This window comes from Onychomys torridus, chromosome 6 (assembly GCF_903995425.1).
Source record: "Onychomys torridus chromosome 6, mOncTor1.1, whole genome shotgun sequence".
In the NCBI taxonomy this organism is placed as follows: Eukaryota; Metazoa; Chordata; class Mammalia; order Rodentia; family Cricetidae; genus Onychomys; species Onychomys torridus.
This window is the reverse complement of record NC_050448.1, coordinates 32,206,681-32,328,576: the sequence shown is the minus strand read 5'-3', so window position 1 is coordinate 32,328,576 and position 121,896 is coordinate 32,206,681. Positions and strand designations below refer to the sequence as shown.

The 121,896-nt window shown below is 42.3% G+C and overlaps 1 protein-coding gene across 2 annotated transcripts; it reads left to right on the top strand.

The window, feature by feature from the left end:
* The first annotated feature begins 17,531 nt into the window (after positions 1–17,531).
* Positions 17,532–65,801, top strand: Cog6 (component of oligomeric golgi complex 6). 2 transcript variants are annotated; one of them, XM_036189897.1, is made up of 19 exons: positions 17,532–17,706; positions 19,000–19,143; positions 22,794–22,865; positions 25,103–25,161; positions 27,333–27,444; positions 29,116–29,198; positions 29,550–29,620; positions 31,384–31,477; positions 36,342–36,470; positions 36,545–36,636; positions 39,533–39,597; positions 43,620–43,711; positions 45,514–45,631; positions 48,315–48,446; positions 48,753–48,920; positions 52,330–52,437; positions 53,722–53,775; positions 56,110–56,189; positions 64,691–65,801. In XM_036189897.1, the coding sequence occupies exons 1-19, from the start codon at positions 17,554–17,556 to the stop codon at positions 64,836–64,838; spliced, it is 1,974 nt and encodes a 657-aa protein (XP_036045790.1). In that variant the 5' UTR covers positions 17,532–17,553; the 3' UTR covers positions 64,839–65,801. The 2 variants fall into 2 exon arrangements, with proteins under 2 accessions (XP_036045790.1, XP_036045791.1); XM_036189898.1 differs by lacking the exon at positions 56,110–56,189 and having other exon boundaries at positions 64,691–64,764.
* The last annotated feature ends 56,095 nt before the right edge of the window (positions 65,802–121,896 follow it).

The window sequence follows — 121,896 nt, the reverse complement described above, 5'->3', positions numbered from 1 at the left end:
GTTATGAAGGTAGTCACTGTTTTACAGAGAAACACGGGCTTTCCTTGGAAGCATATGGTGAAAACATGACTTATAAAAGCTACCTCATTATTTGCATTCTATTAAGTGATGTAGCTGTTATCAGAGAAGTCTGGCTAACATAAAAGTGATAAGAAATGAAGTCAAAAACCATAAATCCCATCAGAACAAAATATTAATCATGTGTGAAATCATGTGGGCTGCCTTTCCTGGGACATTTAAATTAAAGTGAGAGAATTTAAACAATGACCAGCCTGTCTGTTACCTTGTTTGTAAAACAGAGCTTGAAACCAATGGCAGTTAATGTTTCTGAACTTCCAACTGTCAGCATGATAATACTATGGGTTCTCTTGGAGAAGGGAGCAAGGAGTCATCTAATCTTGGTCAAGTGCATGATTTTACAAACTGGCTCAGAATCCTTCCAGGATCTCACTCAAAGCAGAGTCTAACATCGCAACCCTTAGTTCCCTTTTCGTTCCGCCATATAATTATCTTCCCAGACTATAAAATCTTCTGAATTCCCCTCCAGGTTCTGGCACGGATACTTTTACAAGAACACGCATTATAATATCTTTAAAAACCTTTGCATCCGATTTACATCTTCATAGGATCTTTAAGTTACTTCACAGCCAGAAGTTCCCACATAGCAGATGCTGCTGCGCTTCCCATTCCAGGTTCCAGAGCAGAGCATTTGGCTAGCTGTCCTAGTCTTAGTGAGTCTCCGGATGAGATCCCACGAAGGTAAAAGCATATGGCAGACTGCAGGCCTCTGTGACAACACTTTCGGTTGGCTATTCAATATTAATTCCCGGTCCCATGTCCCTTGTTCAGCAGATGCTTTTCTAGATCCCTTAAATTTAGCGGTGGCTGCTTGACTCCCTTTTAGCCCACATATCTAAGGAGGACTTGGGAAAACTGTTCTTTGCTCAAGTAAGGATGCTTAGGAGAACATTTCTCCCCACTTCCTGGCTGTCTTTGCTCATGTTCTTGAAGCATGAAATGCTTGGCATTGCAATGATCTTGTGTTCATGAGGATGGGGAAGGCCACAGAGACACGACCCAACACCCTCACATTGTCAGCTGTTCACCTCCTCTGGAATTTTCTTCCTGCTGGAATCATGGTCCTGTGCCACCATGCCCAGATCCTCATGAATATTTTTAAGTAAACAATAAAGCATTAATATGGTTTAAGTCACCATAGTTGTGTGGGTTTTTTTTTTTTCCTTCTACTAACTGTATCTCTTGTTGTGTGATATTTTGTTTGTGTTCTGACAAATAAAGCTTGCTTGGAGATCAGAGGGCAGAGCTAGCCACTAGTCAACCGTAGAGGCTGGGCGGTGGTGGTGCACTCCTTTAATCCCAGCACTCAGGAGGTGGAGACAGGAAGTGATAAGGTGGGGTGGAGATGGGATCTCCGCCTTTTTGGTCAGAGGATCTGGAGAGGTAGGAGGTCACTGGTGGCTGCTCCTCTGTTTCTCTGATCTTTCAGGTTTTTGCCCTGATAGCTGACTCCTGGTTTTTATTGATAAGATTAATTAGATTCACACTTCAATCTCTAACTAAGCACTATAGATAATACATATGCTCAATGACCGGAAATACACACTAGTCAGCACAGTACTGTCATGCTTGGCATGGTGGGTAGAGGCTCAATAACTGAACATGAGTGGAAGAATTAATGAATATATCAACATTGTGTGAGTATTATACTTGTTGTAGCACAAGTGGAACTTCCTTTTCAACAAGAAAGGTGTGCTATGTCATGTAGCGGTGAAACACAGGGAACAGAACCAAGCATCTCTGGCCACTGGGGAGAGGAAGAAGTGATTTCTTAGTTTATATGCGTTGGAATAGCCATGTCTAGCAGGTTCAACTTTGTTTCCTGGTCCTGTCTTTCCTGTCTTTCTCAAGGAAGCTGTAAAAGCTAAAACCTCTATTTCCAGCCTGCCCTTAGGGTTGACCAACCACATCATAGTACTGAGAAGTGGTGGTGGTGGTGGTGGAACCATCACACACACACACACACACACACACACACACACACACACACACGTTCTCAGATTTGACGGCATCTCAGTCACACAGCACCCATGTTTCGGTCCTGAGGTGACAGACACAATGACAAAATTCAACCCGGTGGGGATGAGGCTGCAGAATATGGAAAAGAGTCAGGATCCTCGATGTCCTTCAGCAGAACACTGACTGGATTGTGTCTGACTCTCTGGAGGTCTTCAACATGCTTTTCCTGGCTCGGTCGCTGTGAGTATGTCCTTTGAGGCAAGCGGTTGGCACTGTAGCTGAGCAGTTAAACAAAGCACTAAAACAGGACACAGCAGTGTAGGGAGTCCGTGAGTTCTCCAGCAAATGGTGAAGGAGCATGGTAGAGTCACTGTCTGCAGCATGCATTTGTAGGACAAGTCTTTTCTAAAAAGTGTGGCAAGCCGGGCAGTGGTGGCGCACGCCTTTAATCCCAGCACTCGGGAGGCAGAGCCAGATGGATCTTTGTGAGTTTGAGGCCAGCCTGGGCTACCAAGTGAGTTCCAAGAAAAACGTGCAAAACTACACAGGGAAACCCTGTCTCGAAAACCAAAAACAAACAAACAAACAAAGCATGGCAATAGAAACTAGAATAGTCTCAAAACAGTTTCTAAAAGTCAGACCTGCAAACCAAACGATGGAGAGACTGAAGTTTTCAGTACTGATACAAAGAGTTTCCCATGAAGTGCAGGCAGGAAGACTGTAGGTACCAAAGAAAATTGTAGGCGGCTGGACAGCTGGAGCTATAGTTTCCAGTACTTGAAGCAGTGCCCAAGATTTAAAATGCGCACTTTGAGGTTACATCTGCCCTTCCTTTCCCTCATTCTGAAATAATCCTTCTGCTTCCCAGATCCCATCCTAAGTCCGATTTAAAAGGATTCTGCAAAAGTATCTTATTCCATTTTATCCATCTTCTACATAAGGAATAAGGTCCCTGGCCTCTGTTTCAAGTCATGTGAACAATACCAACATGCCATGCACACCCTTACCATAGTTATGCCAACTGGGGATGCCCACTCCATTTCCTGTGGATTTCCTCTAACGTTTTGTAGACTCAAAGTCACCTTACCCCAGAGGAGTTGTACTTGTCTCGTTATGTATAATTTCTAAACATAGCAGTTTATATGACTGTACTGTATTCCCCGGGAACTCTCTTGGAAATAATGCGTGTGCCGTTCTCTGACCTGCTCCCAGGGGAGCTGTCTGCATTATTCATTTAAAGTTTGCAAATTACCTTGGAAATGTAAAATGTCATGTAATTTCTATATATTATTCCTTTATACATTAAAGTAGCACACAAATTTTAAATCAATAATTTATTCATAAGTTGGAAGACGTGAAGCATTAAATCACATTTAATATACTAAGGGCTTTCCCACTGAGCTGTCAAAAGTGGGAAATGACCACAATACATATTTTGGCTACATGACCAGTCCATTGTACATTGCTTGGTCTTTAAAGAATCGGCACTCTTGTGCTACTTTGGAATTATTATTCTTTCATTATCATTTCAGGAGTTCTCTCTGATTTCTGTTTGGTGTTTGTTTTCACATAGTTTGTAAAGAGATGCACTTTGTGATGACAACTGGTAGAGGTTAGAATTGTTGCTACATGCTCTGGGGTTTTATGGCAGTGTATTGTTAAATATCCTAGGCCGGCTTTGAACTCACAGCAGTTCTGTCTCAGCCTACTGGGCACTGAGGTCAAAGGTGCATGCTATCATTTCCGGAAAAAAAAAAAAAAAAAAAACCTGATTTTTATGATTTATAATATAAACTGTCAATCAGTTGTAGTGTCTGAGAATTTTGAAATCTTAATTCTCCCCATCATAACAGTAAAGGACATTGTGTGGACCAGTATGTTAGCAGACTGATGTAACAAAGAAAGTTACAATTGAAAGCTTGGTATCATACTTCCCCAAAGGACCGGTTTTCCCTAAGGAAATAGTTTCCCATTTTAGCTGTAGTGAAATGGAAAAGTTCTTCCCAGCTCTGTGACTTCCTACAAGCCCTGGCCCTTGTTCTCAGAGATGTCAGCTAAGCAGATGGAAGAGTCAGGAGAGGCGATGTGTCTGGTGACATTCCCACACCAGCAGCAATTTCTGAACCCAGGAGTCCTCTGATCACACTGTAGAGACCATGAGGAGCAGGCGTGCCTGCCATGCTCAAGGTTCAGGTCAAAGACATGTTTGCCCTTCATGGAATGGCAGGGCTTAATTAGCTACCAACAGTGAGATGTACGATACTTTAGGCTCTACCTGTGACACACACACCCGCACACCCGCAACCCCCCACCCCTGCTTCTATTTGTTCAGATTTCGGATGTAGAAAATTATGATTTACTGACCCCTTCAGAGACCCAATGAGAGTGATAACAAAAATCAATATTAGCACATTCATTTAATTATTACTTATTTTGGTGACCAGCTTGCTGGGAGCACCAGCGCAGGGCTAGTGAGACACAGAGAAAACAAGGAAATTAACTCTCGAAGCTGACATTGGGCTGAACCTCCAAAGATTGTATCTTAAATGCTGCACTTGGTTGACTTGCCAACTAGAGTGAACGAATGAATGGAAACGGAATGGCATTTGGCAATTATGTCTCAGAAGATCAATATCTCTGCATGTAAAAGCTGGAGAGTGCAGGCAATGTGACAAGAGCAGAAGATACAAGGATAAAAACAGAGTTTGGAGCAGGAGACAGCATTGGATGTGCCAGCAGCCAGACACTAAGGTGGACAAGAGGACTCACACAGGGCGACCCATAAAGGAGGGCAAGAAAACAGAGGGGCTGAGAGGGACCCACTGTTTCTTTTTCCCCCTGAACATATTTGGGACTCATAGAGCCCAAAGGCCTAACTTTAAGAAAATGTCTCTGAACCCCAGGAAGCCTACCTTGGCCTCCTGGTTCAGGACTTTATTGCTACTTTATTGAAGAAACCTCTCACTGGGCTGTGGGTCTCAGATCTGTCTCACAGTGATGCCAAGATGGGAAAAGACTCCAGTTCACAAGGCCACAGGAGGCAATCATTTTAGAGAATCACAAGGGAGAAGTTCACTCTTTATCACTTCATTAAAACCCCCTCAAAAGGAAGCACAGGCCTGAAGAGCCTCTAGCCCCTCCCTGCAGAATATTCCATATTGGCACCTAATTAGGAAGCTAGTCTGCTGCCTTTGTGAAGAGCCAGGTAGATTCCTCTTCCTAGACCCACCTTTATCTAGTGCCTCTTGCCCAGGCAGCCTTGGAAGCTGAGTCTTTGGTCTACTCTGTGGGCATTGCAGCTTTCCCCATTTCTATCAATGTGTTAGCCCTCATCCTTAGGGCAGAAGGGCATGGACACGGGTACCATAACAGTCTCTTCCCCTGCCACTTCTCAAACAAAGAAACATTTCTATGGTGACAGATGTGGGTATGCCTTCCTAAATATTAGCTGACTGTATACCAGGTGTTTAAAAAAAAAAAAAAGACACAAAATAGGGGCTGGAGAGATGGCTCGGTGGTGAAGAGCACCAGCTGCTCCAACAACCACGTGGTGGCACAACCATCTGTAATTTGAGTCCCAGGGGATCTGATGCCTGTGATGCACAGACATGTATGCAACAAAATTATATGCATATATGTATATATATATCACTATCTCTCATATATATATATATATATATATATATATATATATATATATATCACTAGACCTATTCTGGGCTAGAAAAAATAGCTTAGCTAGTACAGTGCTTACTGCACAAGCATGAAGTACCTTCTTAAAAAGAGCAGTGAGCCCGGGCATGGTGCTGAGTGGAGATAGGAAGATTGATAGGACTTGTTGGCTATAGCCCAGCCACAAATAACGAGCTCCAGGTTGAGTGCAAAGGGTAGCGATGTAGAGAAAGACACTGAACATTTCTGTCTGGCACACACACATACACACAGAGGAAGGATACTGCTTGCAAAGCAGTACCTTTCATCTACTTAGCATGCATCTTATCTCATCTTAGAGAGATCCCTAAAGCTAAAATATTAAAAATAGGAAGTCCACATGATGACATTTTAAGACAGAATGCATAAATCTATAGTTTCCGAAAAGAATCAGAACCAACTTCTGACCATTGTAATCTACATGAAAAGTATTTGAGGGAAATAATACCATATGGGGAGTCAAAATTCAGGGTCTGGACCTAAAACAAACTGGTAATGACTCAGAAATTGGTTGTAATTTATTTATTATTTATTCATTTATATGTTGGTCAGAGCCTTTACCTAATAAAACCACCAGCAAAGTGTCCCCTCACGTTCGGGAGAGAGGGCCAAGTCCTTCATTCGTTTTAGTTGGTAGTGAAGGCTGAAGGAATGCTCGCCCTGGGGTTGCAGTGAGATCCCTGCAGTGCCGTGAGCCTGTTTCCTGATCCTAGAAGCCCCCTAGTGTCCAAAGTGCAGAAAAGGGGATTATCTCCCCTAATTTTTTCTCTAGGGATGAAGGTACATATTAAACTGTAGCTTATTGACTGTTCTGGTAACAACAGACCAGCCTCCCAAATGTCTCTGTCCTCCGAACACTTTAACCTGAGATTTGTGGTTTAGTACAGATGTGTTGACAACACCAATAAGCCAAGGACTCACAAGCACCTTCTCTGCTATACATGCACTCTTTTTTTTTCTTCTTCTTCTTCTTTTTTCAGAAAGGGTTACTCTGTGTGGGCCTGGCTGTCCTGGATCTCTCCATGTAGACCAGGCTGGCTTCAAACTCAGAGATCCACCTGCCTCTGCCTCCAGAATGCTGGGATTAAAGGCGTGGGCCACCACACTTAAAAACGCACTTTTAATTACTATTTTTATTCTTTTGTTTTTGTTTTAACCTGGGTGGGCTATTCTTTCATAATTGTGATGCTCAACCAGAAATTACACATATTATGCTCGCTGATAAATTGTTACATTCTTTAGGTACCAGCTGCTGTGTTGGTTAGAAACCATCACGGGTCTTATTTGAACATGGGTGTAGCTCAGGAAAAAAAAAACAAAAAAACAAACAAAAAAAAAAAAACAAGACAATGAAGGGAGGTGAAGAATCCCCTGAATCTGGTTAAACAGAAGAGACAAAGAGTGAGCACTTGCTGTCTGAGTGATGCCCTCTAACCTGCATCTTTACGTGTAAAGAAGAAAAGAAGAGGCACAAAAAAGATCCTGGTAAGATTTAAGCATTGTTAGAAGATAGGAACACACAGTTCTGGGCTTGCTTTAACTGCCAACTTGCTGTCTGACCTTGGACAAGTACCACTGTAAAATGAGGGATCCTATTATCCTGTTTTCTACTCCAAACACAGCAAGATGGCAGTCTGAGAGCCACTGGACTGCAGGAGCCAGATCCAAGAACTCCCCAGATGGCTTATCAACAATGCAAATATCTTTCTTATCGTTCTAGTGGGTGTGAAGTCTACCAGAAGACTGCACTCCTACTGAGGCCAGCTTCCTGGCCCACAGACAGCAGCTGTTTTCCCTCTTTCCAGCTCACCTTATCTGACAGAGGGAAGGAGCTCACTAGCTTGCCTGCCTTCCTTCCTTCCTTCCTTCCTTCCTTCCTTCCTTCCTTCCCCCCTCCCCTCTCTCTTTTTTTCTTTCTCTTGCTGTGTCTACACAGTGCAGAAAGGGCAAGGGAGCTCTATGGCCTTTTATTTTTCTTTTTAAAATAAGCCCTGATTATACCATTATTTCCATCATACTTGTTCATCTCCTAAATAGCCCACTCCCAAATGCCAGTGGGTCCAGGACAATTGGAGCATGTAATGAGATGGACAAGGTGATTGCTGACAGCCCATCAGGCTGGTATCAGATTTCTTACCACAGAATGTCAGTAAAATCATGTGAAAAAGCCTCAAAAGTTAAAAAAAAACAAAAACAACAACAACAACAAAAACCTTAGGCGATCTCAGGTGCCAGGTGCAATGTAAGAGACTATTCCTAGGGAGCTATAACACATCTATGAACCCCAGAAAGGGAACCACAACGGATCAAAGCAACAATTGCACCAAACCCCATGTGTGGAGCGGAGCTCAGAGAACAACTCACAACTCACAGGAGTTTGTGTTCTCCTTCCACCCTACCGGTCCTGGGAATCAAACTCAGGCAGTCAGATTTGAAGCAAGTGCTCTTACCTACTGAGACATCTCACTGGCCCTCCGTGACTCATTTTAAAGAGAGACACACTCAGGCAGGGGATGGAGCTGAGTCGGTAGAGTTCATGAAAAGCCCTGGATTTGATTCCCAGCACCACATAAACCAGGCATAACCGTGCACACCTGTAAGCCAGCCTTAATAAAGGAGATGAAGATAGTTGGACAGTGGGCTACATGAGATCCTAAGTAAATACATACATTCCAACCACATAAATAATCAGAATGCATTCAATCTGTTATTGAGTTTGCAATATTAAAATGATGACCAGGAAAGAATTTCCCTGTAATTGGCCTTCAATACTATGGTATATCTTAAAGATTACTGGGCATCAGGAAGAAGAAGGAATAAATGTTTCCCCTGAGTTCATGAAATCTGAGTGAAGGCTTCAGAAGGCTGTCTTCTAATGAGGCTTTTGTTTCTCTGCGCTATCTCTGAACCTATCTTGACAATCCAGTTTAGCAGCCACCTAAAGCATCTTCCTGTGTAATTTGAGGACCAGATGGTCACTGACATAACCTAGAAAAGTAAAAGGACTTTAGGTCCACAAAGAAAACACAACCATCTGATTCCCAAAGTCCTTACAAAATGGCATTAGGCCAAAACCACGATAGCTCTTATCTATTTTTATCAGTTCTAACAATTGATCTTGAAATGACTATTGTGTCATAGCAATGATCTTCAAATCTCTTGTTTTTTATTTTAAACTTTACTATAAAAGTTATTAAAAAAGAAAAAGCTCACACATTGAAGTCAATCAGATCCTGTACTACAAAACCAATGAACTTCTATGTATTGAGAGCAGCCATTCAGAACAGAAGCTGTGGAACTTCACATTAGATTTTGTAATTTCAGTATGAAATATGTCATCATGCACTTACCATTTTATTATCCATGTTCACTATTTCAAGACTAGAGATAGATCTGAATTACTAAATACAAGGCAGTATGCTAAACAATAATTTACTAACTTTGAAATTGATAAAGAAACTTATATTGATTTCATATTGATCATTTCAATATGATCTCAAATGACTAAGTTGATCATTTGAGAAACTGAATGTTATTTTTTTTTCTTACTTACTTAAAAAAATCTTTCCTGGAAGAATGATAATAAAGGATAAGATATTTCACTTCAATCCAAGAGTTTAGTGTTCATCAAAGGCGGAGAGACATAATTTCTATTTCTCAACAGCGACACCTGCCGGGGTCCCAGAGGCACAGTTTAACACTTCAAGGAGCATGGTGGGATTGGAAGGAGCATGAACACCAGGCTTTAAGAGCCTTGTAATCAGAGTGTTCAACTCTCACCTGCTCTCGGCTTGCAGATTTAAAGGTTACATTTCTCATTCTTGAAATAGGAGAAAATAGAAGAGGCAGAAAATAGGAGAAGAAACCTCAAGCCTATCAACTTGGCTTCCATTATTTGATGGCTTAAAACATACTAATTTCCCTGACAAAAGAATTCCAACTAATACAGGTAGATGTACCGCTACACACACACACACACACACACACACACACACACACACACACACACACACACACCCCAACTGCTGCAGGCTGCCCACCCTTCCCCGTAGGTATACATTTTTCCCTCTGGTCCTCAAAGGTGGGCTGGACTGAGTGACCCATGCCCACACTGGGGAGTAAACAAGGCAACAGAGTAAGTGCAGTTAAGTCTACAGAGATGACCTCACTTAGGTGAGTAAGCGGACATCACCACTGGTCTTATATTGTTACTTCAAACCTAAGCTAACCAGAGTGCATCAGTGAAGACAGAGGCCAATTTACTAAATACCTACAAAAGTCTGCACCTGTTCATCCAGGAAAAATCAGAGGAATCTGCTGTGCTGGCTAGTTTTCTGTCAAGTTGACACAGGCTAAAGTCATCTCAGAGGAGGGAGCCTCAATTAAGGAAAAGCCTCCGAAGATCAGGCTGCAGGCAAGCCTGTAAGGCATTTTATTCATTAGTCATCAATGGGGAAGGGCCCAGTCCATATGGGTGGTGCCATCTCTGGGCTAGTCCTGGGTTCTGGAGAAAAAAAAAATCAGGCTGAGCAAGCCAGTAAGCAGCACTCTCCCATGGCCTCAGCTCCTGCTTCCAGGTTCCCACCATGTTTGGGTTCCTCTCCTGACTTCCTTCAGCGATGGACTGTAATGCAGAAGTGTAAACTAAAGAAACCCTTTCTCCTCAATTTGCTTTTGGTCATAGTTTATCATCACAGCAATTAGAAACCCTAAGATATTTGCCCAAGGAATATGAGGATCAAATTCAGTACCTGTATGGATCTTTGTGCTGTAAAGGGCAGTAGAAAAAAGAAAAAAAAAAAAAAAACCCTAGGGAAGTCAGTTTGGTGAAAGTTTGATAAGAATTAATAAAATACCAGTGTCAGTTTCTTTCTTTCTTTCTTTCTTTCTTTCTTTCTTTCTTTCTTTCTTTTTCATTCATTCTTCCTTCCTTCCTTCCTTCCTTCCTTCCTTCCTTCCTTTCTTTCTTTCTTTCTTTCTTTTTGGTTTTTTAAGATAAGGTTTCTCTGTGTAGCTTTGAAGCCTGTCCTGGACTAGCTCTGTAGACCAGGCTGGCCTCGAACTGACAGAGATCCACCTGCCTCTGCCTCCCGAGTGCTGGGATTACAGGCGTGCACCACCACGCCCGGCCAGTGTCAGTTTCTTGATGTGAACAAATGTACCACAGGAATTTAAGAGTGACATGAAGGGACACCAACATGGATCAAGGGCGTATGAGAGCTCACCATGTTCTCTCTGTAATTCCCATAAATTTACAAATACTCCCAAGTGAAATTGTTATTTCAGAAATAGTATTTTCTCTACATCCATCTCATGTTGTGTGGCCTGAGGATTAAATCTTACCTTTGAGAAACACATTGCAGCTCAGTGTGCTCTCTCTTTTAAGTTGTAATGGCAGCGTCTGGCCAGCAAGGATTTTCTCCCTCTACCATGAGGAAACAGACTCAGGGGTTTGATTCCACCTGACTGAAGTTATGCCAGGACTGAGGGCCCTGCCACAAGGTTCTCACGTGTCACTATGAGTTCTAACGGAAGTGATTGTTCTGAGAGTGACTGGCACCACCATGGGCCTGCTGGATTTCATGTGTCTGTGTTACCTCACTTCCTCGTGGGAGGATTCGAGGGCTGAAAGCAGGATGAACGTGGAGAGAGAAAAAAAATGAAGTGAAAGAAAATTATGAGTCAAAACTTGAGCATTTGTTCTCAGACTTCACCATGAATCCATCACATTCTCCCCGGCATGTGAACAATCGCTACCATCCTTCTGCGTTCAGCTGAAATGTCTTTGCGAATTCTTCCTCTCTGCTCAGGCGACATTCCTTCATCCCTGCGTATTGATGGCAATTTTGAGTCATGGCAGAAGGGAAGTGCAGACTGAACATACACAATTCATGTCTAATTATATGTAAAATTCCTCTCTTTCACAATTTCTTTTTCTATTCGAATTTAAATCTAATTGTCAAACATATTTTAGTGAAAATGACTCAGTGTGGATGACCATGTTAAATTACTTAGAAACCTCAAATTACAATGCTCTCCCAGACAATTGCAGAAGCAGTCACTCCCTACATTTTTAGAAAAGCAAGTCTCCTCTGCTCCAGTGTAAGATAACCTGGCTTCCTTCTGTTAGCTTTAGAGAGGAGGCCTGTCCTTGGGAACACACAGCCCATCTTCAATCAGGCCTCTCAGTGGGATCCTGGGACCTCACAGACGCTGGCAGTCTATTGTCATTCTTTCCCAGACTCCTCTCTGTGCTCATCTCTCTACCATCGGGATTGAGTGACCGTGCCCATGGCCCAATGATTGAATTGCTTGTCCATAATGAACCAGTCCATCTCAGACACCAGACAATTCTTTAAGCAGACTGGCCTCAGCCTGCAAACCACATCAGCTCAGAATCAGCTATTTACAATGAGTATGTAAATCAGTCAGAGTCACCTGCCTGTGGCTGGCAAGTGATTGACATTTGCTAAGCAGTCACCTTGACGTTTTGCTCTCAAATCTGTAAGAGTCTCACCAGACTTAGGCCTTGCTGTTTCTGAACAATTATTTCCTTAAGCTGACAGAATTGTGTCACATTAATATTTAAAATTAAAATCAACGATTGCTCCAGCACAGTGACAGAATGCTGCTGTTGAGTGTCATCAAATTGCTCGTTAATATTAATTTGCAGTTGTGGAGAAATGGCTTAACAACTGAGCTACACATATATAATTTAAATATTGATTAACTGGGCCATAAATCTGAGCTCATGAAACAAACTGCTTTTAGCCATCTGTGTCTGATTTTTGTGGCCTTACTTAGCATTTTTAAAACTCATAATATTTTTGTAACAACATGTACATTTTTAGTAGCTTCATTGTTAGCAGATATTCACCAGTTTTCTGGTACACTTTAATTTGATTTAGATTGATAAGTGTCATAAAATTCCCTGCTTAATTCCTCACCTAAATAATATATCACATATTAATACACTTAGTATCAATAGTATCCTTTTCACTTGTAGTTCATTAGGAATCTGAGGTTGACCTAAAAATTTGATTTTCCTTGGGATAAAATAATGAAGTTAACGGAGCCCAGGTTAGTAGGACGCTTAGTGTGAAGTGTTTTGTATTTCCCTCCCTCGATTACAGTCAACAACTTGCAGTATGTTTACGATATTAACATGCATAGCACATCATGTTTGCAACGCCACAGGAACATGTAACACAAAGCAGTGACGATGCTGGAATCCCAAGGAAGTGAGGTTGAGTCGAGCCAAAGCAACAGGACACACAGATGAACTTGCCAGGGAGAGCGAGGGCAAGCAAGCAAAGGCAGATGCTTCCTTGTCCCACCTCTTTTCAAGTGGGCTACCACCAGAAGGTGTGGGCCAGATTTAGGGTGGGGCTTCCTGCTTCAGCTAGTCTGATTAAGCAATTCCTTTACTTGAGTGTCCAGCAGCTTGGGATTTTGTTGATTCCAGATGTGGTCATGGTCAAGTCGACAATCAAGATTAGCCATCAAAGGATTCTTCTGCATGTGTCAGTCAAAGATGAAGTCTGTCTATGTAGAAAACATTGTGTGTATGGAGTTTTGGGATACCTACAATTTCAGATATCTACTAGAGATTATACAAGTTACCCCCTGCAGGTAAAGTATGCTAGCTACCATATTGTCAAAATGTGTCTATTACCTTCTAAAATTAAAATCTTAATTTAAGAGTTTAAATAGCAAGTTCGATATGCCAAATTTAAAAACAAAATCATGAGCCGAGCAGTGGTGGCACACTCCTTTAATCCTACTACTCAGGAGGCAGAGCCAGGAGGATCTCTGTGAGGTCAAGGCCAGCCTGGGCTACAGACTGAGTTCCAGAACAGGCACCAAAACTACACAAAGAAACCCTGTCTCTAAAATCAAAACAAAACAAAAAATTCATTTTAGTGTACTGTTAAATTTTCTTTTCCTTTTCATGTATTTTCTGTGTTGTGTGACCTGTTTTTTGCCTTTTCCTTTCTATATTTGGTACAAGAAAATTTAGATTTCCAGGATTGGGTTCAATCATCATCTTCATCTATGCATATCTTCACACCATCCGGAAACTGCTAAATTATTTATCCTCCATTTGTTCAAGAAGCTCGATGTGGTTTTTAGATATTCTGGAACAAGGAGCTAGAACCTGTTTTCTCCAGCCAGTTGGACTTGGGTTGTGTGTTAGACATCGAACCCAGTAAGGTGGAAAAGAGGCTTTTCAGCTCCTTCCCTTTTCTTGCAAATGGCCTTACCTGGTTATTTTATTTTTACCACAACTTCCAACACAAGCCTCACTCTAACCCTTCATAAATCTAATTGCCTAGTTTGAGTCCCTGACATCTTACTGCTAACTCGCCTCCCTCCTGGTTGCAATCAATCTCCACTGACTGGTAAAGTTAATTGGTTCTTACCCTTCTACTCCCCATGCTAGTGCGGTGACTAATATCTTTACTACCTAGTTGGATTTTGCTCCTTTCTCATATGGATTACTTTCTTACCTGTCTCACAAACCACAAATTTATAGTTATTACATTGACTAGAAATAACTCTCCTGAGTTGTACGCTGTCAGGTTGGGTCTGTAAATCATGGTGTCTTGATCAATAGATGGGCATGCAGCCAAAGTGAGCTTGTGTCCAGACTTTAAATGTTGTGCAAAAGCAGAAAAATGGCCAGTAGTCCTAAAATCTATTCAGTGGCTCCTCCTCCAAGACCCTACACTGCTGGGTGATCTCCATCCATGTTCTCAGCCTGCAGTTCTATGACCTGCTTTCTTAACTAGCCAATAAATTATCATGGGGATCAGGACATAAGCAAAAAAAAAAAAATCAGTTTTGAGTCCTATGAATGCTTGTATATCAAAGGCCCCACTTCAATGCTTGCTCTTGGTAACAAGATTAACATGTCACCAACTCTGTGTGTCAGATATTCTTCTTCCTAGTCACCCATCTGAACCCAGGAACAAAGTAAAATAGTGTTAAGACTATGGATTCAGCAACAGGTATTTCCTTACATCTGCCAGCCACTAACTACTGAGCACCCACTTTATCAAGGGCAGCCAAAGCAGAGCCTCTGAATATCCCAGATATTCACAGATCCCAGGAGGACTGGCTGCATGGGATAATTAGACTTCTTCCCTTAGGAAGGGAGAAATGGTTCATTCTTTTGAGCTAAAGTCATACTTGAAGGTGCTTGATTTTCTACAACTCACCAACTATTGAATACTTTCTACATTACCATAATATCACATACACGTTACTTCTTCTATAAAAAAATTCTTTACACTGCAAGAAATAATAAACATGTAGAATTCATTAGTTTTGGTATACATTTCACTTTGAAGAAGGAACTGCCTTATAAAGTAGAAACTATCAACAACCTGCTATGGGAACAGCCAGGAGATGGTATTAAGGCCCATGCTCTTCTTAGCTGGACTTCAATAGCTCTGTTTGTTCATTACCTCCCATAGTCAGAATATATAATCTAGAAACAAAGTGTGTGTGTGTGTGTGTGTGTGTGTGTGTGTGTGTGTGTGTGTGTGTGAGAGAGAGAGAGAGAGAGAGAGAGAGAGAGAGAGAGAGAGAGAGAGAATAGGACCTTTCATCCTTAAAGCTGCTCTGACATCTTGGTGCTTGCAATTGACAGAGAAAAGGTCATGCCTTAAAAGATATTAGGACCTTGAAAGAGCATCTGCAAGGGCTGAGCACTCCTCATGAGGCTATGTGAATGGACCAAAAGAGGCTTAGATAGTTGTATGACAGACCCTAAGGGAGTTAGCTGTGGAGTGTGGGAGGAAGGATGGAACCCAGAGAACCACCAGATCATCTCCTAAAACTGCCATGTTCTGGGGCAAAATGAAAAGCAAACTATGGAAACCTCATACAGACAGACCCATTATAGGCTCTGGATCTTTTTGTGTGACAGTGTAGGTCACCCCACCGGATATTAAACTTTGATCAACTACTGTTGTAGAAAAGACAGAAATCTTGCATTCCACCAACAGTGTTGGGACAGTTGCTGGATGAGAACTGTAGCATTTACCCCGTGTCCTCCTATCTTTTCTTTCTTAAGTAACAGCTTCTGTGGGATTGGTAGTGATAGTTAGTGTAGTGTGTAGACCATAGTATATGCTATTGAGGCTAGCTGTGACAAAAGAGGGAGGCACAGAGAAAGCTTCACTCAAGTGGAGTACAAAACCAGATTAGACTGGTCCCTTGCGCAAATAATGAACAAAAATATAAACGATATTTTTATAAGTCTCAAGGAACTTATAATAGGAGTTATATTTTCATTACTATGGACTTTACATAGGGGATTAATAAATTCTTTTTAAGAAGTGGTGGGGAAAGAGTTATCTGAGTGGAATATAAAAGACATAGAGAGGTTGATAAAGGTCACAGGGACTGACATCCTTGGAAGAGTGAGGCTGTGGTCTGAATGCTTGTGTCTCCCTAAAATTCAGACACTGACTTCCTGGACTCTACCAATGTCTGGATATGATTAGACCATAAGAGCAAAGCTCCCATGATCAGGATTTGTGACCTTACAAAAGAGAGCTCTGAGAGCCAGCTCATCCTCTATTCTAGCAGAAAGTTAAGCAGCAATAGCATGTTTCTCCACGGACATGAAAGGGAACCCCAGCAGACTCCAGATCTGTTGGTGCCTGGTCTTGGACCACTCATTCTCCAGAACAAGAAATAAATTTCTGTTGTTTATAAGCTACCAAGTCTACAGTATTTTGCTATAGCATCTGAAAAAGACTAAAGTAGGTTGTAGGGATTAGTACATGGAGATCTGAAAAGTGTGATGCGTTTGTGCCCAGTAACACATTATGGTGAGAATGTTGCTGCTATGGAGCAAGTGCCTATAAATAAGGCCAGGGCAATAATGTGAATCTGAACATGTAGGTCAAATTGAGAATGTTCAATAATACCACCCCAATACAGTCATTATTAATAATTGCCATTGTGTTATTTAAATAAAAAAATGATAGTGGAGGCTGGAGAGATGGCTCACTGGTTAAGAGCACTGGGTGCTCTTGCACAGGGCCTGGGTTCCGTTCTCAGGACCCATGTGATGCATGCGACCATCTGTAACTCCAGTTCCAGTTCCTCTTCGGGCCTCCACAGGTATTGTACACAGTGCGTGTACACAGTGAACATATACGTACATGCAGGCAAAACACTTTCTTGCTCAAGGCTTTCCAGCTACACTGGCTTTTGTCAGTTTGCAAGACAGCGAAGTTCCTTCTTTTTCTGGGTTTTTACATGTAGAGTTTCTCGTACTTGGGGTTTCTCACGGTTCTGAATCTCCTTCAGATCTCAGATAAAAGGCCAAGTCCTTGCAAGCCTTCTTGAGTAACCATCTTGGCCGCATTTCTTTCTCTCTTCATTGTCTTCTCTATATTGTCTTGGCCCAACAACGTTTATTAACTCCTTTGTCTCAGTGCACAAAGTAGATTGTCCAGTGCACACGAGAGGCCCTGGTGCATACTATACCTTCCACGGATGCTTTTCGGAGAGATGAATTCAGATTAGGGAATTTAATTAGAATCAGTTCTGTTGACCACAAGTGCCAGGTACTGGTTTCAGCGTATTTTACATATATACTACATCATTAGTTCGGCATTTCTTAGATTCAGATTCTTGAAGTCTCTTTTAGAACCTCCAATTTCTTATCTGCTGAGTGTGCTGTCGCCTCCTTCCGGGATTTTAAAATAACACGCTCGGCCGGATGTGCGCAAGCGCTGCTGGTTGCACATGCGCAGTGCTCCCGTCGCACCGGGTCTGTCTGCAATGGCGGACGCCAGCGGAGAGGTAGCTGCCGTCCCCGCCTCCGGGCCGGCCAACGGCCTCAGTAATGGAGCGGGCGCGACCTCCGCGCAACCCAACAACCCGCTGTCACGGAAGCTGCACAAGATCCTGGAGACGCGGCTGGACAATGACAAGGTACCCGGAGGGGGGCGGGGGCGCCGGGAGGGACCTGCGAGCCTCAGCCCAGGCCTACTGCCGGGCGAGCGCCGGAGCTGCTGCCCCGGGCGCAGGGAGACTCTCCCTGGCCTCGTTGTTAGCTGTGCACCGACTGTTTGTGCGCCCCTGCTGTGTTCTTCCTGGAACACCTACCCACACGCCCTCCCCGACCCTTCTAGAACAGGACTTCGCAGCGTCTCAGGGCTGGCTGTCTTTTCTGCACCATGGAGCAGCCAGGTATTGGCCATGCCAACGTGGCATAAAGGGAAAAAGTAAAGTGAGAGTCGTAAAGCGGTCGTTAAATATGTAGGTAAGTGAAAATAAGCGGCCAGAGAGAGTTTGACATACTTAAAAACGAGCATTAAAATGTTGACTTAAAAATAAGGCTCAGGACTAGATAGGATTGTGACATGCTACAAAAAGGGGGTTAACTAGGAGAACTTGGGATAAAAGCCTGATGTTTGGAAGAAGAAGAAACTACAAAGCACTTCTCAAAAGTCAACTTCAATCCCGGAAAACATAACGAAGCAGAAACAATGTCGTGATTGCTGATTTGTGTGTTCCCTGCCGGCCTTTACAATCCCAGTGAGACCACATAGACCCAGCTTCGAGGATTGGTCACAATAAAGGGCCCATTTCTCCAGAACTCTAGACTGCCTGACACACGAGCAGCGCTTCAAAAGTTGAATGAATTGAGCGATAAAGTTTTGCCTCATTGACCATATTTATCTTCACTTCTTCAAGCATCTCAACAACTTGTTGAATGAAGAAAATGTTTTCCAAAGAGTTCAGTGAATCCAAAACATAGATGTTTGTGTTACAGAAGTAAATATTTCTCATTGGCAAAAATGTGTCAATTGTAATGGTTCCTGTTTTAATTAATAAAGGTGTTGAGCCAAGTTATGACGATGATTTAAAATCGACATTCCAAACTCAGTCTGCTTTGCACAGACAGACCTAACGTGCTGCTATAACTTTCTATACTGTTGCTTTGCCCTCTCTCAGAACATACACTAAGTGCATAAAGTGCTGTCAAAGCAGTTCTGCTGTAGATTACCTTGTATATATACGATTATATGTTATATACAGGTATACTATTCCTGTGTTCTGGAAGTAAGTTTACTGCTTAGTAATTAGAAAGTTAGACATTACTTTTTGAGTTGTTTAATGGAAATGAGTCAATTGAAAGTCATTTCGTTGAACTTTGACTGGATATCAGGAAACCATTTCAAAGTCAGCCCCAGTGATTTCCCTCTGTTGTCACTTGTACAGGAGATGTTGGAAGCTCTCAAGGCACTTTCAACATTTTTCGTTGAAAATAGTTTGCGGACTCGAAGAAATTTACGTGGCGATATTGAGCGTAGAAGCTTGGCCATCAATGAAGAATTTGTGAGCATTTTCAAGGAGGTGAAGGAGGTACGTAACTGCACTTATGAATTTATGGAGGACTATGTGTTTGTTGTTTTGATAAGTTTTTTTTTTTTTAATTAAATTGCAGTGTTAGCTGATTATGTACCATGGTCAAATAGAAACTAAATTAACTCTGTTTTTATTTGAATTATTGTGATTTCTGAATTCTTTGCCTCTACTAAAAAGTTGTAATATTTATTTTGAGAAATTATCAAGTGTAACTTTTTTTGTTTGTTTGTGTGTTTGGTTGGTTTTTCGAGATAGGGTTTCTCTGTGTAGCTATGGCTGTCCTGGAACTCACTCTGTAGACCAGGATGCCCTTGAACTCACGAAGATCCACTTGGCTCTGCCTCTCGAGTGCTGGGATTAAAGGTGTGCCTGGCTAGGAATTGTAACTTCTTAATAAAAAAAAATAACATTTCTCTGAATGATTTTCCAGAGGAAATATTTCCCCACTTAATGCACTACCTTAGATGACACTTCTTCATTTGGAGACTGATTAGTGTTGGGTTACTTTTGTTATTTCCTAAAGTACCTAATTTCTAGATCAAGATAATTATTTCAACATGAATAACAATTCAGTATATTTGACTGTGGTTTATTTAACAATAGGATGAAGATAAATGTCATTTATTATGATATAATTTGTTTATTGTTTAATATTTTATGACTATTATTACATTGTTAGTATTGCTCTATACTGACAATATACAAGTCAGGTGGAAGTGATCTACATGGTTTTAGCAAGGACTTGAAAAAAACAGTCTTAAAGCATTTACTAGGATTTCGTTGATTGAAGGCTAATAATTTCAGAGGTGAAAAGGAAAGCTTGGTAGAATTCTTTTTTTTTTTTTTTTTTAAAGACAGTTAAGGGTGTTTGCTGAGGACTGGGCTTCAGCTCTAGCACTCATATCGAGTGGCTCACAACTTAACTCCCGCTCCAGGGGATCTGACACCCTCTTCTGGCCTCCTGAGGGCACCATGTGTGCATGTGCATACAAACATGTAGACACAGACACATTTTAGAAAAAAGACAGTAGTGATGAACATGTTCAGATTGTAGCCTCTAAGCATGTTTGACTACTGAACAGAGTGATCTTATGACCAGAAACTGACGTGTCTTGGAAGGAATTGGGTTAAAGAACCTCACAAAGAATAACAGCGAACTGACCACATCACACATGAAATCTGTGAGTTACAGTGACAGTAAAAGTCAAACAGGATGACTCAGTCCAGTAGAGGTGCTTGTGAGCAGGCCTGACCCTCTGAGTTTGGTCCTCAGATCCCACAAGGTGGCAGGAGAGAACCAAGTCCCTGGATTGTCCTTTGCCCTCCACATGTGCCTTGTGTGTACACACCAAATCAGACAGAACCCTCACTTGATACTTTGGTGGGTCTGGGTATACCAGCTTGCTGTGTTTGAGTTGCTGGATGGAAGTGAGACATCACACTCTTCTTCTCTGCCAGCTGCGTACAGCTGCTGAGGGAAAGCTTGTCTCAGAGTAGTCCAGCCGGTGAATGAAATAGAATATGAGATTTCACTACCACAGTTGCGTTCATGGATCTGGCTCTGGCTTTCTCAGCTTGGAGACGGTTAACATTTTGGGCTAAATAGATGTTAGAGGATCTTCTCTGAACTGCAGGATTTTTATTCAGCATCCCTGGTCTATACCCAGTTGTTGCTGGTAGAGCTATCTTGTCTCCAGTTGTTCCAACCAAGAATGCCAGTGGACATTGCCCAGTGTTCCTAGGTGAAGAATCACCGAGGTTAAGAGTCACTGATCTGGCCACTGATACAGGACTCCTGTTAAAGGTGTGCAGCATCAGTGCTAAGGAACTCATGCCCAAGTTTAACTGTGCAGTCATGCTCTGGATCTGACTGACTGCAGGCAGGACCGGGGACAGAAGACTGTGCTGACACTGGGAAGGTGCAGTCAGAGCATTCTGGAACCTTCCAACTGTGTAAGCAACTGAGCCAACTTCTTCAACATCCAGGAATAACAAATCTATACACTAAAGGGGAAACAAATATTATCCTGTTGCAAATCTTTTTTATTTGATTTGCACAGTTGGATTTTGTTTTTATTTTAGAAAATTGAAGGTGTTGGAGAAGTTTGAGCCGGGCATTTAACATTAAAAGGTTACAGTTGCTGAGGGTGATGCACATTTGTAATGCCGGTGCTCTGGAGGCTGATAGAGAACTTTGAATTCAAGGCCAGGCCGGGTACATAGTGAGACCCTGTCTCAAAATAGAAAGAAAGAGCAGGCTGGGTGGGGGATTGTTGTTAAACCTGAGTGACAGTCTACTTTTTATCTTCTCAGAATAACATAAGGAGAAGTTCATAGATAAAATTACATTTGGAATTGCCTGAGAGAAATTCAGTTTATAAGGAGAGAGGAATCGTGGATGGGGAAAGTGGGTAGAGAGAAGAAGAGAGAATGGCCATGAGCTGATAACTGTTGAAGCTGGGCGATAAGTACATGAATATTCATATTATCTCAACTTTAGATTTTTTTTTTTTTTTTTTTTTTTTTAAATTTCCTGAGCTGAGGACCAAACTCAGGGCCTTGTGCTTGCTAGGCAAGCGCTCTACCACTGAGCTAAATCCCCAACCCTAGATATTTTTAAAAGTCTGTAATAAATAGTTTATCATATACCCGTTATTTTATATAGCTGGTAATTTTGTTCAATGAGTGGAATTAGGTAATTCAGTAAAAATTAAATGAAAGCCTTATGAATGGGCTGTGTGTATAGCTCAGTTGATTGACTGCCTGCGTAGTTAGCATCACGCAGAAGTAACTATCATTGTGTTGCATTGAATTGCCTTCCCATGTTTTAAAAATGAAAGTTTTGTTTTGTTTTGTTTTTTAAAGAAATGATGAAGCACTGTGTGTTGTTGTTTTTAATTAACTTTTATTTTTTATTTTTTTAATTTGTATACAGTATTCTGCCTGCACGTATGCCTGCATGTAGTAGGGAGCACCAGGTCTCAGTACAGGTGGTTGTGAGCCATTATGTGGTTGTTGGGAGTTGAACTCAGCACTTCGGGAAGAGCAGCCAGTGCTCTTAACCTCTGAGCCACCTCTCCAGCCCCCAGCACTGTGTGTTTTAATTTATGACTTTTAACTTTGTGTAGACATCATTGGAACGCACGGGTTTATCACAGTTGCTGCTCTGTACACACTCTCCATTGTTAGCTAAAGTGTTTAAGGTTCCATTTGTTTAGAGAATTCTTGACTGTCGTGTGTGTATTGTTGCACATTTACTATTTTGTGCTATGATTTGTTTTTTTCAATTTTAGAAATTGACAGATAAAACTATATATACAATTCTACATATACATATAAATTTGAAGTACATATAACTTTGGAGTGATTAGATCTAGCTAATATTTATTACCTATGTAGGTATTCTTATGTTATGTATGTAAAATATATTCATCTGATATTTTTTATTTTCATATACCCTCTAAAAGAAATGGACCAGTTTCTTTACACCTTTGTAACAGTAGGTATTATTCTTTTTGTAAGAATGAATTTCATAAAGATCCTTTGTTATGCTTTGACAGAACAACGGAAACTGTGGGATTTGACCCAAGAAGGAGAAATTTCTTTATGATATATGCAGTGGCTGATATTATGTCTTCCCCTTTCAGGAACTTGAAAGCATTAATGAAGATGTCCAGGCAATGAGCAGCTGCTGTGAGGACATGACAAGCCGATTACAGGTACCTCCCAGTGGCTGGGTGTCATGTAGCTCCTGAGAACGGGAGGTTTAAAAAATGTACGGACGTCTGACATGTAATGCTCTGTAGGAAGGTTTGATGCAAATGTTACAGTTTTAAAAGCCCAAATACATGAATGAATGTCCTGCGTTTCTTTTCATGATGGCTTTGTATTATTGGTGAACTCCAAGGGCCTCAGCAGTGCAGTTATCTGTAGAATGTTGGTGAATCTTTGAGATCTCTGATGCCAGAGTCCAGCAGGAACAAGTTCTTCAGGAACTAGTAGCAAATACTTAGAGGAAAACAACAAATTCTTCAAAAATATGAATTTCTCTACACAAGAATTTATCATGTAATAAAAATAAAAATTTTCCTCAGCTTCTCTTTAGCTGAGAATGAGTCCAAATTAAGCTGGGTCTGTACAAGGTAGAATTTCTTAATGTTAGACTACAAAAGGGTAGAAGTTACACTTGAAGGCAAATATCAGGCAGTATAGGCATTTGGAGATGCTGTTGGACTTGGAGACTCTTTGTTGAGAGTGCTCTGGAGCTGCTATACTCAGCCTGATTCCCAGAGTCAGAGACAGACTGAACCACGGTTCAAGTGTGTCTGAAAAATATCGCTAGAGGTTCAGGTATCCTCATCCTCCACAGGATGTTTAGGAAGCAGAAAGACAGATTCCCACTGAGAAGAGAATTAGCAGGAAGGAGGGAGAGGCCTTAGTTGCTTCCAGTTTCAGAGACCCGACCCACAGAATCTTGACTCTTCAGTGTAAAGTTCCAACATGAAAACGACCCCTTTTCTTGAGATGTTTGATCTAGTTCCTCTTTTAACTAACTGACCCCTCTGCTCTGTGTGTTGATGTCTGTTATGGGTACTGTACAGTGTCCACTGACTGACCCCTCTGCTCTGTGTCACTGTTATGGGTACTGTACAATGTCCACTGACCGACTCCTCTGCTCTGTGTGCCTGTCTGTTATGGGTACTGTACAGTGTCCACTGACTGACCCCTCTGCTCTGTGTCACTGTTATGGGTACTGTACAGTGTCCACTGACTGACCCCTCTGCTCTGTGTCACTGTTATGGGTACTGTACAGTGTCCACTGACTGACCCCTCTGCTCTGTGTCACTGTTATGGGTACTGTACAGTGTCCACTGACTGACCCCTCTGCTCTGTGTCACTGTTATGGGTACTGTACAGTGTCCACTGACTGATCCCTCTGCTCTGTGTGTCTGTTATGAGTACTGTACAGTGTCCACTGACCGACTCCTCTGCTTTGTGTGTCACTGTTATGGGTACTGTACAGTGTCCACTGACTGACCCCTCTGCTCTGTGTGTCTTGTCTGTTGTGGGGTACTGTAGTGTCTACTCACTAGTGACTTGATTTGTTAATAATTCTGTCTAAAGTCTTTTCATGGCATAGATACTGTCTGTCCCATCTTTGGCCATTTGTCTCTCCTTTCATTGCTATTGTCTTAACTTTTTATGACATTGATTTATGTATTATTTATGTGCATATATGCCATTGTATGTGTGTGTAAGTTGGAGAACAGTTTATATGAGTTGTTTCTCCATTTACCATGTGGGTTTTAGAGTTCAGATACAGGTCCCCAGGTTTGGCCTTTATCCACTGAACCATCTCAGCAGTTCCTAGTGCCTTATTTTTGTTGTGTTCTATAGTTTGGGATTTTGAGACTCCTGTTGGGCATACTTCTGCCATTTTGGAATCTGCCTCATAGATGACTGGCTAATTTTTGGATAGTGTTGTTGCTCACCAAGTTCACTTCTAAGTTTTGCGCTCTGACTTAAGAGGTGGGCACAGGAAGCATTGCTTGGCATGAAAGTTGGGCAGAAGCAACTGGGTCTGTCTCCAGGGCCTGTGTTTTCTGGCTCTGAGACTTCATTCCCATCACCTGCACTGTTGAGCTCTGTAGAAGTCTCATGGTGGGCAGCTCACCAATCCACCACTGAATCCATGTCCTTGCCCTCAGATGGCTCTTCCCAGTACTTCTGCCTCACTAGAAAGCGTCCAGATTCTGTCTTCTTCTGTGTTTCAACGTTGTGTGTGTGTTGAGAACTCTGAGAGTGCCTCCTAGAAAGGTAGCTCCTGAGCCTTGAAACATCGATGCCAACTACGGGGGCATGTTGAGCCCTGCGCCGTTTGTCTGAATTTCAGGAAGTGGTGATATAGTTTTATGAGATTGGAATATACTGATGTATGGTGTATTTATAATTTCAGGCAGCAAAAGAACAGACTCAAGATTTAATAGTAAAAACCACTAAGCTTCAATCAGAAAGGTAAGTTTTTCTTTATACAGTCACCTCCTTATTAATGCAGATTAAATGGAAAGTTGTAAATAATACTAAGTCAAAGTGAAAATAATGTAGAGTGTGATTCAGGGTTCATAGAGGACCTAAGTTCCTAAGCTTTCTCTAGTAGTAACCTTAACATAAAAACAGCCATTGGGAACACGATGCTTGGTTCTCAATTTGAGAGATTATTTCTGTTTTGGAGTGGAGGTCACCAGTATTTGGAATCAGTTGTAATGATTGGCACATGATCAATCAAGATTTCAGGAACACTACTTTAATGATTGAAACCACTGGGAGGTTGATTCTCCTTTGTGCCTGACAATTGATGCTAAAGTTAAGTCTAAAAACAGCTCCAAAGAAGGTTATAAGTAAAATGCTTAATTTCTACTGTTTCAAGGAATTTTATGATGCTTTGTAATTACTTTTAACCTGTGTGACAAGGGTTGGTGCTTTGTCTACAAGTTAAAATACATTAGATGACTTTTGTATAGTAGGGCATATATACCTTTAGCTCTGTGTAGAATTAATTAAGGGGTTACATTATTGTTTGAAGTAAATACCTGGATTTTGTTTCTCTTTTTAAAATGTATGTTATTCATCCCAAGGGCATTGACTTGGTGAATTTAAAGTCTTTCAACATAAAGATACAAGTAACAGAAGGTAGACATGTTCTGCCATGAACATGAATGCTGTTAATGCTTATCTTTGTAATTCTCAACAGAATGTTTTTAATGTAGAACATTGCTACTCTTTGAATATTGCTGGTAAAATACTGTGGGGATTTTCTTTTATTTTTGGTGGTGCTGGGGTCCAACTGATGGTCTTATATGTGCTGAGCAAGGGCTCTACCACAGATATATCCCAGCCTCAGATTTTCAATCCACCTGTCTCCCTGCCTCGATAGTGTTGTAATAACAGGCATGTGCCACTGTACCCAGCTGTATACTGCTCCAGATCCAGGGTTCAGCCACCAGGAATGTTGAGTTGCTGCTCAGGGAGCTCAGGCAGTGACTGGCCTTTAGATGGAAACCCTTTCCAGTCCTCTGGTCCCTGCAGACTGCCTCCTAGTCTAGAGCATGCCTTTTCCTAATTGCCAGTTACCACATCTATGTTACATCCAGATTTTATAGTTTATAATACTGTTTTTATTGTCAAGCAGAAAGAGTGGTGTATTAGAGGTTTTCTAGAGTGACAACTTACAGAATGAATTTCTCTATATAGAAAGATTTATTAGAATGACTTGCAGGCTGTGGTCCAGCTAATCCAACACTGGCTGCCTATGAATGGGAGTTCCCAGAATCCAGAAGTTGTTTAGTCCACCAGTCTTAGCTGGTCTTCAGTATACCATGGAATCTTGAAGAAGTAGGCTCTAATGCAGTGAAGGATGGACTTGCTAGCAAGGCGAGAGCAAGCAGGTAGAGAGCTTCCTTCTTCCATCCCTTTGTGTGGGCTGCCAGCGGGTGTGGTCCAGATAAAAGGTAGATCTTCCTACCTTAAAAGATCTGGATTAAAGGTGTGTCTTCCCACCTCAAAGATCCAGACTAGAAATGAGTCTTGCAACTTCAAATTATTTAATTAAGAAAAAATACTTCACAGGTACGGCAAGTTATTTGGGTTTTAAATCCTTTCAGATGCAGCCAAGTTGACAACCGAGAGTAGCCATCACAAGTGAGGAAGGCCAAAATAGAGACATGGCGTTTTTTGATTCACAAGCTCTTGACTTCTCATTCTAACATACATTAATTCTAACAAATAAAAATAAAATAAACTAACATAAAACACACAACTGATTTGTTTTGTGTGTTGTGGTTCATGTGAAAACTTTTAGGATATATTAATAACTAAGAGGAATTCCTTGAAATCAAGGGCATTTTTTTTGTCTTAGAAAATAGCCTTTGTAAGAGGCTGTAATTTAGTAATACAGGTACCATTTGTGAACAATAGCTTTTACTGTGTGCAGACATGCAAGGCAGAGCAGTGTCAGCTAATTATGTCACCTGCATACCTGATGAGTTTGGAATGATTTCATCACGTCCCTGCTGATTTTTGAGAATCTTGCATAGCTTTGTTTGGTTTGATAAGCTACTATGCCAGGGATATTGTTTGCTTTGTAGTTGGACAGAGCATAATGTACTTCATTTTTCTTGTTGTTATAGCCAAAGGTTAGAAATTAGAGCACAAGTAGCAGACGCCTTTTTAGCCAAGTTCCAGCTGACTTCCGATGAGATGGCTCTTCTCCGAGGCACAAGAGGAGGCCCTGTCACTGAGGTACGTGTGCTGCCTACTAAGTGTAGCAGTTACAAAGAAGATGAGATTCTCAAGACTTAATTTTCCTATCTAAATTTGAAGTTAAGGCATGTATTTTAATAAGTTTTTGGTTTTTGTGTATTTTGAAGTTATACATGTTTTTTGAAGTTGAAGTACAACATAACTTTAAAAAAACAAAACAGGGTTGGGGATTTAGCTCAGTGGTAGAGCGCTTGAAGGCCCTGGGTTCGGTCCTCAGCTCAAACAAAACAAAACACAACACAACACAACACAACACAACACAACACAAAACAAACCTCCATTACCCCTTCTTTTCATCTCTGATCCTTTGTGAACTAGTTTACTTGTTCACTACTCCTATACAAACTGTATTTGTAGATCTATATTTAAAAGAATATTCTGTAATTATCCAGTTTGGTGTGATATCACACACCCTTAATCCCAGCATGCAGGAGGCCAGGTGACTCTTGAGTTTGAGGTCGGCCTGATCTACAAAGACTATTTCTGAAGATGTGTCACCTTTTTCAGGGTAAACAATGCATGTCTTCATCCCCCTGTTTTGATTAGGACAATGATATGTTGCTTACTTTTATAACTTTGTCTTTCTTAAATTGGAATTTGCTTTTCATCTTTTTTTATTTTTAAATGCTTTGTCACACTTTGCAGACTGAATGTAAGAAACTTAAAACTCTCAAAGGCTATTTTCATTTTTTCCTTAAAGACGTTCATTTTGTCCAGAAAGGATTCTGTCTCCTAACTCCTGAGGCCCCATTGTATTCTTTGAGCGGAGTCCTGTCTGTTTAATGAGCATTTTCTGTTCTTGTCTCCTGGGTGAGGGAGCACAGATGCATATGTAGCGGAGATATAAGGTGGTCCAGTGATTGCAGGGCTGGGCTGGTCCTGAGTATCCAGGACTTGCTCTGTTTAGATGGTGTCTTCAGGCTTACAGTCCTCTTATTCAGCTGTGTGCTTCCTGAGAACAGGGACTTACTTAGTCTTTACAAATATTCTATTACTGGTAACTAGCATACTGTTTGTTACACTTTTTATACTCTATAGTTGCACATAGGATTAAATGTGCTAGAGTTAAGAATGATTCCTTTTAGCAAGCAGAAACTTTCTTCAAGCTCCTGAGAGAATGGGAACTTTTGTCTAAATGCCTGACCTTGGGAAAAGGACTTTCTTGGGGGACCAGACATACCATTATAGAATATGGCAGGTTTCTTGTATGGCTTTGTTTATCCAAATAGCTAAAGCTCAAAGTGAGCAAAGACAAAGCTAGAGTAATATTACTGTGAACCTGAGTAGACCTTGGGAATTTCTAAATCTTTGATATATCAAGCATATGTTATGTATCTGAATTTTCTAGCAGCGTGGAGATGTATGATGTAGGCAGAATTAGCATGCTTGGTGGTTCCATGGTGGTGGGATTTTCTCAAAGAAATTGTTTTAAGAGGCTGCATTTTATGTTTTCATCCTTCAAAGCCCAAACGAAATTAATGTCGCTCTGAAAATGCAAAGAAATACTTACTATGCCTTCTATAAAATCTGCATAAGACTTCATTGTAAGTGGTAGGATTTTGTTTCACCTTTGTAGTGATTTTTAATTTGGGGTAGTACAGTTTTCCTGAAAACACAGATTTTTTTTTACTGACATTTTTAATTTTAAAGGACTTTTTCAAGGCATTAGGAAGAGTGAAACAGATTCATAGCGATGTCAAAGTTCTGTTGCGAACCAACCAGCAGACAGCGGGGTGAGTAGCTGCCTGGTAATCCAGTCACATGCTGCTTGTACCTGTAAACTTTCCGAGTCTTTCTAGGTTCCTTTTGAAACTATTCTGTGAAATAGGAATCAATCTTCACTTGCCTTTGGGAAGGGTGGAAGTTCATTGCCATATATATTTGACTAAAAGAAGAGTTGGAGTTAACTGATGGAATTAATATTTAACTTTTATTTAATTGTAGAAAATGATTGAAAAAATTCCATAAACTGATAAAAAACGTTAAGGGCCAAACTGTCATGTAATTAAACATGAATAATTAGATTGTTAGATCTAACTGTTGGCTAAAGTTTACATTGTATAACTCTTTAATTTTCACTTAAGTTTGGAAATTATGGAACAGATGGCCTTGCTTCAAGAAACGGCTTATGAAAGACTTTACCGATGGGCTCAAAGTAAGTGATTCTTTGATGCATGCTAGCACTTAATCCTTAAAATTTCACTTGGCCTTATCTGCCTTCTTCAGACGTGTTTGTGTATGTGTGAAGAGCACACATGTGGGTGCAGGTGCCCGCAGAGGCCAGGCCAGAGCATTGGATCCCCTGGAGCTCAAGTCACAGGTGCTGGAAACTGAGCTGAGTCCTCTAAGAGCAGTCTGTACCTTAACTGCTGAGCCGTCTCTCAGTCCCAGTTGATATTTGTTACAAAGCAGAGCAAACTCTACACATTCACGTACCGTGTTTGGGTTTTTGTCCAGAACATCGCTGGAGAGTGGGATAAAGGACGACTGTATATCCTCTACGGGAAACAGCGAAGACAGTGCTTCTGCCCTAGCATAAGTAAATGAAGGCGGCCTTTGACTGGGCAGTTCATGCCACTCACGTAGCTCTGATGTTCCAAATGTCTAGTCCACTGGTGAGACAGAATGCTCAGTATGTCATTTTGGCGGTCTGGCGGAAACCAGGCCTGGTTCTCACCATGACCTTAGTGTTGGAAGGGCCCGTCACGGAGTCTCCCCTTCCTTGCCCATCTGTTGGACTAGTTGGGTTGCTTACATTTGTAAAGATGAAGTCTTGAGTTTTCCTTGCCGCCTGTCACTAAGGGTTCCTACCTGTTTGCTTTGTCTTGTGATGCGTCTTCATCCTTGTCTTCCACCTTCAAAGCCCACATGTCTGGCCAATTCACTCCCATTTTCATTTCTGACTTGTTGTGGCGTCCTCTTCTATTTTAGGTTACCTTGAACTTGCTTTGGCAGTTTGAGAAAATTCCCCAGCATCAGGGTTTTTAATTTTCAGTCCATCGTCAATGTTTCTTTTGCCACCTAAGGCAGTAACATTTACAGGTTCCAGGAACTTGAGTGCAGGTCACTTAAGAGGTTATTTTGCCTAGACCCAAGAGTCCTGTGGTGTGTCTCCAGTGTTAATTCAGGCCCTGGAAGTCCCACAAGATAGACTGAAACATTTTGCTTTTAAAATGTGGAAGTGTTTGTGAAATAATGTGTTAAATCAGAGAAGATGGTTTTGTTGAGCAAGAGTGGCACGTGAATGTGCATTATGTTAGGTACTATCAGCTGACCGTGCAAGGGCTGGAGCTAATGCAGTTAGCTGGCGTACCTGCATTACCCTGTACTGATGCCTAGTCCTTTGCTCTGTTGGTTTAAGGTCTAGATTCCTTGTTTCTCTACCTCTTCTTGTTTGTGTGGTTTGCTTCCATCTGGACTATTGTCTTTCTCTGTATCCAGGTCTTGTCTCAGTCTTCAAGACCACACAAGGTTCTGTGTGCCCCCTGGAGCAGTCCACGCCCACTGTGATGCAGTGACTAACTGTGATGCATTGATATGCTGCTGTTTTACTATATAACTTCACGTTTGTTTTATCCTTGTGGCTGGACTCTACTTCCTCAAAGGCAGCACATTGCCTCGGTTTTCTTTGTGCTTCCTTAATATCTAAGCTGGTGTTGGCCAGCTGTGCAGCCGTGGCTCCCAGGAGTGGTAGAGCCATGTTAAGGAACCTCAGCATTTCTCAGTCATCATGTTCTGGAAATGAACCACTGCTATGAGTCTGAAAGATTGGGAATTTCCTCAGTTCTTGGAATATAGTAGGGACTTGCAAGCACATTTTAGTTAAATCTGAGGTATAAAATGAGATAGTGATTGCTTCTGAAGAAAAGCTGGAAGTGTGAACAGATAGCAGAAGTTATAATGCTGGTTATGTTCCAGGTGAATGCAGAGCATTGACACAAGAGTCCTGTGACGTGTCTGCAGTGTTAACTCAGGCCATGGAAGCCCTGCAGGACAGGCCTGTCTTATACAAGTAAGACTTACTGCTTTGTCTTTGGTTATTCCCTTATTGTAGTATTACCAGTTCATGTCACTGCTTCTCCGGGTGTACTATTGGAGCACTGGGTTATTAGGATGCTGCATGTAATAAAGGGAAGAAGACCAAGGTGTCCTCCCTGCAGTGTGACTGTCTAGTTATGTGGCGCCAGGTGGCTGAGCCAGTTTGCCATCTCATTAACTCCCTTAGAATTGTACATCACTAAAGCTCCTATAGCAACACAGCCCTGGGAGGATGCACTTATGGAAGGGGTGTATAATGTAGTTACACTGAGATGAAAAAAGAGTATTCACAGCCAGGGTTCCATCAGTGGGCATTTTAAAAAGGTCTAGGTCTTTGCTCTTGTAAGTATGCCGTCTAAGATCTTCATATTAATGCTTTGGGTAGGAACCCTATGCATTTTAATTTGTTGATTTTTAAATTCTCTGTCTTAATATTAAAACAAAAGTCACTGGAACAGAATAAAAATGAGCTGTAAGGACAGCAAGTGTTGATGCTGTGAGAGACGACCAGGGCTTCATCTGTAGCCACCCACTTGCCCACAGTCACCTGCCATAGAGACCCTTGGAGGGTCCCCTTCTTCGATGTTTGAAATATTTATCACGATTACGTCACAGAACACGAGCACTGTGCCAGCTGTGTTAATGACAGGATTGCTATGAAGCTTACAAGTGCATGTTAGAGGATAGGTCCTGTTCTGAGTGCTTCCCTCAGGCTCCTAGAACTTCAGACATCATATAAACAAATGGACTATAATAGGATATGTCTTTGACACTCTGAATGCCACGTTCCAGGTGCTGTGTGGCCCAAGTGTCCCGTGATAGGAGAGGAGGATGACCTTCAGGGTGTCTTTCCTAAGGGAAACAGTATACAGTGAGTCTCAGGTTGAAAAGGTGTTTTCTGGGAGGGGGCAGAATATTCTACTTTGAGGGAGTAGATGGTGTGAAGATGGGAATTGGTTGGAAAGGTGTGAACTGGCTGTGAGTTAATGTACATCTATGACAAGCTGGTGCTGACTACTGATAGCAGCTTCGAAATCACCCCACCTGATAGTATTGGCAATGGCTGTCTGTCAGAGACTTGTAGTTCCTCAGACATGTGTGCTTGGTTTTAAGCAAGTGTTGCATTGGCTGCAGATTTATCCTTGTTCAGAAGTTAATATTTTTTAATGCCGTATATATTTTGGACGCTGATAATTCCATGCTAGCACACATTGTGTGTTAGTAACATCAGTCTGGCCACCTTCCACTGCTCCCATTCAGTTCCTGGTAGACCTTGTTTCAGAGCAAGGATTCTGAGAGGTAGGGAATTATTTTCACAGTTTGCTAAACTTGGCTTATTTTGCTTAAAATGACATCTTCAGTTCCATCCATTTTGCTGCAAAGGGAAAAGTTTCATACTTCTTTGTTGTTATTAATGCTCTGTGATATATATGCACCAAATTTTTAATGTATTCATCTGTTGATGGGCACCTAGACTGATTTATGTCATAGAGGTCAGTGTTGGGTTCTTCTCACTCACCTAATTACTATTGTTACTATTATTAAAGTTGTTCTGTGAGACAGGGTCCCTCACTTAATCTAGAGCTCACACATTCAGCATGACTAGCTGCCCAGTGAGCTGCAGGATCTTCTTGTTTCTGCTTCCTCAGACCTGTGATTTCAGGTGTGCATTGTCATCTTGGCTTTTTACATGGGTACTGGAGACCTGAACCTAGATCCTCATGGCTGTGTGGCAGGTCCCGTGTCAGTGAGCCATCTTCCCATGTCAGTGAGCTTTTAGAGTGGATTCTTGAGTTAGATGTCCCAGACAAGGCCTTGAGCCTCTGTGAGGTTTGGTTTCCTAGGTAGAATGAGGAGAGTAACATTGCCTGCTTTTCAAGGCTCTGGAGGGCCTCATTCTGTTAGGTGCCTAACTGATGCTCAGTGCAACGTGGGCTAGACATTTCGAGCCAGTGGGGAGGCAGGCAGAAAGCTGCGGCCTAAGCAGGGGTCTGTGGCGCCAACAGGACAGCAAAGGGAAACTTGAAAGTCAGAGGAAAAGACCTACTCGGAAAGGCACAAAGCAGCAGGGTAGTGATAGAATCTGGAGGGCTGTCAGAGATGGTTGGAGATTGAGTAGGAAAGTAGCCTGCAGAGCCCAACCATTCAGCAGGCTGTGGTGAAGGCTAAGAAAGAAAAATCCACCTTTTCTTATGTAATCTTTCTTAGTAAAGTGTTTGTTGGCTGCGGGGTGCTTCTTGTTAACCAGCAGATGGCAGTGTACGTACTTCTTCTGAGCAGTATGTAGCCCTCTCAAGAAAATGTCAACTGAAGTCCTTGAGAAACTTGCCTATCTTGTGTTTCTTAGTCATTGTAACTGTAATTCTAATGTGTTACATTAATAAACCACTGTACCTGTCAGTTTTCATTGTCAACTCAATACAAACTGGGACCAACTGGAAAGAGGAATTATGTGCCTCAGGCTGGCTGTGGATGTGCCAGGGTGCTGTGGGATCACCCTGACTAATTGAGATGAGAAGACCATGTGGATGTGGTGGCACCACTGCGTAGGCTGTGTGTGAACTATGTAAGAGGGAAGAAGGCTCACTGGGCAGAAGCGGCCCAGGAGGCAGTGAGCATGCAGCAGTGTGCATCTTTGCGCTTGTCTGTGGATGTGCTGTGGCCTGCTTCCAGTCCTGCCTTGACTTTGCAGAGGAGATGGACCATGAGCTAAAAACTCCTTTCTCTTCAAAGTTGCCAGTGTTTTTGTCCCAGCAACAGAAACGAAGAAACCAGAACAACAGTGTCCAGACCTTTCTTACAAAGCTGAGTGTAAATGGACAACAGTGTCCAGATCTTTCTTACAAAACTGAGTGTAAATGGACAACAGTGTCCAAATCTTTCTTACAAAGCTGAGTATTAATGGATAGCAGTGTCCAGATCATTCTTACAACCTGAGTATAAATGGACAGCAGTGTCCAGATCTTCCTTACAAAGCTGAGTATAAATTGAAGTTTTTAAAACAAATTGCCAACTCTTCACCTTTAGTAAACCTGAAGAATACAAATTACCTGAAGATGTGGCAACTTGTACAAAACTTATCCATTTTTATTTATTTATTTTTATGAATTTGCATTGCATTCCAAAAAGATTCTACAGTATTCTTTTCTTTTAATTTGCTTTTTTGACAAGAAGTTTAGAATATTTATGTATTTTGATTATTCACTCTTATAAAAGCTACATTTTGAAAGTTTGACCTTTGTTGGGAATGGCCTTTTAGTTGTATCTGTCTCTGAAATGGATGTTCCATGTCTAACAGCTTCATGTTGTTTTTCTTAAATTGTGTTTATCCTGCAGGATGGTTAACTTTAACATTAAATGAGAACTTCAGGTTACTGTCCAGGTTAAACCCCAGTGTTCACCTCGCTTGGTAAACACTCCCTTGAGAACACTGAGTGGATTCGCTTGTCTCTTGGAGTTTATAGGCCCCAGTCCTAGAAACAGACATTACCTTATTATATATGGGGTCTAGGGAAGGAAGATTGGCGTTTTTCTGCTTAAAAAGGTGAAGGTTTGAAGGTGTTGCTATGATAACTATCAGTCATTGGATCATCTAGGAAATTTTAGTTGGTAAATTGCCAGAAAGATCTGTCTAGTTTAAACGTGTGTGATCAAAGAGCACAGAGAAGAAAACAAACAAGAACTGTTCGGTTCGGAATTGTCTTGAAGTACAGAAGGTAAATGAAGCATTTGTGCATTGTCACAAAGCTCTGCCTGGTCCCTGCATTTCTCCCCCTCTGCTATGCTGCATTCTGCAGAGGTCTCCAACTAGAGTGGACAGTCCTCAGAAGAAGTCCGTGTTCATAAAACTAGCTGTCCATCATTTCACCCTCTTCTCTCTCAGTTGGAAATTGTGTAAATAATAAAACATCCACCAATGTTCCTATAGTTAACAGAACATGGATGTCTTATTTATATCTACAACATAATAAAGGAAGCAGGGGAGCCTGGGAAAATCATTCTCCTGGATGTCTCGGGGAAACGTTGGTAAATTTTGTTAGTCACCAAATTCATTCTTAATATTTAGGCTGGTAAAAGATTGTGTAGGGATTTTAAAAATGGTGGTGTGGAATTTTTAATTTTTTGCTGTGTACTTAAAAATGATACCTTTTAATTGGAGGGTATAAAAAATGGCAGTTCCATTAGGAAACAAGATCTGATCCCAGCCATCCCCGCAAACTCATCCCAGATTGCCCTGCACTCAGGTTCATAGCTTCTTCTCTGTCGGTTATTCTACCATAGAAAAGTTTCCCCCAGTTTCAGCCATAAAAGGTGACTTCTAATAGAAGAGAAAGGACATTTACTGTTCATAGATAGCCAGTGAATAAATGTAATGAACAACTCATATGTCTCATTGGAGTCAAAATAAGCTTTTATTTAAGATCAGTAGCAATTTTGGGTGAGTATTTGATACTGTTATAGTAACATAAGAAATCTTTAATGTGGGGGAAAGCCTTGGTGTTTGGGCTGTAGAATTCTAACCAGCTTCTGGGACCTAGTATGTGGCTTTCTGTACACTTGGAGCATCATGTTTTACCTGCCATGAAGCCAAGCCTGTTCCTGTTGCTGCTTCCTCTACCACTGCCTCATCCCAAGAGCTCTTTCCTTGAAAGAGCAAGATGTGTACCTGTGGGTTGAGTGTTCAGCACACTAAATTTGCTTGTCTCTCTTGGTCTCAAGATAGTGCTGCTGGAGGAGCGTGAGCCTAATGAAGCTTTCCTGTCTTGCTGATCTTAGGCACAGAGTGAGGAGTCTGTTAGGGAAACGTAGCCACTTCTCTCATAATGTGTTTCTTCTAGGTATACCTTAGATGAATTTGGAACGGCCAGGCGCAGTACTGTGGTTCGAGGGTTTATTGATGCTCTCACGAGAGGAGGGCCAGGAGGTACACCTAGACCCATTGAAATGCACTCCCATGACCCTTTGAGGTACAGTAATTGGCACTGGTAGAGGGTTTGACACTTGTCCCGGGACATCTTCACTAACAGGTGGTTTTCTTTAGGTATGTGGGAGATATGCTGGCATGGCTCCATCAAGCTACTGCCTCTGAGAAGGAACATCTGGAAGCTCTCTTAAAGCATGTAACTGCACAGGGTCAGTGTACTGACAGTTATTGCTAATGCTTAATAGAGAAAATGCATGTGGCTTCTGTGTTTCCGTTGTTATCTTCACTGAGATAAACACTTCACACTTAGATGGCACATAAGCGTCCAGCTGTTCATACACACACACACACACACACACACACACACACACACACCTACCTCTGCCTCATTTCTGCTTAATAGACTTCTTTGCTGTCATCTGTTGCTTAGGGTCTGCTACCTTCTACTAGACTGCTGCTCTCTGTTAAGACATGGCTGGAGTGCCCAGCATACATTAGCTCAAACCCTCAGCATTACACTTAGAGGCAAGGATGCAGTGAACAGGCTGAGTGTTCCTTACATCACTAAGCTGTACTGGTTTAATTCTGCCACCCAGACTCTTCATTCTCAGGGGACTGTTCTAAAGCTCTTTATTTTGATAATTACCATAGGTGCTTAAAATGTTTGTTTGGGTTTTAAGGGGGAACAATGACTATATTCTAGAGTTGCTGATGTCTATAGAATTTCTAATTTCCTTAGTTATAACTTTCTTAAGAGGTATGTTAGCTTCTTTTTGGTTGCTGAGATAAAATTGCCAACAAAAGCAATAACAAAAGGAAAGAGTTCTGCTGGGACAGGGAAGGCATGGGAGCAGGAGGGGGAGGGGGTCCGTCATAGCAGTCCATAGTCAGGAAACAGGGAGAGATGATGCTCCGTCATAGCAGTCTATAGTCAGGAGCAGAGAGATGATGCTGGAGCTCCGTCATAGCTGTCCACAGTGAGGAACCAGAGAGATGATGCTGGAGCTCCGTCATAGCAGTCTATAGTCAGGAGCAGAGAGATGATGCTGGAGCTCCGTCATAGCGGTCCACAGTGAGGAACCAGAGAGATGATACTGGTGTGCCTTTGACACTCTTATTCTTTTCTCCCCTTTGAATCAGTTTGGGCCCAGTCCACATTTAGGGTGAGTCTTCTGCCTCAATTAAACCACTCTAGAATGCCCTCACAGTTTACCCTGATATTTGTGTCTTCAATGATTCTAATAACTGAATGTCTAGTCAAGTTGATGAGATCAAGCAGTACAAGAGACTTATTTTAGAGCCTGGGCATTTAGTGTGTAAGTTAAAGGTGTTCTGATTTTGATAGGAAGTAGGGAGAAATACTGTTCCCAGTATCATCTGAGTGGCGTAGAGTGGCTGTACATCCCTGTGGCTCATCAGGTGGTTTGTAGGAGAAGCCAGGTACAAGTTGGTGGTGGCACTTACGTCATAGGCTCAGCTTCTTTGATGAAGCATATGTCTTAGATTGGTACGAAGTTTGCACTTTTTGTTTGTGTGAAACATGGTCTTACATGGTCTTACTGTGTATCCCAGGCTGGCCTCAAACTCATTCCTGCCTCAGCCTTCTAAGTGCTGGAATTATAGGCCAGCCAGGGCTACATAGTGAGGCCCCGCCCCCTCTCGTAGAGGAGGGATGTTTCCTTGAAGGTGCCTTTAGGAAAGTTTATGTGAGAGACAGTGTTCAGAAGGTTGACGGTAAGTTATTGTCAGGTTCAATTCTGAGCCTCACTCTGAAAATGAAAGTGGTTGGCTGTCTGCCTTACCTTATGAATGTGTGGTGCTTGGTAGTAATCAGCACGCAGCAACACCAGTGTTTCTTGGGGTGGCATGGTCAGTGTTCAGCCAGTGAGGCATCTGCAGAACCGTCCTGCTGTGCCTTCCCTACCTCTTCCAGCTCGTGGGGCTGGTGTGGGGTTTGCTTTGTACCCCACTCAGTTTCCTCACAAAAGGGTTCTGTAGTTGTTTTTTTTTTTAAAACTCTTTGCTCTTTGGGGGCCTACCATCCAGCTCCTAAATAAATCAGAGTCTTTTTCTTTCTTATGACTGTTCAGCCTTAGCTTGGCTTGCTTCTAGCCAGCTTTCCTTAAATTATCCCGTCTGCCTTTTGCCTCTTTGGGCTTTTATCTTTCTCTATTCTAAATACCTTTCTTTACTTCTTACTCCATGGCTTGCTGTGTAGCTGGGTGGCTGGCCTCTTTCCTTCTCGGTCCTGTCTTCCCAAATTTCTCCTCCTATTTATTGTCTCTGTCTGCCAGCCCCACCTATCCCGCTCCTGCCTGGCTATTGGCTGTTCAGCTCTTTATTAGACCATCAGGTGTTTTAGACAGGCACAGTAACACAGCTTCACAGAGTTAAACAAATGCAACATAAAAGAATGCAACACATCTTTGCATCATTAAACAAATATTCCACAGCATAAACAAATGTAGCACATCTTAAAATAATATTCTACAACAGAATTCATTTTGTTAATCATCATTCACACTAATTATCAGCATTTTATAGACACATACTAATTACTAGCATTAGAAACATGCCTCACAGCTGTGGAACATGCATGGGACCAGACTAGGCCCTCTGCATATGGGAGACAGTTGTGTAACTTGGTCTGTTTGAGGGGCCCCTGGCAGTGTGATCAGGATCTATCCCTGGTGCATGAGCTGGATTTTTGGAGCCTATTACCTATGGTGGGATGCCTTGCTCAGCCTTGACGGCAGAGGGGAGGGGCTTGATCCTGCCTCAACTAAATGTACCAGGCTTTGCTGACTCCCCATGGGAGGCTTTACACTTTTAGAGGAGGGGATGGGGGGTAGGGTGGGCCGGGGTGGGAAAGGCTGGAGGGGAGCAGGAGGAGGATGAGTGGGGGAATTCATGGTATGTAAAAATGAATTAAAAAAATTCCTTAAAAAAGAAACATGTCAAAAATTATACTTAACAAAATGTTGCTATTTATTTTAAATGCCATACTTGACATTAATCATAAGTATTTTTGATTAATAAAGTTCTTAAAACTTACAGAAGTTAGGTATAACTTGGGAAAAATAATTATGTTGTACTTAATTTTAGGTGTTGAGGAAAATATTCAAGAAGTTGTTGGACATATCACTGAGGGTGTGTGTCGGCCTCTAAAGGTAAAGAGTTTGTGCTTTCTGGCATCTGACCAAAGTATTGACATGGTCTTAGTTCAGAGAAATTGCTAAGTAACAGCTTGAAATCGAGCCATAATTTTGTCAAGTCACACATCAACTAGACTGATAAAATGCACTTAAACTGAAACCACTGCCTGCTCTCTAAGAAAGTGGGAATAGCTAGTTTACACTCATCAGCTGACCTTTGGGTTACACCTCCTGTGCCACTGTCAAGCGAGCAAGGAAGGCATTCGACTGGCCCAGCAGGGGAATGAGTGTACTACTGTATTGGCTTGAGCACAGTGCCGCCTTTGTTTATCATCCTAATAAATAATGCTTAGTCCGAATATGAGCATAGTTACCTGTCGCTGCCGCTGCCGGACTACTTGCCATGTGGGGGTGGGCTCTGGAGTCAGCAGGTTCAGAACACGTTCTGCTCTTGTCCCCATACCTAACTCTTCTGTGCTATAGTATGCTCCCATAGGATGAGTGAGGATGATTTGTTAAGTATAATTTTTGACATGTTTCTTTTTTATTTAAGGAAATCTTTTTATTCATTTTTACATACCAACCATGAATTCCCCCACTCATATGCTCAGTGCCTCCTATAGACACTGGAGGGTGTGTGAGGCAGATGGGTGTGTGGTTCACAGTGCTTGCACCCACCACAGACTTCTTTCCATTATGGATTCAAAGAAAGCTTGGCAGTGGACTGACTTCCCTTTAGTATGTAGACATTAAGTTTTATGATGTAGTCTTATCATAAACTGAATATTTTCTATTTCTAAGGTTTTCTTTGGTGTTTTGATCTAGGTAAACAAACCTCAGATGACCTACCTTTTGAAGTTTATTATGTTGATAAATTCAAATATTACCATAACGTGATAATAAGTACTTGATATTATTTTATGTCTTCCACCAAATGAAATACTTCTGCCAGTATGATGTTCAGACAGTCATAATCCATATACATTTTACCTGCTTTGTATGCTACTGACAGTTGTTAAAAGAGTTAGAGAGAGTAAAATTAAGCTCTTACCAAACGTGGTGGCTCATACCTATACCCCCAGCATTCTAGGAGGCTAATGTAGGAAGATACTGCATTTGAGACCAACCTGGAGGACATAGTAAGTTTGAGGCCAATCTGTGCGACACAGAGACACCCTGTCTCAACACCACCACCCCAAAATTTTATTTTCCTACAACTTTACTTAACAGCCCAAACATCTATTACCATGTTACTAGGAGACATTTAGCTGCTTTAAAGTTAATAAGAATGAATTTTACATTAGAGATAAAGTAAGTACATCACTAAGAAAAATATGTATTAAGATGAAAGTTGTCTTGGTTAAGGCTTCTATTGCTGTGATTTATGGTCATTAGCAACTTGGGTGGAGATGGCTTATTTTGCTCATATTTTCACATCACACTCTATCACTGAGGGAAGTCGGCAGGAACCTGGAGGCAGGAGTTGAGGCAGAGGCCGTGGGTGGGTGCTGTGTATTGGCTTGCTCTCATGGTTTGTTCAGCCCGATCTGTTTTACAGTCCAGGAACAACTGCACATGGGTGGTACTGCCCACAGTGAGCCAGGCCTGACCACATCAATCTTCAGTCAAGAAAATGTCCCACAGATTGGTCCACAGGCCAGTCTGGTGGGAATATTTCCTCATTTGAAGTTCCAAAATTACTCCAGCTTCTGTCAGGTTGACAGAAAAATAGCCAGCACAGAAGCCTGTTGATTTACAGGGTGGTTTTTTTTTTGTTTGTTTGTTTTGTTTTGGTTTTTTGTCTGTTTTAAGAACTCTGTAGTCTGTTTAAAATGACTTCCATTGTATGTAGAATGCTGTCTCCTCAGCATCAGACTCACAGTAAGACTCCTGGACAGGGGAACCAGGATTTGTGAGTCTACCCTCTTCAGGTCCATGGGTTACAGCCTTTCCTTCCCATAAATGTTCCATCTCTTCTAATAAAATGTTTAACGTGCCATGTGCACCTGACCTCCTTGAATTATGCGTTCTGTGAAAATAGATGTACAGACAGAGATAAGAGGCATGGGAAATGGAGCTGGGTAGCTCATGGCTTGGAGTGGGCATTCTACTCTGCCTAGACAGAGGTCAGGACATGGGGGCCTGTCAGTGTCGCCTCCCTCCCTCTCCCCCTCTCTCCCCCTCTCCCCTCTGTCCCATCCTTGCTCTGGCATTAACAGGACAGCACTGCCCATGTCCCCTGTGTCCTGGCTTTGCTGCTGTTAGATTTCCTGCATCCTGTCTACCCCTTTAAGCATCTCCCCGCGTCTCCCTTGTCCCCCTAATAAGGACGGCGATTTACCAAGTACTTGGACGTCAGCTCTGTGCCCCACACTTCCTCTCTGTCCTCAAGCATTCCTGAGGACTGTTCTCCAGGCGCTGCTGCCCTCATATCTTTAGTCTCTTTGTAGGGTTTTTTTTTTTCCTCTTGTACAAGGGTTGCATTTTCCCCAAGACTTTTGGTTTTACTGAACAGCCAGTGTCTTGTGGCCTTCGTGAGAAGGGTGTTTCTTTGTGTGGCACTTGTCACACTCCTCCTTTCCGGGTTGTCCGTGCTGCCTCTGCTCTGACTCCACCGTGCCACTCCCCTGAGCGCTCAGGGTTGAGAGGTGGGTGTCTGTCATTTCTGTCTTCCTTCCTTCCCCTTTCCTTCTTTTCTGTCTACCATCTGCTCTTCTCACTTCCTTTCTGAAGGGAGTGGGAATGAAGAATTGATGCCTCCATCTGTCTATAATTAATAGCCTTTATAGTTTAATAATTGTGTTAAGATTTTAACAACACCATTTTTAGGGATGTAATATATCATTGTAATCGCGGGGGGCTTGTTGACAAGCAGTCTGGTTAGCCAGTGAGCTCCAGGTTCAGTGAAAGACTTGTTCAAAAGACAAGGTTGAGAGTGATCCAGGAGGACACCATAGGTAGATTACTGGCCCTACATAAGCATGGAGGGTATTCACACTTGCATGAAGCGTGCGTGCGTGCGTGTGCGTGTGTGTGTGTGTGTGTGTGTGTGTGTGTGTGTGTGTGTGTATGTGTATGTGTGCATACACACATATACCAAGAAAGATGTTCTTATGGAAACTGATGATTTTTAAATATGTCATTCCTTGTTTTATTGCCTCTTGCCAAAGAGGAGTCACTTTCATTGACATGCAAATATGAAGATAAATTAATCTCCATAACTAAAGAGGTCTTTGTAAAATGTTACACATAAAATGTACATACATATTTGCTAACAGTATTATATCCCGAAATCAAAGAACAGAGAAACCTTAACTTTCAAAGGGCTGGTTGAACATGTCTGCAGGGTTGTACCAGATGCTGCAGAGATTGAAGGATGTAAGAAACAATGTCTGTGTTTAGGAAGCAGAAAGATAATGAGGAGTAGCAGCGTAAGGACAGACAGAATAGATGGAGTGAGCATCATCGGTAACAAGGGATGCTCACTAAGGGAGAGAGCAGTGGGTGGTAGGAGTTAATTAGAAGATTCTGAGAAGAGTAAGTTCATCTTCAACTAGGTCTTGCTCCAACCCAGTAGCCTTATAGCTGGACAGATACGTCAGTGTTCATTCATGGCTTTCCTAGTCTCTGCTAACAGGAACAAATGATGTGATGCAGGCAGAATTCTTTCTTCCCTTTTTATGAGTGGTGCTGAGTAAGCACCTGTGTTTAGGAATGCTGCGCTGCTCTTGCAGTTAGTCTCAACTAGATCTACTTATGCTGTGGTGCCAAACTTCAGGGTGGCCCTGCCCTGGTTTTCAGTATTACCTGCTTTGAGTCAAATGTTGCAGATTGTGAGTCTTTTTTAAGAATTTGTACTAAAGTGTTTTTATCTTATGACTTAATATGCAAAGTTTCTTTAGAAAGCATTTTGTGATTGCAACAATAATGAAATTGTCTCTTGAGTACTTTTATGTTGTTTATACCCCATCATTAATGAAGAAAAGATATACTTTTAAGAAATCAATGTTCAGGAATTTTTCTTTGTGTTTTCATAGGTTCGAATTGAACAAGTAATACTTGCTGAACCTGGGGCAGTTTTATTATATAAAATTTCTAACCTCCTCAAGTTTTACCACCATACAGTCAGGTAACTGAAGAGTAAATGTGCTGCATCCCCTGGAGTGTTTCTCTGTTGTCAGAATACACTCCGGTTTCTACTTGTGTGTATCATGTGAGACTGCATGTTCAGTGTACCTGTATGCCTTGGGGGCTGTCATTCTTCTCCCTTCCTTTTCCATGCATGACCAGAAACAACACACACACACACACACACACACACACACACACACACACACACACACACACAAAATCTCACACACATTCAACGTACATAACAAAATAGGTCTACAAAGTAAGCCTTGCTGCTTTAGTAAATGAGATCCTTGACAACCAGAGCCATTGCTTACACAGAATCTCACACACAGACACACACACATTCAATGTACATAACGAAATAGGTCTACAAAGTAAGCCTTGCTACTTTAGTAAATGAGATCCATGACAACCAGAGCCACTGCGTATGGGTAGACTAGGACATAAGTGAACTGTGTCATCTGGGCACCAATGTCCTCAATTCTTTATTGGCATTTAGTTTTGCTTGAATGATAACATAGACAAAGCTTCATCTTCTCTCCAAAAAAGTAAGTTTGTAGGATTGGAAACCATGTGTCTTACCTAAATATATTAAAATTAAAATCTCTTTCAGTATATCAGTGAGGAAAATAAGTGTACATACTTATCTCCTTGCAATAAAGTGAGACATCTCTTTGGATGGATCTAATAATCTATTTAATAGAAAATTGAATATTAACGAAGAAGCTAATATAATTAATTATTTCAAAGTAGACATTTTTCCTAATTAGTCTAAATACACTGCTACTTAAGCAGCTGCATGTGAGTAACTAGTTTATAGATAAGATGTTGATAGGATATGTTGGTTTTAATGAAAAGAACTCAGTATTATGCAATCTAATTATCAAATCAGTAAGAGCTATTGATTATCTTTTTAACAATTAAAGCCAGATTTTGCTGTGTAATCAAGATGTATGTCTGTTGTGCATGTCACAGGTAACATTTCTGACTCTCAGCCTTGCTAAATTATGCTATGAAGTATTGGAAGCACGGTACAGGTTGACTGAACCTTACCCAGAATGCTTGGGACCAGAATTGTGGAGTAGTTATAAAAGTCTTTACCAACCCAACACCACTCATCAAAATACCCAGATCCTGAGTGCTCTGAAATCTGAAGCTTTCTGAACAATGATGTACATGGTTTCACATTTCAGATTCTCATACTACAGATGCTCAAACTTAGTTTGTTTCTTTCCCTTTTTAATCCCCTTACTCAAATGAAAAGAAAACTGACATTTTTATGAAACTAGACTGATTATTTTTAGTGAATAGATCACACACACATTCCTATTTATATCTATTTCTGTTTTTGTTACAAGGTCAATCATTCTCCTAGTATGTCCGTCCCCTCCTCTCACCTCATGGTGTATGTATGTGTGTGTGTGTGTGTGTGTGTGTGTGTGTGTGTGTGTGTGTGTGTGTGTGTGAGAGAGAGAGAGAGAGAGAGAGAGAGAGAGAGAGAGAGAGAGAGAGAGAGACATAGGCCATTCTGTATGAGGAGCCTAGAGGAGAATGGCAGGTGGTCAGAGGGTTCCTGGGGCCCCCAGTGCTGGGGTCACAGGCACATGCAGCCGAGCATGGCTTTTCTGTCGGTGCTCTGGGTTCCTACTCAGCCCTCAAGCTTGAAAACAAGCGGTCTTATTCATTGTGCCTCTCTCCAGCCTCCATATTTAGATCTCTTTAAAGCACCATGCTCAGTGAGCTGAATTTGTGTTGGCTTTTGTTGTGCGATCTGAAATGAAATATTCTTTGTTTTAGTGGCATCGTTGGAAACAGTGCAGCTACTCTACTGACGACAATTGAAGAAATGCACTTGCTAAGCAAAAAAATATTCTTCAACAGTTTGAGTCTCCATGCGAGTAAACTGATGGACAAGGTGGGTGTGCTCCGTGTCCCGGAGCTGCAGCATCGAATGGACTGCTTTCAATTTTTTTACTTCAGTGATTTTTTTTTTTCCCTTTAAATTCATGTTAGGGAAGCTTAGTGTACCTCAGGTTAGAGTTCATCTTTCTGCATTGGCCTAACTGTATCCTAATTGGAGAAAAATCTCAAGGTGAGTTTCACTATCTTGTTTTCTTTTTCTTTTTATTTCATTTTTAAACATTTTTTAATACAGAGTTTTCCAAATATTTGTAACTAAGAGGAGCTTAATCCTCTTAGTGAGGGCCAGTGAAACCGTAAACTTACAAGATGCTTCTCGAAACAGTCTCATTGTTTCACCTTCCCATGATGCAGCTTTGTCTTTTGTGTCATAGACGTGATAGACGTGAACGTTTATGACCATGAGTAGAAAACTCCATGGAGTACACACACACAGACAACAAAACCCGGGAGACCTGCAGAGTTCTGTAGCACGAATAATTGTTCTTTATCAGCTTTAGGGTTCTGTTGCTTGATGCTTCTATGGAGGTAACACTTGTATCCTCCATTCCATGTTGATCCTTTTTTATCAGAAGATGGCCTTTATTTTTAGAGATACTTATCTTCCTGGTGTTTTGCCTTATAGTGTGGCTGTGCTAGCTTTCATTTGGCTGTTTGCAAAGTCTCTATTTTATGTCCTTTCCTTTGAACTTGTTAGAAGATAACATGCAGTTTGATTGTGGTTTTGTAAAAAGTTGATTCATCCTCAAGTTTTTGCCTTTTGATCAGTGTGTATAAACCATTTACCTCTGGCTGACTTCCTGAGTGTGGGATTTGTTTAGTTTGCTCTGTTTTCTGTGTGTCTGAGTCTTCATCCCCCGTCTCTCCATGACTTCCTTTGCTTCCGTCCTCTGTACAGTTCTGTTCTTTCTTGTGCTGCTATTAGCATAGACAGCAATGTGCTACATCTTCATGAAGTTGTCTTTTCATTCACAAAGAGAAAATACAAACAAAAACTACTAAAAAAGTTTTTGTCTTGGTGGTATCCTTTTCTCCTGCTTTCTCAAGACTGCTTTTCCCAGAAATAGAATTCTTGGCTGACATTTTACTTCTCCCAACCTTTAAGTATGTGACATCTAGTGCATTCTGGTGACACATTGGTTGTTAATCTTAACGAGTTACAGAAAGTTGTGAGCCACCATGTGGGCACTGGGAATTGAATCTAGGTGCTGTGGAAAGAATGGCCTGTGTTCCTCACCACTGAGCCATCTCACCACTGCAGATTTATGTTGAGATTCAGTCACCTGCTTGACCATTGAGATCAATGTTCATCTTCCATTGTTTCTTCAAATACTTCCTGCTCCTGTTCTCTGTTATTTGGACTTCGCATTATGCTGAGGTTGGTGATGGGGTCCCATGGGGTTCTGTTCGTTTTCATTTCACTCCGTGTCTTTCTGCTCCACAGACAGATGGTTGCAGTTGGCCCCTCCTCAAGTTCACTGGCCACTTTTCGTGCCTGCTCACAGCTGTTGCTGAACCCGGTAGTGAAATTTCCATTGCAGTCATTGCGTTCACCTGTAGCGTTAGGTTTGTGTCTGTTGTGGCCGTTGCTTTCATCCTTTCCTTTGGTAGTCCTGGACCATGTTTTCTTATTTGCTCGTGCATCTCATAACTTTCTCTTGTTAATATTACCTTCATCAAAGAAAGTATCTCCACAGGTCGCTTCGCCATTCCTACTGATGTCAACTACTCATTGACTTCTATGTATGAAAAGTTCTTAAATAAATCCTGACATTTAAACGTTTTCTCTTTTTCTGTCTGACACAAAGCTGTAGTTTCTTACAAAGACTTCTAATTGCCAAATTTTGTTCCATTTCCAGTACTTATTTGTTAAAGTTGAAGGTACTCTGATATCTTTTTAAAGTTTTATAGGCAGAATCTCATACTTGCATAAGTTCTTTGTTGTATTAAAAAGAACTAAGAGCAAAAAGGAAGTTCACAGGGTCCCTCCGGTGGTGCTTCCAAGCAGCAGTGACATGTTAGGCCTAGCTTCCACTTCCTAAGGGGACTGGGTTCTGGTCAGGAGCTGATACAGGGCTCCATCCAGTCCTCCAGAGTCCCTCTGATGCTCTGAGAACTTAGCCTTCCCAAGGTCACACAGTGACTTAAGGGGTAGATCCAGGATTTAAACTTATTGGTCAAAATTTTAGTGGAACTTATTTTCTGTGAACCACTTCTCCAAGTGCATAGCCTCTGGGTCAACCTGGAATTCTCCAGGGGCCCTTGATAGAGAACGGAGTCAAGAGCTCCAGCCTGACACTGAACTCCGAGAGTGGATGATGCTTCTCAGTGATAGATACCACTGCTGTGGAGATTTTTTACTCTTACAATTTGGGCTACAAACAAAATAAAACCAGGTTATATTCAATATGTAACAAATGTAATTATGTAATTTAAGGAAACACCAACTTTTCTCATAAATTCTTGAGCTTTAATGTAGAAAGTTACAATAATAACTCTGGGTAGGCTGGTAAAACCTTGTCACTCTGAGCAGTGTACTTCAAAATTAACTGTCATAAGTTGTGAGTTTTTAATACATTAGACATGCATTAGGTTACATTTGTTTTTATCATGGGCCCTCTGTGTGTTTGAACTTCTGAAGAAAACATGGGCAGCAAATAAACTGTTGTTTTGTCCAGGTCGAGCTCCCACCACCTGACCTTGGACCCAGTTCTGCCCTGAATCAGACACTCACTCTGCTGCGGGAGGTTCTGGCCTCACATGATGCTTCAGTTGTGCCCTTGGACGCTCGGCAGGCTGACTTCGTGCAGGTAGTTTATAGATGCATTGATGACTTGCCCCTCCTCTATTACACATTTGTCAGAGGTTGGCGTCTGTGACCGTAGACACTGACAGCCCTTTATTGTTTTTTCTAAAATATTAAGTCAGTTCTTCATTTGAAAGGGTAATTCAATGATGCCCATTTTTATGCTATCTAGTTTTGTTATTAAATCTTTCCCTCTTGTACTCTTATAACTGACTGTCTTCCAGTTCGTTTGGCATTAATTCTGAAAGGCTATAAACCCAGGACCATGTCCTGACTAAGAAATAAGAATCCATTTCCTTTTCATTTACAGGTTTTGTCGTGTGTCTTGGATCCTCTCCTCCAGATGTGTACGGTTTCAGCCAGCAATTTAGGCACGGCTGACATGGCCACATTCATGGTCAACTCCCTGTACATGATGAAGACAACACTGGCTTTGTTTGAATTCACGGACAGGCGCCTGGAAATGCTGCAGTTTCAGGTAGTTTGCTAGAAAGTGGCATCTCTCTGATTTTGATTTTTCAATGTGATAGCTTTAAGTTACTAGTTTTTGGACAAATGTCAATGGCCTAACTTCATGAATTCCTTAAGGCAGTTTGTCTGAAGGATGTGTACACACACACACACACACACACACACACACACAGAGAGAGAGAGAGAGAGAGAGAGAGAGAGAGAGAGAGAGAGAGAGAGAGAGAGTGAGTGAGTTTTGGTTTTCAGCTTTAAAGAAGCCAGAATGTGAAATGGTTAAGGAACTTGATCAGATCATAGTATGGGATGGTGTGAGGAAGCTCTCTGATTCATTTGAGTGTTCACTGCTGTGTGCAGATGTCGTGTATATTGTTGATTCACAGGCCATGTAGCTGGTATAGCTTGTATTACAGAGGCCAGGCACACTTTATCTGTAAAGCAGTATTAGGCGAAACGCTATGGTTTAGCAGTCACTGTTCTCATAAGCCAGCTAGTGTCTCTGAAAAGTCTGTATGATGGTTAAGTCAAAGCCATTCATAAGGTACCTAATTGTGGAGACCCACAGAGGTTTCCTAGTGAGAACTTACCCAGCAGGGCTGCATAAGGGGATGATTTGACCATGGACATAGTTACCAGGTGTTAGGAAGGGTCTGTACTTGGCTGTGTGGTGTGCTTTGATGTAGAAAGGGGGAGGAGGTCTTTTACCCCACCCCTTGGCATTGTTATCAAAAGCCCTTTTGAATAAATGGAAAAGGCCATTAGGTACTGACCCAGGTCCTCTTGAAGCTATCCTGTGTTTCTGTCTTTCTCTTCTCTAGTATCTTTCTATCTAAAAGGGTCTTATCCCTCTCTCCCCCTCAAGAGAACCCATGAAAAGGTGGGAGCAGGCCTCCCACACCTAGTACTCGGGTTCGGGTACTGCCCAAATACTGGTAGACGCCGTGTTCAAGAGAACAGGCTAACACATAGGCATCAGTGTCGACTGGTAGTGCGCACAGTGAAATTCGATTTGTTGCCTTATATTTTTCTGAGGCGTGGCTTTTGATACATCCAAGGCTTCTAATTTCTAATTCATTTAAAAACATTTGAGAATGGCCATAATCATAAAATCTTAATATTTTGGAGTTTGTTGTAAAAAGGTGCAGCTCTGAACCTCTCCCATTCATCTACCTGGATGTTCATTTCTTTTGGAATTTGTATTGGTAGCTCTAAACACTTGTATTATATGCCCTTTGGAGAGGCTTGGTTTTTTCTTTTTAATCATTTTTTAGGTCAGCACACAAATAATGGGTTTCATGATAGCATCTTCATAAGTAGGTGTTACACTGTGGTCTTCCTTCCCTTCCTCCATTGCCCCCCACGCCCTCTCCCGCTAGCTTCATCCCCCTCAGTCCCTCTGCTTATTTCATGTATGCTGCTCTGTCTGTGTCCACCTTCCTCACGACCGCCTCCTCCCGCCTCATGATCTCCTCAGCTTTCACGATCTCCACACAGAGACTCTCAGGCGGGAGATTGCCTTGCTTACCCCAAGTTTTCTCCTCTTTCAGTGTATGCTTTGTTGAAGTGCTGTCCCCACAAATACTGCTGCTAGCTGAGCCATGTAAGAGACAATGATTAAACTCTATTTCCATGGACTGATGCACTTCATGTTTTATATTTGTCAAAACCAACCCAAACCCAAATCTCTGCATTTCATCTCATTCTTTTCTTGAAAGGTTTAGATGTGTTTTCTTTCAATGTTCATTATTTTGCTTACCAGCAGTCACATGTCTGTCCTCAGTGTTCTGTACAATTTCTGCATGGTACAAAGGTATCTGTTAAATGAAGTTTGTTACAGTTTGTTCAGGGTCAGTATTCTCCCTGCCCACATCTGATGTGTTAGCTGGACCCTTCACACATACTTCTAGAGACACACAAGGGTTGCCATGGTTCATCAGGGTCCTCCTGAGACACAGTTTATGTTGATGGACTGAGGGTTCTAGGTGCCCAGGCATCATCTCACTTGGCTTTCCCCAGCACTGCTGGTACCAGCAGGGAAGGCTCAGTGTCCTAGAAGCCTGTAAGGATATTCCTTTGGGTTCAGGTGTTTCTCTTTTCCTGTTATTGCCATCTTAGATGTTTGAGAACCATTTCAGTTTGAGGAGTCAAACCTTTCATATACTCAATTTTTTTTTAACCATTTCTCTATGTGTTCCTGTCTTATAGTCTAGAGAATTTGTTTTTGTTTCATTTTCTGTCTGTTCTCCAGTTTATTCTCTCTCTTTAACCTATTTCTTTGATATTTTCTCTGTCTTCTGTTTTTTTCTCTAGGTGACTAATGTGGTTGTTGGCATTAACTGGTTTCCTTTTCACTTTCATTAAATGCTTTTATTTGAACAAATTAATTTTATTTATTATTATTTTGTTTTCAGTAAATCCAAGAAGTAAGGATTTTTAATTCTACTTCCTTGGGTATTTCATTAAAAAGAATGTAGTAGGCGTCTTAGTGTTAGGAATACAGGTATGGAGTCACTGAACTAGGCAGGTTTTCATGTGCTGACAGAAATGAGAGCTGGTAGGTGCTCTGTGTCATTGGCAAAAATAAATGGGTAAAACTGGGGCCACTTGGTGATGTGGAAGGGAACGGGGGAACCTGGCAAATGGGAAGAGCAACTTCTTATTGGGGTGCTTTCCTTCAGGCATCCCATTCCTTAACTGCAGTTCCAATTCCCACAGAGTTCTTCAGACATTGAGCTGTCCAGGGAATGTAGGGAAGGCTCAGAATGTAGCCTTCAAGCTTGTATTATCCCTAAGTAATTTTATTTTACATGTTGGTTGTGACTTTTGTTTGAGTTCTGCTTTTGAAATAGCTGGGAAGCAACCCATATTCCCTAGTGAGGAAGACCAGCTTGCTCTTAGGCCCCCAGGATGCTCGTGAGCAGAGAGGAATGAGGAATTTGTACACAGAAGGACAGAGAGAGATAGACAGACAGAAAACATAGGATAGCCTCTGGAGGGCCTGGCTCTCAACCCACCAGCCCCTTCTGTCTCTACTAAAGGGTGCCAAGGGGTGAGGCAAAGACCTCCCCCAGCACAGCCAAGTGCTGACCATCCCAGACACCTGGTGACCTTGCATGTGGTCAAGCCATCCCCCTAACGCAGCCCAGCTGTGAAAAGCAAGCTCTGATCTCACTAGGAAACCTTTGTGGGCCCCCACCCCTTAGCTAGTGGCCAGTCCTGGAATCCTCTTTAGTTGTAACTTTTTAAAAACAGGAGGGTTTCTCAGCAGGAAGAAAAGTCTGTTGTAGAGGCTGCCTTGGGTCCCATAATCTGGGCCACACCAAGACAAGGTCACGGTGAGAGTGCCAGTGTGCTCTGTTTTTACTGCTGCCTCTGTTTGTTCTTTTCTGAAATCTTTTTCCTGCTGCATTTTCTTTTAGATTGAAGCCCACTTGGACACTCTTATAAACGAGCAAGCCTCTTACGTTTTGACTCGCGTTGGCTTGAGCTACATTTACAACACTGTACAGCAGCATAAGCCTGAACAGGTGAGCAGCACCTGCCCTGACAAAGGGCAGCTTGTGGTGGCTTCTGGAGACAGACTCTAGATTTTCATCTTGGCTCTCTATGTTTACGTCCTCTGATGAGAGAGGGCTAATCATAGTGTCTGTTGTAGGGTCAGGAGGGTGCCTGAAAATGCAAATAATTCTCAGTTAGAAGTAATGAAAATAGCTAGGAATTAGTATCACAAGATGTAAATAAACAAATGAGTATTATAAAGTGTACAAGATGTTCACACTGATGACTTTTTAAAGTCCCATTTCATTTTCAGCCAAATAAATACATAGATTGCTGTACAGGTAATATTATCCTCCATCTAATTGAGCAGATCAGTAAAGGGAAATGTTCTGGGCTAAAATGATCTTACAGAATCCCAATAGTAATAGGTCCTAGAGAGGTGGGAAACCTAACACAAAGTAAGATTAGATGATTGCCCAAGTTCAGAAAACCATGTAGCTGCTTCCAAAGAAGTGTTTTCTCTTAACTGCAGCGAGAGTGATGCCATAAATGAGGAGCAGCTGGAAATCCTCCTGAAGAAAGGGAGCGGGCATTGTATGAGCCAGGGGTCAAGGTCACGATGGAGGAACCCACAGACATCTGACCTGAGCTGGGAGCACATGGACCCTGACCAACAGTTAGGGAGCCTCCATGGCCCTCTGCGTATGTGACAGTTGTATAGCTTGGTCTGTTTGTAAGGCTCCTAGCAGTGAGATCAGGACCTGTCCCTGGTGCCTAGCTGGCTTTTGGGAACCTGTTCCCCATGCTGGATCACCTTGCCCAGCCTTTAAACCGGGGCAGGAGCTTGGTCCTGCCCCTTTCTGAATGGAGACAGGAAGAGTGGAAGAGGAGGGGGGTAGATAGAAGTGGGGGTGTGGAGAGAGGAGGGGAAACTGGTCAGTATGTAAAATAAAGGGGAAAAATTGTTAATTTAAAAAAATGAGGAGCAAACCAAAAAATAATCTGTCTTAGAAAGCAAGGAGGTCATAGCCTTCGCCCTTCTGTGTCGCTGCAGCTAATTGGCGGGCGTCAGTTCCTCACAGTCTGTTCCCTAACCACTGTGGCCTCCACACCTCACCAGCACCCTCCCAGTGCTGTGCCACCTGCTCCACTTGCAGTGCGGGGGTATCTCCCTTATTGATAAATTTGTGCGTTTGCTCCTCATTTATGGCCCTATACTTAGTGCAGTTAAGAGAAACACGCTGCTTTGAAGCAGGTACACAGTTTCTGAACGTGGGCAGTCTTCTAATAGACCATTTTCCTGACTTGTATAGGGCCCTTTAGCCAGTTTGCCCAGCCTGGACCCTGTGGCGCTGAAGGCTGCAATGGTGAGTACATGACAAAGCCTTTCAAGTTGGATTTCCTGAGGCGGTGCTGGCTGCTGTGATGTCCTGTGTGACAGTTTGTCTCTTGATGGACCCTGTAGCTCTGTGTGTCCGCTCCTCTTATCAGCTCTGACCAGGATTTACCATTTGTTTTAATTTCCATCAGACCTCGATCAAGTCACCAGTAGAGCAGTTTAGGATTTCTTCATTTTCAGAGTTTGGTTCCTAATCGGATGTGAAGTTAGGCTGTGAATTAGACTTTTGTTATCATGATTTCTGGTTTAAACTTATGATTTTTTTTTCTGAGATGCTAACTGAGCTCGGATTCTTGTTTTAGAATAGTGTATTATTCTTCAGCATGAGATTCACAAAACCTTTAGTTCATACTTTCTTTTCAAGTGAACAGCTCCAGTTGTAACAGTAGAAGAATGCTTTCCTGGTATGCACACAGTCCTGTGTTCAGTCCCCAGCACTGTACAATGTGTACAAACACACATTCACATGTATACTAGACACTGTCACACACATGAACACACACGCACTCATATGTAACCTCACTGATACACATTCACATAGACATATGCATACTTAAGCACATTCACACTGACACATTCACACTCATACATACACTCACAAACATATACACTCAAACATTTATAGTGTTATGCATGTACTGATACACACGTATGCACTCATACACATAAAGACTCAAATTAATGCATTCAGTCATTGACACACTTATACATTCATGTATACTTCCAAACTCACATACATATACTCATGCACACAGTAATCCACACCCATACACAACACACAAAACTTACTCCTTCTCTTCAGTATGAGCTCCACTTTGGGTAGCATGCTCTTCTGCACTATTTGTTCTGTGCATGCATCATAGATATGCATATATGTTCGGTGCATTTCTCCTCATGACCTGACTTGTACGTCACATAGCCCTGTCAGTTGTAAGATGGCCCCTCTGCAAGTTTCACAGCAGGACTGTTTGATTCAGCTTCCAGAGCCTGGAGGCCAGCCTACTGCAGTCATCCTCTGTCCTGAGCTCTTCAGATAACGAAATGAATGGACTCTGAGAGTGGAGATGCCCTACATAGTACTGTCTTAGTTTCTTTTCCCATTGCTATGATGGGACACTCTGACAAAATCAAGGGGTAAGGGGTTTGTTTTAACTCACAGTTAAAGCTACCATCTGTCTTGATAGGGATTTGAAGCAGCTGGCCACTGCAGCCCACATTCAGAAGAGAGCAGTGAATGCATACACGTCCAGCTCCCTCTCTGCTGTTCATGTCGTCCGACCCCATGAAATGTGATTGCACAGACTCAGTGTGGGTCTTCTCACAACCCAATTAAGAGCATTTCTAACAGGCATGCCCACAGCCCAACCTAATTAGATAGTCCATCATTGAGACTCCTGGCCAGGTGATTCTAGGTCCTGCCACACAGACAATTGAAATTAACCGTCAAAACCACCAGGACCCAAAGTAACTGAAAGTCTTGTAAAATAACAGCCAGGCAGAAGAGACGTTAGAACTGGCAGTGTTGCTGCTAAGACAGTCCAGAGTTCTGGGTCCTAAATGAGATGGATGGGTCATTATATCACGGAAAAAGACACCGCGTAGAAGTAACCTATACACGGAGTAAAAACTGTACTGGCAAACTGGAATTTCAGAGAAAATTTCATGTTTAAAATTTCTAATGATAGTGAATGAATTTCAGATTCACTTAAAAAGACCCAAGTTTCTTAGAAAGTTAGCTATAAGGTTGGGGTTAGCTCAGTCAGTAAAGTGCTTGTTACGCAAGCCTAAGAGTCTGAGTTTGGTTCCCGGAACCCACTTAAAAGCCAAGTGTGGTGGTGCATGGCTGTAATCCCAGTGCTGGAGGAGGAGGGAGAGATAGGAGGGTCCTTGGGGCTCACTAGCCAGTCTCACCCATTTAGCAAATTCTAGACTGTTAGAGACACTGTCTTAGGGGTGGGGGGAGATGAATGGTACTAGAAGAGCAATGCCCAAAGTTGTCCTCTGTTCTCTTGTACGCAGGGACCCCCAAACACGTGTGCACACAATAACATACACACACAAAATGAAAGTGACATGTAAACTCTTTGACTAACCACTATACCTTGCCAACCTTTCCAAACCTAGGACCAAGTAAGTTAATACAGACAGTTTTAGGGTGTTGTAATGTTGTAGGAAATGCTCCTTTGAACGAAGTCCCCAGACAGTTGTAATGGGGTTTTCTGAAGCTTTAAGCCTCCCCCAGAGTGGCTGTTCGATAGCTCCTTAGCCCGTCCATACACTGCATGTCCCTTTCCCCTCTCAGGCTCAGTTTGACCGCTACCTCTCAGCCCCAGACCACCTGCTGATGCCACAGCTGAACTTCCTGCTCAGCGCCACAGTGAAGTAAGTGTCTGCCCTGGAGGAGGTGGGAGAGGTTCATAACTGTTTAACATCAGATATTTTTCTTAAAAAAAGTTATTTTTAAGACTGAGACATTTGCTTTTGGAGAGCTACAGCCCTCAGTGTTTTCCTGCCTTAGTACCACCAAGGAACTAACCTTGGCAATACTTATTCCTTATCTGTATTTTCCTCCAGAATCTCTCATTAATATAGAGCTTATTTTGCTAATAATTTTAAATTGCTGTGACTACAATTGAAGTTACATAGACATGATGCCAAATTCCTTTATAGTCTAAATGTGTCAAGGCAATGTTGATAATATGGATTATGTCACACATTCTTTGCAGTGTGGATGACTATTTTGTGGACTACTTTGCATTTTACTGGTTTTCTGTAGATCTAAAACTATGAAATATTATAGATGTCTCCTTGATTTAGAGTGGGGATACATCTATCCTGGTAAACTCATCTTAAGTTAAAGTTCAGTTAATAGACCTGAACATCACAATTCAGAGCAGAGTGCACATGGGCCCACACTAGCATGGTGCCAGGGCACATGGGTCCACACTAGCATGGTGCCAGGGCATGGCTCTCTACTCAACATCAGAGCATACAAGGAAGCATCTTACCAACCTGGAAAAAGTTCAAAGTTCGAATGTTGCTGTATTGAGTTTTCTACTGAGTGTGTGTGCTTCCTTAGCATGACAAAGTGGGAAATTGTATGTCAAGCCGTCATGTTTATTGCTAGTGTGTTCAAGACAAGGAAACTACCTTTTAGACCCATCTAATGCCCTAAGACACTGTAATAGAACAGTTACAAGTAGCAGGTGATTCTGTTACAACTTGGAATCCTTGGTTTTAAGAAAAATACAAATAAAATTCTCTACAAGTAGGAGATTAGGCAATAATAAATCTGCATCTTTTTCTTTTCTACCAGGTAAGAATTAAGTACTTTCAATGTACCAGACTAGTGGTTAGGGGTTAAACCATGTATCATTTATGGAAGTGAATCTGAAATGTCACTTAAATTAAGAGCAACATTTTTATTAAGAATGGTGGAAAATAGCTTCTGAACTTGAAGAAAACACTGCAAACTCCTCAAAAGATGCAATGTCAAAGTCAGCATATTGCTCGTCTGTTTTCTGAAGCTGGAATTCCAGAAATAGGTACACAAGGCAGCCAGGGCTACAGCAGTGAGCAGACAAGGTGGCTAATGAACAGACAAAATGGCCAGGGCTACAGCAGTGAGCAGACAAGGTGACTTGGTTTGACATGAAGAAAAGCTCGATATGCACCAGAATTGTAGTGGGAAGCCTCCTTCTCACACCTGCCTGCATGTCCTGGTCGCGTTCTGTTCTGAGCTGTGATTATCCCTAGGCTCTGAGTCCACTGAGATATGCACAGTGCTCCACTCTCATCTTTTTATCTTAAGGTTTGGCTGAACTAAAGTGGTAGAGAGCTAACTTAAGGTGTTTGCAACCCTGGGTTCAATTCCCAGCCCCAGTAAACCAAATATCACATTATTAGAACAAGAAAAACATTAATGCAAGAACTTTCTCCAGGTATGTGAATCCACATACCCAGTAAGCTACTGAATAAGATATTCAGTCTTAAAGGAAAATATTGAGCAGATTTAAGGGACCAGGAAGTAAAGCTGTCTAGAAAGTGGAGAAAGAAATAGAAAATTAAGTGGTTTTAAGGAGTTTTTACTTTTTCCCTTTGGATAAATTAGAAAGCCGTGTTCTCCTCGATGCCAGACTCCAGTGTTCACCTCATGCACCATAGAAGCCGCAGTTATGACTATGTTAGTATCAGAGTATGTTCCATAAGTCGCTTAACAAGTGGAGGGAGTATACATATTTCTAAATGAGCATACAGGAAAGTCTGTATGATTGAAGAACTGTTTTTTTAGGGTCAATTTCTTTCTTACATTTTTTTCTTATATTTATTAAAAGTAAAAGCATGGACTCAGTGAAAAAAAATGTTTTCTTTTTGATTTGAAGGAAGTGGGACCTGTTTGTCTAAACAACCTTTGTAAACAAAACTAAAGCAAGGTTTTAACTGAGAAAAGGAAAAGAACCATGAGTGAAAGAATACCTTCTGGAAATCTATAAGCTGAAAAGCAGCTTTAGCCTGAACAACGTACTAGAGAACTCAGAAAGCCCAGACCTTCAAAGTAAGTTACAGAGGGGTTGATGGAGTCCTGCAGTCAGGGCTGCCTGGAACTCATGTTAAATGCCACGCTAATCTTTCACTCAGCTCACTACCTTCCAAACAGAACTCAGCATGCTGAAGGATGACTGCTAGTCTCATACCTAAAGACATGCGTCCAGAGTTAGAGGAACACCCCAGAACTGCTTAGGAGCAAGAAAATGTGAACCCAAAGGAGAAAAAAGATCCATTAATAGAAACAGACCCAGAGACAATGCTTATAGAATTAGCAGGTATGGAAATGTATATAGGGATTAATATCATCCCTAATTAATAACAATACAGGAAAGCTTCAATATACCGAGAGAATAAGGACAGAAATGTTACCAACTGAGAGTGCTGCCCTTACACTTAAAGGTACAGTATGTAAAATGAAGCATTCATCTTTCCTAAAAGAAAGACCAGCCAGACTAAAGAGGGAAGGAGGCGCATGTGAGGTAGTATTAAGAGGACCCCCCACCTCTCTCTCCCATACACACATATTTGTGTATATATTCAGTTATACATGATAGGAGTATCACATTATTGGAACAAGAAAAAAATTAATGCAAGAACTTTCTCCAGATGTGGTGCGAAATGTGAATCCACATACCCAATAAGCTACAGAAACCTGAACAGAGACATTGCACAAGGGTGTTCCATCGTCAGATCATCAAAAGCCGGTTATAAATAGAACCATCTTAGAGCAACCAGCAGGAAGAGTTAGTGTTCATAGGAGCTGACTTTGTGTTGGAAACAATACCGCTAGAAGACGATGGGGTGTCGTTTTTAGCATGCTGAACTAAAGTGGTAGAGAGCCTACTTAAGGTGTTTGCAACCCTGGGTTCAATTCCTAGCCCCAGTAAACCAAAAATCATAGCACAAAACAAAACAAAAACCTTGAAAGCGAATAGCAAAATTAATACATCTTATCTGCATAAACACCAGCATCCTGCACTATAAGAGATAATAAAAGAAATTCTTCAGAATGAAGAAAAAGGATCGAGGAACATAACCTCAGAGTAAGGGAGACTGAAAGTGAGTCAGTGGACCATTTAAGGGAGCATTTAGAGCAGTGGTTCTCAACCTTCCTGAAGCTGGGGACCCCAACCATAACCTCATTTCCTGGCTACTTCTTAACTGTAATTTTGTTACTGTAGTAAATTATAATGTAAATATCTGCGTTTTCCAATGGGCTTAGGCGACCCCTGTGAGGGTTGTTTGTCCCCAAAGAGGTTGTGACTCACGTTGAGAACCACTGATTTAGAGGGAAGGAGAAGCGTACTGTTGTGATGATGTAGATACTGAATTATCCATGGCGTGTGCAGTACTGTGAGGGGAGACAGGAGCCCTACAGCACCCTCTGAAGCAAACAAGAAGGAGACAAATGCAAATGAAACAGGAAGAGACAGACAGCAAGACAACAGACGGAAGTCCAGCCTGGTAAGAAGACAGTGCGTGCCAGTGGAAAGGCAGGAATCCCCCGAGAGAATGAAAAAGTGTAGCCTAATGCCTGCTGTCTATAATACATCCATCCTGAGTGCAGAAGACAGTTTACAATCAAAAGGCTGATAGAAGCCAGGCCATGGCAGCACTAATCACAGGAACCTAAAATAGCTGTGTCGACACCAGTGCAGTCAGAGCAGGTGCTAGCATGAGGAACAGACACTTACCAGTGATGATAGGGTCGTTTCATAAAGGTGTTGGTGCACTTGGCCAACAACAAACTTGAAGAGCATGAAGTACATTCTGGAGGACATTTGTTAATACTTATGGAACCATGAGTGGTGACACAGGCCAGGCTAACCAGATCTCTGCAGGCTTCAGGCTAGCCTGGTCTAAATACCAATTCCAGACCAGCCAGAGCTGCATAAGAGACCCTCTCCCCAAACACAAAACAAAACCAACACAAAAGCTATACACACCAACACTCTTATGATTCACCAATTTCTTGTTTTCCCAGCCCTTCACTGTTGAAGCCTTTCTCCTGGTGTGCATTTAATTACACCTCACGAAAGCTCACTTTTAGTGATCGCAGAACCTGAACATGGAAAGAAGCTATTTTTAGGAACAGTAGATTTCTGGTAATGCTGAAGTTGGACCAGGTTGTTAGGCAACGAGAATCCTAAGTGCTGATTAAGAAGCTCCCTGATTCTCAAAGCAAGCGATTCATTTGTGCTTTAAATAACTGCTTAAAATACAACCAATTTACATGAGCATATTTTAATGAGAATGATTTCTCTGTGCGTGTCCATAGTGATCTTTATTAAGAGTTTTGAAATTTTGACGTTTGTAACTGGGTAAACAATATCTTAATGTTCAGCATTTTGAAGTACAGGGAACCAAATGGCACTGCCTTTGGATAAAAATGTAAAGTGAAGACTCAGTCCACTCATTTTTCTCCAGGTAAATTAGCTCCATGATTATTCTATTTGCTATATGACCCATGGTGTGGCCAGCTGCTCTCTAACCATGAGACATGTTGGAGTTACTGATCTTGGAGAATAGCCTGATCTTTTGGTGTCATACTGCTTACCTGCCCCACAAGGGATACTGGTGGAGGAGGTGACCCTTTACTTGACTCTGCTCTTTGGAGCTTAAAAGGTCTCAAACTGTGTGGCTATGTTAAGCAGTAGAGTCTGGTGCTTAAGAAGATAGTCCAAAGGTCATGATTTTCCTTGTACCATGCACATTAGCCTGCTTAGACATAACTTGTTTTATTTGAACCTTCCTTCTCAATTCCTATAAATGGCCTGAGGCCACAACCATCCTGGGTGTGTGTTGTCTGCTTTAGCAAAGTATTCTGTGACCAGCTTTACTATTAGGAGTTTCTGTGTTGACATGAATTAGGATTGTGACGTATTCATTTTTTATATCCACTTAAGAGCTGAGTTTTCTGATTTTTGAAAATTAGCTTGAATGGATTAGAATGCCATTTAGTAAACTAATCCCAAGATTTCATGGTAGCAGAGACACCAGGTGGTTAGTGGTCTAACTTTGTAAATGACCACACCTTTTATTAAAATAACATTTTCTTCCATTTTTATAATCTTTAAATATTGAGAATTGCATACATGCATGACTGGTTTTTTCCCTTCCCCAGAGCCATCAATTGCCAGTAGTTCTTGGGAGTTTGCTTAGTGTGTTCCTCTGCTGTCCATGCTGCTTTGGCTAGCTTGACTTTGTACAGGACTTATGCATGAAGTCCTTGCCACTATGAGTTCATCGGAACAGCTAGCAACCCTGATGTGTCTGGAGAACACTATCTCACTATGGACATCCAGTCCCTCTGCTGCTTAGAATCTTCTTATCCTTAGGAAAATCATACCACAGAAAACGTTCTGAGTGTAGCTTTTCGTCCATCAGCTGTGACTGTGGCTGTGGTTGATCTAAGTGCAGGTAGGTGCATGCCCAGGCTAGAAGTAGTGCTCCACAGCACTGCGGAGAGGCGCGCCTGTAAGAGGTCCCGACGTCCCAAGCACACAGCTGGACTTAGGTGATTTCCTGATCATTTTGGATTTAGCTACACAGTTCCTCAAGCTGTTCCATTTTAGACACCAGTAATTTGTCACTATAATGATTCTCATAATTTCAAACTATTTCATGATACTGCTAATTAGTGAGATAATGTGACACCAGGCAGGAAGAAAAACAGTGTGGTGCACAGACAGACAGATACATAATGCACAGAGAGATAGTTACATGGTACATAGACAAGACACTTACATAGGCGTTCCAAGATAAAGAAAGGGTGAGCTTGCAGGGTAGTTTCTACTTGAAATAAAAAAGGAGGGATAATAGGGACTTCAAAATACGTAGAGGTAAAGTTGTTGGAGCACTGCAGAGGTGACCAGCAAGATGCAATAGCCAACAGGCTTATTTAGGGACTGCATTTTCTCCACGTGCAGTGGGGTGTGCGTATGCGTGTGTGTGTGTGTGTGTGTGTGTGTGTGTGTGTGTGTGTGTGTGTGTGTGTGTGCCCTAAGATGAATATATAGTTTTTAAAAGACAAGCTCATTAAAATGTTCTCATCTGTCAATTGAATAGTATACTCTAAATGCTGAAGATGCTCTACAAAGATTCATCTAATCAGTACTTTGTAGAGGACATATAAAAAAGTCAAGGTACCTGTAGTGAGCGACACACCTTGAGTTCCACCCTTCTGAATTCCTTTGTGGTATTTTTTTTTTCCACCACGCCATGTAGAATTCACTGGAAACATTTAGTGAAAGTGAGCGTGTGGACTTGGTGGTGACTCCATGTCCCAGCCTGTCAGAGTTCTTGTTTCTGATTGAGGGTTAGCTGTGGGCTCACTGCAGGGGTCCCCACTTCTAGCTCTCCTGGCTGTGCCTGAGCTTGCAGGGAGAAGGAACCCGCCTTTCTCCCCTCCTCTCTCTGACCACTTCCAGGCTCCTGTGTTCACCTCCACTCTGTCTTCCCCAGCACATGTTCAGTTGTCCTGCCTTTGCTATCTCAGCAGCTTCTCAAACTCCAGAGCAGCACGGGAAAGACCAACACTCAGAACCAGCCACACAGCCTCGCAAGGTCTCTCGGCCTGGTTTTGTTTAGTTATCTGTGTTTCAGCTTTCTTCTGGTTTTCTCCTTTGAAGACCTGTGGTGGTTTTTCAGCTCTGTTGTTAATTATTGACATTTGTAAGCCAATTTAGCTTAGAAACATGGCCTGAATTACAACTCAATTTCACTAATTTTTAATAATGACTTGAAAACAAAAATTAAATTACTACATAAGATTTTTAGTATGCTACTTTTGCCAATTATTTAGTATTTTTAAAATAATGTTTAATTTACATTCTTGTACCTTACTCTGATTTTAAACCTTTTGTGTGGCAGCATAGTCCTTATTCCATATATTCTTTATGTAGTAATCAGATTGAAGCAAATTATGAAGTATGACGTTTGGGTAATAAATGTTATGGCCAGCCTAACATCCATCATCATCCTGCTCTGAGTGATGATGAGCTAGAAACCGCTACTAAAGCTCACTTCTGACTTGTTGCAAAACCAAACAAAATAAAAAAAACATAGTTTTTAAATTTATATGTAACAGTTGTTAAATACTGTCCCATAATGGGTTTTGGCTGTTTCATTATTATGAAAAATAATGTTGACATTACTTTGGCACATGTTGTGAAGCTCAGTTAGATACAGGACAGTCCACTAGACAGTAGATCACGTGAGCCTCAGGTGACTAAGTGGATTCCCAACCAGTTTCTTGTGTTTTAGGATCTGTTTGTGTGTGCACATCTGGGTGTGAGTGTGAGTGGGTGCCGCCTTCTGTCACTCTCTGCTTATTCCTTTGAGGCATGGTCTCTCCCTGAACCTGGAGCTTACATGTTCATGGTGAAGCCTGTAGCCACCAGTCCCCAAAATCTTGTCCCAGTATCTCTTGGGGTTGGGGTTCTAGGCAGTTTACATGGATGCTGAGATCTGAATTCTAACCCTCATGATGACAAAAGTCCTGTTCACTGCTGAGCCATATTTGCTGTCCGTCAACCTTCTGCCATTCTCCTTCCCAGTAGAAAGTAGTCAGCATCACTGCACTCTGTGCAGAGCATTTACTCAACCTGTCTTCCTTCTCTTTACTCTTATTTTGCAATTGTAAATTGCAAATCTTTAGCAATTTGAAAAATTATCAAATTCCTTTAACTCACTAAAATAGATCTGAACCAGGTACTGTTGACCTAACATCTTGGGATGGACTTCTCTCCTGCTTCCATCCACATACTGTACCTATAAATCATAGCCTCATGTCTGTAGATAGTCTTACAAACTTATTCTTTAGGGTGTTATTATCAAGAAGAACATAGATCTCAGAAAGACAACTTAAAGAATATTGCCTGTTATTGGCAGCTTCATTGCGTAAATGTGTATGAGAACTAAAATAATTTCTTACTGCCTTTATCAGATGATTTGACCCAACTCTAAGCTAAGGTTAAATGTTCTGAACACATTTAAAGTATTCTGGGTTGCAGTGTTTGGTAGGTAAGGATGTTAAATGCATGTCTCTCCTTCCTTCATCAGGATGTAAGCCCCCGCTAAGTCATGGAATATTTATATGTGAGGCACTGTTTTAGTCCTAATGACCAAGCAGTGCATGAAATGCAGCCCCTGGCTTTTGGAGGCTACCTACATATTAATGAGGAAGACTTTATTTAGTAAACAGTAATTACTCATCCCCGTCAGTAGGAACTGGTCTGCGTGGTGATGAAGCATATCATTCGGCATCATTCCTATGTGTGAGCTTACAGTGCTTGGGGTTATCTCATGTTCTGGTTTTGTTTGCTCATCTGTAGGGAGCAGATTGTTAAGCAGTCTACCGAGCTGGTCTGCAGAGCCTATGAGGAAGTTCATGCAGCTGTGATGAATCCAGTCAACGCATACAAAGATCCGGAGAGCATCCTACACAGGACGCCTGAGCAAGTGAAGACACTGCTCTCCTGATGATCTTGATGACATTTTGCAGATTATTGGTGCCTGGCAACAAAGGGTGGTTTGGGTTTTTAATCTGAGTCTTTATTTTGACGTTTGAGAATTATAGATTTCCTTGTATGAGATCGTAGGTCAATTTCTTTCATTCTCAGCTAACATGGAGATAAATCAATATTGACTCAAGTCTGTACTGCTGTGTCTCTTCTTAGGTAGCAATGTTCTCTGGTTCATTAGCTGCCTATGCATAGCAGCTTAAAGGTCCCACTGATTTGGAATTATAAATGGAGGCAAAAAGTCAAATGGAAGATTTCAGGATTAAGTACAACGAGGTCTAAGTTAGTACCATGTGACATCTAAACTGCAGCTGTTGGTAATGAATGTCCCTTTGTGGACGGCTTCTCTGCTCTCCTTGTGATGAATAGCTTCTTGAACCTAGCCCATGTCTGTCCCCCAGATAAGTGTCAAAAGGTTTGTTAGAAGGAAGCAAAGTTGAGGCTGTCGTCTTCTTTCTGCTTATTTTCGTACCTGCAGCCTTGCTCCTTGCAGACATTTGTATGTGTATATAAATACACACTCAGCTGAAAGGTTGGAGAAGAAGGGGAGAGACCCTTCAGTCAGCTCCCTTTGCAGGCAGTCTCAGCCTGCCCGTGGAAAGCCTTGTGTTTCAGGGTGGGTATTCGCCACATAGTATGCACCTAATCTAGCCACCCACAGACTGTTCTGTGTTCACACTAATAAGGATTGTTTAGAGCAAAAGTAACTGCATGTTATCCATTGTGATGTCAGTCTGTCTTGTTGGTCTTTTCAATGACTGTATGTGGCATATTTTATTAGAACAGCATAATACAAGGCAGGTACTTATGTTGTGCATAATTTATTTCTACTGTGAAAAAAAGATTGATGCACTTAGCATTTTGTTTGCTAAAAGGAAATATATTTTTTCTTGTTATCTGGTTTTCTTAATATATATTAAACTATTTCTGGAGCAACAATCTTCGTAGTATGTTTTATATTTCTCACAGATGTGTTTTGGGAAAATACTGAGCAGAAGGAAGTACAGCGGAGGGAAGCCAGGTCCAGGTAGGATGTGGTGCAGTATTAAGCTGAGAAGCATGTCGAAATGGAAGGTCATGAAAGCCAGCATAACTATAACACTCTGGTCTGCCAGGCTTTGTGTTTTGTACTGTTTTGATTTGCATAACTATAACCTAATTAAAGATGGCTTGGTGCATGGGAATGTGTGCTCTGTGGGCAGAACTAGAGATTGAAGGTGGCAGTACTCCCCAGTGGCCAGATCAGTGCCATCTATGGAAATTCCGTCTGCCTTTTTTTCCTTTCAGAAATGGACAGACTGCTCCTAATATTTATATAGACACATACAAGACTGTGAGTAGCCAAAACTTTAAACCAACGACAGTGTACCAGTACTCAGAACAATGTGGTACTGCTACCAGGATGGGCTCTACTATGGGGTTCCATCCTGATAAGCCCAGAGTAAGATGACAGTGCCCAGTCAGAAATACATTCCATCCACCTAACTATACGAACAGCAGAACTTAACCACACAGCATCAGTGTAGAGCATCAGTAATGTGTGCTGGTGATTATGGGCTGGCTTGGCTTCTGTCCAATACTGACAGGCACAGAATGTCAGAAGGCCACCAGGAAGGTCAAATTCAAAATTGCAAGTGTGAGTTATACTGAATGCTTATAACTTTCTCACTATCATTAAGCAGAAAACTTAAATGTTAACTATTATGCACCAGGACTATGGTTAAAATGGAATTTATAGTTCATAAATAAACCTGTATATAGACAGAGTTAACCTTTACAAAAAATAATATTAAGGCTGCCAAGACTCTTCAACAGATCATTTCACAGATGGCTAGAACAACTGTAAGTCCAGCCCCTCTCAAACCATATTTAAAAATGAACTCAACGTGGACGGAAGACCGAAATGTAAGAGGCAAAACTTTTATAAACAAAACTTATTATAAATCTTTGTGCTATTGCATTAAGCAAGACACACAAACGCTCTCTTAACTAAGAATTCTTTTTAATGATACCCAATGGGCAGGGGGATGGACTTCATCAAATGTTTTTAAATGTGTGTTCAAGGGCAAGGTTTGTAATCAAGCCAGATAAAATCGCAGCATAGATGGGGAGGTGGACACTCAGCCTTTAGCTGATGAACTGTTAGCTTTTGAGCAGACCAGTCAGTTTTCTTGAACAGTGTGACCTCTGTCTGGTATGTTTACTACACTCCCAAGATTAGTTGGCCATCATAACACCACAACTCAAGGGGTTTGAATGAAAGGGAGAACATGAAATTGGGTTGATGTGAAGGTGGACCTGGGAGGAGCTAAGAGAGGAGAATAAATATGATCAAAACACATTGTATGAAATTCTCAAAGAATTAATATACATTTTTAAAAAATGAAAAGCCAGGAATGGTGGTTCACACCTTTAATCCCAGTACTCAGGAGTCAGAGGCAGGAGGATCTCTGTGAGTTTGAGACCAGCCTAGTCTACGGAGGCAATTCCAGGACAGCTAGGGCTACACAGAAAAATTCTTGGGGGTGGAGGTAGAGGAGGAAAGGAAACAATGGAGAAAACCCTTTGCAATGCATGCATTTGACAAGGCCTATGGTGCAGAGTACACTTGAGAATATAATGTACAACTCCAGTATGACTGAGTTTTTATTTATATGTACAATCTGCATAAGCATTTCACCAAAGAAGATACAAAACAAAGACGAATAGGCCTGTGAAAAGAAGGTACAGAAATGGCCATCAAGCCCTTGGATATACGTTCCATGTTGGTAGTCACTAGGGAAATGCAAGTTGAGGTCACAATGAGATGCTATTTCACACATACTAAGGTAACTATTACATTAATGATTTTTTTTTTTTTTTTTTGAGACAGGATTTCTCTGTGTAGTTTTTGCACCTTTCCTGGATTTCACTCTGTAGACCAGGCTGGCCTCGAACTTACAGAGATCTGCCTGGCTCTGCCTCCTGAGTGCTGGGATTAAAGGCGTGCGCCACCACCGCCTGGCTTACATTAATGATTTTTAAAGGGAAGTAAGTTAGTATGAGAATGAAGAAGTTGAAATGTCATCCATGCTGGTAAGAGCATAAGATGGGTGTGGAAAACAACTTGATGGCTTTTTTAAAAAATTAACTAGGCTCACTATATGACTTATCAATTCACCATGCCAAGAGAATTAGAAAACTACATCTACACAGAATTTGTTGTTGTTGTTGTTGTTTTGACTTTTGGAGACAGGGTTTCTCTGTGTAACAGCCCTAGCTGTCCTGGAACTTGCTCTGTAGGCCAGGCCAGTCTTGAACTCACAGAGATCCGCCTGCCTCTGCCTCCCAAGTACTGGGATTAACACACAACTTTTATAGAAATATTTATGGCAGTATTTATAACCGCCCCAAGTGGAAAGAATCCAAAAGTTCATCAAACAATGTCATTCACCCTTTAAAAAGTGAAGTTTGGATACATGCTACAGTGTGGAAGAGTCTTGATTGAAAGAAACCAGCACAAAAGGCTCCATCTAGCTTGACTGTGAAGTGGGACATGTATGAAGTGTGAGTGAGAAGCCCACGAGGAAATGTGAAGCACATTAACAGCTTACAGGGACTGAGGGACAAGGCAATGGGAGCTGACTGCTGACAGTCCCTTTGGAGGGAGGTAGAAATATTCCGGAGTTAGTGGTGATGGCTTCATAATAGTGAATATACTGTCAATCCACTGTGTTTTACTCTTTGAATTTACCATTTGTAAATTTAAGCTTTTGATACATTTTGATAAAGAATTGTAGTAAGTGAAACTGTAACATGCCAGTTTGCACATCTTAAATTCAAATATTGAGATCTTAATTGATTTTGAGATTTAGAAACCACCAGCTGGCGAGCTATTTTAAAGCAGAAGGTAAGGCATGTTTTCCTGAGAGCTGTCAGTAGGAGTGATAGTAATTGTCCAAGCTAGGAATATTTGTCTGTCTAAAGCTTTATCTTTTCTAAACATGTAGATTGAATTCTCGATTAGAATGAAGAGTCAATAATATTGAGTTCTGGCAGCAGGTTGTTTTTATCATGTGTGGGAGGGGGTGCAGGTATGTTCCACCCCCAAAGCTAGAGGTGAACATCAGGCATCATCCTCTGTTGTCTCCATTTTAGTTTGTAACAGGGTCTCTCACAGCTTGGAGCTCACTAGTACAGCTTGGCTGGCCGGCCAGCAAGACTCAAGGATCCGCCCAACTCGACTCCAGCAATAGGATTACAGGCATGTGTAGCTGGACCTGGCTTTTTAGGGAATGATGGGATCCAAATTCAACTCCTTATGCTTCCTTCAGAAGTACTTTTAACAAGTGAGCTGTCCCATTTATTTATTTGTTTGTTTGTTTGTTTGTTTGTTTGAGACAGGGTTTCTCTGTGTAGCTTTGTGCCTTTCCTGGAACTCACTCTCTAGCCCAGGCTGGCCTCTAACTCACAGAGGTCTGCCTCCCAAGTGCTGGAATTAAAGGCATGCGCCACCACCGCCCAGCAGGCCATTTTTTTTTTTTTTTTAAGTTAAATATGCTGTTTAGATAGTATAGCCAGACCTACATATGGTCATTTGGGGGTCATAATTATATTTAAGTATGATTATCAGTCATATATTTATGAAAATAATTTTATACTCAAATTACTTTGAAAATAGAAAATGTTATAATATAGGTCCAAATATAAAATTAACATGTCAGCTGAGAAACTAGTGTAAGAATTGCATTAATAACAGCATGCCAGTTTATCAAATCCAGCTAACATTGATGCCAGTGAATACTAAAATAAAAACATTTGCAGTGAAAAAAACTAAAAACTCATCATAATACTAAGCTTATAAACATGAACTGAACTGGAGGAAATTTTAGATAGGATCAAAAGTATTCATGTGGAACATTTGCTCGCTTCAGGGGATATATAATTTTCTGGCAAAGTGTTTGGAATTTTTATTTAAAAACAGTGAAGTCTGAGCTAGTCTAAAATATTCAGAGATTTCATATTTTATATAAATGTTATGTAACATTTATATAAATGTTCTGCCACCAGGAAAGTAATTTACTTATGTATTAGTATGAATCATGTACTTACGTATTATGAATTAATTTATTTCTGATCACCAAAATCATAGTATATTAATATTTCCTTATGGGGGAGGGGTACTGTCTTCCAAACAATCTTTGATAACTCTCGCTTACGAGTATAAACATAGCTTTGTATTTATATTCTTATACTTCAGTTCTTTAATATGGCTATCATGAATTTATATTACATTTAAAATTTTTGTGCTGCTGTACAATGAAATGGAATTAATATGTGCGTGTTGGCTCTATTTCCTCCAGGCCCCTTTCTGACGGACATTGTTTCCTCTGAGTTGGGTTTTCTGTTCATAGTTTATATTGTTGGGAGTTGCAGTTTATGGACTGTGTCTTTCAGTTCTTATTTGGACTATAAGGCTTCATTGCTTTCTGTGTCTGCTTTGGTAAGTTTCATGCTAGGTGTGACCCCATTCACAGACTTGGTGTCGTGGCTCTCTGCTCATCTTCCTGTTGCCTGGTAGATGTAGTCTGGAGACTCTTTATTGTGGGTTCACCGTTCCCAAAGAATGATCTTAAATGTTTGATTTTCTTTATTGTCCTTTTGTTTATTTCATTTACTTTTACTCTCTCTTCATTAATTCCTTCTTTCTACTTTGTGTTTTGTTTGGTCTTTTGTTTTTCTACCTTGTTGAAGTGGAACTTTATAATTGATATCTAAACATTGTCCTGTAGTGATATTTTCATTTATATATAACATTTGACATGTTAATCTATAATTCCATCTAACTTTACCTACATACATAGATCTTTATATGTTAAGTCTCATTATCTTTTTTATTCCATTTACTTTTTAATTTAAAAAATATATCTTAATTAAAATGGAATTATACCACTTCCCGCTCCATTTTCTCCTTACACCCATCTTCTCGACTACCCTCTCTCAAACCCTTCCCACACCTTCCCCACTCTCAAGTTGGTAGCCTCTTTTTCTTTGATTATTATTGTTGCGTGTGTATGTATGTGTGCACAAAAATATACAAATAAAGCCCTCTGAGTCCGTTTCTGTTTTTGTATGTCTGGTTTCAAGGCTGACCATTGCATTGGATAACCAATAAGGAGGCTCTTCCTGGGGAGAGGCCGATTTCCCTTCTCCCTGAGGTCCTTGATTCCTGTAGATCTTGGTCTAGGGATGGGAACTCCTCTTAGCATCACACTAGCATGTCCGTTAATACTGCTGTTGTTCTAGTCTTGCTCACAGAGCTATTTTTAGGAGAGACTGTTTCACAGCAGATTTCCTGGTAGTCTGGCTCTTACAGTCTTTTCAACCCATCTTCTGAGATGTTCCCTGAGCCAAGATGCCGGAGCTGGGATGCAGATGTGTCTGTGGAGCAGGAGCTGTGATGCAGATGTAATTGTGATGCAGGAGCTGTGATGCAGATGTGTCTGTGATGCAGGAGCTGTGATGCAGATGTGTCCATGAAGCAGGAACTGTGATGCAGATGCATCTGTGTGTGGTGCAGATATAATTGTGATGCAGAGCTGCGATGCAGATGCATCTGTGATGCAGGAACTGTGATGCAGATGTAATTGTGATGCAGAGCTGTGATGCAGATGTAATTGTGATGCAGAGCTGTGATGCAGATGTAATTGTGATGCAGAGCTGTGATGCAGATGTAATTGTGATGCAGGAGCTGTGATGCAGATGCATCTGTGATGCAGAGCTGTGATGCAGATGCATCTGTGATACAGGAACTGTGATGCAGATATAATTGTGATGCAGGGGCTGTGATGCAGATGTGTCTGTGATGCAGGAACTGTGATGCAGATATAATTGTGATGCAGGAGCTGTGATGCAGATGCATCTGTGATGCAGAGCTGTGATGCAGATGCATCTGTGATTCAGGAACTGTGATGCAGATATAATTGTGATGCAGGGGCTGTGATGCAGATGTGTCTGTGATTCAGGAGCTGTGATGCAGATGTAATTGTGATGCAGAGCTGTGATGCAGATGCATCTGTGATGCAGGAGCTGTGATGCAGATGTAATTGTGATACAGAGCTGTGATGCAGATGCATCTGTGATGCAGGAACTGTAATGCAGATGTAATTGTGATGCAGATGTAATTGTGATGCAGGAGCTGTGATGCAGCTGTATCTCTTGGGGCTGAGCTCCCTACCATTGGTTGATTTCACTTCAAGTATCTTCTAATTTCCATAGTGACCTTTTATGTTGTTTATGCATATTTACAAAAAGTATTTCTCAGTGATCTTTTTATTCCTTGCACCAAAAATGCATCATGTATTTCAATCCTTTGACGTTTTCATGCTTACTTTGTGTTCCCGCCTATACTATAGTCTTGTAAATTGTCCTCTGTAGAGTGCGGAATGAAGTCTTTCCTGTAGTTACTCTGTGAAGTGCTCTACATGTTAAAAATGACAGTTTCATTCATCCGTTCACACCATGTGTGATCCTCGGTAGCCTTTCTGATGTTTACTCTGTGAGCCGTACAAGCTTTCATAGCAATTATGAATTTATGTTTTCAGTCTCTTCTTTGCTTTATATGTTTTAATCTATTTCTACATATTCGGATTTGACTGATGTATTTCTCTGCAGTGTGATCCACTTGGAGATCCATTGTTTGCATTTTTGCTGTTAATGCTTTCAACAAGGGAGTCTGGTGATGACATCTCCTTACAAAGACTGATGAGCGAGGCTGAGTTTCCTTTGTCATGCCCCTGCTGTGTCTCTCTCTGCCTCCAAGTCCACAGCTCTTCCACGGTGCACTTGCCAGCGAGGCCAATCACCGCTCAGTGAGCCAGCTGCTTTCATCCACTGGTAAATCAAGCCAGATCCTCACAGCGTGTTGGGGTACCAGGCACCCTGGTTGTTTCTCTTCTTTCCCTCCGTGGATGAGTGACTTGGATTCCTCTGCTACCTCTGATGGGGTTTCATGCTCTAATCTCTAAAGGTTCCTGGTATCGTACACACGGGAGATGAATTCACTGAATGGCTTGATCTTGTTAAAGTTGTGGTACTCCCTCACATTAATGAGAAGGCACTGTATATATGCCACATTGCTTTCAGCTCCTAGGGATAGATTTGTTCTGGTTTCTGTTTTTGTTTTTTAAGGAAAAATATGAATCCCAGTTATAACTGGGTGCCAATCTCCTTCTACGTGGGTTGTTTTGTTTTTGTTTTCTTTTCTTTTTTGGTTTTTGTTTGTCTTGTTTTTTTTGGTTTCTTTTTTTTTTTAACAAATAGGGAAGCACTTTTCATGTGTGGTAGATATCATACTTATTTTAAACCCATCTCTAATCCTGAGCCCAAGCTTCCTGTAAAACTCTGAGTTTCATCCATACCCAATAGCCTCAGAGAAACTTTCATAGAACTCGAGTGAGCAGAACCCAAACTTCACAGCTTCGCTGCTCTGTGCAGATAGTTCCCAAGTCTGATGAAGGAGTTACTCTCTGCTGAGCACATACCCTGAGCCATTAGCCAGGTGCCCATGCCATGGAGGCTCAAATGTCAAGTTACCACCACCAAGGTTCTGTTACAGAATGAAATAGCCAACCCTTGTCTCACCAGAGGGGTGCCTAGGGTCCCTGAGAGCTGTGGCAACCTGGCTATACCACGTCTGCCTTCGAGACCAGTGCTGCACCACCTCGCCCTCCTTGTCCATCTTCTCGCCCTTTGCCTGACCTTTAACCTGTGGGGGCACCACTGGGGGCACTTTACCAGTTGACTCATGACACCAAGCAGACATTGTGCTCCCCCTTTTCTGTGCCTCCATCCACAGTGCCCCCACCTCTTCTCTAGCCTGGCAGCCTGGAAGGAAGGGATTGCCAACTCACTTTTTAACATTTCAGGGCCTCCATTCAGAGGCTTCTGGGGTGGCCTGCCACTTAAGGAAAGCCAACACAGGAACCCAGTTAGATCCTTTCAGAGGACTGTAACAGCCAGCCCACCCTGGCCTGCACCAGAAAACCTGGGGGTGGGGGGAACAAGAGTAGCCTTTGTAACTCCTACATTCCATCACGATGGACTGAAATCGGGTTCTTTCAGCTCCCTCACACTACCCCATTTTCCCCTGCTCCAAAACCAGAGCCCCTGAATATCTCAACAGAACTAAGACCTTGTTAGCACTAAGCATTTGGCCCAAATTTCTCTCTCTCTGTGGGAACTTGCATGGGTAACCCCTCCCCATGTAGCCGCGGCAGAAGCAGATGGCCATCTTGGAGAGGGTCAGAAGTCTGGGACTTGGACAGGTTGAGAGTTCTGTGTGCCAGGCTGAATCACTTGTAATTAGAATGCTTCTCATCCTCCTCTTCTGCGCTTCTGAACTTACCCGAGGAACCAGCAGCCTTGAGTCATGCATAGAAACAGATCTGTCCCTGAAAGCAAAAGCTGCCTGTGAAGTCAGAGGCATACAGTAGAGATATCAAGAAAGCTAGTGGACCTGGAGTGAGCAATTAACCCTCCCCTTGGGCTTGGTGTTTCCTGATTTTTCAGGACGATAGACCACAATCAGGGTGCTGTGTGTGAGTTGCAGCTGGAGTAGGCAACCTCTTCTTTCTCACCTTTTTGATTTTTTTTCTTTCTCCATCCTCCTTGCCTAATCTGTACCTACAATAAACATTCTACATGTTTTGAGTCATGTTGCTGACACTCAATGACACCAGTTTGTTAACGTTTATCTGTTTTCTAAAATGGAAAAGAAAGTAACTCATTAGTCTTGACACTTTAATGTGTGAGGGCTTTGAGACACAAGCTAACTTTGCTCCTTCCTGACTAAGTTGTGCTAATTGTCAGACTGTTCTCCAGCTAGAGAGTCGACAGCGAAGTGAGGCATAGCTACTTGTGCCTCGTAAGGCAATAAGCACTACAGGAATACTGTCAGGATCATGATTTATTTCAAAGCCTTCCAAAAGAGATGAGCAGCCAGGATTTTCCTCTCTGGAGAGCTCCTAGCAGAAGCAATGGCAATTTCTGGGGTTATCTGTATAAGGGGTGATGCTGGACTGTACCCCAACAAAGCCTGGGCCCTGTGCAAACTTCCAGTGGGGGGCTCCTTTACAGAGTGGCAACCATAGTTCTGCGGGAGTAGGCGCCCTCTGGTCCTTAGATCTCCCTGGCTCCAGTTCTGAGTTCCACCAGGGAAGTAACTGTCACAAGACAGTCAGTGCCACAGCTGGTTCAGGTAGCCATGCGTGGGCAGACCGGAAGTAACAAAGAGCAAGTGTCCCCTCCACAAGAGCTAAGCTTCCCCAAATGCAGACCTTTCTGTAGAAGTTGAGGTCTGGGTTTCACACACTGCCCAAGAAGAGCCAGAGTCTCTGGCCACCCCATGACACTGCCAGGCACTCCCAGTTCATCTCGCCCTTTCACCCATGTGTCTGTCTTCTTCACACTCAGGGCCAGTGAGATTTAGCGGCCCATTTTCATGAGGTAATTATGTTTTAGCTCTACTGTGTGCGATTGTGCACTCTCTGGAGGTGCTTCAGCAAGAACATGTGGGTGTTGACCTGAAGGTGTTGTTTGCTGGCCCACTGGGCCCCGGGCCTGGTTGACACTGATACTGATGCTGCCCGTGCTGGGGCTCTGTTAGTGGCTTAGCGCTGATACAGAGCAGGGACAATGGTAATTTCCTGGCCCGCCCAGAGGAACTCTTGATTGCTGTGTGGGTGGCCTACATCTTCATCTGCTTGGCTGTGCTGCCAGGATTATTTGTCCAGGCTCCAGAGCCCCAGGTAGTCCTTTCATTTGGAGGGGCCAGAAAAACAGGCCTGGTTAATCATAGCCATGCACCTGGAACTGATGATTTCCCTTTCTACTCATGTACGAGTCCATGCCTGGGGTGGGGGCGGGAAGAGGAAGCTCCTGATAGGCCCACCTAACTTTGCAGCTAAGTCTCAATAGTAACTGCAAAAAACAAAAGATTTATTTATTTTTATTTTAGAGGTATGGGAGTTTAAACACCTGCTTGTATGTAAGTGCATGCCTGGTGCCTGCAGAGGCCAGGGAGGGCATTGGCTCCCCTGGAACTAGACTTATAGATGGTTGTGAGCTGAGCAGCAAGTGCTTTTAATTACTGAGCCATCATCCCCATCAATGGTTACTGTTTAAAAGGTGGTTTAAATTATGTGATATATGCTTGGTTCAAAATATGGCATCTAACCTACAATATGTGAACCACAAAGCATGGCAAAGCAGTAGCCCATGCATTTTACCACCCAGCTTAAGAACTGGAATGTTTCAGCCCTCACAGCTTCCTTCCTGTTCCACCTGCCCATCCACCAAGGAAACTGCCGGAGTTTCACGGAGTTTCACTCTGCTTTTCACTTGAGGTGGGGTTTCTCTGCTTGTTTTGTTTTTTAGCCTTTTCCATGCACAAATGTTTATTGTTAGCTCTGCTTGCTCTGACTCTTTTAATAAGGTGCTATCTTTCTTGAGGTAACTTACTTTTGACTCATGTGCTATGATGTGAATGGACCGTGTTTACTGCTGTAAACATCCCTGAGTCATAATTTTTCTTATCTGTCCTGTCAAATGTATTTTGGGGCATTTTGTCCATGTGTCTCTTTTGTTTCATGGACAAAACCTCTGTATCAGTCCTGCACACATACACCTGTGTAAATTTTTGAGAATTTTGTCTACTCTGGACCACAGAGCGTGGAAATATCGAGATTATTTGCCAAAGTATCTGAAGCAGCTCCTACTCTGGGCAGTATTGTTTGCAATTTTCCAGGGCCTTATGGTGTTCTTTACCCAACACAGGTAGTGACTGTGTTATCTGTTCTAATTTGAATTCTGTCTTTTGGCTACGGGGCCCTGGGAAAGTTGGTCTCTCAAGATACCAGTTTCCTCTTCTGTAAAGTGGGGTGATGGACTGTAGTAAGGTGGGACAGGTTTGTTGGGAGAATTAAATAATCTGTGTGTGTCAAATAGTCTACCACAGTGACAGACACAAATAATGCCCAGTCACTGTGTGTTAGGTCCAGAGCTGTGAGTGGAGCGGAATATTTGAATGCCATATTCTAATGCCTTATATATTCGTCCCTCACCCCCATTTGTATGCAGAAACTGAACCCTGAAGGTGATTAGGTGAAGAGGGGAACCTCCCGCAGGTGATTCCATAAGATGGGTATCTCTTGAAGGAGATTAATGCCCTTCTAAAAGAAGCTTCTGCACTCCTTCATCTTTTGAGTGGTAGTGGGAATAGAACAGCCCTCAAGCCTTTAATCTGCCAACACCTTCCTCTGAGACAACTGTAAACAGTAAGTGTCTGTTACGGATTCCCATTCTACAATACGTTATTATTTTAATAAAAAGGAAATTGACAGAAATGAAGTCCGCAGTGCGCATTCAGTCGGTCAATGCACAGACCTGAAATGATACAGAGACTAGCATGGCTGCTGTACAGGATGACAGGCAGACTCATGACACATCCCGTACTTGTGAGAGGATGGCTCAGCACTTTAGAGCACTCGTTGCTCTTTCAAAGGACCCAGGTTTGATTCTCAGAACCACATGATGGCTCACAACCATCAGTAACTCCAGTTCTGGGCGATTTGTGACCCTCTTCTGGCCTTGCTGGCACTACGTACACAATATACATCCATCCATCCATCCAGGCAAAACACTCATATACAAAAAATAAAATAGAATAAACCTTTTTTAAAGTATCTAACATTTATTGGTCGGTGAACTCCTTACATAATGAAAATGTAGCATCCCCCTTAACCCAAGTCCTTGATAATTGGTTACTGCTTGTATAAGCTTGGGAAAAAGCCTTGTGAATCTTGTTTCAGGAACTTCTTCAGCCTTGTAAGTTTTGTTTACTTCCTGAGCCTTATAAATTTCCTTTACCTCCCGTATCTATCAGCCACCCTCTTCCCCCCAGGAAAGAACATGTCAACTCAGAGGAAATAGCTACACAAGAAACAGATTTAAATTATGAACTGACCACTAGTCAAAAGCATAAGCAGCAGACAAGGGAATTTAGGAGAGCAATTAACCCAGGTGAAGAGCTCTCCAACCAGCTGGGCTGCCTACAAGTCCTGCAAGGAGTTCGGGGATGAGGATGCTAAGGCAGGCCTTCTGTTGGCGCAGAGCGCCTTTGAGTCAGTCCTGCTCCTGTATGTAACCCTAAGAAGCTTCTCATTGCTTCACCAAGCCAGACTTGAACTGATTAGTTTCTTTTGTCTGTCTGTAGTGCCCTGTCCTGGGTCAATATCCTTTGATCCCATTTCCATATTAGAAGTCACATAACACTGTCCTCAAAAATAGAGATTAATACCATAAGGTAAAAATATTTTCTGGTTTGTTATTACAGGTGGCAGTTGGATAATTTCCTTAATTGGTATCAACCACTGTTGCTGTCCTCTTTAGCATATTAGTTGACTTTTCCCTTGGGCCTGTCAGGTAGTGTCATCCCCTTCAGAGCTCACAAGGCAGCCCATGTTACACTAAGGCTCTGTGGGGCATCCTTCTGGGATGCTGAGAGCAGCACCTTCCCCTCTGAGCCTTCAGAGGGAAGCAGCCACATGGAGCCTTACTTGGCCTCTTTGCCAAGCTCCTCCAAGTTATGTGGCACATCTAGCCTTTCACGACTAAGGAGGAAGGATAAAGAGGCTTTGTCTGAGGTGACGAGCCTGACTATAGCACTGGTCTTCCATCACTGGGTCAGCGATTTCCCTGCGTTTCCACACCTTCCTGCTCCTTAGCATTTGTTTATTCATTTTTCAGTGCTATTTAGCTTACTCCATTTTACCGTATTAAAAAGAGAAGGAAATCCATTTGTGTCTCCAGTTGGCAATGGCCATTAGTCAGAACCACTGAACAAAGTTCATTGTCAAGTTTGCTTTAGAGGAAAGGCTCAGGAATGGATCCTCAAAAGCTCCTTTGTCATGAAAAGGGCTTAAGATCACAGCCTCTCACTCCTCCACAGTCAAGTTGTAATTATTGCAGAGTTCAGTAACAAGGGAAGTGTTGCCCTACTTTGCTCTTTATTGCTGGAAGGTTCTCTCAAAATCACTTCCCTGCCTCGTTGCCTTCCCTTCTTGTCTCTGTGAAGCCTTGTTTGTCTGTATTAATCGTCTTTTTTAGTGTTCTTCGTCTTAAAAAATAAATACACCTCCCACCCCCCACTCCCGCCCCCCAGAATCAAGCAACCCTTGTTTCATTAGTGTCCTGAGCAGCAGGTATGGCTCCGCTGTGCACTGCCACCGCTAGGGGCCGTTGCACTCAAGGCTGATGGGACAACTGTCCCGCGCCCAGCAACTTAGGACCAGCCTCCACCAGGTAACTGCTCTAGCTCTCCCCTACAATATCCCGGATTTCCACGAATTTCTTTGTACATGATCTTCATACCCAAGAATGCCGACCAGAGGTACTCAGGTGGAATTACAGTGTGGGATGACCGGAGCCACAGCCCCTGCCCTGCCCTATCACATGGGGATCCCAGAATCGTGGGAATGCCTGGATCCAGGAATGCAGAACTTCCAGTGGATTCTAGTTCCACCTCCTCACTGTGACTGCTAACTTGGTGAAGCATGCTTTATCCCGTTACTCACATGCCTGAGGAAGAAACTCCAGCAGTCTGTTCACTTCTCGATGTTGTCTGAAGTAGGGTTGTGTAAAGCACCTGGAAGCATGCAGAGTTCTTTGGTTATTGAAAATAGCCATGGGTCCTCCTTTTCTCCTGCCTACAAAGTTTGCTCTCTTATTTATCCATATGGCACATTTCCAATGCCCACCAGATTCCTGGCATGATAGTCAGTGTTGAGGAAAACACATCAAACAAGAGCAAGGTGAGGATGCTGAAGGCTGGAACAAAGGAAAAATAAAATTTTTGCTTTCCCATTTTGATGTTGTCTGCAAAATGAAGTCCTACAGCCCGGCTTCCTCCCCAGGGGTCACAGGCAATGCCCCCACTCCCGTATCATTCCCCATCACATGCAAGCTTGGTGTGACTGGACCTCTGTGCATCAGTCTGAGGATATGTGTTCTCTCCCCTGTACCAAGGCTCACCTCTGCACTTTGACAAACCATCTCGCCTTGCTCTGATTTACTTACAATCATGTGGTATTTCATTTGATCTTCTCTGATTTCCTCTGTGGGCCTGTTGGTGCCTCTCCAACCTGTGAGATTGCAGAGTATATTTCATAGCTACTTTACCTAACAATTCTTTACATACTTTATTCAAAAAAACACCCATAAGTCATTTTAGGCAGGCATTTGGCATTGCAGTAAGCATTCAGTGCTAAACAAAACAGACATGGTTCCCACCCTGGGAGCTTGCGGTCCTCATTTCTTAGCTCTCCATTGTTTGCAGGCTGGGATTGGGGTTGGGGTTAGGTCCAGGGCTTACTCTACTTTGTATTCTGGGCAGGGGTACCAGTCCTGAACTGTAGTTGAGCTGCCATGATCATCAAAAGTCGTTGGAGTTCTCAATCAATGCCTGAAATGCACTTTTCCAAGGTGAGCCCCTGGCATCACAGTCACATCCCAGTTCAGAGTTCTGCTCAAATTTCCTTGCCTAGCCTGAGAGCTACTTAAGTATGGTCCAAGTGATCAAGTACTCGGCTCACCATATCTCTTCAGAAAACACGCATCCCTCTTCCAGCTGTCTTCAGCCCTTTGCCCCAATGGAAGGACCAAAGAATTTACAAAGCGTTCAATGTAACTAGCACTTCCAGTCAAGCTGGGGAAGACCTGTCTCCTCCATGGTCCCAAGAACTATCTTTGTCCTGTACATGTTCCATTTGGGGTTGCCAACTTGAAGCCAAGTCTTTTGTATTTTCGGTGGCTTGTTCTCACACCAGCTCCACAAGGCAGGCACGGGTCGTTGATAGTTTTTAGGCAGGAACCAGGAGGGTCCGAAGAATGGAAGTTCTTTCAAGCAGCGGCACAGCAGGGACCAAAGCCTTGTCTATGTATTTCATACTCTTTTTTTCCTCTCTGCCCTCCATCCATCCTAAGGCCAGGACAGAAGAAGGAGCAGATCTGTGTCGAAAGCCCTCAGAGAGATGCCTTTCCAGGTGCAAGTCACTTCTCCCTCCAAGGAGTCTGGAACTAAGATGGAAACCATATTGTCTTTCCAAATTGACTTCCTGATGATTTGGGGGAGGACCCTCTAGGATTTATGCTCCCTTTGCTATGGAAACTTCAAGCACAGGAAATGGTCCATTCCTGAGGCTTCTGGTGGACAAAGGGAAAAGAAACTTAAACTTTTCCCCCATCCTAGTGTGGTTCTGAAAAGGTACCACCCTTAAGGGCTCATGTCTTGAACATTTGTTCCCGAGACCTTGGTGACATTTTGGGAGGCTGCAGAACTTTGGGGGTGGGGTTGGTCACTAGGGGCAGGGCTTTCAAGGTTACAGCTGCCTCTTGTTCCGGCCACTCTACCTCTAGGAACATGGTGATGGGAACAGCCTTTACCTGACAGTTCCGCTTCCAAGGACAGAGCTGCCCACCATGCCTGCCCACTGTGATCAACTGATTGAGTCTCTGAATTCATGTGCCAAAATGATTCTCCTCTCCTCAGTTGTCTGGGCCAGGTACTTTGGTTCTGGGGATGTGCAAGTTACTAATATACCCACTGACAACAGAAGCCAGGCTACCAAGAGAGTCGATTACTAGAAGCAGATGACCTGTTTTTCTCTCTGCTTCTATTAGAACAAGAGCAAAACAAAGTAAAATCTGTGAGTTGAAGGTCGTGTGAAGTTAGATCGGCAATGCCTACTGAGTTAGAGATATGGGCCCCTCTCATCTGCTTTTCGTCCACACAAGGCCGGTTCCTGCCAGATTCTGTAGAGGCTGGTGTCTGTGCCCCGGGTTGGCAGTTTTTTTCTATGACTTCAGTCCACCCACCTCATAATTAGTTCCTCACAGCTTAAAAATTTTAGAATCAGAAATGCTGAGATTGACCCGTGTAAAATCTGCCAAACTCTTACCAGTCCAAATGGAAATGAAAATTATGAATATAAATTATAAACTTCTTGATTTCTTTTGTTTGTTTGCAAATTTCTTATTTTTTACCCCAGGGTGTCTAGATAGTAATAACACAGACTTAAACATTTATCACACAAGGAAACATGATTGTCAGAAGTCTTTGCAGTCACATACATAGGTGTATGGTGTGTGGCCGGTGTGTGGGTCAAAGGCACTACACAGTATACAAGGCAGGGGCGCTGAATAATAGGAACAGGCCTGAGCCACCGTGTCCTTTATTATTTTCAAGGGTAAATGAGAGCATGCCGTTGATAGAATTCTCAGTTTCAAATTTATGTCTTTGTAAAGAAACCTTATTCATGACTTTCAAAGTCTTCCGCATTATCTATTATTTCCTAAACTGCATGTAATTTTAAGGCCTTGGGAAGCCTTCTCTTTGCAAGTGGAAAGACGTCTCTATAAATTGTCGGGCTAATTGTTTCTGTTGTCTAGAACAGAATATCAGATACTCACTAAATTGTGTTTAAAAAAAAACAAGAATTATTTTTAGATTCAATACAATGTATATAATGCTCCAAAGATCTGGTCAGTGAGTTGGGATATTATGAAATTTCTCTTCACTTCTCTATATTTTTATACAATGTGACAGGTGCTCTTGTTTGTAATTATTTTATCAGCAGTTTAGAACAGATTTTTAATACTTTTTTTATATTGGGATAGTTTGCAAAAATATTAAAAATAGTGGCAATGCTCATATTTATATGTCTTTATAAAATTACTGCTATTGAATTGAGATAATTCCAAGGGAGGGGGATTGAAAATATGTTATAACTGAGCTATTCTGATGATACAAAGCTGTGGCAATGACATTGAAATATCAGCACTCAGATGAGGGGAGTAGGCATTTCTATGCTTTTGTGACCTAAGAGAGCAACCTGACTTACAGAGAGACCAGTCATTATAACATATGAGTATCTGGAGTCCCATCCTGTGCCTGTCACCTGCCACTTGATGTAGATTACTCTGGCAAGGTAGCATTTCTGTTGGAAAGGTGGGAATAATGATGTTGTGACTCAAATGAGTTCAGACATAAAAATTATTGAACCATTCAATTCATGAAATGGGGGTCCTCTGAATGCTAGTTGTTTGAATTTTCACTCCTGTTATATTGCTTGAGTTAGATTAGAGGATAAAATACAACAGCTCTGTTGTCTCTGCTTGATTCTAGTAGTGAGAGAGAAGGTTCTAGATGAAGAACGAGGACATCTGGGGTAGAGTTCAAACTTGGTTTCCTCATCAATAAAACAGGTCTTTCCTCAGGAAGCCCTCCTCTTCCTCTTCTCACATCCTGTGATCTTGCTCATGCTCATGTAGTGTACAAAACTCTAATCACTTAGTCTTTACTTTGGCATTATGGTATTTTAAGACAATACTAAGGATATATATATACATATATATATATATGTGTATATATATATATATATATATATATATATATATATATATATATATATGTATATGTGTATATATTATAACCAGAAGGCACCTAAAGTAAGTAATACCAATATTTTAAAATAATCTTCTGAGAGATATTTCTGAAAGATGTTTTCTAGGCAGAATTCTGATCAACAAAGAATTGGGGGAAATGGCTGTATTTTAAAAGCCTTTTTAAAAAATCAACTACAGAAGAACAGTAATATCAGTTCTCTTAGTGTTCGGCTTCGATTCTAGGAACTATTAGTTGAATATTGGCAGCTGGGGGAGGAGGAGGCAGAGGAGGCAGCAGGGGCAAGAGGAACAAAGTACAGCTTGTGTGTTGTGTGTGGTCATTATTTTAAGAAAGTTTTTTCTGACCAATTTTATTCAAGGAATAATCAACAGAGACCCAGAAGTATTCTGCCCCCATTTTATTTTATTTCCAGTGTAGACCCAATACAAACAATGGAGCCATGTTAAAAAGGTAGTTTCCAGTAAAATGGCTGCCTCTGTCTTCCCGGCGGTGTTGCTGAATATAATAAGGTAGTCTGGTTTTGCAAAGTCCCTCTGCTCGGTAATTCCGATATGTAAAACTGAGACCATATACTTTGCCCTGGGTCAGGAGAGGGGATGACAGAGTAAATGGGGAAGAGATGCAAGGGGTATCTCATGGATCTGCTAGAAATACTTTATGAAGCAATCTGAGAAGCTGAAGACTCAAGCCCCCAAACCAGTCTGGTCTTTAGCAACACAGTAGAGGGAATTTGCCGCTTTGCTAGCAAGAACTGCCTGGCTCCTGGGGAGGCTTGCAGATTTCCCTTGCTTTGTTTCACTGTTCTTGTTAGTCTCCTTTGCTTTGGCTCGCTTGCTTTCTTACCTGTTTGAAGAGCCTTTGTTGATGTCTCTCTGTCTTTTTCTACTTCTTTTCTGCCAACCTTCCTCTTTTTAATTGTTGCCAGGAATAGGTGAGCTTAGCCATTGATTCAGCTACACACAGCTACAACAACATCAGCTAACTAAGCACTGTGTCAAGAGGGAGGTGGAGGACTTTGCATGCGTGATCTCCTTTCTCTCTTTAAAAAAAAAAAATGTGAGCTGGAGAGATGGCTCAGAGGTTAGAAGGTTATTCTTCCAGAGGTCCTGAGTTCAAATCCCAGTAACCACATGGTGGCTCACAACCATCTGTAATGAGATCTGGTTCCCTCTTCCAGCCTGCAGGGATACATGCAGGCAGAACACTGTATTATGTAATAAACAAATCTTATAAATAAATAAAAATGTAATTTAAAAACAGCTTAAAATATAACTTTGAAAAAATGCTTATTAATTCTTTGAGAGTTTCATAATGCATCTCCTCCCCTAGTTCCTTCCAGACCCACCCTAACCTCTGCACCACTTCCCAGCTTCATGCCTCCTCCTTTGTTAGATAACCCACTGAGTCCAGTTTGTACAGTTCGGACAGAGTGTGGGTGTGTGGCCACCCACTGTACCGACCCAGCAGGGACCACATCTCCAAAGAAAATTTAGTCTTCTTCCATCAGAAGCCATCAGCTAACAGCAGCTCCTCATCTAGGAGCTGGGGTTCATGAGCATCTCCTCATCCATGCTGGCATGTGGACTGTCGTATGCAGGTATTGTGCAGCCAAGATCAGCTGCTGGGAGTTCACTAGTGCATGGGTCCTGACATGTCTAGAAGATGCCATTCCCCTCCAGTTCTCTCCAGCCTCTGGCTCTTCCAAGCTTTCCACCCCACTTGCACAATGGTCCTGAGTTTTGGAGTCTGTGGCTGTCATACAGGTTTCCCATTTGCAGCTGAGTGTCTCCCCCCCCCCCCCCCCCCCCCCCCCCCCGCACCGACACCTTGCCTGTCTGTATTTTGACCAGTTATGAGTTTCTGCATTAACTGCCATCCACAGCACACGGAAACTTCTCTGATGAAGTCTGTGAGTTTATTACACACAGGAAAAGGAAGCATTCGACAAAGACTACCAGAACACCATGGCCAGAGCCGGGGCTCTCTTCAGAATAACTAGGGCACTGAGTAGGAGATCAACTGCAGCAGTGAGAAGGGCCAAGAGCAGAGATCAGGTTGGGTGAGGGGGTGATACACCGAATCAGATGCCACTTAGCTGGATACTTCAAGAGTGAGAATTGACTGAGTTAGAAAGTGGTGTGAAGCTGGGATGAATGTTTGTCGGGTGTTACTAGAGTGGAAAGCACAGGAGTTATTGGGAGTCAAGTGAGGCCAGGGTCAGGAGTGAAAAGCATTGTATAACTCAGGGGGCAGAGGAGCCACGTGGCTGCTGTGAAGAGAGCCCACAGAGGTGGCCGCAAAGAAGCGGCGGTGTCTGTCCTTTAAAAGATGACACGTGTTGAAATTGCAGAGTCAGGTTAACTTTTCTTCACTCTCTTTCACATATCCTCAAGGTCATTTGTACCAGTTTAAATAAAATATCCCCCACAGGCTTCAGTGTTAAAGGCTTGGCCCCCAGTTGGTTGGTACTGTTGGGGGAGGTGCTGGACACTTTAGGATGCCAGTCCTAGCTGGATAGCCTGGGGTTATCTCTTGCCCTGGTCTGACCCTGGCTCTCTGTTCCCTGGCCACTGTGAAGTGAGCAGCTTCACCTCTCAACCGATGATGTTCTACTTTACCACCATTACCACTGAGAAACAACACAACCATTCAGCCATGGCCTGTGACTCCTGAAAACATGAATGAGCAACCGAGACCCTTCCTCCTTTACCATGCTTTTCTCCGATATTTGCCCCAGTCATGAAAATCTCAACACCCTGCCATTCTCCCTTAGATCTAAGTAGTTAGGAAGCCTTTCACCAAGGATTCTCTGAACCCCTGAATAGAATATATACCAAGTATCTTGGTACTAAAAAGTAGGTATTGGGGAAAGTATATTTTCTATAGCCTGTGAGATTATGTCAAATAATGGTCACGTGTTGAAAACTCATTTACAGTTTCTAAGGAAGACTAACACACTCCTAACTGCATGTGTAGGAGAGAGTCAAGAACTACCATTGACTCAGCCCAGTGTTGTGGTCATCAAAATTAATTGTAACAATAAGATGGCTACAGACAAAATGTTCTGAAAATAAGTCTCAACAATCCTCATGGGAGATAACCATTTGCCAACGAGGTCCCGTCAAGGAGGTGAATTGTTTTTATTTTACTCCTAGCCCAAAAGTGATAGATGATCAAAAGATAATTAATGATTGAGACTTATAGATTGACACTCTATCCAATGTGGTTAAGGTAACTATGGAGTATCCTCAGAACAGAAATGGCCCTAAGAGAAGCTGTGATCTGATTAATGAAGTAATGTGCTGACAGATAAGGGTAACTCTGGCTGGAGCCTTTAAAAGGAAGGGTCAGGCAAAATGTCTCAACCAGCACTAATTCAGAATCTCTAAGAAAAGGAGTGGCCCTACATAGTTGATGTGGCTTTTGCCATCATTGGACTGTTGAGGTTCTGGAAATAGACTGTATTTTTATGCAGCTCGAGAGAAATATTTATTGAGTATGCACTGACTATCAGACTTACAGCTTCTCAGATAATCTCCCTCGCTGTCAGGACGGGCAGAATGGTAGAGTATGATGGTCTGCCTTCAAAACTTGTGGACTTGGCTGTAGCACTTCAAAGCTGTGTGCATCTCTGAGAGAGAGAAATCATGAGAGAACCTATTAAAATAGGGAAATGTATAAATGCAAGCCTAGGGAGCATTGCACATCACTCACACAACACCGTGTTCATTATAATTTGTCTCTACAACCAGCTCAGACCAAGAGAGTAGAATTGTACTTCAGCTTTGGAAGATGTTTCAAAGCATTTGCACACATTTGAACCATCACACTACTTGGCCATTATGAGTCATTTTAAATCTATCTGCCCTAGTTTCTCCACTTGCAAGGCAGAGTAAGGATAAGAATTACTGTAAGGACATGTGGTAGTTTGGATGTAATTGACACCCATAATCTCATAGGGAGTGATACTATTAGGAAGTGTGGCCTTGGTGAAGTGGGGGTGGCCTTGTTGGAGGAAGTGTGTCACTATGGGGCAGGCTTTGAGGTCTCTTATGCTCAAGATACCAACCAGTGTCACAGACAGCTTCCTGTTGCCTGCAAGATGTAGGACTCTCAGCTACGTCTCCAGCACCACGTCTGCCTACACACCACCATGCCCCACCATGATAATAATGGACTGAACCTCTGAACTGTAAGAGAGCCACCTCAATTAAATGTTTTCCTTTATAAGAGTTGCCATGGTCATGGTGTCTCTTCATAGCAATAGAAACCCTAACTAAAACAGGACCTTAACATGATACAGGACAAACGACTCAATAAATATCAGCAATTATGCTGGTTATTAATTCAACTCTGGACCACTTTACCCTATGATGGAGGTACTAGGAGGCACCATGACTCTGCAGAATGATATGGCTGGTAACTTGGAGGGGGAGGAATAGACTGATCATTCCTATTATGTAAGCAAGCTAGTCTCTATGTGATCCTTTGGACTTCCATGAACCGGAGCATTGTTCCTGCCTGGCCTGGGGACTCAGGCCAGATAGCACACATTCTTCTTTGTAAATCTTGTTATTTTTTTTGCTCACTAGAGGAAGTGAACTGGCAAGGTGCCTCCAGGCTGTGACTTCTCAGATTCAACAGCATGGAGGTGAGGGGGGTCAAATGGAGCCCAGGGGTCCTGTAGAAATCAGAGGTATAAATCTCAGATGACGCCTCCAGGAGACATCCAGGAGCCCTTGAATAGACTCTTTTAGATTTTTACTGTGGCTTCATCAAGCCAGAGCCTCTGGAAGTCTGACCTGAAGTCACCTTAAAAAAGGGAGCTCCATTAGGATTTCACTCCTAATAACTGAACTATCATGAATAAATATTGTAAGAATGTTCAAGAATCTAGTAACCAAATAGTCCATGCCAAACTCATTCTACATGAAATCAAATTAATAACCATTTACTAGGTAGGATCTAAGAAAGTTCATAATATTTCCTGATTTAAAATAAACTTTCAGATGGCTGAGGAGTAAATACATTTATAACTGTGTTAGAACTTTGAGAGATTAATCTCCTGTAGTACAAATGCATGATGATATTCCAGGAATATCTCAGAAAGTTGAACGATGAGAGTTTCTAACTTTGGACTTATGAATACATCAAGTTCACTCCAGAAATCCAATCAGAGCATGTTTCTCCCACATGGAACCCTTGTGCCAGCAAGTGTTCCTCCAAACCCATGACATTTGAGGATTTGAGGTATCACACTCCAAGTATCTAACCAAAATAAATATAAAAGACCATTACTTCGGGATACATAAACATAAGGAAATCCAGGACCATGATGGAAAGTGTCACCCTCTAGCATGGGTGTCCTTGAAGCCATTCTTCCTGAAGGAAACATGCCTTCGTCTGGAATAGAGTAATTTATAGATGGTAACATAGCACATGAAAATTATTACTGGCCAGGCATCTGTACTAACACAGAAGAAACAAGAAAAGAGATCTTGTAGTTTCTTAAGACATTACACTTTCCGCCAACTTTGAGATAAATGTTTGAATGTTTCATACGTATTCTGTTATGTGGGGACATCTGAGGACATTTGCACGTGGAAGATTATACCAAATTATGGCACACATAACTTTTTTCAGGCAAAATTTACCTTTTCCAAATGGGTGGCAAACCATACAACTTCCCCATTTCTTTGTACAAAAGAATACCACCCAAGGAAACAGGCAGGGAGACAAAGGAGCTTATACATCCCCAGCACAGAAGTCCAGCAGCACAGGCAGGCAGCAGTCCCCACTCTGCATAGATGGTGCTGAGAACCACATGGCTTTCTTTTCTTCTTGGGAAATGTCTCAGATGAGTGAAGGACATGAGGTGAACTACTGCTAGCTAAGCGAAAAGTTCATTACTCCCTGCAGCAGTGAATGCCATTGAGTTATATCTGTCGCTGAATACTTTTCCTCCAAGGGTCCCATTTGGCCTCTAATTCTCTTTCTCAACACCGCCCCCCATCCTTTCTTTAAAAATGTTGCCTATTCATTGTGAGGCTCTTATCCAAGGAAAATAGACAGAGGTGAAGGGGTTGGGTGGGGGGACAGGGATCCAGAGGGGAGCTGTTTCAGAGAAGGGAGGGAGGGAGGGGGCTCTCCCACAGAATACGCGGACACTTAAGAGCCGGCTGGCTAGAGGACTCTTTTTAAAAAAAAAAAAAAAAAATCAAATTAGGTCTGAGAATTCATCTCTGTTCATTGGACTTTGCAAAATTAGTTGACTAGTTAGAAAAATTTTTAAAAATTATGTTTCCCTGAAACTCTGAAGTGACTGTGGCCCATAGGACAGTAAATCACAGTAGTTAATGAAGAGGGCTTTTTTTTTTTTAGTGACAGAGAAACTAGCCAGTTAGAAGAGAACAATTTTGTGTTTTTGATGCAGTCCGTGATAGCTGAATAACCTTGTTTTGATTTGCTGCTTCACACAATGTGGGCTTTCAACACTCGAAGAGCCCTAGCTAAGAGTTTGGGGCCATTTTGTCTTCTTATTCATTCTCTAAATCCCCCACCCCACCCCATCCTCTGTTTCCTCCATCTGGTTTTGAATAGCTGGAGTGTGCCCACAGTATGGATGCACTGGACGGGTTATGTCCCTCTTACCAAGAGCACCTGGCATCCCCCCAGACTCCATGGAGATGGGCTTAAACTCTGGCTGAAAGCATCCACTTGTATTTTTTTTTCTGATGACTTTAACAAGAACAATCTGGTATTAGAAATGTCTAACTAGTGGTTTTTAATAAGACTTTTTCAAGCGGAAAGGAAACAAAGCCTCTTGCAATTTGCTGAGTTTTACATTCATCTTTCTCCTCCTCTCTGCTTATGTTCCTGCCCTGGGCCTGTAGCATCAACCGGTGAAGCTGTTCATTCCTGGATGGAACGGTGGATGGAGATGGGATCTTTAATTGATTCTAAATCTAAGCCTGGAAATAGACTTTGTGATCACAGAACTAGCAACCACACATGTCAGGTAAACGGGGAAATCAGCTGTTACATACCGAGAAGTTAAGAACTGACTGGCTTTGTGGGACTCAAGAGGTGGTTAGAGAAGAACACTGTCGATTTCTCCTTTTAGACAAGGAAAGGGCCTAACTGTAACCATTTGTCTGAAACAAAAACTGGTAAACTCCCTGAAACAAAAGTCATGAGATCCTGGGCAAGAGAAGCTTCAGGTGACCCAAAACTGATATGGAACTATTTTGGTGAGGACTTACAGTTTGGGCCACATGCAAAGGACTCAACTGCTCATTTGATGTGAGTGTAAAATGTTGATTCCCACCCAGTGTATGGTGGGAACCTGTGGGTACCTACCTCACTCTCACCTTGGTCAGATAAGACTCCTCCCTAAATACTGTGAGCCATGGTTCCATGAGAAATCCTTTAAAAATATATCTAGGGAGGAAAACCTCAGTCTTCGTGTAGTGTTTGTATGGATGAGTCTTAAGGAACAATCTCACCTACATGAAGATAAAGCTAGATCCAGACTGGCATAAGAGCCCAGCGGAGAGCATCCCAAGCCGCAGTAGGCAGGATAGAAGGTTGGGGCTGACACCTTAGCCCCATGGAAGCTGACGCAGGTGATGGTCCTTTGGGGGTAGCTCCTGGGCCACGATGCTCAGGGACAAAAGCATGCCCTACACCCCGTTTCTCATCTCTCACCCACCGTCCTTTCTCCTGCAATCTGTGACTGATGGTTTGGTAAAGAACTAAGAATTTGGGTTCTTACGTAAAAGCAAGTGCAGATCATGGGAGAGCTTCCCAGGGGATGTCTTAGTCTGGCTGTGGGCAGCATCTACACAACCATCCATTGGTGGTCGTTCACCATTGATGACGCTGTGCACGGATGACCGGACATCTCTATATGTACAATATAGAGCTTCAGTTAGAAAGTTAGGAAATCAGGGCTGGAGACAGGGCTCAGTGGCTAAAGAGTATGTATTACTTTTGCAGGGGACTTGGTTTCAGTTCCCAGCTCCCACAAAGCTGCTAACAACCATTTGCAACTCAGTTCCAGAAACTCCAACACCCTTTGCTGGGCTCCCCAGGTGCTGCAAACACTTGTGCATAGACATACAGGTAGGAAAAACACCCATACATGTAAAATAAAAACATTTTTTAAATAAATCTTTTTTTTAATTACAAAAGAAACACATTGATTGACATTTCTTTTAACTGACCCACTTTGGCTCCAATAATTACTTAATTATAGGAAAATGAGTGAGTAAACCGTAGGAGTTAGCAGTTATACCTCGTTTTTAATGGCAGTCGGTGAGGCTTTATGGATTTTCAACCCAGAAATAATTCTCTTCATTCCTGCAGGTGGAGACAAAGCTGTATCATTCAATCCTAGGCCCTTTGTTAAGAAATGCCTACTTAAGAAATGTTGTTTTTGCAAACTCCTGCTTTCTACCACAAGGTCATATAATGACATGACCTAGAAATGTAGCAAGTGAAGATGGTGTTTGCACATTCTTTCACTTTCTTCTTTGCTTTATGTTCAAGTCTTGGAGTGAGAACCTGTGACAACTTTTAAAAGATGCCACAGGTGGCAGTTTTCATGTGTACGACTCTGAACAGAACAAACACCTAGACTACAAGCTAGTTCAAACTAAGCTTACATGACCCGTGTGAAACACAGTCCCCAACTGAGACGGATGACTGCACCAGCCGAGGGCCCAGAATCTCTTGCATTTTAATCCCAGGACATGTGAATATCACTGGTCGGTATTCATTGGTAAGCTGGGAGTATCCATATACAATGTAAAGCAAATTTCACAGACGAGCCGGACTTGATTTTCCATTACTTTGAATGAAGCCATTTTGAAAAAGAGAAAAATGTACTTACAGACTTAGTGAGATAGTTTTATATTCAGACTTACTGGAAGCAGAAAGCTGGGCTGGAAGGGGTCCCAGAATGTATGGACTCAAGAAAATGTGGGCAGGGAAGCAAGCCTGGGGTGGTATGGCTGAACCAAAGGGACAGCTCAGCCTCGACACGGTGTGGCTCACTCCAGGTAGAGTAGCTTACATCAACAAAAACTAACGAAGAGACTCCAGGGCTGGCAGAGTTGTTACCACCCTTAGGGGCAGCTGAGAGCATCTGTTCAAATGACTCAGGAGATTCCCAGAGACAGACCCCTGGCCTAATCTGCCTGCACAGAGCCTCAGGTACAGACATCACCTGTGGACAAGCGCATAGCTGGGTTTTGAGTGTTCCCTAAAGGCCTTTGTGATGAGGGTGCTGTGAGAAGGGGAGAGACCTTTAAGTTAGAGCCTAATGGGAGAAAGTCAGGCCACCAAGGACATTGGGGGAGACATTGACTCTGGCCCCTTCCTGTTTCTCTTCCTACCTACCATGTGGTGAGCTCTGCTCTACTAGGCGTCTCTACCATAGTACATCACTTTGTCACAGGACTGAAAGCAATAGATGATCAACCATTGATTGACACCTCGGAAGCCCTGAGCCAAATTAGAACTAGACTCTTTTAAAGCTGATCCACTCCATTATTGCCCAGTGATGGAAGCATGACTAACAGAGAGCCCATTCCCAGTTAGTACTGTGACTACAGCTGACACCATGGGCCAGAAGCCTTCTGAAGATCCAGGCAAGAGGAAACCTAGAGTGCCTTGAAGGCAATACTTCATCAGCATTCCAGAGGGATCTCAGAAAACTGATGCTGATCTGCTGAGAGTTCCCTCTGCTCCCGATCTATGATGCTTACTTGGAGACCTCTGTTGCTATGGCTAGAGGAGAGCAGATGAAGACCATCTGCCCTAGCCATAGGCTCACCTGCCTGAAGCTCACAGACCTGCATGCTGTACAGCACAGGGATACTTGAAGATGGACAGAAATCTGATCCCTTCTGGAATAGAAGCAGGCCCTTTTAGTTCATGGTAGGCAAGCAGAAGGCCATCTGAGGCTAGGAAGGAAGGGGGGCCTCAGATGAACATGATGATCTCTCTAGAATATACCTATGAAACCACTGGGCACCCAGGCATCATCCCACAAGTCACTCCTGTCTTCGATGTAGAGCTTCTAAAATCGAGAATGACCAAAGTGGCCTCCTCCCTTAGCTTCCTGCACATAGTTCTGCCATGGGGAGATCTGGTGTCTTTAGACTCATACACGAATTCATTTGGAGTATCTCTTGACGTTCCTCGGTGTTCCTTGTATAGCTTTCTACCTTGCTGAATAGGGTAGATATTCACCTGGCTGTGGAGCCCTTCATGTCCTCTTGTTCTTCCTTGTAAGTGTGAGCTAAAGCATATGTCCGAAACTTCAAGATACTCATTCTGTCTTGAAATGAAAAATCAGTTTCAGTCATTGGAATCTAGGTTTCCAGGTAAGTGTTTTATCAAGGCACACACGAAGGGTTTACTTTGGAATATTGGATGTGGTGTAAGCTGTGACAATGTTTACTTTTAGGTGAGATCTTGTCTATTATATAGTAAGACTCCTTATGCAGTGCTGCAGAGCCCTAACTGCACAGGGGAGAGACGAAGAAACCTTTGTCAGCTGCCCCTCCCACCTTCTGAAGCCCTCGGCCTTCTAAAACAGGTCCCTTTGCTGCTCTGCCCTATGGTACAGGCATCTGCCGCTAGACTAGCAGGGCCCTCTGCAGCCTTATTTGTGAAGGCCTCATTTTTTCCCCATCTGCTGGTTTTTCTAGTAGATTTTTCAGGACCCTGTAATCTTGTGACCATCCCAGTTCTGTTTCCTAAGCTTTAAGCATGTTAGGTTCAAGGTTGGAGGCACTGTTTGCTATCATCCAATAAAAGCCCAGCCCTCAAGACAAACCCTTGAGTGTTTTCTGAGAGCTGGTGATAGCCACTGCAGCTCCAGCATCTCCTGGGTTTTGATACTTGATGCGAATCTCAGCTTCCTGGCTTTTCCTCCTTAAGCTGCTTCCCACCCTTTGCTCTCTGGGAAGTGATTTGGTGAGAGGAATTACCACGCTTTCGTTTCCCACTCCCTGTGCCATATGTAAGTTTTGAGTTTTATTATTGCAATAGAAGTGTCTAATGCTGGCTTTTCTAGAATAAATAGATAGTGCTGATAGAGATGTGAACAGTAAGGGTTATGGTCGCTTAGGGCTCAGTCAGAACAGGAAGAGGTTTCAGGTGGGAGTAAGGACTGTTGGAAATTGGACTAGCGTCCCTCCATGGTACACACTGGCAAAGAATTTGACTACTGTCCATGCCACGTGTGGCCGAGTATCGAGGCAGAAAAAGTATCAAGGTACCACAAAATTGAGGCTCCATCGTGCACATCGATGCTAGCTGCTGTCAGTCAAATAGGAAAAGGGAAGAGAAAAAAACCAAGTTGAAAGATCTGAAACGTAGCATTTTACCCAAAAAGAGAAAGGCATGTGACATTCCGGGCTAGTGCCATGAAAAAGAAGCCAAATAATTTCTTCTAGAACAATGGGAATGAGGCCTTGAAGGCATCTCAAAAATCTTCAAGAATCCACCCATTACAGGTCTCGAAGTTCTGAAAATTTAAACTCGTTTTAAATATTTTCATTTGAGAAGAGAATCTCAGGGCGCCTTGCATGCACAAGGAAGCCTACAAAATTGTTTCCTTGGGATTCACTTCCCTGTGGTTAGCATTTGGGGAAGGCAGACCCTACTGTAGACATGGGGCTCTGATGTAACCCTTGTGCCAGCAAGCCTTCATAATGCCCATGCAACGTTGACTTTATAAGCACAGGGATGGGGGTCACAGAGGCTTCCAAAGGCAAAGTGTGTCACAGGGCAAAGTCTGCAAGTAGCTCTGACAGGGAAATGTGCAGACTCCAGGGACTCAGAGATACCAGGATCATGGCGTAGTGCCAAAGGAAGCTGTAGAGCCAACCCACAGGGAATGAACATATGGACTGTGGCCAGGAAGACCACAAAGGTTGCAGGTCCTAAGCCCTTTGGAGCTCCTACCAGGCCTTCCTATGCTCAGTGTGGCAGATGTAAAACACTGTTCATTAGTGTTTTCTCTGCTGTGTTTTTTACTTTCTTTGGTCTACACATCCATTCTCCACTTCTGGAATGGGGACATTTAACCTGTTCTTGGGGTAAGTTTATAACCTGCTCTTTTTTTTTTTTTTTAAATAGTGGCCAAGAGCTAAGGATTTTCTTTGTTCCTCTGAAGAGACTGTGCCCTTGGACTTTTGAGCAGTGCTGGAGCAGTTTGGACTCTGGGTACACTTAGAGGTGGACTGGCTTGGAGGTGAACTTTTGCAGGGCAGAAGCAGTATGCTAAAGAAAAGACATTGAGCATCTCCCTGTTTCCATGTGCTGAAGGCTTAGTCACCACTCTGCTTGGAAATGGTAGGCCCTTAAGTTGGACCTAGTAGAAGGAGTTAAGTGCCTTTGAAGAGAGTCTGGGGACCCTGGCTGCTCCCTTTGTCTGTCACATCATGGTTCCACCATAGTGTGCTATGTGACCAAATGCCCAGAGCAAGAATGCCACAGAACCACAGGTGGAAATTTCTGAAAGTACCAGCCAAAAGAATGCCCCTCCGCCTTCCTTCAAGTTGATTTCTCTCAGGTAATGTCACGATAACAACTGACAAACAGAGGGGCTGTGAGCATTAACTGGTGGAGTCTATCAATAAAGGCAGGAATTAATGGGGAAAATCCAACAGTGAGTTGGAGTAGACAAATGCCACCTTCAAAGAAGAGATGGCCGAGGAGCACCAGATCCATCCAACCAACCGATTTAGACAGAACATTTATTCTGCACCAGATGCTGTAAACATTGGATACAGCGGGGTGGCAGGGTGATCACAGGGAGTTCCAAATCTAGAACAAGGAGGCTGTTCACTGCGTTGGGTTAGTGGGAGGTTTTAGTCTCCTGAGAGGGAATGAATAATTCACACAGCCATTGTCTGGATCCTGTAAGGAGATTTCCAGGGCCTTATTCCCTTGGATTCAAAGTTAAGGAAACCTGTTTGGATGAAGATGAGATGCTTTATCAAGACCCAGGGATAAGGAGAAAGATTGAAGCTATCCAAATAGTTCTGTGAGTTTAGATGGAACTGGGATCTCTAAATTGGTTCCTGCCCTGGGGCATCTGTGGTAGGAAGCAGCTAGCTCAGGAGTCTCCAGTGTATAGGCTCCTCTTGCGGACACTCTGCTGTCTAGGGATGTGCCTAAGAAAAAGATGGTGTCAATGTTAGCACTCAGGCCCATTCAGTTGTAGGAACTCAGGGGTGAGCTTTGCCTTGTGGATGAGTGAGTTGACCTTGAGGAGCCGCACTGACTGAGCTGGGATTGGAGGGAAGCCCGGTCTTGGGGTGCCAGCATTGCTCATGGCCAAATGTACTTTGACCTTGTGACTCTACTATAGCCAACAGAGGCGTCTCTTAACTGTCTGGAGCCCACCCTACTCTGTCCTTGTGGAAAACCTGGGTGCTGTGCCGCAGCAATGGACGTAACTGAAGGAGGGGCCCTCTGAGGCTCTGCTCCAACAGTAAGGCTAGAGCTTGCTGAGGAGTCTAGGAACGTGGGAACTGTCAGGATATGCAATGGGACCCACACTTGTCCAAAAGAGAGCAGACAGTGGGCTCGTAGATGTTTCTACCAATCTTTTTATTTTTTAGTTAGCCATTGTCTGTAATAGGATACTAGAAGAGGTCTTAGCGGGCTTAAACTGGATGTAACACCTGCCTTCCTACCTATTTAAACTTGATTTTAAAGAAGTCCTTCCAATTAAAGATTGAAGCACACACACAAAAGAAAAACTTTTCAAATCAGAACAGGGTTAAGAGTAAGTAGATGATGAAGGATTTTGTGGTTTGTTCAGCCAAGGGAATGAAGGAAATGATACATCAAGGTAAAGACAGAGGGACAGAACTCATCACCCTGGGACATAAATATGATATATTGTACAGTGAGGAAGAGGATGCCTGTGAGGTGTGGTCAGGATAGAACCTAGCTGTGCCTCAGCCATATACATCTCCAGTCAGGAAATCCTGCATTCTGACAGCAGGAAATTCAAGAGCATAGGGAGGGTCCAGGACGCAGGCAAACTTCTCAGTGGTGCAAGGGGGCTATCACGCTGAGCAAAGGAAGCTCTGTGGACTCCAGTGAGAAGAAGGGAGGAAATTACTTACCCAAAACAACGAGGCTCAGAGGCCACACTCCAGGGAGAAAAGCCCCCAGATCCCACAAGATTTCAGGAAGTTGGTCCAGCCCTCTGCAGCAGCATGAATAGGCAGAGGAAGGAATGTGTAGGGAGATAAAGAGAGCTGCCGCAACCCCAGCGCAGCCTGTTTAAATACATCTGGCAGGGGATGGGAGACAAACGGGGAGGGCTGGAAAAAGGCGTGTGGCTCTGCACAATAGTGGGATCCTGCAGCATTTTGGCTGAGCGGGTGGGGAGTAAGTAGGTCTGGGAGTTAAGACCACCCCACCCCACTAGGATAACGGTAGTGGGAGGTCCATTCACAATGGAACCCATAGCATTCAACTTTGACACAGTGATATTTCAAACAGTGAAAGTGAGAATTGTTTCTTAAAATGCTCTCAGGAAGATCCGCTCTGAGACGCCAGTCCGTTCTGTTGAAGCCTGCTGACCTAAGGCAGCTCCACATTCTGGTGGTGACCCTGGACTTCACCCACAGCAACACTATCAGTTCCTTGTTGGAATCAAGCATAAACATTTACTGGTTGGTTCATTTCTGCAATGCCTCTGAGATTCTAGCACACATGCAAATAGAAGACTGGCAAAACCCATCTCCCATTCATAACTTAGCAACCGCGTGTTCTTAAACCATTCTACTTAGAAGGCACACAGTGACTGAGACATTTAGCATTATTCATTGTGCTATGAGCCCTAAGAGATCATTTACTGGAAAGTATTTTGAGAAATTTACAGATGGGAAATGGCAGGCACCACAAGTCTGCTGGGTCTCTGCCCATTCTTTTCAAAGGTAGGAAATGTCCCCTTTCTTTGTGAGATTGGCTCACCACACTGCGAACTGAAGTGAGCAGACCGGGTCAAAGGTGAAGGGAGTGGAGCAAACAAAAGCGTGTGGGTGATTACTGTGCACAGGCAAGGTGGCTTGATCTCAGCAAAGGGCTCTCCCTTTGTCTGCCAAGAGGAGGAGGTTAATTGGGTTGGAGGATGTGGGAGGGAACTGACGCTGTAGTGTTTAACTGGATTCTCTGTCAAGTGGTGTGTGTCTATGTGTGCATGCAATTCTCACAACGTTCTGATACATAAGAATTAGCCCATTTTACAAAAGAGAAACCCTGATGTTACTACTTTGCTTTAGGGCACAGAGGTATTAAGATATAGAGTAAGATTTATAGCAAATATCTGACTTACTTCCCTGCTTTAGGTTTCAAAATACATTTACTTAAGGTTAATCACCCATATGCATATATTTATTTAAAAGGTGGGGTTGCCAGACAGTAGGTCAGTTTCCTGTGGAATTTCAGGTATGTGAGAGGGAACTGTGGAATGAAGGTATGTTGATGTGTACTCTTCTCAAAGTACCACATCCAACATTTTCTCTCCTCACAACCACTATCTAGAAACTATATGCAGAGAAAACCTTATTGCCCATCCTGTCTCCACCTATTCCCTTCAGATGGGGTCCTGGATAAATCTTTATTTCAGCTCTCACTGTGAATACTCAGGAAGGTGAAACTTTCAGAGCAGAAAATCCCACCACTGACAACATTGACTTTGAATGTTGATATTTGCTCCTGTTTGGGCCACCCTATGGCTGCTGTTGCCTCTTCGGCCATCATCATTGACATCATTATCGTCATCACCATCAGCATCACCACCACCACCACCACCACCATCATCATCATCATCATCATCATCTTGTGACCCACATAGGACCTTGTGCTTCTGGAGCCATTCCAGAGGTAGGAGGTGATGATGATGTCTTGGAAAACTCTGGCCAGGAACCTGGCTTATATAGAGTGTGGCCAGATGGCTTTGGCATCTGCCTAATCTACAACCCTACATTTGATGAAAATGCTGTGAAGTATAACCCAAAAGGAAATTCAGTTTGACTCTTCAGATACACACACACACACACACACACACACACACACACACACACACACACACACAGTAGGTAGGGATGCTGTGGAGGTTAAATGAATAATTTATACATGCAACACTGAAAATGGTGTCTGGCAGAATTACATGTTAGTTATCATTGTCATTGACTTGGCATTGGTTTGGCCATAGATAGGGCTTGCACAAGGACAACTGTTCCTTCCCTCTGTTGTCTTACTCTGCCATTTCTCCCATAATATTATGCTAGCAATGTTCTACGTGATCACTTTGAAAGGACTAGAGCATTGATCATCATTTGAAAAGTTTTAATTAAAAAAATCTTTTCTTCTCTCAAATACCTTTGCAATTAAAAATGGATATTGTTGCTGTAGTTTTAATCAAAGGAAAGGTTTGAAGTTTTAAATCAAAGATCTGGAAAAGTCCATTCTGAGAAGAATGGTGAGAGATAGATGATAGATAGATAGATAGATAGATAGACAGATAGATAGATATAGATAGATGATAGATGGATAGAAGATAGATAGAGAGATAGACACACACACACACACACACACACACACACACACAGAGAGAGAGAGAGAGAGAGAGAGAGAGAGAGAGAGAGAGAGAGAGAGAGAGGAGATGATGCTCACCCCAGTGTGGTCATCAGTGGTTCCATCTAAGAACAGTCAAACCACATGTAAGAGCTGACATTGGGTCTGACTGGAGATAATTTCTGTATTGTACCAGTTTTGTTAGATTCTACCATTTTGCTACATATTTTGAGCATTACTCATCTACCCACCACTTGAATAATTTGGGAATTACAACTAACCAGTTTGCAAGAACTCTTGAATTTTCCACACAGCCAATTAGCCAAGTTATTTTCATATATCCAAAGTATTTCTTGATGTGGACATCACCCTTTAAATTGATGCCTTTTTTTCTAATTTGACTTCATAGACAAACTGGGTTTGTAGTGGCATTTCTTCTTATCCAAATAGCTTCCTTATGAATGGGGCCCTCTGGCTCTTGTGTTCTATATTATTGCCAAACCAATGTTTATATACTAACAGTAAACGGAGCTGTTGTGCAGTAGACCCAGGCTGGTTTGTCATGGTTTCAAGAGAGCTGGGATCTTTTCTTAAGATATCAAAGCTCTGGTGTGAAGGATCAATAAACCATTCCAAAACTCATCAACAGTATTCAAGAGCAACTCCCAACACTTCCCTATCCCCCACCCCCACCCTCTGCTACCTCCCTAGCCAAATCTACTAGTTGAGGTCATTTTCTCTATCAAATATTAAAGAAATAAACACAAACACAAAAACACCCCATTTAATCTACCCTGAAGACTGTTGACCCAATTTGTGCTGGGATGACAGTAAGTCGCAATCGCCTTCACATTAATTTTATCTTCCTTCAAGGTCCATATCAGTGTCTCGTCTCTACATCCCACCCCACAAGACTGGCTTAATTCACATTTTCCCTACGGTTTTTAATGTCAGTATTAATGGAAGAGCTGATAAAGACTTACCATGTATGTCCTATAAATGACCTCACTTTGTCCTCAGGATAACTGGACCATTATTATCCCAACCTACAGCTACAAAAACTGAAGGTGAGCAAGGCTACGTGCACTGTACTATGTGAGGCCACACAGCTAGTTAGCATTCCTTCCAAGTTGCTAACTTGGCTCATGGAACCCAAGTCATAATGCTGACGTCTGTTCGCTCTTCTACATTGGGCTTCTGTGGCTTTTATCTGGCTTCCTTCACTCAGCCACTTTCAATCCTGGCAAAACACTGGTATGAACGAGCTGTGGAAACAATATTAACTTTAGAGATACTGACACTTTGGTTACTGATGTCGATTATTTTCCTTTGTTATTAATTAATTAATTAATTTGGTTTTGCTTGGGTTGTTTGGCTTTTGAGACAATGCCTTTTATCAAGATGACCATGTGTTTCTTCGTCTGCTATCATCTGAGAAGCATTGGGTTAGAGTTAGACTTGGTAATTATATTTGTGGTTTCCCACACTGTTTTTTCATCATATGAATAGAATATGGACATTTGGTTCTTTTCTCTTTCTGCTTCAAGCAACAAGCCCTTGTTTGATCTACATTTATACAGACATTCATGACCAATGTTATCATTAAACTAACAGTTGATAAACTTAGAAACAAAACGTTAGAAACGTTTGATTGTCCCAAGAGTAGGTGCAATGATTTGTCTTTTGTTAAAGGACAGGAAAGCAGCCAAACTCACAAGGAAACTCACTATTTCCTAGGGTCTAAGAAGTCTGTGATCACAAGTCTGTAATCACAAGTGATTAAACAGTCATTTGGTGATAACAGATTGGAAGATCCCTTTGCCTGGACATATGGTCCTATGCCTTCTGGCTTATTGCAGCACTGGTCAATTGGTATTGAAATGTTTAGCAATGTATCATTGCCCAAGCTAGACTATCATTCCCCAAAGCAAACACTGTACCTTCTTTTTCTAGCATCCTCAGCATTTATTCCAGTGCTGGGCATATAGAAACTGCTCAATAAATTCTGCCTTGGTCAGCTCTGGCTGCCATGACTATATACTATACACAAGGTGGCATTAACACCAGAACTTTATTTCCCACTGAGTTGGAGACTTGAAGACTCAGTTACATGTGTTAGCCAGTCTAGTGTCTAATAGGGCTCACACCCTAGAAATAGGTGGCTCCTTCTTGCTGACCCTGTAAAGCAGATGAAAACTAGTCAGGGAGGAAATGGAGAGAGAACAAGAGCTTTGATTTTCTTCTTCTAAGGACGCTAGTTCATTCCTTGGCACCCTACCCTTATGATACCAGGTAAACCTATAGGTAGCATATGTATTGATAGTAGATAGATGATTGATGATAGATGATAGACAGATGATTGATGATGGATGATAAATGATAGATAGATAGACAGATAGATAGACAGATAAAAATTTAGATTTACTTATTGTGTGTGATTTAATGGAGGACCACAACAATCTAAAACTCTAGTTTCAGGGGAACCTATATCTTCATTTGACTTTTGTGGGCATAAGGCATGCATGTTAGCAAAACATTATACATATAAAATAAATCTAACAAAAACAAAATAATGGGTAGAAGAGTCAAAGAAAAGGACAATAGTGTTCCTGTAAAGATGATTTGTATTTGGTTGGCTACCCTACGGATTCCCTCTTTCCTGGTGGTCTTTCACCCATGGCCCCCCTTTCTCTCTAACCTGGATTGGTCAATCTCCAGGGATTTCCCTTCCCAGATCTGTTATTGGAGCCCCTGCTTCCTTAATCTGGCTCTTGATTTATTCCCTTGTTTTTGTGGATCATGTTCTCTTAAAAAGGATGCTTGGGCATTAAATCTTCAGAGCCTTGAGTGTCCAAAATGTCTGTCTGGACTTCACTGTTATGGCGCATTTCTCCTGTGACCACCCAAAGCTCTTTTCCTTTTGACTTCCAAGTGAAGTTACCATCCCAGCTGTCTCATCGTGCTTATGTTCGTATACATCGGCTTCCATTTGTCTTTTCATTTGTACGGAATGTGATTGCTAGCTTGAAGCCTATTTTTCATCATGTGTTTCTATCCCAGTAGCAGGGTAGCTGATGAATACCATGCATAGTATTTTCTGTTTACCTCCTGTCCTGTGCTTCTGTGTGCAGAGGACATTGTTGGGGTTCCAGAGCCATTAGCCAAGAGCCTAGAAAGGCACTCAATAAGTTGTCCATAGGCTAATACCTTCTCTTGAAGTTAGATTTGCTATTTACTTTCTTTAAAAATAGCTGAGTATGGTAGCCCATATCTGTAATACCAGTTACTTCAGGAAAATGACAGGTACAGAGTGGTCTGAGCTAGGCATTGCAACCTTATCTTGAAAAAGGAACAAAACAAAACAAACAAACAAACAAAATCATTATAGCCCCCAAAGAAGTAAAACACCCAAACCAGTTGTTCTCAACCTGTGGGCTGTGATCCCTTTATTAAACTTCTAGCTCTGAAAATATTTATATTATATTTATAACAGTAACAAAATTACAGTTATAAAGTAGCAACTAAAATAATTTTATGGTAGAGGTCACCACAACATGAGGAACTCTATTAAAAGGTTGCAGTAGTAGGAAGGTTGAGAACCACTGGACTAAACTAAGACCCTGAAATGATTGAAAATGTAATTTGTTAGCTATTATGTATCACCATCCTATTTTTTCTTTCTTTCTTTCTTTTTTTTTTTTGTTTTATTTTATTTTATTTTATTTATTTATTTATTTTTTGAGACAGGGTTTATCTATGTAGCTTTGGAGCCTGTCCTGGAACTCATTCTGTAGCCTAGGCTGGCCTTGAACTCACAGAGATCCACTTGCCTCTGCCTCCTGAGTGCTAGGATTAAAGGCGTGCGCCGCTGCTGCTGCTGCTGCTGCTGCTGCTGCTGCTGCTGCTGCTGCCGCCGCCGCCGCCGCCGCCGCCGCCGCCGCCGCCGCCGCCGCCCCCACCCGGCACTGTCCTATTTTCTTTCTAGACTCTTCTAATTAACTCAGAAGAGCAATGACAGAAATCAGGTCTTGCCATCTCACAAAGTGGGACCCTGGGAATTAAGAACACAAAGTTCATATTTCATTCTACTTTTCTTTTTCTTTTTTTTGGTTTCATTTTCTCTTGTTTCCTTTGCCCTATTCTGTGTTCCCATCTCAGTGTTCTCAGTTTTTAAATACGTATTTAAGACCCAGGTCTATACTTGACTACCAGCGTGATCAACATCACTCTTGGTTAAACCTTCTGCATCTTGAAACAAATGTCAGAAACTGACCTTGATGTTTCCCAGGGGGACAAATTCATAAATATGAAAACAAGGGGAAAAAAAATCCCGCACCAAGGAAACAAATGACTCAACACAGCTTCAGCAGCAAGTAGGAGACAATTCACAAGGCCAGCACATCACAAACAGTACAATAACTTATACAAGAGCAGGGATGAGCACAGTACTTATAGAGTTCCCACCGATGCTGTTTATGTGTGTGAAATCCTTCTGGAGAAACTCCTCAAAAACACCTACCACTTAAAATCATGCTTTGTGATCAAAACAATACAAACATGTTGTTTTTGTGTAAAGATGGTGTTCAGAACAGAACACTGGTAAAGGAAGTCTATAAATAACTTCTCAATGGGCACTATTCAGCCTTCCTCACTCAGTAAACCTTTTCGGTGGTGGTTTAGACCAATGAGTCAGGTGGAAATCCACTGTGCCTTGTTTACACTTTGATAAGCCCAGAAAGGCTACCTGGTGAGGCAGAGAGAGGAGGAGAGAATGACAACCTATCCTTTATAGCATGTGAACAGAGATGGGCAGTGCTTCTGCTCCCTTGGGAGCTTGGACTGTGCCCTGGCTCTTTCTTATAGTGACCGGCTCCTTTCTGCCTTCTGTCCTTGGAGCTGCCTCAGCATACTGGGTTCATGTTCACCTCTTCATACCTGTTTCCGTCTTTATCTTTGGCATGACTTCTGTTGCTGCAGATTTTAGGTAAAGTCTGGACTCTGGCAGCCCTAAAGGATAAGACGTAAACAACCAAAGGAACCAGTGATCCTTGAGTCTGTCTGTGAGAGCCTGATATGAAGCTTAGACTTAAACAGAAGGCAAGAAGTCTGGCTGACATAATGGAGCAGTCCTGTCCGGGTGTAGTCCATCCCACCCAGCATTCTCTGGATCCAGTCGGTCCTGCAGGGTGGGCTGACAAGTTGTGGGAACTTGGTGACATCCCTTCTTGGGAAGCCAGTTCCCTTCTGCCTGACACCAGGGCTTCTGCCTGTCCCATCTCCCTGCATGGGAGATCTGAGTTACTTGGGGGCTATTGTTCCGATTGGCTGTCACGCAAAGGGAAGAGCATACCTGTAGCATGAATCTTAAAAGGTCTTATTAATTAAAATAAACCTGAAGCCAGATATTGGGGTGAATGCTGGAAGATCAGAGAAGCAGAACAAGCCCCAGCTTCCTCATCTGGCAATTCCTCAGCTGTTCCTGTTTCCTCAGGCTGGATGCCTCTCAGCTGAACTGTGCTCAAAAGCCTAAATAAAAGCTTAACCAGCTCTAGGTTCTTCATCCTTATGCCTTAAATACCTTTCTGCTTTCTGCCATCACTTCTTAGGATTAAAGGTGTGAGTTACCATGCTTGGCTGTTTCCAGTGTGGCCTTGAGCTTACAGAGATCCAGGCAGATCTCTGCCTCTGGAATGCTAGGATTAAAGGCGTGTGCTATCACTGCCTAATCTCTATGTTTAATATTGTGGCTGTTCTGTTCTCTGACCCCAGATAAGTTTATTAGAGTGCACAACATTTTGGGAAACACAATAACACCACACATACCTGTCTTTTAGAGTAGCTAGCTGGTTTGCTGGCAGGCCAGGTGCACTGCCTCCTCCGACTCCCTCAAGCCTCAACCTGATGTGACTGACATCTTGAATGTAATGCTTTCTGCCAACTTCTTTCTTGTTCTTGTCTTCAGTGTCTACTTATATCTCAGTGCCACTTCACTGTGCGTGACCAGTCGTTGTAACGTAACAGTCTTTCAAACCTGAAACTCTGTCATCTTATGATCTGAGCTACCCAGATGACTGAATTTGTTGAGCCTCAGTTCCTCCATAAGTAAAGTAGGAGTCACAATACTCCCATTACTATTTTTTTTAATTGATTTGCTGTGAGCCTTAAATCAGAGCAGTGTGAAGAACTCAGGCTTGTTGTTGACATTAGAGAAGCAGTCAATGAAAGTCAGCTACCGTTTGTGTATTGAAAAGATTATGAGTTGCTAGCGTCGTCATTTTATTTGACGTAGACATGAGAGTGACGGCAGGGCCATTTTCTTCAGTTCATAGCAGTGGGTACCACCCTGCAACAATCTGGAGTATGAGATGCTAAGAGATCATGGGTTCATCAGTTTGGTTAACTTTCTTCATCTCCAGACGGTTAGCTTGGAATCATTAAGCAAGAGGAGAGAAGAGTACACATTTTCAGGATCTGACCACAGGGTCAGTGATGGGGCCAGGTAGCCATGCTTCCTCCTGGATACATAATGTTGTCCTTGCAACATGAAGGTGCTCTATCCCGAAGACCTCCTTTGAGCAGTTACATCAAATGCTAACTCTGGTTGCTCACCCTGTTTTACCTGTGAGGATACTGAGACTCAAGGGAGTGACTTACTTTACTTTCTCCCTAAGTAAAAAGGAAACTGAAGTAAAATACAAGCAATTCAAATTCTGTAGTTGAAAATATTGCCATTTTTTGTTCTATTTTTTCCCTTTATTATCATGTCTTAATGGGCAAGGTTCCTTTCTCACAGTCATTTCTTTCCATCTTGTGGATTTTCTTTTTCTTATGAACAAAATCCCTTCATTTGTTATTGATACCAATTATGGGATATTTTTCAGTAATTTCAGAAATGGTTGCTTGGATGACCCTACTATTGTTTTTGAGTGACTGAAAAAAATATTCTTTAAAGAATAATACTTCAGTGTGGAAATACATAACATGTGCTGGAAATGGCCTTAGCATGCTCAGATACGAGGTAATTGGAAGCCTGGAGTAGATTGTCAGCTTCTAAAATCCCTCACCATACTCATACGATAATTCATTTTTATAAGGTCTACTAATACACTTTTAACTGGTGATCACAAGTATGGCAACACTGACCAATAACTAGAAAATTGCATGAGGAACATACATCTGTATGTATGTGTATGGGACACCTCTTCATAAATGAATTTATGAAAAAGCACATAATCACAATTCACAAACTATAACAATACAAACAGCTCCAGTGTGCTGGTGGAATTTTTTTTGAAAACAGCTCTTTTTGTTTAAGGCAAATGTCCATGCTTCTCTTACTTTTATGGCTGATTTCTTTCATGTGTTAGAGCATACTGCTGTGGTCTCCTGCACAGCGTAGTAATTTTTATCTGTACAAAATCATTTTGATTGCTACCTGCAAGGCTCATAATTTTAAATTAGTTGAGCTCATGGTGCCATTCAGCTGCTGTTCAAAAATGCAAATATTCACAATAGGAGTGCCCACCAAAGTTGTTTTCCTACATCAGATTGAAGAACAGAAATAGAGGCAGAAGTATGATAAAAATAAATTGACATAAGAATCAAAACACCATGAGAATGATAACTAAAGTTAAAACAGCACAGGGAAGATGGTGTCCCTATTGAAGGGCCCTACAAATTAATAGTCTAAGCCTGAATGCTTCAAGCTGATTCTCATGTAAAAGCAAACCGAGAGAAGATGTTCAGTTAGATTTTTCAGATTCTACTTGAACATTTTTAGAATATCCCCTAATGCTTATGATTAGAGGCTTCCCCCCACCCCTTGACATACTTTGAGGCGGGATATTTTTAAGCATCTGCACAAATTTTGCTTCCTAGAGTTTCAAGACTCCTGATTTCTGCTTGTCAAAGTCAAGCTTCCAGCTGTTTAAATCCTAGGCAGGGGGCAGATATGGTCCAATTACTGGAGGCAACTGAGTCTGCAGGAGTTTGAGGAGTAAAAATGAAAAGAGAGAGTGAAGAAAACAACAGAGAGGACAAGACACTTGTGTCTGTCTATAAGATGAGGTCACGATCAGATGATTCACCCAAAGTAGAAATGACCCATTTTAGAGATTGCAAGAGTACTTCTTAAAGAAGTCAGTCAGACCTCTTTTTTCCCTTTCTATGAATAAAAGAGAACAGCCAGGCATTGTTGGTGCACACCTTTAATCCCAGCACTCGGGAGGCAGAGGCAGGCGGATCTCTGTGAGTTTGAGGCCAGCCTGGTCTACAGAGCAAGTTCCAGGAAAGGCACAAAGCTACACAGAGAAACCCTGTCTTGAAAAACCAAAGAGAGAGAGAGAGAGAGAGAGAGAGAGAGAGAGAGAGAGAGAGAGAGAAGAAGCAGGAGCAGGAGCAGAAGAAGAAGAAGAAGAAGAAGAAGAAGAAGAAGAAGAAGAAGAAGAAGAAGAAGAAGAAGAAGAAGAAGAAGAAGAAGGGAAGAGAACAGGGTTTCTCAATTTCAGTACTGTTGACACTAGGGGACAGTGTCTTAGTTAGGGTTTCTATTGCTGTGAAGAGACACCATGAGCATGCCAACTCTTATAAAGGAAAACATTTAATTAGGGCTGACTTACAGTTCAGAGGTTTAGTCCATGATCATCATGGTGGGACATGGCAGCATGCAGGCAGACATGGTGCTAGAGCTGTGAGTCCTACATCTTGATTGGCAGGCACAGGAAGTGAACTGAGGCACTGGCTGTAGCTTGAGCATATATGAGACCTTAAAGACCACCTCTACAGTGACATATTTCCTCCAACAAGGTCACATCCACTCCAACAAAGCCAAGCCTACTAACAGTGACACTCTCTATGAACCTATGGGGGCCATTTTCTTTCAAAACACCACAGACAGATACTTCCCCCCCTGCATATTTTAGGATGTTTAGCACTCCTGGTCTCTATGTAGTTGATGTTAGTAGTTACCTCTCATTATGACAAGCAAAAATACCTGTAGTCAGTGTGGATTGTCTACTAGGGTTCTACTGTTGTGTTAGCTACTGAACTAGACCAGACCTTTAAGGAAGAGCTATCACCAATGTTCCACAAACTGTCCCCTACAACAGGGAGTGAAAGAACACTGTCAGACTTGTTCTATAAGTTACCACGGCACCAAACCTGGAAGAGGACACAACCAGGAAAGAAAGCTATAGCCTGTTTCCCTGATGAACATTGCTATAAAAACACCCAATAAAAGAAGAAGATTAGACACCACCAGGTTGAATTTCATTCCAGGCATGCAAGAATGATCCAACATGCACAAATCAGTGAATGGAATCCAGCACACAAGTAAAATAAGGACAGAAGTCATGATCATGTTAGTAGACAAAGAAGAAGCATTCAGAAAGCTCATCATCTCTATTCTCAAAGCCCAGAAGAAACTAGAATATGAATAACATTCTTCAACACAATCATAACATATATATGAATCAAACCTATAGCTAGCATTATACTTTATGGAGGCTGGGGGGACTAAAAGCATTGTCTCTAAAACTCTCTACTCTAAGTTGGTGTAGTGCTAGAAGTCTTAACTAGAGCAAAAAGGTAAAAGAAAATAAAAGGATACAACTAGGAAAAAAAGAAGTTAAATTATCCCTATTTGCAGATGGCATGATCTCATACCTAAAAGGTGCTAAAATCTATACCGGAATTATAACTCAAATAAATAACAAGGTAACTTAAATTATAACTAAAATTAAAAATAAACTACTTTGATACAATAAACACCTTCATCAAAGTAGCAGTATGAAAAAAAATCAATATACAAAAATCAGCAGATTTCCTCCCAGCAAAAAACTTGCCTGGGAAGAAATTAAATCAATAATCTCATTTCAAATGAACTCAAGAAAACAAATAAACAAACATGAATAAGCTTAACCAAGAAGGTTAAAACTCAGAGATATTTGCATATCAATGATTTTTTGCTGCGGTATTTAAAATAGCTGTTATGGAACCAACCTAGGTGTCCAGCAGCAAAGGAATGAATAAACAAAATGTGGCATGTGTCTGTACAACAGAAAAGTTCAAGCCATCAAGAAGAGCAACATATGCCATTTGTGGGAAAACACATGCAACCAGAGAGAATTCTACTGAATTAAACCAGTCTCCGTAAGACAAATACTGTATATTTTCTTCCATTTCTGGTTCCTAGACTTCACGTAGAAACAAAAATATTCATAGACACGACATGAAAGTAGACATGAAACTGGGGAAAACAGAAGATTAATGGGAGCGGTAAGGAAGTGAAAACTTAAACACACTGAAGATGATGCAAGGAGGTGGAGAAAGCACCCACATTTATGGATCACAGAATTAATATTGCTTTAAAAATGGTTCTATTGCTTTAAGCAATCTGTAAAGTCAATGCATTCTCCAACAAGATTACAATTATATTTTCCACAGAACCAGGAAAATATCCTGAGATTGATGTGGAAGACAAAGAGTCAAACCAACGCTAGACAGAGCTAGCAATGCTGGAATTATCACGACGCCTGATGATGCTACAGAATCACACTAACAAAACAGCAGCCAGAGCCAGTGTACCAAGAAGTAAACAGGTGTAACTCCAGCCACCAAATCTTTGACAAAGACATCAGAAACATACATCGAAGAAAAGAGTGTCTTTAACAAGTGGTGATGGGCAACTAGATATAAAAGAATGAAACGAGATTCTTTTTCCCCCTCATTCCACCCAAAAATCAATTCCAAATCGATCAAAGACCTTAAGGTAAGACCTGAAACTTTGAAATTGCTAGAAGAAAACACAAGGAAAACACTTCACGGTGTTAGCATTAGCAAGGGCTTTCTGTGAGGAACTCCAGTGGTCCAAGAAATATCAGCAAGAATAAACAAATGGAGCCAAAAGGCTGTGCAGTCAGTGGACAGAGCCAGCTGAAAGGAGAAAGTCCTGCCAATTACACAATCTGATAAGGAACTGAGATCTGAGATCTGTAAAGGACTCAAAAAGAAAGTGCTGCAAAATGAAGCCATTCAATCAACAAGTAACACCTCTCAAAGCAGAAATACAAATGGCCAATCAGTCCCTGGATATGTGTTTAACATCCTCGGGAGTAGTGACCCTTCTCTTCCTGTGACCACACACTCTAGGAAAGGCCACTCAATAAGGGAAAGTTTTGTTGAAATGGAAGCTTCCAATTCTTTATTTTTGAGACAAGATCTTGCTCTGGAGGCTGTGCTGTCTTTGAATCCACACTGTTGCTCAGGCTGCTGGCATAGTCACCCTCCTTGCTGGGTAGATTGGAACCCTGTCACCATGTACAATCACAAAGTTATTTTATGTGTGAACATTCTTTTTGTAAAATATCCAAATGTTTGTACATCAGAAATTAGTGGAAGAAAATGTCTTTTCATGTCGCTTGGATGCTATCTTTCAAATAGAATCATAAATGTGGTGTTGGAAATGAAAGCATTTACTCTGTGCTCCACTCACACAGTGTGTATGTGGTGTTTGGAGGAGATACAGCTCACTGTAGTGTTGACAGTATGGTGGCTGCAGCAGGACCCCACTTGTGACAGCAGGAAGCCTGCTCACATCTTGGTGCTCACTTGGGCCTTTTCAGCCTACCCAGTCTATGCTGCCTGCCCCCCGCCCCCCACTCTCTGGGATGCTGCCATCCACATTCATGTTGAATCTTCCCCCATGTGACAATATTCTCTGTAAATGCCTCACATACATGCCCAGAAGTGTATCCCCTAAGGGATTGTGAATCCTGTCATTTAAAATCATGGAACTGCAAATTAAAATCAGATTGAGAATCCATTTTACCCCTGTCAGGATGGCTGTTATCAAGAAAACAAATGCCAGCAAATGCTGGTGAAGGTGTGGGGAAAGAATTCTTGTACACCGATGCTGGATGTAAAGCAGGCAGTGTAGTCGAAAGTTTTCTCTGGTCCCACTTGGCCCCGAGATCCCACAGCCGCTTATAAAACAATCATTCAGAGGCTTAATATTAATTACACACTGTATGGCTTATGACAGGCCTCTTACTAGCTAGCTCTTATAATTTAACCCATTTCTATTCATGTCTGTTTTGCCATGTGTTCTGTGGCTTTACTGGTCTGCTGGCATGTTGCTCCTTGGGCAGCAGGCTGGTGTCTCTCCACACTCCGCCTTCTCTTCCTGTCTCTCTCCTTGGATTTCCCACCTGCCTCTTAGCTGCCTTACCATAGGTCAAAGCAGCTTATTTATTAATTATTTATTAATCAATGAGAACAACATATATTCACAGCATATAGAAAGACATTCCACAGCAAGGCAGTGACTGTGTAAATCAGTACTATGCCTTCTCAAAATCCAAGACTAGAGCCACTAAGTGATCCTGCTATATGTCACTCCTGAGTGTCTAGCCAGAGAAGTCTAAGTCAGAGCAACAGAAAACTGCACATCTCTGTTTGGTGCTGCACAACTGATAACAGCACACATATGGAACCATTGCAGATGCCCATCAACAACTGAGCAGATGACAAAAAATCACACACACACACACACACACACACACACACACACACGCACGCACGCACACAGAGAAGGGGGAGAGAGATATTTATTTATCTGTAACAGAGAATAAAATTATGTCATTTACAGAATAATGGATGGACCTGAGGATCATTATATTAAATGGAATAAGCTGTACTTAGACGAATACATTGTGTTTTCTCTCATGTGGGGATAATGTGGGGAGAAGGGATGGGGAAGGCTATAGGGGTGAAACACAAGAATAGGAGCAGACTGGCAGCCCGGTTTCCTTGGGTTAAAATTTAATCTAACCTTCCCAAATTGCAGTATCAGTTACCCAACCTGACAGAGGCAATGGCACCCTCCAAAGGCTGGTGTGTGAATACCCTCTGAGAAGAGATTATAACGATATAGACTCTGCACTCATTGTTCCCTGTGCTTGGAAAGGCTTTTCAAGAACTTACAACATTCAAGATTCTATGTCAGAGGGTAGGGCCTTCCTTGCCTGTGGCAGGAGGTTAAAGAAGTAGAATCAATAATTTTTTTAAAAGATTTATTTATTTATTATGTGTACAGTGAGTGTTCAGCCTGCAGGCCAGAAGAAGGCACCAGATCTCTCATTGTAGATGGTTGTGAACCACCATGTGGTTGCTGGGAATTGAAGTCAGGACCTCTGGAAGAACAGCCAGTGTGCTTAACCTCTGAGCCATCTCTCCAGCCCCAGAATCAATAATTTTTAAATTTTTTTCTATTTTTATTTTTATTATTTATTTATTTATTTATTTTTTAATTTAAGTAAGAGGTCTGCCGGGATGCACAGTGAACACTCAGGGCCCTCATGCAAAAGCTGGAGGAGGTCCCCCGTCAGGGGTCTTTTAAGCAGGAGAATGACATTTTTTCCTACTTCTCTAGTCCCCCCTTCAAGTCGTCTGGGACTTGGTGACTTTCTTTACATGTTCAGAGCAGGCCAAGGAGGTTAATTCCATGGTCCATCTTGTACTAACAAACAACAACAACAAAAAAGAATCTTGAATGACATCACATACAAGGTAAATATTTTCAATCTCAACTACATTCCATTAAGTCTAGACACAATTGTAAGAAGCACCATTGCTTAATTCACTATTAAGGAAAACAATGTACTGCCAACGTGGCATAATATATTAGCCACCATTGGACAATGCAGGTTCAGAGACATTGAAATGTGGGGACATTTTAGAGCTAACAAAGTTGTGAATCTCAATAGGTCTAATGATACAGAGAACCAGTTACCATTATCTCCTTAAGACAATTTCCAGGAGTCTCCTTTCTTCATGGGAACAAGGCACACAAAGTTAAAGAAATGAGTTAAGAACATTAACGCATTAGGATAGAGTGGGGGGACTTGAACTCAGAACCTCTGGGCATTTCAGCACAGCGAGGCTGCCTCCTATCATATCCAGCAGTCTTCACTGGGAAAGGGACCATAAACTGTAAAGCAAGGGAAGATAAAACGACAGAAAACTATGAGAAAAAGGGAAATGCACCCACAGTAGAAATGTTTTCTTCTATTGCAGGTGTGTGTGTGTGTGTGTGTGTGTGTGTGTGTACGTGTATACACACATATACTAATATATAATGATATTTAGGAAGTAATATTTTCCATGTGAAGTTTAATCAATTTATGCCTCATTTTTAATTAGTTTCAAGCTGTTGATTATATATTTGTGTATATCTCAGTTCAAGCTGTAGATTTATGCAAGTATTCACACAGGCTTTTTATGTTTTCTGAGTGCCATTGCAATCTCTGTACACTAAAAACGGCCGTTGAAAGCAGGCTCACATATAACGCTGCTCATTATGATGAAAAGCATCTCAGTAAACAAGCCACAGGGTCCACCGAGATTCGTGAGCGTTGTCATGCCTGTGGTAAAGTGTCCAGAGTGTGAACCATCTGGATTTGCAAACATACTGTTTGAGATACATTCCAGAAACGAGTCCTTCGGAATTCACACTCATGTCACCAACACAGGCAATCACAAACACATGTACATACACAATGTGTCCACATTCCACACTCCAAAGCCTCTCTTTTAATCTTTAAAAATCTCACAACTGAAACCCACTGGGCGGCTGAAAAGCCAAAGGTACTGAGATTTGCACCATAGCTGTTCTCCCTAAGAGGTGAGCCGTGGCATCCAAGAAAAAGTGTCTGGGCTTTCTTTCCCTTCTAGCTAACTTCACCCTGCTTAGGGGACACAGGGGCAGGAGCTGTGCCAGGCTGCTGAGCTGTGGGAAGAAACAAGTGAGAAATGTATGAGTTTGGTTCCCCTCTTCTTTTTCCTCCTCTTTCTCCTAATGGAGAGAAGAAAAAAAAATATCTATTCCATTATTTCTTAATTTTCATCTTGCAGCTCATTATCTCAATCAGCACACCACAGTTGAATGCACTGATTTCTGAGGAAAATTCCAGCAGGTTCCTGAAGCTGTTGATGAGCTAATCGCCACAGTTAGCATTTTCTGTCATTACCTGAAATGAATTATATGAATTTGATTGGCAGGAGGGTTAAAGAAAGAAATAGCGTACAGATATGGTGTGATGCAGGAGGAAGGGGTTGGGGATCGGCACACAGTAACCAGCCAGGAACAATTAAAGAGCAATTTTATTTTTTTGAGACAAGATTTCTCGGTGTAGCTTTTGGAGCCTGTCCTGGAACTTGCTCTGTAGACCGGGCTGGCCTTGAACTCATAGAGATTCCCTGCCTCTGCCTCCCAAGTACTAGGATTAAAGACATGCACCACCACCAGCTTTAAAGAGCAATTTTATTTAAACCTAATGGAATCCTAAAAGATTAGTGTGTGCTGAAGGAGAGACTGGGTGTGGGGGGCTTTGGAAAACAGTATCTTTTAGTTTAAAAGGTGGCCATATTTAGTCTACAACGGAAGGTCCCCTTCTAGGAACCCAAAAGTTAAGTGTTGTTAGCATTGTGCTATATGGCGATTCACAGACACCCAGTGAGATCCTAGAAAGGGCAGAAATGGGGAAATACAGCCCAAAGCGAGGAGAAGACTTGAAATTACTGCTCACCTCTAGCTCAGTGCTCTCCACCTGAACTCTCTTGCTATGCCTTAAATTCCCCCATCTGGGAAATGAAAGAAATAGAAACTAATTTTCCTCTTAGGGTGTTCTCATAGCGTAATAGTTTTTGTTGTTGTTTAGAAGTATGAAAAATAAATTGTTATGGTCCATTTTCCGTATGAGGGGCACTTAGAGTTCTTTGGAGTTATAGTTAAGCAGGAGGCACCAAGGCACCAGACCCCACTATCCCCTGGCTGGTGGCTGGTGGCTCATGGTTTCCAAAAATCTGAGTCAGAAAGTAACAGGTAGCCTGCTACAGGACTGGGCCTGTGATCAGAAGAGGGGACAGTCTTAAGCCCTGGGATATCCATTAGATAAGGCTTTTCATCCTAAACCAATAGGTTGGAGAACTGGGGTAAGGAGTTATGCTAGATGGTAAATCTCTAAAGTCCTGGGTGATGGGGAACGAGTGCAAGCATTTCTCATGGCCAAGGATTGTAAAGCCACTGTGGCATGTATGTCTAATCAGCATGTCAGCCATTTTTAATCTTCTCTCTGTGCTGGTATCCCTTTCTGCACAATTGTGCTGGCTAGTTGTATGTCAGTTTGACATAAGCTGTAGTTATCTGTAGGGAGGAAAACTCAATTGAAAAAAAATGCCTCCATAAAATCTGGCTTCAGTGCATTTTCTTAATTAGTGACTGATAGGGAAGGGCCCGGCCCATTGCGAGGGGTGCCATCCCTGGGCTGGTGGTCCCAGGTTCTATAAGAAAGCAGGCTGTGCAAGCCACGATGAGATGCCAAAAAACAGCACCCCTCTGTGGCCTCTGCATCAGCTCCTGCCTCCAGGCTCCTGCCCTGTGTGAGCTCCTGTCCTGACTTGATGAACAGCAATGCTGAAGTGTAAGCTGAATAAACCCTTCCCTCCCCAACTTGCTCTTTGGTCCTGGTGTTTTTGTCACAGTAACTGAAACCCTAAGACAACAACTGCATATTAAAGATGGCTTCAGTTTCACTAGTCTCTAGAACTTATTTTTACAAAGCGAGGATCATATTTGCCACAAAAAAGACATGAAGCAGTTTGAGCACATTCTGGGGGAGAGTGAAGATCAGGCCAGTGGGGCTTTAAAGGGCTTGAGGCTTTGGAATGAGAAAACACAAACCCAGAACCTCTGACAATCCACACCAAAAAAAGAATGAAAGAAAATGAGAAAGAGAAAGAGAGGAGGGAGGAGGAAGGGAAGAAGGAAGGAAGGAAGGAAGGAAGGAAGGAAGGAAGGAAGGGAAAGAGGAAGGAAAGAAGAAAAGAAGGAAGGAAGGAAGAGAGAGAGGGAGGGAGGAAGGAAGAAAAGAAGGAAGGAAGGAAGAGAGAGGGAGGGAGGGAGGGAGGAAGGAAGGAAGGAAGGAAGGAAAAGAGAGAGGAAGGAAGGAAGAAAAGAAGGAAGGAAGGGAAAGGGAGGGAGGGAGGAAGGAAGGAAAAGAAAGAGAGAGGAAGGAAGGAAGAAAAGAAGGAAGGAAGGAAGAGAGAGGGAGGGAGGAAGGAAGGAAGGAAGGAAGAGAGAGAGAAAGAGAGAGAGAGGAAGGAAGGAAGGAAGAGAGAGAGGGAGGGAGGAAGGAAGGAAGGGAGGAAGAAAGAAAGAAGGACAAAGAAAGGAGAGAAAGATGAGCACTCATACTAAGAGAGTCCACGTGCACCACATGGTCAGAGAGAAATCTGAAAACATCTTTAGACCTATGCATGGAAGGCTTAAGGTCTTAAGGGTTTCAGCAGGCCACATCTAAAAGAGAAACGTGTTATTTGCCTATGAACAGAAGCAAGGTAAGAAGGCATAAATCAGGGTAAAGGATGTGGGTTATATAGAACTTCGTTTGTTTGTTTTTGCTGTTGTTGTTTTGTTTATAAACTAGAGTAAAAATGATACAACAAGCTAAACCAAAACAAACAATGGGAATCTTCTCTTTAAGTCAAAATGGAAATGAGGTGGCTTGCTGCAGACATCATCTCAATAAGCCTTTTTAAAGATGGCTTCCGAGCACATAGGATGAGATTCTAGGGAAGACCTGGTATGACTCGGTGAGTCACGGCTGAAAAGCATCCACCCTGGCTACGGTGGGTTGCGGAGCCCTGTGGAACCGTGGGCCACAGGCCTGGGGAATGATACTGGTCTCTGGGAACGTAATCTGTTCTAAAGCAGTAGGAGTGAGATAGACCACTTTCAACTTATGACAGCACTTTAGCCCCGAGTGCCAAGAGATGGTTCAAGGGAGCACATCACAGTAAGTCACTGATTTGGAACCTGACCAACATCAAACCTTCACTTCAAGATAACATGAATGAAAAATGAGCATTCGGGACTGAGGCTGATGTTGGTGATTGATTGCGGCTTCTTCGTATTTCAGCACCGATTACAGAGTTAAGACGAAGTGAAACCCGAGTCACCAGCTCCTGACCTGCTCAGACTTCCTTCGGGGCTAGCATCTTGCCTGGGTTTCAGAACCCCAGTGCCGTTCAGTCACACAGGAATGGCTTAGGGTTCTAGGAAGAGGGCAGGCATGTTTAAAATAGACATGCATTGATTATTGAGTATTTTGTTTGAAATGAGAGGGAGAGGTGGGGGAGAGAGGGAGAGGGAGGGAGAGAGAGAGGAAGAGACAAACAGACAGAGAGACAGAGCAGAAAGCAAAATAACCCCCTACCCCTACTTCCTGCCACCTAGTGTTTTCTAGCTGGATAATTCCACGTTCTGAAGCCAGCCCAGCAGGTTGGCACATTCGGTGCCTGATGGGCAGTTACCCTCACTTCACCTGTGGCAGCACACTTGGGGTCCTTTGTGTCAGAAATACAAAAATTTTGTTAGCAATCAGCCTTGGATTAAGAGAATCCAAAATGGGAAACTGTCCTGGCTCAGGGTCCTATCTGAGCTGAAAATGAGAGGAAGTGGGGGTGGGGGCGGAGGAAGCCCGGGCTAAACTGGCAGTGCTCACAGCTCCAGCCCCCCCCCCCCCCCCCCCATGCATTACCCTCCATCAGCAAGTCAGGTCCTGGGCTCTGGAAAGTGGTTTTAGGACACATCTTGTTACCTGTCACTTAAGGCTCACATCCTCCATAACATATGGACATTAAGTTCTGCCAATAAATCTGAGAGGCAATGAAAAGACTGTCTGTAAACTCAGTGACAAGCAGAAGGTTATGGGGATTTTCAAAGTCCTCACACTGAGAGCAACCGGGATATGCCCCCATTCTCGTTTGGTCTCAGAAAGACACAATACAACACCATGTCCTGGGAAATGGCATTAATTACCCGGTAGGTGACACCCTGCATGTCCCCAGGGTCTCTACCCACTGTGCACACAAGCCCTAAGCCGTCGGTGCTGTCTGTTTGAGATGACTTAAAAAAATAATTTTGGTGAGCTTTGAATCCTGGAATTGCTAAAAACCTGCTTATAAACAGAGACACAGATGGTGGCATATCGGACTCAAACAACAAGCCCTTCCTGCAGCATGGTCCCTGAAACAGGATTTGCAGATGATGAATTCCTGTATAAGGGGACAATTTCCTGTAAATCAATGTACCTTACTTTAGATTTCAACTTAATACCCCCCATCGTTGAAAAACAAATGGCAGATAAATTGCTTATGATGTTCCCAGGAAAGGGCTATGTGCTGTTGGGGATGAGTTATTTAGCCTCTCATTCATTTTTTATTGGAATCCTGTATTTATGGATAATGTGCCAATTAAACTAACAGAGCAGAATACATCTGGCTACCTGTGTGATAGCAGAACATGGGCTTATTCTTCAGGCATGTTCTCTGCGGGATGCCTCCGGGTCAACGGATCACAGCAAATGGAGGCATTGCTACGACATGGCTTTGTTTCTCCAGTTGCGGACATTCTCAGAGCTGGTTCAGCTGCTAGGGACAAGAACTAGGCTGCTCCTTGCAGCTGAGGACAAGCACGGCAGAGCCAGCTGACAAGAAGCCTTCTCAGCTCCAGCTGCAGTAACAGAAGCACACAACAGAAGCGACCCCTTTTTCAAGTGTATTAAAACACCTTTCAGTGAGAATTGACAAAATTGCTGTATGAGCATACTCATCTTTTCGAACAGATATGGGCAAACCCACTCACTCCTTGTTTACTTTTCTGCTTGCGTACGTGTGTGGTATGCATGTATGTGGGTGCATGTATGTCTGCAGGTACACATGTACACATGTGCATGTTGAGGCCAGAGGTTGACAGTGGTTGTCTCCTTCAATTGCTCTTCGCATTGTAGAATGAGGCATGGTCTCTCACTCTGGCCCAGAGTTTGCCCATTCAACTAGCCTAGGTAGCCAGCTTGCTTGATCCATTGTCTCTTCTTGCTACCCACCTGAGCATGGTGGCCTACGTCTTTAGTCCCAGTACTCAGGAGGCAGAGGCAGAAGCAGGTATCTCTGTGAGTTTGCAGCCAGCCTGGTGTACATAGTGAGTTTCATCATAGCCAGGGCTACATGGGGAGACTTTGTCATAAGAAATGATTACAAAAACTAAATAAATGGAGACACATACTATGTTCACATGTAGTTAGCATTTTCTTTGGGCCACCAACCAGCTCCCAAATAAAGACATGGAGGCTTATTATTAATTATGGATACTAAGCCTTACCTTAGGCTTGTCCCACTAGCTTTTTTTATATAACTTAATTTAATTTGTTTCCATTCATCTGCATTTTCCCTCAGGGCTTTTTATCTGTTTTCCATTCTGTATGTCCTACCTTCTTGCTCCCTCTGTGTCTGGATGCCTGGCTCCTGTGATCTCCCTGGCATCTCTTTTTCTCTCTTCTCCCAAACCCAAATTCCTCCTCCTATTTAGTCTCCCTGCCCAGAAGTCGCACTTATACCTCCTCCCTCACTATTGGCCATTCAGCTTTTTATTAGATCAATCAGATGCCTTAGGCAGGCAAGGTAAAACAGCAACACATCTTTACATAATTAAATAAATGCAACACATCTTTACATAGTTAAACAAATGCAACATATCTTTGCATAGTTAAAGAAACACTCCACAACATTCACATTCAGAAACTAGAAATTTTGGTATAGTAAAGATGTTTGTACTCCCTAAATTGGTCAATAGGTCAATGTAATTACTTCTAAAATAGTGGCAAAGCTTTTAGACAACCTTATTATAAAGTTTACATATAAAAATGCAAACATTAGCTCTCCCGTACCAAACATAATCCCAGCACTCAGGATCTCTGTGAGTTTGAGGCTACAATGTGAGTTCCAGGACAGCTGAAACACAGTTGTTACACAGAGAAACCCTGTCTCAGAAAAAAACAAAAACAAAAACAAAAAATGCAAACATTAGAGTAGTTAAAAGAATCCTGACAAAGAATGGTAATATAGAAGAACGATATAGTTCTTCAGTAAGCAAGATTGTATTAATTGGAAACAGAAATATAATGGGTCTGAGGGGGCAGAGACCTAGAAGTGTGTCAACATAAACAAGCTCCTTAGTGTGGGATAAAGTAGAGTGATGAGAGTGTCTTTTCAACAGATGATGCCAGAATGACTTGCCATCTGCAGGTTAAATCAAAGTCAGATCTTAAACAAAGCGCATATCTACAACAAACACAAACTTCAAGTGGGCCATTGATTTAAAACTCAGTGATGAAGAAAGAGAACACTGAAACAGAATGGAGTGCTGCCACACTCCACTGAATAGCTAGAAATAAAGTAGGGCAGCACCAGAGCACAGAGCTGGACCACTCAGACACTTCTGGTGGGAATGGACAGCTACTTCGGAAAAGTATGGACGTTTCTTATAAAATGAGACATTTAGTCATCATAGGACCTGACAGTTGCAGCCTTTCCCATTCACCCCCAGAGGAATAGAAACCTGTGTTCACATCCATGCTTCTATTATCTTTAGATGATGTAAAGATGCTTATGTCATCTTTAGAAAGAAGAGCACAGAAGCGGGGACAAGCCAAACATCCCTCAACAGGGTTAACCATATTGTCTTACATGCGCACTACAGATTACTATTTAGCCAACGAAAGGAAGTACCAGTGTAGATGACTGTCAGTGGAATTATCCTGATTGAATATTTCCCTCCATTTGGGGCCTCATCCTGTCCTTCCTAAGTGCTTTCCCGCCATTTCATTTCACCTTCCTGCCTTCTTACCATCAGACCTTTGCAATTATACCAGACCTGACCAGACAATCTGGGATGTCCTTTCCCTTTCAGATTCTTAATTCCATCTTCAGAGTATCTTTTGCCATGTAGTCCAATGTATTGGGGGTATGGAATGGTGTTATTATATGGATAGTCTTTTTTGCA

Bases quoted from the DNA above. Each gene is read 5' to 3' on its own strand.
- Cog6 (XM_036189897.1), top strand. From the start codon at position 17,554: ATGGCGGACGCCAGCGGAGAGGTAGCTGCCGTCCCCGCCTCCGGGCCG. The intron at 53,776-56,109 runs GTGAGTACATGA...TTCCCCTCTCAG, and splicing joins TGGCGCTGAAGGCTGCAATG to GCTCAGTTTGACCGCTACCT. The intron at 56,190-64,690 runs GTAAGTGTCTGC...GCTCATCTGTAG, and splicing joins CTGCTCAGCGCCACAGTGAA to GGAGCAGATTGTTAAGCAGT.